This window comes from Dunckerocampus dactyliophorus, chromosome 1 (assembly GCF_027744805.1).
Source record: "Dunckerocampus dactyliophorus isolate RoL2022-P2 chromosome 1, RoL_Ddac_1.1, whole genome shotgun sequence".
Lineage (NCBI taxonomy): Eukaryota > Metazoa > Chordata > Actinopteri > Syngnathiformes > Syngnathidae > Dunckerocampus > Dunckerocampus dactyliophorus.
In genome coordinates, this window is record NC_072819.1 from 14777366 (window position 1) to 14921544 (window position 144179).

Here is a 144179-nt window from a genome sequence, read left to right on the forward strand (position 1 = left end):
GTGAAATTGCTGGCTATTACACATTATTTGACTGGCCGCCTTTGAGTCATCATAGTGCGTGGATCGCCCCGGCAGATGCAGGTATGTGTCAACTCGATCGCTGCACAAATTCCAATACGTCCTGTCTTTTTTTTGTTTTCATTCAACATGACAGGCTTTGCACTGGTATATTTATGATGTTTACTGAATAATCCAAATCCAGCAATGTTTTACATTTTATTTGAGTGTAAATTGTGCTTGTTGTTGCTCACTGTAAACTGCAGCGTGTGCATCCCCGGCTCCACTCAACTAGAGCCACAGGTTTTGCAAACACTGAGAATGGTGGTTTCGCTGTGTTTTTTGATTGTTTCCTGAATTTTTTTTTTTTTTGCCCTTAAGATGGACTATCTTAGTAATAGCGTTTTCCGCAATACATATTTACACGATTAGTTGCAGTTTTGAAGTATAGGAGATGTCATGAGATTAGAACATGACCACACCACACATCATGGGAAATATAGTTTTTAGCCATATATCAGGCCGGTGTATAAGGTACAGGAGTACAAGTTTGAGAAAAAAGTAGCGGCTTATACACCGGAATTTACAGTATATAAAACAATCAAATGTTTTTGGAGGTTTCTGGAGGTGTTTAAATAGAAGGCTCTGTAGGCAGGCTATGTGAATCCCATTACGTGCATTGTTAGCAGCCTCGTGCTAGCAGTTTTTCTCTATTTGGAACGCTTAGAAAAGATAAAGACGTGTGTGCGTGGCTCACATAAGGATTGTGGATGATGGGCAAAATTCCAAAAAAAGTGCAGTTTTCCTTTAAGGTTACTTTTACCTTCATTAAGGACGACTGTTCCCGAAGACACAGTGTGGCAGCGAGACACAACAAGGACACAGTTTTTCTGAGTTATTTATTCATGAGTTATTTCTTGAATTCAATAGCGTTTCTTACCTTTGTTATCAAAATTCTTGCAACTTTCTTGGTTCCATTTTGGGTTACAGTACTGAGGTGAGAAACAGTATTGAATTCAAGAAACAGCTTATGTCAAAACAGTATGGTGGTGGTGGTTGATCGCTCTGCCATATTGTGTCTTTGAGGACAGTTGTCAAGGTAAAAGAAACCTTAAATGTTCATTTATCCATTTCATTCATCATTTACATATATTTATACGCACTTCAAATTGTTTTCTACATGTCAACCTATAATTGTAAAACAATAAAAATGTGTTTTGTGTTAACATTTTGTTTTTTTAGGAAATGATTAATTGGGTTTATATTATTTCTTAAAGGAAAATGTATTTGGTTAATGTCCGTTTTGGTTAGAGTCAAACCTTCTGGAATGGATTAATGATGCTAACCAAGGTTCCACTGTATTTCAGACATAGTTGCAAATGGTGATTATTCATGATTAATTCATTTGAAAGCTGAGCTGATTAAAAATGATAATCATTTGACATCCCTTGTTTTTATACTGTATATGATGTTATTTTTGTAATGACTGTTTAATCTTTGTTTTTACTTTTTCTATATTGCTGTTATGTGGGATATCTGTTTTTAATATAGCTGTTTTTATATTTCGCAATGTTTTTTTATTGTTTGACTAAAAGATTCCCATGTAGCAAGCCAACAAACTGGACAACTTCACGGACAAGTTGCTGACAGCATGGAGATTATGAGGAAGTCAAAGCTCATGTAGCGCTGTGAAATGTGGTGTTTTTTTTACCATTCTACAGATCATACCTTCACTCAGAGGTGAGCGGAGGCTTTAAAAGGATTAAGCATGATGGACGAGCTGGGATTAAAAAAGCAGGGGAAGAGATTTTCCCTTTGAGTCATGTTTTCACTCTCGGTGTAAAACAGTCAACAGGATAAAATGATGTGTGATGGATGAGGTGAGACGAGAGAAAAGAAATAGCTTCCATTGCTTACTGTTTCTACAAACTTCAATCAACAATCCTCAGGGACCAATACCTGACACACCTGTATGCTACAAATAAAGAACCTAAAAATCATAAATAGTCTCCTTTTAATGGCATACTACCTAGTATAGTAGGATGTGCCCTATTATGCAAATTGACTTTTTCATAAAGTTCTAATATTAACACTGTATGTGTGCCTAGAACTTCTTTATGAGCACCAAACGTGACCAAAGTCTATCATCTCCCTCACTTGTTTGCTCCACTTTTAAGAGAAGAGGCGTTCAAACGCTTGCTTTTGAAATTCATGACGTCATGGAGGAAAAACCTCCTTCTTTGTGAAGATGATACCACCTCAGACTCGCCGCTAGCTAGATGAGCCCAGCCCATGTATACACCCACCACTTCAAGGAGGCCAGCTTTGGAATAGAGGCTTCACTACACATTTCGAAAAACGTTTTGAGGCTAATTGTATGAAACTTGGCCGGGATCCTTTTTTTCAATTATCATTTTTAGAAATTCAATGATCCCCCTTTTTGCAAGGTGTCTTGAACAGGAGATTTGCATATAAGCCTGCACTTTTTACCCTCAGGACCCATTTGATCCCATTTGGATCCCATAAGAACCATGTATTTTGGATTGTACTGTTATCCTGACATAATGCTTTACTCATGATATCACATGCACACTCCTGCAGGGCTAATAAATCTAATAAAGCTAATAAAGGCCACCACTTAATAGAGGACAGCTTTGTAAAATAAAGCAGGCTTCACTACACATCATCAAAAGCAGCCAGCACACTCAGGATCGCATTGTTTTTCTACATCGAGGAAAAGGCTTCTTGAGACGTCATCTGTACTTCTGTGAAGAAGGTGTCGGACGTTTCGCTCCTCATCCGAAGAGCTTCGTCAGCGAACTAAAAAGTGCTGGTAGCTTAGGCCTTAAATACAGTAAGAGTGGGCGGAATTGGTGTGCCAACACCCTCCTCCTATTGGTTCGTTACACTAAGCCTGGGCGGAGTAGTGGTATAATCCTATCCTGTTATTAACACCTCCGAAACGTCCGACACCTTCTTCACAGAAGTACAGATGACGTCTCAAGAAGCCTTTTCCTCGATGGACAACTCCTGTACGACTGAGAGCCTACACAGACGCATTGTTTTTCTACAGTGAATAGGGTAAACTAGCATGATGTTGCTGTTACAATGTGAGTGTAATATTACCACTTTAGCTCACATAGCTATGCTAGTGTTGCTAACGTTTGTGTCCTCCTGTCCCACTCCACAATGTTACGTTGTTGTATGTGATATATGGCATCTATTATGTTGGACAAGTGCAGAGTTACTGTGTATATGTAAAAGTGGATAAAGTGCACAATAAAGACACACACACTGTCGGATATTGGCATGGACAGCTCACACAGCTCATTAGCATTAAAGCTACATACGCACAGCCCAGTAGGGATTACTAAAAGCACTTGAAACTGCCTAAATCCCAGCATCAAGACTAGATCTTTTTTTTTTTATAGTATAATATGGGACCTTTCAGTCATTTAAGGAGGCACTACATTCTGGGAGATACTATTTCATGATGTTTTTTAAAATGCTTCTCCTGGTCTGTCTTTTGTTCTCTCAGCGCTCTCATTTTCTCTCATGCCGTTCATCTCATCATGTTTTTATCCCCTCATGCCCGCCAATGATCCTCTCCTGCAGTGAAAGACGAGCCGTCTGGCAGCCGTCAGTGTGAGAGGCCTGCTATTATCCTCTACAAGGTGGAATGGACAGATTGAGTCGATATGAATATTGAGGAACAAAGAGGTCCTTCACAGGGAAGAACATGGACGTGACATTCCACAGACACTCACGTCAATCACAAGTAGGAGGAGGCTGGCCGATAAAAAGCACAGCAGGTAGGACGTCCAATGTCACCAAGATGAAATTCCATTCCACTTCCCAGCCTAGGGACTCTTGGCATATAATACAAGTGGGCCAATGGTGACTATACATGGGGCCCCTATGAAAAGATCATCAGCAGGACCGTAAAAATCTCTAGAACCTTTCCAGACCTTAGGATGTATGGTGGAATTCTACCTATTGTACCAACTTCCCACCAACTTTACAGATTGTACCTATTTATCGTACCAACACCATCATGCTGTTTGTCTTTGGACTGTTCAGACTGATTCAACAGCGCCAAGTAGTGCACTTTATTTTGACTCAGTTGCTTCAAGACACCATTAATCTTTATTGTCACACAAGTGTGACAACAAAGAAGTTAACCACTGCAGCAACAATAAAACAGTGTACATGTGTATGTATATACTGTATGTGTGTATACAGTAAGTGACAGCATCATGCACCTTTTGCAACTTTAAAGTGCTCATGACACCAAAACTGGTCATTTCTGCCATAAAAAATAACATTGAAAGGCATATTGAAATATTTACCATTTTTAAAACATTTTTGTCACTTCTTCCGTTTGGAAGAGGCGGAGCAAGTGATGTCTACATCGAACAGTCCCACCCGGGAGTTCCCGTTCACTACAATGCATTTCCTGTTAATATGCTCAAGTTCTCAGTAATTTTTGTTGTTTGTTTTATTTTTTATTTTGTTATATTATGCCTGCTCGTGGGCTGCACGTTGGCCTAGTGGTTAGCATGCTGGCAGCAGTACCTAGGTAGCACCATCAGCAACAACGGCAGTCTGGACAAAGAGATCAAGGCCAAGGATCTGATACAGTATATACATACTGTATTGTATGATATGATATGATGTTTTGGAGCGTTTTCACGACAAGAATCATTTTTTTGTGGCATAAAACAAGTTTATGTGTGTACAAAAGAAAAACAGCATTGCAAAATTTGTATTTTTATTTTTTAAATCAATAGCTGTGCGTCAGGTAATATTTATTCTGGTTAACTTGGTTTAAGCTTCACTTGTCACATGTCAGACATTATTCAGGCACAGGCAGATGACTTATTGGCAACTCTCTTACTGCTTGACAACACACACACACACACACACACACACACACAGACGCTAACCAATACTGTCAGTAAACTTTAGCACAGTTTTTAAAAATGTATCTATCATAAATTTAAAGGTCAGACCAGTGGTATTTTAAAAAAATATGTCAAGCCACAAAACAAATACATTAAAATACAGTGGTGTGAAAAAGTGTTCCTTCCTGAATTCTTATATTTTAGCATGTTTGTCATACTTAAATGTTTCAGATCATCAAACAAATTTACCATAATTTCCGGTGTATAAGACACACCAGTGTTTAAGCTGCACCCACTAAACTTAGAGAGAAAGACATATTTGTGCATATATAAACTGCACCGGACTATAAGCCGCACATGTCCATGTCATAAAAAGACACGCATATTGTGGCACACACAAGTCCATGAGGACCAGGCAGCTCTTTATTTGTCAGGAACCAATCATGAGCTATGAGAAAACTCACGACAAGCTTATCAACCGATTGGAAATTGCAGGAGGTCATTACTCAACATAACAGTCTGACTCAAGGTGTGATCTTAGATAGAAGCCTAAAATCATCACACAGCAGCTTAACACTCAAACAACAGCTAACATATATATATGAGACAAGTACCAATACGAGTTTTTAAAAAATGTATATATATATTTTAACTTCTTCCTGTAATGCATTTCTTCTCAGCAGAGCAGCTCATTGGCCAATGGCAGCCATGGCTGCTCATGTGCTCCCTCTGGTGGCCAACTACCCAATGGCTGCCATTGATGGGAGCCCAATGGCTGCCAACTTCTCTGTAGGGAAGAAATGCATTATGGGAAGAAGTTAATATTTTTTTATTTTATTTTAAACTCGTATTGGTACTTGTCTTGTATATTTCGTAGCTACCTTTTGAGTGTTAAGTTGCTGTGTGATGATTTTAACCTTCTATCTACAGTAAGATGAAACCGTGAGTCAGACTGTTATATTGAGGAATGACCTCCTGTGATTTCCGATGGGTTGACAAGCTTGTTGTGAGTTCCCTTGTAGCTTGGGATTGGCCCCTGCCAAAGAAAGAGCTACCTTTCCTCACTGACTTGCGAGCAGCACAGTAGTTGAACAATTCATAGTAATTCTAAATTACAGGAGATGTTATGAGACTGGAACATGGTAATAAATTAGCTGCAACACTGTATAAACTACAGGGTTCAAAGTTTAAGAAAAAAGTAGCAGTTTATACACTGGAAACTACAATAAATATTTGTTAATGACAACACAACTGAACACATTAGACTTTTTAAATGAAACTTTTCAAAATCCAAACCTACATGGCCCTGTGTGAAAAAGTGATTGCCGCCTAAACCTAATAACTGGTTGGGCCACCCTTAGCAGCAACAACTGCAGTCAAGCGTTTGCGCTAACTTACAATGAGTCTCTTACATCGCTGTGGAGGAATTTTGCAGAATTTTTTGCAGAATTGTTGTAATTCAGCCACACTGGAGGGTTATCGAGTATGAACCGCCTTTTTAAGGTCATGCCACAGCATCTCAATAGGATTCAGGTCAGGACTTTGACTAGGCCACTCCAAAGTCTTCATTTTGTTTTTCTTCAGCCATTAAGAGGTGGACTTGCTGGTGTGTTTTGGATCATTGTCCTGCTGCAGAACCCAAGTTGGTTTCCGCTTGAGGTCACGAACAGATGGCCGGACACTCTCCTTTAGGATTTTTTTGGTAGACAGCAGAATTCATGGTTCCGTTTATCACAGCAAGTCTTCCAGGTCCTGAAGCAGCAAAACAGCCCCAGACCATCACACTACCACCACCATATTTTACTGTTGTTATGATCTTTTTCTGAAATGCGGCGTTACTTTTACGCCAAATGTAATCTGACACACACCTTTCAAAAAGTTAAACTTTTGACTCGTCAGACCACAGAGTATTTTCGCAAAGGTCTTGGGAATCATCAAGATGTTTTCTGGCAAAACTGAGACGAGCGTTAATGTTTTTGTTCAGCAGTGGTTATTGTCTTGCATACCGTTTTTGCCCAGTGTCTTTCTTATGATGGAGTCTGCAGTTCTATGGATGTTCTTGCGGAGTCTTTTGTGACTTCTTGAATGGGTCATCGCTGCGCTCTTGGGGTAATTTTGGCTGGCCGGCCACTCCTAGGAAGGTTCACCACTGTTCCATGTTTTCGTCATTTGTGGATAATGGCTCTCACTGTGGTTCGCTGGTGTCCAAAAGCTTTAGAAATGGCTTTATAACCCTTTCCAGACTGATAGATCTCAATTAATCTCAGTTACAGTAAGTTATGTTTTAACAGGGGAGGCTGACTTTTTCACACAGGGCCATGTAGGTTTGATTTTTTTTTTCTCCCTTGATAATAAAAAGTTTCATTTAAAAACTGCATTTTGTGTTCAGTTGTGTTGTCATTGACTACTATCTAGTAAATGTATTAATGATCTGAAACATTAAAGTGTGACAAATTGTGGTGTGCTGTGTACTGCGATACTGCCCTCTCCTGTGCTCTTTTTGCAGTACACCCTGCACACCAACATGAGGAGCTGATTGGCAACACCTGGGGCTGATTACCTGTGCTGCTTTTAAGATGCAAGCTCCCCAGCCAATGTTGCCAGATCGTTGACTCCTACTCCTCGACCCATGCTCCTCTGCTACCATTTCATGCTACTTGCTACTTGTAACACTTGCCTAGCCTTTTGCTACTTTTCCCCTGCCTGGACACTCCAGCAGCGTAAGCATCCTGCTAGCCTTTTCCTGCCTGATTACTCGGCAGCGCTTTCTGTTACTAGATCTACTCTTTTGGTAGCACCTTTTGTTATATTTGCCTTTTCCCGTCTGCCATCCGGGTCCCCCTTAGTTATTAGACCCTTGTTTGTACTTTTGCCTGCGTTGTACATTTTTCTCCTTTTGAGTTTTGGAATAAACACTTCTTCCAAGCTCACATCGTCTCGCTCATCTTGGGTTCCAACCTGCGGCTCACTCCGTTCCTGACAGAACAATCTGGCCAAAGATATGGACCCTGCGGAGATTGACCGTTTTCGTTCAGCTCTCTCGCACCAGGGTGCGCTCGTGGGAGAACACTCGCGCTCCCTGCGAGAGATTATGGAGGCGCTCGCTGCCATGTCCACCAACATACAATCGTTGGACTCACGCATGGAACAGGTGCTCGCCGCCAGCGGCACGGGAGGCGCCAGTTCCGCCTCTGAATCAACCTCTACCCGCGAGTCCCAGGCCTCACGCTCTCCTCCCACCTCACACAGAGAGCCCAACATTCCACCGCCACCTCACTTCTCAGGTAATGAGGCTTCGTGCGAACAATTCATCCATCAATGCACTTTGGTATTCGACCAACAGCCTAACACATATGGCTCAGACTCAGCCAAAGTGGCTTTTATCATGAGTTTATTAGTGGACAAGGCAGCAGCGTGGGCTATCGCCTTAAGTAAATCTAACCCAGCGATACGCACCTCCTTGACTATTTTTTTGACCGAGTTACGAAAAGTTTTTAAGCACCCCTTGGGGGACCGTGAGGCTGGCAGCCGCCTTCTGGACCTCAGACAAGGCAACCAGTCTGTCGCCACCTTATCGGTGGAGTTCCGTGTATTAGCGGCAGCGAGCGGCTTTAATGATGCAGCCCTCCGCGGCATATTCCGCAAAGGACTTCAGAGCCGTGTTATGGACGAGATCACCGTCCGGGATGATACCACCACCACTCTCGATCAGCTGATCGACCTCGCTATCCGCCTCGATGACCGTTTGAGGGAAAGGGACCGCGCACACCGGGAACGGACCAGTCACGGCGGAGCAACGGCACCCACGCCTCGCCGAACCAGGACCCCGCCTCCCAGAGGACACTCCCACAGCACCTCGGATTCGGGTTGGGACTCCTCCTCTACTGACGAACCCATGCAGCTTGGGGGACGACGCCTTTCATCGGCTGAACGTTCCCGCCGGCGGCGCCCGCACCTATGCCTGTATTGTGCTGGAAACAACCACCAACTGTCGAGGTGTCCAGACAGACCCAGACGCCGTTCCAGATCGCCCGCGGGTTCGGAGAGCCCCGACATGCCGGTATCACCGCAGGATCGACCCTCGGGGGGGGGATCGATCCAAACCACCTACCTGTGAGTATGCGGCGAGGGAGCCGTCCAATAAGACAGCTCCCTCGGGCCAACGCCGACTCCAATTGGCTGAGACTATAACGGGGCAAGGAATAAACATTTCCGTGGTTGCGCTCGTTGACTCAGGCGCCGACGACAGTTATTTGGATGCAGACTTTGCCAAGAAACATAGGTTAGCGACTATTAGGTTGTCTAATCCCAAAGAAGTTCACTCCCTAGATGGAAAGCTATTAGCCATTATAACCCATCAAACCGAATCCTTATCCCTACAACTTTCCGGTAATCACCTTGAGAGGATTAGGTTTTATGTTATTCCTTCTCAGTCGGCCCCAGTCGTTCTGGGTCTTCCCTGGTTGCGACTACATAACCCCACCTTTAACTGGGAGTCTGGCAGAGTTATCAACTGGGGGGGGAATTGCAATGCCCCGTGTCTCGTTTCCGCGTTTTCTAAGGACTCTCCGCCGAAGAGGCGCGCGGAAAACATTAACCTCACCGGGGTTCCCCGGGATTATCACGACTTTAGCGCTGTTTTTAGCAAAGACTCGGCGCTACCCGTACCCGTAGTACCCGTACCCAAGAAGAGCAACGTGACCTGCTTGAATGACTATCGCCCTATAGCACTCACTCCTATTGTTATGAAGTGCTTTGAAAGATTAGTCATGACCCACATCAAAAAGAGCATCCCGGAGGCAAATGTGGACCCTCAACAGTTTGCATATCGCCAGAACCGGTCCACGAATGATGCAGTCAACACTGCCATCCACACAGCCCTTTCTCACGTACAGGGCCAGGACACATACGTCAGAATGCTATTTATAGACTATAGCTCTGCTTTTAATACAGTCTGCCCCCACAAACTCACAAATAAGCTCCTCACACTTGGCCTGTCTCCCTCCCTCTGTAACTGGGTGTTTAACTTTCTCACAGGCAGACCCCAGTCAGTCAGAGTCCACAATCGCACATCCAGCTCAAGAATTGTGAGCACTGGGACCCCACAGGGGTGTGTGCTGAGTCCACTCCTCTACACGCTCTTCACCTTTGATTGCGTGGCCTCCCAGAACAACACCAGCATCATTAAATTTGCGGATGACACTACAGTCATCGGACTGATCACTGGTGGTGTTGAAACATCGTACAGAAGAGAGGTGGCGGACCTCATAGCTTGGTGTCGTGCTAACAATCTCCTTCTCAATACAGATAAGACTAAAGAGATGATCATCGACCCAAGAACAAGGGAAAAGGAGCCGTATAGACCCCTGTTTATTGATGAGACTGAGGTGGAGAGGGTGAAAACCTTCAAGTTCCTTGGCACACACATCAGCGAGGACCTCACCTGGTCTCACAACACCCAACAAATTATGAAGAAGTCCCAAAGGAGATTGTACTTCCTGAGAAGACTGAGGAAATTTGGCATGCCCACCACAATCCTGAGTTGCTTCTACAGATGCACTATCGAAAGTGTCCTTACCGCCTCCATCACTGTTTGGTACGGTAACTGTACAACACGTGATAGGAAGGCCCTCCAGCGGGTGATCAAGACCTCACAGAACACTGTTGGGGCAACCCTCCCCTCACTGCAAGACATTTATAAAACTAGAGTCCTACGCAGAACACACAACCTCATCAAGGACAGCACACATCCACAACACTCATTATTCACACTCCTACCATCAGGCAGACGCTACAGGAGTTTGAAGTCCAGGACCACAAGGCTGGCAAACAGCTTTTACCCACAGGCCATCAGGCTTCTCAACGAAGCATTCACACACGCCACACGCAACACAAGCACACACTCATAGCACTTTATTTATTTATTTGTATTATTTATTTGTATTAATGTCTCTTCTGTTTTTGTTGCTTAATTTATTGGTATATATGTTTATGTGTTTATGTTTCTTATGTTCTTATTCTTTCTATTCTTTCTTGTGTTTTCTTTCTTTTCTTGGGAGAATGAACAGAATAAGATTTTCATTGCATGGTATAACTGCTGTTTTACCATGCACATGACAATAAAACTCTCTTGAATCTTGAATCTCTTGAATCTCTTAAGCCTGCCCCCTCATCGCCCGTATGATTGCGCCATTAAACTTGTTCCGGATGCGCCATTTCCTACTTCTAAACTGTATAATGTTTCCCTACCGGAACAAAAGGCCCTGAGAGACTACATCTCTTCATCCCTCGCTGCGGGTCTTATTCGGCCATCCTCCTCGCCATTGGGGGCCGTTTTTTTCTTTGTGTCGAAGAAGGATGGTTCCCTCCGCCCATGTATCGATTATCGGGGACTAAATGATATTACTATTAAGAACAAGTACCCTCTTCCGCTTATGGACGCCGCCTTTTCCTCGCTCCACTCCGCTAGCATTTTTACTAAATTAGACCTGCGAAACGCCTACCACCTGGTTCGCATACGGGAGGGAGACGAGTGGAAAACAGCCTTCAACACACCTTTGGGTCATTACGAGTACCTCGTGATGCCGTTCGGGCTCACCAACGCACCCGCCGTGTTTCAAGCTCTTATTAATGACGTGCTGCGAGACATGATTGGCCAATGCTGTTTTGTATATCTAGACGACATACTAATATTTTCCAATTCTCCACAGGAGCATGTGCAGCACGTGAGACAAATCCTCCAGCGGCTCTTGGAGAATAAATTATTTGTAAAAGCTGAAAAGTGCAAGTTTCACTCCTCCTCCGTCACCTTCCTGGGCTACATTGTGGAGAAAGGCAAGCTTCGAGCCGATCCCGCCAAGGTACAGGCGGTGGTCGATTGGCCTTCTCCTAAATCAAAGAAGCACTTGCAGAGGTTCCTGGGCTTCGCCAACTTCTACCGCAGGTTCATTCGTGATTTCAGTATCAAAGTGGAACCTCTGACGAGGCTTACATCTGCTAAAATACCCTTTGTTTGGACTCCGGAGGCGGAGAAAGCATTTACTAAACTTAAAACACTATTTACCTCAGCGCCAGTACTCACGCACCCTGACCCATCCTTACAGTTCCTCATGGAGGTTGACGCGTCGGACACAGGAGTGGGCGCCGTTCTCTCCCAGAGGTCCCCGGTCGACCAGAGGCTGCACCCATGTGCATTCTTCTCGCGCCGCCTCACACCACCAGAGAGGAACTACGACGTGGGTAATCGGGAGCTGCTGGCCATCGTGCTTGCCTTGCGGGAGTGGAGGCATTGGCTAGAGGGCAGTACCCTGCCATTCCTGGTCATCACGGACCATAAGAACTTATCTTATATACGCTCAGCTCAGAGACTGAACTCTCGCCAGGCACGCAGGGCATTGTTTCTCACCCGTTTTGAATTCTCCATAACTTACAGACCAGGCTCTCGGAGTACGAAACCCGACGCTCTGTCCCGGATTCATAGCCCTGTGGAGGAGACAAAGAACCCTGAGACCATCATACCTGTGACCAAGGTACTGGGGGCGGTCCTATGGGAGGTGGAGAAGCAAGTCACCGAAGCCTTAAGGGAGATCGACACGCCGGAGGGGTGTCCAAGGGGTAAGCTGCTTGTTCCTCCCAACCTCAGGTCAGAGGTCCTACAGTGGGCACACACAGCCAAGGTGTCATGCCACCCGGGCGTCCGACGCACCCTATTTTTGGCTTCTCAACGCTTCTGGTGGCCATCCATGGCCAGGGACGCCAAGGAGTTCGTGGCAGCCTGCTCTGTCTGCGCCAGGAGCAAAGCTTCCCACCGTCCTCCTGCAGGCCTACTCCACCCACTCCCGGTTCCACCCAGACCCTGGTCCCACATCGCGCTGGACTTCGTCACCGGACTACCTGCATCCAGGGGTAACACTGTCATACTGAATATCGTGGATCGTTTTTCAAAGATGACTCACTTCGTTGCACTGCAGAAATTACCCTCAGCTCTAGAGACTGCACGCATGCTCATCAGACACGTGTTTCGCATCCATGGCATTCCTATGGATATTGTGTCAGACCGGGGTCCCCAATTCACGTCACGAGTATGGAAGGCTTTCTGCCGGGCGCTGGGCGCCAATGTCAGCCTATCTTCTGGTTACCACCCCCAAAGCAACGGCCAGACAGAGCGGGCCAACCAAGACTTGGAAGCAGCGTTACGTTGTGTGTGCCACCGACACCCCTCCTCCTGGGCGGCACACCTCCCATGGGTGGAATACGCCCACAACTCCCTCATCAGCACGGCCACAGGCATGTCCCCGTTCAAGACGGCCTACGGATACCAGCCCCCCCCGTTCCCCTCGCAGGAAACGGAGATTGCCATCCCCACTGTGGACTCTCATCTCAAGCGAGCACACCGTGTCTGGCGGGACACCCGCACTGCGCTGGAGCGCACAGCGGATCGCAATAGGAGACTCGCCGACCGTCATCGCATCCCGGCTCCTACATTCCGACCTGGACAGGAGGTATGGCTCTCCTCCCGGGACTTGCCACTGGCGGGGACGCACAGGAAACTCGCGCCGAGGTTCGTGGGACCTTACAAGGTGGCGTCTATAATTAACAAGTCTGCAGTCAAGCTCAAGTTACCTCCCGCACTGAAGATACACCCGGTCTTCCACGTGTCATGCCTCAAGCCTGTCAACGCCAGCCCTCTGTGTCCTCCGGCTGAGGCTCCGCCCCCTCCTCGCATCATCGATGGCCAGCCAGTGTACACCGTGAGAGCCATATTAAACATGAGAAAAAGGGGGAGGGGGGTGCAGTATCTGGTGGACTGGGAGGGTTATGGGCCTGAGGAACGCTCCCGGGTCGCCCGCTCCTGTGTTCTTGACCCGCAACTTATCCGCGATTTCCACTCGTCTCACCCCAACAAGCCAGGTATACCGCCAGGGGGCGTTTTATAAGAGGGGGGGATACTGTGGTGTGCTGTGTACTGCGATACTGCCCTCTCCTGTGCTCTTTTTGCAGTACACCCTGCACACCAACATGAGGAGCTGATTGGCAACATCTGGGGCTGATTACCTGTGCTGCTTTTAAGATGCAAGCTCCCCAGCCAATGTTGCCAGATCGTTGACTCCTACTCCTCGACCCAGGCTCCTCTGCTACCATTTCATGCTACTTGCTACTTGTAACACTTGCCTAGCCTTTTGCTACTTTTCCCCTGCCTGGACACTCCAGCAGCGTAAGCATCCTGCTAGCCTTTTCCTGCCTGATTACTCGGCAGCGCTTTCTGTTACTAGATCTACTCTTTTGGTAGCACCTTTTGTTATATTTGCCTTTTCCCGTCTGCCATCCGGGTCCCCCTTAGTTATTAGATCCTTGTTTGTACTTTTGCCTGCGTTGTACATTTTTCTCCTTTTGAGTTTTGGAATAAACGCTTCTTCCAAGCTCACATCGTCTCGCGCATCTTGGGTTCCAACCTGCGGCTCACTCCGTTCCTGACACAAATATGCAAAAAAAAAAAAGAAATCAGGAAGGGAGACTTTTGCCAAGACAACTGGTGGTCCTAATAATAAGGCTGTTTTAGTCCATAATGAGCCTTTGTATCACTAATGGTGTGTGCCTGTTATATATATTAATCTATCAGCGAACACAACACAGTATATTGAGCTATCGTGTGTGTTGGTGTGTGTGTGTGGGTGCGTGCGTGCGTGCGTGCTTGCGTGTGTGTGTGTGTGTGTGTGTGCATTTGCAGGTGTCCCAAAGTGTTGCAGAAGTTTCCAGTGAGCGAATGCAACCTCTGACCTGCAAAAGAACAGACAAAAGTTATTTCCTCTGAACAAAGTGAACATGTACAAACATGCTAAGAAGCACCTATGGGAAATACAGGTTGCCATGATGATGCATGACCATCTCCCTCAAGGCCTCAGATGCTGACCGTTGAACCCCCAGGTTAGCACTCCCTTGGAGAGGTCACGAATGTACAGTCATCTGCATGCCCTCACCTTGCACTCACCTTTTAATCTTTGACACCTCATCTTGCTGCTGCTACTCACTTTAAACGTCAGCTGTTGCTACATGACACTAAGCTTGTAGCTAATGTGCAATTTCCTGCATCTGTGACTAACTAGCTTGATATACAGTCAAGTGACAGACATTAGTGGCACCTCCTATGGGTTGTCAAAATGCTTTGAAAGACATGCTAGCATATATGTAATACAGATATCCTCAACGTTTTATAATCATTTCACAAATGGTCAGTGACTTCTGGACAATTAGTTACTACATCCCACCGCTTTTGCTTGGTGGCGGCCATGTTTTTCTACCAATCTTACAAAAATTTTACACACATGTGCTTATCAGTCCTCTAAAGGTGTCTACCAAATTTGGCGACGATTCAACTCAACACCCTAAAGTTACAGCGGGTTGTTTTTGTAGAGCACAACAAGCTGTGTGAGAAGAAAGAAGTCATTGAGGTAGTCATGGGGTAAAAAGGCAGTAAAATGTAATGTTATCCCGACTAGAAATGATGACAACAAGAGACATGTATAAAATGCACCAGGGGCAGTAGCACTTTAGGAACATGATAATGTTCCATTGCACCCTACAAAGATGTATCAGTTTTACTTTATTTTATTTTTTGTATTATAGTTTTCGTTAACCGGGAATGACTCCAACACAGAGCCACCAAGCCGGGGGGCAATAATAAGCACACACCAGCTCACCACCTCACCACCTCTCCCCTGCAGCAACTCCAGAGTAGAACAAGATCCAGCCCCTCTCCCGTCACCCAAAGCACAATGCACCGGACCCTTATGCTTGCCCCCGCAGGAGGTCGGTCTACGGGGAGGAGAGCCCGTGTGGCTTGTTCTGGCTGGGTCTGGCCGGGCCCCATGGGTGAGAGTCCTACCACCAGGTGCTTGCCTGCGAACCCCTCCCCCAGGCCTGGCTCCAGGTGCAGCCCCTCCTCTTGTGTTTATTCAGAGTACCCAGCTTTCTTGGAGTCAATCAGAGTCAATCAACTGGTGACTCGGTCGTTTTACTGGGAGACTTCAACGCCCATGTGGGCAATGACAGTGTGACCTGGAGGGGCGTGATTGGGAGGAACGGCCTCCCTGATTTGAACCCGTGCCGTGTAATGTTGTTGGACTTCTGTGCGAACCTCAGTTTGTCCATCACGAACACCATGTTCGGACATAAGGGTGTCCACAAGTGCACATGGCACCAGGACACCGCATCACATGTCTATGATCGACTTTGTAGTCGTATCATCAGACCGGTGTCCACATGTTCAGGACGCGTGGGTGAACAGAGGGGCTGAGCTGTCAACTGATCACCACCTGGTGATGAGTTGGATTAGACGACGGGGGAGGATGTCGGACAGACCTGGGAGGCCCAAACATGTAGTGAGGGTGTGCTGGGAACATTTGGCAGAGTCTCCTGTTCGTCAAGTCTTCAACTCTCACCTCCGGCAGAGCTTCGCCTGCATCCCGGGGGAGGACGAGGATATCGAGTCCAAATGGGCTCTATTCCGTGCTTCTATTGCTGAGCCAGCCAATCGGAGATGCAGATGCAAGGTGGTCAGTGCCAGTCATGGTGGCAAGCCCCGAACCCGGTGGTGGACACCAGAGGTTAGGGCTGCCGTCAAGCTGAAGAAGGAGTCCCATCGAGCATGGATGGCTTGTGGGACTCCTGAAGCAGCTGATAGGTACTGGCAGGCCAAGCGGCACGCGGCTTCGGTGGTGGTCGAGGCAAAAACCCGGGTGTGGGAAGAGTTCTGAGAGGCCATGGAGAACGACTTTTGGTCGGCATCGAAGAGGTTCTGGTTAACTGTCCTTCGCAAAGGGGAAGCAGTCCCTGGTCCACACTGTTTAAAGTGAGGACGGGGGCCTGCTGACCTTGACTGAGGATATAGTCGGACAGTGGAAGGAATACTTTGGGGCCCTTCTCAGTCCCACTGACATACTTGCCATAGAGGAAGCAGAGTCTGAGGACACAAAGGCTCCATCGCTCCAAAGTTCCATCACCGTGGCTGAGGTATCTGGGGTAGTCAAAACGTTCCCCAGTGGCAAAGCTCCGGGAGTGGACGAGTTTCACCCTGAATTCCTAAAGGCTCTGGATGTTGATGCAGTGTCTTGGCTGACACGTCTCTTCAACATTGCGTGGAAGTCGGGAACAGTACCTCTGGATTGGCAGACCGGGGTGGTGGTCCCCCTTTTCAATAAGGGTGACCAGAGGGTGTGTGCCAACTATAGGGGGAACACACTAACACACTCACGCCTCCCTGGGAAAGTCTATTCCAGGGTGCTGGAGAGAAGGGTACGGCCGTTAGTCAAATCTCGGCTACAGGAGGTGCAATGTGGTTTTCGTCCTGGTCGCGGAACAGTGGACCAGCTCTACACCCTTGCAAGAGTACTGGAGGGTACTTGGGAGTTTGCCCAACCGGTCTGCATGTGCTTTGTGGACTTGGAAAAGGCATTCGACCGTGTCCCTCGCGGTGTCCTGTGGGGGGGTTCTCCGGGGGTACGGGATGGGTGGCGGGCTACTACGGGCCATTCGGTCCTTGTACAACCGGAGCAGGAACCTGGTTTGAGTTGCCAGCAGTAAACCAAGCCTGTTTCCAGTGAATGTTGGCTTCCGCCAAGGCTGCCGTTTGTCACTGATTCTGTTCATAATATTCATGAACAGAATTTCGAGGTGCAACCAAGGCATCGAGGGAGTCCAGTTCGGTGGTCTGGTCTCTGCTATTTGCACACGATGTGGTCCTGTTGGCCTCATCGGGCTGTGACCTTCAGCGTTTACTGGGGAGGTTTGCATCTGAGTGTGAAGCTTCTGGGATGAGACTAAGCACCTCCAAATCCGAGGTCGTGGTTCTCAGTTGGAAAAGGGTGGATTGCTCCCTCCGGGTTGGGAGTGAGGCCCTGCCCCAGGTGGAGGAGTTCAAGTGTCTCGGGATCTTGTTCACGAGTGAGGGAAGTTTGGAGCGTGAGGTCGATAGTCGGATCGGCGCAGCATCTGCAGTAATGCGGTCGCTGAACCGAACCGTGGTGAAGAGAGAGCTGGGCTGGAAGGCAAAGCTCCCAATTTACCGATCGATCTATGTTCCCACCCTCACCTATGGTCATGAGCTTTGGGTTGTGACCGAAAGAACGAGATTGCGGATACGAGCGGCTGAAATGAGTTTCCTCCATAAGGTAGCTGGACTCACCCTAAGAGATAGTGTGAGGAGCTCGGTCATCCAGGGGGAGCTCAGAGTAAAGCCGCTGCTCCTTCACATCAAGAGGAGCCAGCTGAGGTGGCTCAGACATCTAGTCCGGATGCCTCCCAAGTACTCAATCGGGTTTAGGTCAGGTGAGCAAGGAGGTCATGTCATTATTTTTAAGACCTTTGCTAACTGGCCACACAGTAGAGTACTTGGATGCATGAGATGGAGCTTTGTCCTGCATAAAAAGCATGGTCTTCTTGAAAGATACACACGTTCTCCTGCGCCTCTGTGTGAAAAAAGTGGCAGTAGGTTTGGGATTTGAGTTTGAATCCATCTTCAATCTGAAAAGGCCCAACAAGCTCATCTTTTAATAATTCCAGCCCTTACCAGCACCCCACCTCCACCTTGTAGGCGTCTGAGTTGGAGTGCAACTCTCTGCAAATTGCTGATGCAGCCACGGGCCCATCCCTCTGGTCCATCAAGAGTCAATCTCATCTCATCAGTATATAAAACTTTTGAAAAATCTGTCTTCAGATATTTCTTGGCCAAGTTATAGCCTTTCAACTTGTGTGTCTTGTGTAGTGGTGGTCGGGTTTCAGCCTTTTTTACCTTGGCCATGTCTCTGAGCACTGAGCACCATGTACTGTACTTGTGGACACTCCAGCTAGATTACACTTCTGGAACATGACAGCACTGGAGGATAATGGGTTCCCGGGAGCGTCACGTTTGGTTTTTCTCAAATATTTGGCAGTTAATTTGCATGTTTTTCTCTAGACACGTTTCTTGCGACCCTTTTGTGCACTTGCAACAAAACAAATGGTTTAATGGTTCTTTGGTCACGTCCTAATATCTTGGCAATTTCGACAATTTCAAGAGTGCTGCATCCCTATGAAAGATGTTTTACAGTTCTTGACTTTTGAGAGTCTGTTAAATCTCTTTTCTCACCCCTTTTGCCAGAGGAAAAGAAGCTGCCTAATAATTGTACACACCGAATAAAGGGTGTTGATTTCCTAAGGCCTCAGGCATTCAAGTTTATTCAGCTTGGGGTTGGTAAATATGCATAAAAATGGAAATATGGTCAAAATAGTTACTTGCCTAATAATTATGCAGACAGTGTATTTTGTCTCTTATTTCCCTGCCTGACCTTCATCGACTCCACTTTTGTGGCGGTAGACTGCTTTGGAACCAAGATGAGAAGACATTTGTGTACATTTGAAAGCCAAAACAATGGAAAATATGTATTTACATGAATCCAAGAACTAATTGAAAGCAGCATCATTCCTGTGGATACGTCCTCAGCGATGGACAATGGTCACGTCTGCTAAAAATAAAGATTCATTGTAAATAAACTTGATCGTGTCCTCCTGGTCACTGTTTTTATTCCTCTGTTTGCACATGACCTTTATCCTACACCCCATTCCCCTGCCTGGAGCGGCCGTGAAAAGTAGCCATGTTTTGTCTAAACATCTAACCTTTCACCTCCACTACCTTTTGAGGGTCACAGCCAGCAGCAGGATCAGTAGGAGCATCAGTAACGATAAGAACATCATGTCAGTTACAAGCTCACATAAAGATGCACCGCACTCCCAACTGGAGGTCAGAAAGGGTCCTTGAAATAAAAGTGTTGTGTCAGGATTGTGTGCTGCTTTGCTGCCCTCTGTAGGCCATCTGTTGCAGCACACCTCCTGAACCACTGAGAGGAGTTGATTGAACACACCTGATCTCCATTAGAGCTTCTACTTAAGCTGTGTGCAGACTGCGCTCCATCGCCAGATTGTTTCCTCTCGTTGCACTGTGACTAGTTCCTCCTAGCTCAGTTGTACCTCGTATCTTGGCTCTCTGGTCATTGCTTTGTTCCTTGCCTCTGTGAGTATCTCGATACCTTTTTAGCTTGTCCAGCCATAGTATTGGAAGTATTGTACTCCACTCTGCTAGTTTTTTGTCAGCAGCTCTTTCAGTTTTTCACCGTGTGTTTTTTTTCCTGCACCAGCAGTGTTTTTCGTTGAGCATTCCCGTGACTAGGTCCGGAGGTTTCCTGTTGCACTTTCTATTTTTGTGTTTAGTTATTTTGTATTTTTGTATGGCTTGGACTATTATTGTATTAAACCTTTTTGTCACACACGACCACTCTGCATCTTGGATTCCATTACCAAATATCTCTGCTACCCTCTAGTGGCGTGAACTAGTATCTTAGTATTATGGTGGACAGGTAAAATAATTCCATTAAATAAATAAAAAATACAGTAAAATATAGTAGCTATATTGTTTCTAAACTAAATATATATTATAAAATATGTATTGTAATATATTATATTCCCACAATTAAATTAATCGAATTATTTGATTTTTTTTTTAAACATTTTCAATTACTTCACGTTGGCTCTAAAAACCATGGCAAATATCATGCGCCATGCAGCATAATAGCATACTATTGCTAAGAGCATTATCAATTTAATAGTTAAAATATTGTAAATAAAATATATTTTATATATGTATAAATTGTATTGTTTACATTATTTCACTATTTATTTATTTAAATTATCTATTTTTATCTGGCTTTATAGTCATTTAAATATTGGCAGCAAAAAAAACAAATGTTATGTGGCATGCATCATTTGAATAACAATACTATGACAATAATGTATTACTATGATTACTATTATTATTATTGTTGACTGTAATATTGCAATTGTCTTGCGTTAAAATGTCAATTAACTGTTGAAATAGGTGCCTGTTAAAGTCAGTTTTTTAGCATTAGTTTTTGTAAATTTTAAAATAAGTAATTTAACTTTTATTTCAGGTTTTGTTTGACTGCAAAAAGGCATTGCATTGTTCTTCATTTAAAAAAAAAAAATCGTTCCAAAACGCTGATGGCGGAAGTAACCCTAATTATTGATGAACATTTTAAAGCAAGATAAAAGTCTTGATAATGCTGTTATTTTGAAACGCGTATACCGGAAATCAACTTACCACTGAAGGTAGTATGCCCAGCTTCTGTTTTGTTTACATCTTTTTCCCATCTACTGCTGCTTCTAAAACGGATTCTATCGACTAACCATTGTGGTAAGCACCACAGAATAGAACCCGAGTGTAGTTTGATGTGTGTGTTTATTAAATGTGACCCAAAGGAGGATTCTATTTTCCGGATGTTGTCGAATTTGTGGTGGAAGCTAAACATGAAGCAGTTAGCCTGTTAGCATGGATGCTTTACAATGGACATGAGGACTAAAACACTAACTTTTAGGATATTAATCAGGGATTTGTTTTGTGTTCCACAAGCGTACAAAAGGACTTGACTTTGGTTTAGCTACAGATGATCAATGAGTAAAAAGATAAAAGTCCATGTTAAACGTCATAAAGGATGTACTGTATTAAGTAAAGGAACTACTATGTAAATGATATGGCTTTGCATGTTGACAGATGCATCATTTATTTTTGTACAGTCACTAGCTATCCATCCTTGCAGCCACTAGACCTTAAATCTAAAGTGTACTGAGATATTGTAATAGGTTTTGACAATATTGTGATATTTTCCCAATTAAGTTGAAAGCCCTACACTGGATATTTTATATTTTTATATAATTTTTTTGCCCAAGTATTTTTGAACCTTTTAGATTTCGTTAAATCTTGTGGTTTTATTATGGAGGATTTCCACATTGTTATGTATTTATATTTACACGTTCAAGACCATGAAAGCATTTGATAGTTTACATTGGTACGTTTCATGGTTTTTAATAAATATTTTATTCCTGTTAGATTTGCATTTTATACACACACTCATACAGTATATATATACTGAAATGAAACAACAAAAACTCAGTCCTTAACTTCATTGATGTGTGATGAAAGGTTTAATTAAAAGGTAGGTCCCTTCCTAGATGTGCCTCAACTCATTTTTTAAATATTCTTATTGTCATTCAAGTGTAAAAATAAGTTAACCAGTGTCAATATTGAGATGTAACAAAAAAACCCACTTGGTTCTTATTTTATTGATGACTGATGAAATGTTAATTTCACGGTAAGTCCGGTGTTATGGATGTGCCTCAACTAATTTTTTAATTGTCACTGTCAGTGTTTTAAAAACAAGTCTTTTAAAAAAGTATTTTGAAAAACAAAACGGTCTGAATTGCTTTGAAAGTGGAACTTCCTGTGTATACTATTCTTCTTTTCTCAGCTTCTTGTTTTGTCAACATCGCCTATGGAATAAAAAAAAAAAGCCAGATAACAAGCAAACATGTATCGTTCATTTTTATTTTAAGAAAAGCAAGTCTTTTGTGTTATGGTGGTTTGAACTCTGACGTTTGGAAGCATGGTTAGAGTTTAGTTTAGAGTTGTGGTTGAATTCTGAATGGTTTGACCTCTGAGGTATTTGAAGTTGGCAGTTCCACTGTCTTTATGAACTGGACCCTTAATAGAGAAATGTGCACTTTTCTGTGTCTTCCATCCAGACATCAACAATCAATCCTGATCTTCACTTCAGGGGGAGGTTCCCCAAGATTTGATTGACAGCTGGATCGTCTCGACACTGCAGCAGCAGAGGAAGAGGGAGACATGAGCGAGCTGACGGACTTTCAGAGAGGCCAAATAGTGGGGGCCCAGCTGGGAGGCATGTCGGTGCGAGACACGGCCAAGCTGTGCGACGTGTCCAGTCGAACGGTCATCAAAGTGATGAGCGTGTACAACAACTATGGACACGTCGCGCTGGCCAGGAAGAACCCGAAGGTCAAAGGCCAGAGCAAGAAGAGCGCAGCGGAGGAAGCTTCTGCCAATGGAGAAGGTGGCACTATTGGGAATCCACTATTGGACGCTGACATACTCAAACATGATGACCAAGGAAAGAAAGTCACTGAGAACCACGAGGAAGACAAGCAGTAAAGTAAACTGCATGTGGACAGTATTCTTCATTATGGATGTTTATTTGCCTGAGTACTGTATGTTTATTTAGCCATTAGTTACTGGACATCGACGTCTGTTTCCTGTTTTTTGTAAAATAATAACGAGAGACTCAATAATAGTTGCTTTTTGCTTGATTTAATTATCTCCAAAAAGTTGCAGCATGTTTCTAAAAATGGAAGTACAACTTCAAAAAAATATCATATTTGTGAATGATAATTCCGTTTTCCAGGGGGGATAATTTTGTGTTCATAGTTGGAGCATATTTCTCTGGATGTCTTATTTTGATTTCGATGAGGACAAATAACCCATGCTTGGTTTGTATAAATAAAAAAAAAAAAACGTGTTTAAGATTAATCTGTTTATATATTCTGGCAATAAATTGACTAGTTTCAGTAATCATACACTTAGTTTTTACATTTCTATTTTTAAATAAACTACAGTACATGAATAACAAATTAATGTATTTCAAGACGGGGGTCCGCACGGTGGCCTAGTGGTTAGCATGTTGGCCACACAGTCAAGAGATCGGGTTTGAATCTCCGCTTGGGCATCTCTGTGTGGAGTTTGCATGTTCTCCCTGTGCGTGCGTGGGTTTTCTCCACATTCTCCCACATTCCCAAAAAATGCATGTTAGGTTAATTGGTGACTCTACAGTAAATTGTCCATAGGTATGAATGTGAGAGTGAATGGTTTGTCTATACTGTATGTGCCCAATCCAAGGTGTGCACCACCTCTCACCCAAAGTCAGCTGGGATAGGCTCCAGCATACCCCCGCGATGATGATAAGCGACATGAATGGATTTCAGAAGGATACATTTACCCTACCTTTATACTATTTGTTGCATGCAAGTTAGGATTTAGGAAACATTTTCTATTTTTACATGCATTTGTTTTTTCTTTATTTGACTACAGTTTATTTTAGGTAAATTAAATTTGGTACAGTCCATTTTTTTCCTCATTTTATATACATGACATGTATTTTTCCAATATATTTAAAAAATATTTTAAGGATAATTTAGTTTGACGCTTCTATTTTTACATGAACTACAAAATGTCATTACATTAATTACAAATCCATTCAAATGAACGGACTACTTTTTTCACTCTATTTGTACTTGCATTCCAATGTAAAATGTGTGTTTTTGTAATTTTATATATTGACTACAGTGATTTATTTAGGGTCAATTCAAGGTTGTTTTTTACATCCTCATTTTTTCCCCAAGAATTACATATATTATGGCTTTGTTTTCAAATAAATCAGCTATTTTATATTCTTTAATTGATATTTTAAAATGAATTACACACTTTTTAAAAAAATAATTTGCTCCATTTTAACCTCTGACCCCTTCATTGAGTTCACGTGGTTCCAACTTGCAGCCAAACTTTATTTTATATTATTTATAGGACGTTTGGCAGCTAACCATGCAAACTACAAATTTTCCTAGAAGTATAATTTATAAAAGTTTTTAAAGTGTCCCCTTTAACGTGTGGCCTTAAAGATAGATAAAGATGGCCGTCATTTCATTTCCAGCCAGCTGTCAATCAAGTCATCAGTCCCAGCTGTTGTGAATGCAACCAAGCTTACTTCAAGGCGGACCTTCTTCCGCATGAATTTAAATCTCGTCGACTGCTCCTTTTATTTGACATGCCGGTGCTTAGGAGGAGGGCTGCTCGTCCCTCTTGGGCTTCGAAGGAGGTGACTGACGACACGGTGGCCTTTTTGAAAAAGAAACACGTGTACCATGAGACAATTGCTGCTCTCTCCAGCGAGGAGGACGAAGAGGACAATGAAGAACAAGATGTGAAGGTGAGTTTAACTAATTAATTTATAGTCATGAGGATTGATACGATACATGTAACTTTAATTTGTATGAATTCGAATTTGTGTACTGTACATGACGTCGGCAGGGGGCGTTCTTAGGATTAAACAAACACGGGCACTTTGCCAGGGGCCACCAAACGTCTGATTTAAAAACTGTTTTTTTCCCCCATTGGATTTAAAGTACATATTACTGTTTTTTGTCTTAATCCACGTGATGAAAACGGCATCAAAATGCATAATCTATCATGATCGCTGCTGCTCCTCCCTCCCTTTTTATGCAGTGGACTATTCCATGTTACTGCGCATGTGCAGATTTATTCCGAAAGACAGGAGCTAAACAAACTTGTTGGCACGGTTTGGAGCAAACTAATGCAGAGTCACCACATTGGAGTGGAAAAGAGGAGAATTCCAGAGGGAAACGAACTGTTTTTTTTTTTTTTTAATTGTGTATTTAAAAAAAAAAATCAAAAATACCAAAGGTAGACAGCCGGAGGCTCTTGCCAGCGGCACAGCTGTGAAGAATGTAGTAGTTTTAGGGATAAAGCTGAGAGTGACTCTTTTACCATAAAGATGTGAGTATTAAAGTGGTAAACTATATTAAATGTTACTTTATGTTCTTATCAATTACAGTAAAAGTGTTGAGATGATTCACTTGTTTGCACTCCATATCATTAAAGATAAAATGATTTGTAACACTTGTATGTAAAGAGATTTCACATTTAGGAAATAACCACCTCTCCAATTACCGCCCTTGTCTCTTTGAACTTTAGGTAAATGAACTGTGTAATTACAGCATTTATTTTGATTTGCTGGAGGAGGAAGAGAAGCCAGAAGATGAAGAAAAACCAGATCCCAGCACGCTGATTGACGACGACCTTAAAGCCGCATTACTTGTGCATGGCATCAAAGCCGGACCCATAGTGGGTATGCTTGGAAATCTCATATTCAATTGATGTCACTTCATTTTAAGTTATTTTGTCTTAAAGTTGTTTGTTTTTTTTTTTATACATAAATTAGAGAAGTAACGTGTCTATGCTGTAGACTCCACCAGGTCCTTGTATGAGAGGAAGCTCAGGAGGCTCCAGGCTGGTGGACAGGAAACATCAAACGTAGCAGAGATCATTCTGTTGTGTTCTGACAGTGAGGACTATGAAGCAGGTACTGTTGTATGACCACTTCATGTTTCCCGTTGTAGTAAAAGGCAACAATTTTTCTGAAGGCCGTGATGGAGCAGAACAAGAAAGCAGCCAGGTGAGAACCAGTTTGACACTATAAAATTAAAGAATGAAAGAAAAACATCTTTCATATTTATTAAATGTAAAATAATAAAAGGCTTAATGTACAATTCCGTGTGTGCGCGCACACATGAACGACTTGGGTAGACTACGATACATACTAAAAAGTATGCTGCTTACTCCTACAATTTGCGTTTGTTAGCAATGTTATCAATTGCATTTTATTTTTTGAACATTACAAAACTTCATTGAAATAAGATTATCTGGGAACAAAAAATACAATTTCCCCTATCTAGCGGTTTCTGGAATGGAGACTGCTAGATGTTCTCTTGTTGCTAGGCAGAATTCATAGGGCTCAATAATAACTGCCCTAAAGGCCAATGGAAAACTGGCAAATGGTTGCTGTCCAATAAAAGCATATATCCATATTAGATTTTTTTCCTTTCTTTTTTAGACATATTTTCCCCCCCACATAAGAACTTAAACTATTTATATTAAAAAAAATTGTAAAAAAACTCAGTGGAACATGCCCGTGAATATTCTCATTCATCCAGGTCATTGTATTCTCAGGGCATTCAATTGGTCACAGCTGGACTGTTCAGGTTGACGATTCGCCTCTCATCCAAGCAGGCTTCATCAGTTCATGCTCAAAGACTGGGTGGGACACACACTTTGTGCAAGATCCAATGTACTTATCCTCTGAAGGAGGCGGCAGTTCTAGACGGGCACGGTTGGCTCTTGAGTGGTGTCAAATGACTATCGTTAGGATGAAAAAGAGTGGGGCCTCTGCACATCACCAATGGTCATTTGGATGGTATCTTTGTTGGCATCCCAGTCAAATGTAATCGTCATGGACCCACCTGAAACCAAGGTGGTCGTGCCTTGTTTGTTAGAGGCTAAATGACCATCTTTGGGAAGGGATGAAAGGACAGCATTGTGTGTCTGCTTCCCTCACTGCCCTTTCAAACTGTCCTTTGTCTTTTGAACTGATGACGTCTGCTCGGATGAGAGGCGTAACGTCTTCTAAGACGACCTGAACAGTGCGGTTGTGATCGATTTGAATGCCCGGAGAATCAGTGGTACATGATTTGGGCTGGACAGCCATGATATATGCAAGCCACACCCCCTAGACTGAATGACACAAGGAACAATGAACTGACGGAATAATTGCTCTGTATTGAATATAAAATGTATTTTGTTGAGGGGAAAATGAACATTGGCGCCAACTGATGTGTGATGCTGTGAAGCCATTAGACCAACACGAAGTGAAAAGGTTTAAATTAATATTTGTATTTTGTGTATGTATATATTTACAGTATGTGCTTGTACGTTCTTCCACAGAATGGACGTTATGGTTACCCACAATGCTTTTTACCTTCATCCAAACTGGTAATTAAACATAGCTCATATTTTCTTGTCACTGTCGGTCTTGAGTCGTTGTTTTTTTTGTAGCGTCCTGTAACTTACGCCTCCCGGCATGCTGAAGTCAAGCAGACTTTGGGGAGAGTTGCCAAATCCTCAATGCAAAGTATTCACATTGCCAAGGGAATGAACAGAGCATCAACTTTACATCAACACTCCGCATTAGAAACCAAGGCAAGTATGGTACTCCATATCTCTGAACGGCTTTACTCTGCCTTGTTGCTTTCAATGTTGAAGGTTTTGCTCATTAGTAATATCTGTCAGGTTCTGGCTGAATCAATCCAGACTTCTCCCTTGCCAACGAGGAACTTCAGCATCACTCAAATGGTTGAAGAGGGGAGTTAGTCCGCAGCTTTTCTTGTCACTTTTCTCATTACTGGATTGGAGTACAGTACGTAGTCCATTTTCACTTCATGCTTTTTCACTCCCTAAACAGAAGGAGAATCGGAGGTCAGAGGTGAAAGAGAGTGAAGTACATGAGCACTGGTCTCCATCCAACAGGGTTAGTCAATACGGATTTATTATTTAAGGTCCCTTGTAGTAGTTGTCGGTCACTTTAAATACACAAGTGTATTGAAAGTATGAGTAAACGATGTCCTTGATGCTGCACACAAAGGTTAACAACACTAGCGAGAGTACACACACGTTTTAACAGCAACTTCAAGCCTGGTTGGCCTATTTGCTGAAGAACGAAATGATTAAACTTACAGCTCCCATGTCTGCAGCTGACTGATGGATAGTTGGCAGGGCTTTATTTTCAGATGTGTAGTGAATCCTGTTTTTTAAAATAAAGATGTCCTGTCAAGTGGTAGGCATAGTAGGCCTTGATTTATTAGGTATTCATTACAATGTGTCAGGATTACAGTATTATAGTATGGGATCCATCCTTAGTTGTCAAGTATAGACAAATATGCAAATCTCCTGTTCATACAGTATACACCTTTACAACAGGAGCTCATAGAATTACTACTTTTTTTTTTTTAAACCCTAATTGCCAAATTTTCATACATAAGCCTTTACCTATTTAAAAGATGTGTAGCGAAGCCTTTTTTTTTTTTGTAAAGTGGTGAGTGTATACAGAGGCGCTGGTCAGGGGCAGTATCAGTCAATAAGGAAGCAGTTGGTCCTTTAACTTAAAGCGAGTGTTTGAGCACCTCTTCTCTCAAAGCTGGAGTGAACAAGTGAGGAAGATGTCTCGCTGTTGGTGCTCATCAACAGGACAGAGTCGAGGGGCACATCTTTTTTTTTTTTTCTTAAGTCACATTAGGAGTTCAACATGCAGTGTTTGTCTTGTTTTAGTTGGACACGATGGCAGCTGTTGATGTGAGGAGGCGGTCCCAATACTGCACTCCAATGGTGTCTCTTTCTACAAGGAAAAAGGTGCAAGCTTTTAATGAAGGGGGTTATATTGAATTATGAGAGCACACCATGACTGATCTTAATCTGTTTTTAAAAGCTAGTTAAATTATAGACTGTGTATGCATATTTTTTGTTCTTATCGCCTTTCTTTTGGGGCTTTTTACCGGTGTCCGTTTATTTTTACTTTTCTGCTTTTTATTCAACATCTGTTGATTTGTTTGCGTGTGCTTCCACAGGACCCAGTGAAAACTGCTTTCAAGGACATTAAGACCGCACCCACAGTGACCAAGTGAGTGACAACACAATTTGATAGTACAGCCTTCACCAAGCAAACTGTGGCCGTCATAAAACAGGCAATGTTTTAAGTAACATTAACTGTTATACAAGTTTAAAAAGAACTTAACCACAGTCAGCAAGAGTCGATGCTAACTTTGATAATTTGAGTATGGTGACATACAAAGTCCTCAACTTACAGCATGGATATGCTGTGTGTAAATACAACATGTAGTAAATTATGCCAGTTTGCACCAAACCTACATATAATTTCAAATGTTAAAAATTGTGACAAGCCTGAACGCAATAAAGTGTATTATATACTGTAATAAAACTTGTAAAATGTCAAGTGTAAAAAGTTAATCACTTATGAAAACCTAAATTGTGCTCACCTTTAACTTTGACATGATGCACAGAGGGATAAACTGATGTCCTGTATAGCAGTGGTCCCCGGGCCACAGCCCGGAACAGGGCCGTGGGTCATTTGGTACCGGGTCGCAGAGAAAGAAAAAATTTCCATTATTTCATTTTTTGGATGTTTTATTTTGAAAAGTGTCCGGATTCTCTGTTACATCCGTCTCACTTGACGCATGTCCATTGTGCGTGTGCTAACTTTATCTCATGCCGCACAGATAGGCTACTACCGTATTTTTACCATTTTTCTTTCACCTCATATTTGGTGTCAAATGCTGATACTATGTGGGAATGCATAAAGGTAAGTTTTGATGACTTATTGAGTGCTAATGTGCACATTTGTCTCAAGTTAATTCATGCTAGCACACTGCCTTTTACCACACACGTCAAACAGCCATGTAATAATCTCTCTGGAAAAACTTGGCTGGAACTTGAACTGGTGGATGGTGGGTCGGCATTCCTTTTTAGCTTTTAATTTGATGTTATTCATGTCTTAGTTTTACACAATAAATTAAGATAAGTTAGATCGCTATAATGGACGTGTGTGTGTGTATATATGGCTTTCCTGTGATGTACTGTATTTATAAGTTCTGTGGCTATCACATTTTGTCTCTGCCATGATTTTAATTATTAAAAAAAAGGCACATGTGGAGTAGATGCTCACTGTGCTGAAGTCTCGAGGTCAAGAGGTCTGAGATGGTGTCATGCCTGATGGCTGCTGTGTGGCTTTAGAAGTGTGGATTTTTTTTTTTTTTTCCCCCTTCCACAGCATGTTAGACAAACTCTTGTTTTTGACTTGTGGCAGCGCCACGTGTCGTAGGCCCATCAAGGGTGCAGCAGGGAGGCCTGTCCGGTTCACCTATCCTAAAACACCAGTCAGTCCTACCACGCAGGAGAGAAGGGAAGTGGAACGCCGCTTGGTCCCCATCCAGATCCAATTTGTGGCGTTTGTCTTAATCGCCCTGCTGCTGTTGATTGTTGAAGATGAGCCTCTGAGTCCACTCTTGGCGTGGATGTACAAATTGATGCAAGGCTTTGGTAGTGAGGGGGCGGACATGCAGGGGGAGCAAGCCGTCTCAGGGCAGGACTAAATTGTTTTTTGTTTGTTTTACACTTGTAAATATATTGGTCGGTATACACTCTTGTGGGGTAAATAGTACACTTTTTTTTAAGGTTTATGTATTTGGTGCAAATATTAAGTTATATTTGCTAATGTATTTTTTTTGTCTTGTGTAATTGTCATATTTTAAAAACCTGTTTCAATAAAGCTATTTTTCTTCATATAGTACCTGTAATGAACTGTGCACAGCAAGCATGTATGTTTATAAAACTAGGACTAGATTTTAAAAAGCAATGACCAAATTGGAAAAAGAATATACATTAGTGTATTTTTTTTTTTTTGTATTGATACTCTTTATATTTCTGCATGTATTCCCTTTAAATTTTGGCACTCCTGTGATTCCATAATGTCTTAAAAATCACAATTGCTGGGTTACCAACGGGGGATAGGGCGAGGCTTTGGGGTGTCGGGCAGTCGACCACTGTGTGTGTGTACTTTATTTATTTTAGTTATATTTTGGGGAGGGGGAGCATAAAGGGGTTTGCTCCGTGCGGTCTGGTGCTGGGTGATATATCTCTGCTGCCCGTGCCTCCACTGGGTGGGTGGAGGGTGTGCCTTTCCTTTCATGCATTCTCAGTGACAATTACACGCCCACACATTTCTGCACCTTTACATATATATGAAGTCTTCCCCACATACAGAGATACCTGTACATATGCACACTCACAGTACATACGTACTTCCCCACATTACTCAGAGTTAACCAGGGTGTTATGTTGTTGGTTTTATTACAGCAACGGTGATATCAACAGTATGATTATAGTTTTTTTTACAATGTTGTGCATTACAGTAATTATCATTCTGTTCACTATCATAATCATTTCATTACAGTTGTGTGACTGTTTCAATGCAGTATTGTCATTGTGATCACTATCATATTTCATTACTACAGTTATGTGTGACTGTTTCAATGCAGTATTGTCATTGTGATCACTATCATATTTCATTACTACAGTTATGTGTGACTGTTTCAATGCAGTATTGTCCTTGTGATCACTATCGTGGTTCATCATTTCATGACTGCTATTATGTGTGATTGTCATTGACAGCTTTGTCATTGTGGTTGTTGATATTGTTTTGTCCTTATGTCCTTGTTCGTCTTTATAGTTGTCACATTAATTTGCTGATGTACTGTAGTTCTGTATGTTTCTGTTGTTCTGTTCTTGTTGTCACAATTGTTGTTGTTGCTGCTGTTGTCCTTGTCTCTTGTCTCTTTTTTTTTTTTTGCCCCCCCCGGTTTTCTTTTCTCTTTTTCTCTGTCCCCTCCTGCTCCGGTCCGGTCGCTCCAAATTTGCTCCAAAGTCAAATAAATTCTGTATAACGGGAATTGTATATCACACTTTTCCCTGGCAGAGTAAATCTGTTGAGCACTTGACGGCATTTAGATCTACAATTCTATCTGCTTTAAAGGCTGGACAGGACGGGTAAAAAAAAAAAAAAAATTACAATTGCTATTGTATTGTTTTTACGTTTTAATATTAACAGTGGTTAACTTATTTTTACACTGGTATGATTAAAACAGGAAGCATTTGTCATTTTTTTTTAGGTTTTCCATATTTAATTCACAAGGGTGCAAAGTGTGGCCCGGGTGCCATTTGCAGCCCGTTTTTATTGGGCTGTAAACCAAACTGTAAAAAATAACACAGAAAAAAGGCAATGTAAGTATATATTTTTTTGCCTTGTTACAGAATTTTAAAAAATATCAAAGTGGACCCCACATCTTTTGGTTTTTCAGTATGCGGTGCTCAGTGGAAAAAAGTTTGGACACCCCTGATTTCATTTATTTTTTTAACTTTTTGCACAATTAAGTAGGAGTGTCAAGTTCTCGTGAGAATAAAACTTGACAGGATTTGTCATTCAAAAGAAAATTGTCTCATGGGCACTCGGCCTGGCACGATAATTGCTTTATCCAAGTCTTTTAAATGGCTGTCCAAACATTTGGAGCACACTAGTGAAATAAATTGATAATTATTAAATAATTGAAGGCTAAAGCTGGTTTATACTTTGACTTAGCATAAATCGCTAAACTTTCCAACATTAAGGAGAATTCAAGATTCAAGAGAGTTTTATTGTCATGTGCATAGTACAACAGCAGTTATACCATGCAATGAAAATCTTATTCTGTTCATTCTCCCAAGAAAAGAAAGAAAAATGAAAGAATAAGAACATAAGAAACATAAACACATAAACATATATACCAATAAATTAAGCAACAACAACAGAAGAGACATTAATACAAGTAAATAATACAAATAAATAAAGTGCTATGAGTGTGTGCGTGCGGCGTGTGCGAGTGCTTCGTTGAGGAGCCTGATGGCCTGTGGGTAAAAGCTGTTTGCCAGCCTTGTGGTCCTGGACTTCAAACTCCTGTAGCGTCTGCCTGACGGTAGGAGTGTGAATAACGAGTGTTGTGGATGTGTGCTGTCCTTGATGAGGTTGTGTGTTCTGCATAGGACTCTAGATTTATAAATGTCTTGCAGTGAGGGGAGGGCTGCCCCAACAATGTTCTGTGAGATCTTGATCACCCGCTGGAGTGCCTTCCTATCACGTGTTGTACAGTTACCGTACCAAACAGTGATGGAGGCTGTAAGGACACTTTCGATAGTGCATCTGTAGAAGCAACTCAGGATTGTGGTGGACATGCCAAAATGCTTAATGTTAATGTCTTTTACTGTCCTTTTGAAGAAAAATGTATGTTAAAAGAATCTAATTCTCACTGATATGTGATGAGAATGAATTTCTCTGAATTGCATTGAATTAAATTCTATCCATCCATCTTCTATGCCGCTTATCCTCACTAGGGTTGCGGGGGTGCTGGAGCCTATCCCAGCTGACATCGGACGCGAGGCGGGGTACACCCTGGACTGGTTGACAGTCAATCGCAGGGCATGAATTAAATTCAACATCCAGCTGGGTGCAGTCAATTCAAATTCAAATTAATTCATTGCATTGAATTGAATTTGGAATTTTGCACAGGCCTACAATGAACAGCTACAAAAAATGGAATATAAAATACAAAAACAAAACCCCCGTCTCAATAAACAAATCTCTGCATGCAAATTTCTAACTATTTACAGTCAAACACAGCATCAACAAAACACAAATTAAAACATGCAAACCAAAAAGCAGCAACCAGGTAACAGTTGTCTTTACTGAAGATTGGCATAAAAAAAACAAAAAAGTGCCTCAGCTTTGACGGGCTGATCCTGTTTCTCCTTTCCGCGTTATGTGAAGTTTTGAAATCCAGATACACTTGGTTTGTTCATTTAAAATTGGCCATCACTTCATCAAAATGAAAATAATTTTTATTTTTATTTTGTCGGCCAGCGCCTTTCAAAGTCTAGACAGCGTAATAATTACATCCGTACTCGCCTCCAGCCTCCACCTTTCATCCTTCAGTTAGGACTACTTGCTTCATTTATCACACAACATGCTTCCATCACACGTTCTGACACACTGACAGGTAAGTGACCAAGACCGAATGAGACTTGAGTGTAGTGAGTAGTCATTTCATGAAGACTAAAACATTTACGTATTCACCATCCACCCCAGCAGCATCGCGCCTCCCGGTTGAGTGATTCATGGATGCGTAGAGTTCCACTATGCTCTCAGTGTGCCGCCGGAGCTGACTGCACACTGACCCCTTGTGAGTGCTTTGGAGCGGGGCAGATCAGCGGAGTAAGAACAGAAACTGCAGAACAATACGTGCTTTCACTTTTAAGTCCCTAAATACCAGAAAACTCTCCAACGATGCTGATTTTTCGTTAGTCATTTTTGAGAAAATGAGGGTTTGGAATGTCGCCAGATTTAGGGACAAGCACACACTGGTGCTGTGTGTGTTTAACCCCAGCCCTCCGCTGCTCAGTGCGGACACAGAGGCGCCACTACACATCTTGACCAGTGACATTCGCCTTTAACAGTAAAAAACGAGGATAATCAGCTCCAAACGACGAGAGCTGGCTCCTGTCATTCATTTCAAAGAGCCGGCTTTTAGAGCCGATTTGTTCGTGACCGACACATCACTAGGCAACACCACCACAGTCATAAAACAAAGCAACAAAGCGTGGTTCTGCAATACTTTGTGCGTAAGTAGCGTGACTGCTCCGCTGAAACCATCACAATTACAATCCAAATATTTAATCAATATTGTTTGTTGCTTAACAAACCAGGAACAGCAGAGTACAACAATATTTATGAAGTCTTTATTGCTTTATTAGCACATCACTCTTACTTGCTCGTAGCCTGAGCAACAGCCAGTTTACTCCGGTTCTCTTCGAGCGCAAAGCCTTCTGCGTAAAGTAGTACCATCGACATTTACCAACAAAATTAACATACATGAAAACGTGGTTGTACTCTGATTATATGACTCAGTTGAAATTGTAGGTTAAATTGCCTGCAGATGTGAATTAAATTGTGTAAGTGTTGCTCCATAATTTGCTGTATCAGATAGTATATTTTAGTTCTGTCTGCAATTGTTTCAAACATAGTATAGTAACATCTTAAAAGAAAAGTGAGAGTAGCTATTTTTGTTATAATGAAAAAATATGTTAAATAAAATGTATCCAATGTGTCCAGACTGGCCTGCTATTATTGAAGACCACTTCAGGTATGCGGCCACCATGACAGCAGTAGACGTTGTTCTCCAAGTTCCAATACTTTTTTTACGCATAAAAAGTTTATATTATATATTTCTACGTATGTTAAATACATGTATCATGGCTGTATTCAGTAAATCTCAATTAGTTAAATGTTTATTTAGTCTGAAAAATGCTGTTTCTCCTAATTTTATTTTGTAGAAGTAGCAGTATGATGCACTGACACAGTGCACTGTAAAAGTAAACTTAACATTTTCGTTTTCATCGTTGTCATGTTTCGACTAATTGGCTGGGAGAAATCACGTGTGTCTGCTGCGTCATTGTGAGACGTCCATTTTGGCTCAAGCTACCCATTCTGACTTCACCTGATAGTAGATGAAAAAAAATACAGAAAACACGTATTTGGCGTACTAGGCTATTCGTGTTGATGACGTAAAAATGCTATTACTGTTTATGGTGACTTTTGGCATTTAATTCAATATCTATTTTGGTATCGTATTTTATACCGTCGCCAACAAACCCGGAAGTGCAACCCAAGTAAACAGTTGCGACTTCCTAAAGATGGTGTACGTGTCTAATGGTGAGTGGGTTTATAATGTTTTAAAAATGTCTGTAAATCTATTTCCGCCTTATGTCACCTGATGTTTTAGAGTATTTCTTAGTGTTTTACAGTCAGTCTTACTTATGAAATGTGACACGAGTATGGAGTTAGTGTTTAGAGCAGCTAGCTAGTTAGCCATCATGTTCGTGTTGATTGCTCAACAAATAACCAATATTTTCTGATAAAACGTTTTACTAACTGCTTCCTCGGCTACCCAGCACATGGCATCAATGTACTTCTTAACATATATGCTCGATGTATTATGTTGATCGATGACCCATGCTTGACACGTTTCAAAAACATGTACGTGAAAAGAATGGTAACAGTGATTCGTGTTTATGATCTATACTTAATTATAAGGTTATGTGTTTATTATTGACGTTAACTATATCCTATCTTTCTTGTATCTGTACCAGGCCAGGTTCTGGACAGCAGGAGCCAGTCACCATGGAGACTATCCCTACTGGTCGACCTGTTTTGGGGAGCAGTGGAGTTTTTAGGCCTGTTGTAAGTCAATATTGGTATTGTTGACCCATTGTAAAGAGCTGCATTTCCGGTATTTGTCATAAATGCTATTTGTTCACTGAGCATATATTAGTGTGTGTATATATATATAATATATATGTTGGTCCCTTTGTCCCCTTCCAGCTTTAAAACAATAATTCACCCGGACCTGACGAAGCATGGCAATAACAGTGACTTATCATGGTTTTCTGATGGCAGAGGGTAAGCACAATTATTTTTAAGATACTTTTATTTCCCCTTTATAGATTCACTAGTTGATAATCAGTGTTTCTCTGTTCTATACAAGTGTAAAAGAAAGTAGGCCACTCTTAATTGTAGACAGTTAAACAATAAATTATGTACTCGCCCACAGAGACTAAATTAAGTTCATTTGGCAACATACTGTATATTTACATTTTTCTTTTTTTTTAGCCATATTTTACTACACAGCCACAGAGAAGTTAAAATTTCTGTTCTGTTTTCCTGTTTGGTCATTCTCTGTCACAGTCCTCCTGGTCCCCCTGGTGGTCGAAGGCGGATGGGAAGAATCAATTTTGGTGGCGGTCCCAGTCCTCCACCAATGGGCGGAGGAGGATGAGGAAGGTGAGGCTACAACATATACTCGCACCCTCACTCGCTATAACATTTGGTACACCTGCACAATCTGAGATCCAGTACAAAAATTGTTGACACTTTCAGAGAAGTTTTCCATCTATGTGAGAGGGCCAAAATACTAAACTCAGCTTAGTATGACGTAGTACAAGCCTACAAAACTTCATAGTGTTACCACAGTAATACACACTGTTACAGTAATAAGTCAATACAGAGCATTATTACCTTTTTAAAAGGCACATTTTTTAATACAGCTGATGTATGGAATGGCTATCATCAGATTGTAATATTAATTAATAGAATGAATAATCTTGTTGTATATAATGCCTGTTTTCCTGCAGGTAAACGCCTACACTAATAAATGTGTAGGCGTGGGGCCAGCTACTGAGTCCAGCTGCCACTGTCTTCAGCAGTTTTCTGACGCCTTTCCGGGAATTCCTACACATAGGAACCAGAATGGCCGATCCAGCAGCTCCTCAAACGGCTTCCTCCAACCCCCATTTCCACCCCTGCTTTTGCTGAAGCTGTTTTGACTACATAAATTACATATATTGAGTGTTTTCTGCCACCGCATGTTGGCCACACAGTCAGGAGGGCATTTCTGTGTGGAGTTTATGTTCTCCCCGTTCGTGGGTTTTCTCCGGGTACTCCGGTTTCCTCCCACATTCCAAAAACATGCATGTTAGATTAATTGGAGACTCTAAATTGTCCATAGGTATGAATGTGAATGTGAATGTGAATGGTTGGTTGTCTATATGAGCCCTGCAATTGGCTGGCCACCAGTCCAGGGTGTACCCCGCCTCTCACCCAGCTTAGGCTCCAGTATACCCCTGCGGCCATAGTGAGGACAAGTGCCATAGAACATGGATGGACTGTTTTCTGTGCTCTACTGTAGTTTGTGCTGCACATTAGAAGGATATTAAAAATGATATACCACTTGGTTAAAATAAAAATCTTCAAAAGTTATGTGTTACTTTTCTCAATAAAATTAATATAGTGCTTGTCATTTATTTCTGGGGAAATAATGCATGTTGACTAATAGATGCCTGGTACACTAGGTGCCCAACATACAAACACAATTGGTTCTAGACGACCATTCTTATGTCGAATTGTTCTTAAGTAGTGGAAAAGGTAATATTACCAATGATATAGGTACTACATGTACGTGTATACATATACAGTATATGTGTATGTATGTAAATATGAGTTTGGATGCAATAGTAATATTAAATGAGGATAATTAATGAAAAAAAACAATAAAAGTGATATAATACGTAATGATAAATGTTATTTACCTTGGAAGAGGAGTGGTCGAGCATACGTCGTCGTGGTGGTGGAGGAGGAGTTATTGAAAAAAAGGACAAGTTGTCGTCGTTAGACTCTTCTAAAGAGGTAGTGTTCTGTGGGTGGTGTAGAATTAAGCAGGCCTATTAACTCTTCATAAACTTTAATCCACCATTTGTCCGGGTTGTACAATTTAGCTTTCCATTTAGCTTTATCTCCCCAGCGTCTAACTCTTCCTCTGTTGGTCCCATTAGCTCTAACGCTGCCTCTTGGTCCCATTAGCAGTGTCACAGTGCCCTCTACTGGCCAAGCATGTACAGTAGCAGTATAAATACTGATTGAGCGACTACAAGGCAAAATAAAATAATAGACCAGTCGGCTTGTGTTCGTATCCGCGAATGTTCGCTAGTCGGGTGTTCGTAAGTTGGGGACCTAGTGTACTCTCTGCATTTGAGTAAATATGCATCAACGACCACTGTAAGGAAATACGGTAATTAATATTTACAGTTGCACCCCCATTGCACATTATATTTTATTTGTAAAATGTACCAACAAATGTTCAGCTTTTTAGATGGCTTTAATTTACTGCCAACTACTGCAAATTGATAAATAGAATTGTGCTACTGTAACAAATGGCCTGTGTATCTTCGTTTATAGTTAATTTACTAATAGTAAAAGTATATCGTGGACTGTGTATTGACTTTTACTGAAAATGTGTAAAGAACTGAAGTTCAGATTTGAAATCAGTATGCTGTATGTAATCAAGCTTTAGTGACCCAATAATCAACCCAACTGTGTTATTTACAACAAAACAAATACTACTGTATTAATTACAATAATACTAAGCCTGACGCTAATGAAGGGTAATTAAATTAACTTAAATCTACTATTCCAACTTCAAATGATTATTTTCTGGAAAAGCTAGAACCCTGTTTATTTTATGGGACACCCAACCCAAATTCTTGATGGACATACAGCACATGTTCAGTATGGGGCAGATATCCAGAAAGCCCCTCATTTATATCCAATCCACTGTAATTGTTTAATGTGACTGGGTTTGGTTTTTTTTTTGCCTTCTTTAAACTTGAAAATTGTCATTTTGTGTATTTTTATTTGTAAACGTGTGCTTTCACCAGACAAAAGCTGCTCGCTCACGAAGCATTCGAACGCCAAAACGCTGCCACTCCCGCTGGTGGATCCACATTTCCTGTGTGGTGTCCAGACACGCCAGCACTGCTCCGCCCTTCCACGATATCAGACGTGGGTCCATGTCCTGCAATGATGTCAATAAATAGTACATTACTTATAAAATACATACTTCATCACCAATCACCAAATGTAAAACATAGGAGGTCCTCGGTCTATGCAAAAGTTCATTTTTCTGAGTTTTAGTATAAGTCGGAACTTATACCTAAACGAACACCTAAGTCACTCTCAGTGGACGCAGAACAAATGAAGGACATATACTGTCCTAAAAATAATAAATACAATAATTAAATGAAACAGTAATTTTAAAAAAAGAACAATTCCTTGCTTTTATCCCTCTGGTTATCTTGCACACTGTCAGGGGTGTTGCAAGGGAGGGACAAACAGGCTTATTGGGGTGATGAAGACCACTATGCTGCTTGGTTTGCACTGTCAGTTTTAAGCTGAACGGGAATGTGGCCAATGTTTGGCGGCATTTCTCCACTTTCGCAGCATTTTACACTAATTTCATTTTACTTTTTTACTTATACTTGGGAGTCAAAATGGCGGTTAAAGTTTGAAAAGGTTAACTAAAAACAAAAGCTACGTCCTTCCTCGGTGTAGCGACACATGACTATGTAGTATTTTGCCTATGTATTCTTCCGCAGCGCAAACGTAACTAACTTTTTTCAGTATGAATAATTTAGTTCTCAACTGCCGATTGGCTCTACACTTGTACCTTTGGCCTGGTGATAACTTCCACATTGTCTACAAGCCGTCTGAAGGAGGGCGGCATCTTGTTGATGATGCGGTGAAGCAGGAACTCCTGAGCCCCGTGAAACATTAGCCCGCCCCCCACCACCAGGATGGAGCTGTACATCTTTCGCTTGGTCTCGTCCGATGCTGTCGACAGAAGAATAAGATAAGATACTTTACTTACTTTCATTAACTAGTTCTAGCGATACTTAAGCTTCCTATCTGTGCTTCCTTACCACAGCAGTCGATGCTGTGCAGGATGGCTTTATCCAAGCCCAGCGCTTTGCCTTCAAACTGGCTCATGATTGCGGTCTTCCTGGAGAGGTGTGTAGACAGAGGCTCCTCCGCCTCCCCGACCCCCATCAGGCACTCCGCTTGGGTAGCCCCAATCTCCATCTCCCCTTGTACTGCCCCACCACCGCCGCCACCCCCCCTGGGCATCTCTGATAGCTCCCCAACCCCTCCTTGGCCACTCATGTCCCCGTCCAAAGCTCCCCCTGATCTAGAGAGCACCTTTCGGTCTGACGCAGACTTGGAAGACTGTTGGAAAAAATATAATAACACAGGATTGAGGCCCTAAACTACATAAAAATGACATCTTCTCAAAGGGTAACACTATAGAAATGAAACTTGGATATTCTTGAGAGTAGTCAGTGTAGTGTAGTCAGTGGGACTCTCCCTTTGCAGCTAATACAAATTCCAAGCTATTTTACCTGGTCTTGTTTGCTGTGTGTGGCCAGTAAATAGAGCTCATCATGAGGGTCCTCGGAGTCACCTTGGGAACGGTACTGCAGTAATGTCATCTTCTGACCCATGATGCCAAAGGTGCTTGGGTAGAAAAGACCCATGGGTGCCTATTTCATGTGAAGGAAAGAAGAAATACTTGAATCAAGTGGATGTTCAGACATGTATAAATCAACATGGACTGGACTTAACTCATGAGTACCTGTAATTTCTCATCTCCTAGGCGAACCTGATAGAGAAGAGCTGGCGCATCTGGGAAACGTGTTTGAAATTCATGATCCTGTAGTCCAGATATATCCTAATATGAGAAAATATTTTGAATTGATTTGCAAGCTTTCAAAAGAAATAAAGAATTCATGTCATAACATCTTGGATCATATACGGCTTACTAACACATACCTGGTCCAGATGGCAGAGTGTCTCTTTGACCTGCTGCAGCAGCTGACAGTCCAACCTGTTGGACAGCTGACAGTCTCTGTAGGGAAATCCTGCCCTCTGCAGGAGCCAGAAGAAAATGCGAGTCACGTCCGAGCCGCCGTAAGCCAAAGACAACCTATCAAATTCAACAGAGGTAAACCGTGAAAATTATGTATTTAAAAATTCATTAAATTAAATTAATTATTGGAGTAATTCATGTTTCAGATTACATAAAACATATTTAAAATTAAATACATGTCAATAACTAAAATGTAATTTCATATACCGTACATAATTATTCAATTGATGTACAATTTTTTGCATTTTATTTTTAAAAAACATTTACAATCAATTCTTAGATTAACTGTAAAATTCCATTTCAAAAATCAATTTTTTAAAAATGAATGCCTGTCATTGTATTATTTGTAGCACATAATATGGACATGCATTACCTGATCATAATTTCTTGTAAACATATACTATATATATAAATAACTTTATGTATGGATATTAGTGGCAACCAATCCAGGGTGTAACGCGCCTCTTGCCCAAAGTCAGCTGGGATAGGCTCCAGCATACCGCCGCAACCCTAGTGAAGATAAGCGGTATAGAAGAGGGATGGATGGATGGATGGATTAATATTAGTGATTTACAATAAATTAAATTGGACAATAATGTAAGAAGCGTATTTTTCAACATTATAATATTTCTTTTTAGAAAATAATAATAATAATGGAACAAAGAACCAGAAAGCAAGCTCAGAGCTAAACACCAAGTGTTATAAGCCCATAATTTGATCTGATAATGTTTTTTTTGTCATTTCACTTTGTTTCCCTTTGGTCCTTGAAGGCACCGTAGTTGTGTGCTGTGGGATGCAAAAGTCAAACTTAAGCATGACTTTTTGCAACACTTCATCCTTGTTCCCAAATGCTGATACTGTGTGTGAATGCATACAAGCATATAACCAAATCTGGTTCTTGGGACATGGGATGCCACATCTCTGGTGAGGAAGGAGCCCGAGCTTGTGCGAGAGGGTGAGACATTCTGACTAGACATAGTCGGACTCATCTCGACCCACAGTATGGTTTCTGGAACCAAACTCCAAGAGAGGGGCTGAACCTCGTTCTACTCTGCAGTTGCCGCAGGGGAGAGGCGGCGAGCTGGTGTGGGCTTATTAATAGTACCCCGGCTCAGTGCCTCTATGTTGGAGTCATCACCGATGAACGACAGGGTAATTTCCCTACGCTTTCGGGTTGGGGAAATGGTCCTGACTATCGTTGCGCCAAACAGCAGTTCAGAGTACCCAGACTTCTTGGGGTCCATTGGGGTGGTGCTTTATAGCATCGGTGCTGGTGACTCCATTGAGACTTCAACACTCATGTGGGCAATGGCAGTGTGACCTGGAGGGGCATGATTGGGAGGAACAGCCTCCCCGGTCTGAACCCGGATGATGTGTTTGTCCATAAGTGCATCTGGCACCAGGACACCATAGGCCACCGGTCTATATTCGACTTTGTCTTCAACTCCCACCTCCGGCAGAGCTTTGCCTGTTTCCCGGAGATGGACGAGGATATCGAGTCTGAATGGGCAGTATTCTGTACCTCCATTGCTGAGGCAGCCGATCGGATCTATGGCCGCAAGGTAGTCGGTGCCAGTTGTGGGGGCAAACCCCAAACCCGATGGTAGACATTGGTTAGGGTTAGATTTGAGGTGCCGTCAATCTGAAGAAGGAGGCATTTTGAGCATGGATGGCTTGTGAGACTCCTGAAGCAGCTCACCGGCACTGGCAGGCCAAGCGGCACCCCGCTTCGGCGGTGGTTGGGGCAAAAACTGTGGTGTTGGAGAGGTTTGGTGGGCCATGGAGCACAACTTTCAATCGGCCTCGAAGATGTTCCGGCAAATTATTCGATGCCTCAGAAAAGGAAAGAAGTGCCCGGTCCACACTAAGATGGCAGCTGTCTGACCTCAACTGAGGACGTAGTCGGGCAGTGGAAGGAATACTTTGAGGCCCTTCTCAATCCAACTGACATACAGTACCTCCCATAGAGGAAGCGGAGTCCGGGGACATTAAGTATAAGTAAAGTGCAAGTTTCGCAAGGTTTCTCAAGGCTCTGGATGTTGAGTGACTGTCTTGGTTGACACATCTCTTCAAGTGTAATATAATACATGAAATCCCACCTACTGATTAGTTAGTACTGATGGTTAGTCTAAGACAGGTGATAAGAAGGTAGCAAAATTGAAGGCGATAGAGCTGTTTTGATGTGTTAACTTTGCCAGCTTGTGAACCCTTACGTCATTCACTTTTTAACAGTCTGTAAAATATTAACAAATTGTTATTTTTATACTTACAAATGGTCCTGAACCAATATTTCTCGACTGAACAGCTTCCTGTGTACCTTCAATCTCAACTTCTACTGCAGCCCGTTTAGGGAACAATCTATAATTATGTAATTGCGCTGTCTTGTGATGCTTCAAGACATAGCAAAAACACGTCACAACCTTGCCAATGCCATCAAATTCAACAAGCTGACCTGGAGTTCCGATGTGAAACTCCGTCCTCCACACAGCAGAGACTGGTCTTCTGGTCTCCAACGTCGACGACGCAGGCGCTGCTCAACCCGCTGCCGAATGTAGCGCACACAGACTCTTGATGCACGATGATTGCTAAACACAGACACAGGACAAAAAAATAAGACAAATCTGGGGATTTTTGAGCAGATCAGCATCACAAATGGAATACCTGAGAAGTCCATATTCAGGAGCAGCATGGAGACCAACTCCTTAACATGCTGCCTATTGTAGATGTCAGGAACCAAGAGGATGCATCTGTAATACTGAGGATAATCACAAAACATTAACATGGCATGAAAATACAAAACAACTGTCTTTAATTGCAAAATGTTGAAACTGTGATTTAGCTTTTTTTGGTGCTTTCAATGACCGTGGTAAAAAAAAAATAACTATTGGAGCCGCAGGTGGTTTGAGGTCATTTTCAGGCGTTCTCTAGCAGACAAGGTCTTTCTGGTAACGCATCCACTTTTCTTGGGGTTATGTTTCTTTGAAGGTACACTAAAATGACAAAAGTATTGGGACATGTGGTGATTCCACCTACAGGAAGTGAAAACAGGGGAAAATACGGGTTTGGTCACCCCTTTTTTGCAACAATTGATAGGAAAACGTTCTAAAAGAGGAGTGTGTCTGTAGGAATTTTTGTCCATTTGTCAGGTCAGAGTGGGCGCAAGGCCATGCTGGAACCAAAAATTATCATCTATTATCACCAAGTTGGACACATGCAGTACAATTGTCCAAAATGTCTATCTGAGATGAAGATTTAAGATTTAAGGGGTTGAGTCCAACATCAGATTGATAAACTGCCTAATTAAGAGACAATTTTTTGTCTAAACGGTTCATAACTGAGAGGAATGTCCCCTACCTTTAAGTCTTTGAGGGGTATCTCCAGGTGCTTTTGAATAACATGACTCCAAATGGTCTCAAGATCGGCCAGGACAGCCGTCAGTGATCCTCCAGGGCCAGCGTGCACGTTGAGCTGGCCTCTCAATACAGGCCAGTGGATGTCGTAACAGTCTGTTGGCTTCACATACAGTGCCTGCAAGATGATGACAGGAAGAGAGGTCAAGGCATTGAAGTGAAGCCAAACTTATTTTTGAGGTTCTGTTTACCATCCAGACTCACTATACTGACCTCCTCTCCCACCAAGTGAGGCGGATGGTGAGCTGTGTTGGTCCACTTCACTCTGGAGCTGCTGTCCAACACTGCAGGACGGATCTGACAGTTGTATGCTCTTGCCTATAAACACAAGACAGGGCGTTAAGACTGTCCACTGGACTGCACGATAATGATGCTTGGTGAACCAGCACAATATAACAATACCATAAATGCTCAAATTATCGTCAGGGTGTTTATTTTTCTAAACCACAAAGATGCCTTTTAACATTAATAATGCTTTGAAGTGCATAAGAAAGTGGAAAGGTTTGACCACATGGTCATTTATTAACAAGTATGTTGCACAACAAAGCAGCAACAGAACCAATGTTGTAATAGCAGTAAGGCACAAACTGCTCAGTCCGCATTGATAGCGCCGATGAGTTAATTGTAAACAACAGTAGAGCAAGTGTAACACGCATGACTTTTACACCAACAACGCAATATTTTAAAGCGACCCCTGTTGGATGCTGACTACACATGATACAGTACTTGAAATGTAGCTCCTGCCGTCTTGTAGAGTTAATTAAAAAAACTATATCAGGAAGTTGCCTAAAGCCATGTTTTAACGTTTTTGCAGATTAGCTTATTTTAAAAGTTGTAAGTTCTGTAAGACTTGCCTGTACAGTTAGTAACCATTTTATGATGGAGACAGTTTAACCTAGGGACCGGGTAATTATATTTCTCTTTTTTCCCCCCAATCGGAAAAATGTATTATTGAGAATTTCAGTGGTTTAATTTCTTATTTATCTTGTGGAGGTAATTTAAAAAAAAATACAGTACATCAGGAGGTTGCCTCCAGCCACAACAGTTAATGCCAATGTCTCCATTGTTACTCGTATATTCCATCCATCCATCCATTTTCTATCCCGCTTGTCCTCACTAGGGTCGGCATATATTGGAACTAGCTGACGGGGTGAGGGTGAGCGGTAAAGCGCAGAAGGGCATTGCCAAAGTGTGCTTGAGACAGTAAAGGTGGTATGACCTTTGACATTCATGTACAAACTATTTTATTTAAATACTGTCAATGAATGAACTTTGATGAATGTAATGGGTGCTATGACATTCAGACTTAGCATGAAATTTTAGGCCAAGGCCATTGCAAGTATGATGACATCTTAAAATTGGAATGTGTTTACATATGGGATGAGAATCAAAAGGTAAAGCTGAGAAGTCCAATCTGAAAGTGAAGTGTGTATACATGTACTGTAAAAGGGAAATTCTTATTTTCTGAAGGCCTTAAACTTTAATCAGCTGATGAACAGCACATTTCTCTACATAAATTGGTTCCTCAAAAACATGTATCGTTTCACCCTCATTGTTTTTTATACATTTTGAAGCTATACTTAGAACCTCCTTAATATCAAACAGTGGAAAATGTAAATTCTTGCAATTTTTCAAATGGTCTTAATATTTTGATCAAGAGTGTACCATGTTTTTGAAGAGGTGCTAATTAGAGACCCGGGCGGTTATTTGCTTTTGTAGACCACGGAATGTTGTATATTTCTTGAAGCACACCTGTTCAGCAGACACCGGTGTCCTCCTCACACCATTGGACATCTTTTTGGACCAAATGGCCTGGTCTACCATTTTCAGTCCATTCTGCCTCTGCTCATTACTCTCAGGTTTCTACCAAATAGCATAAAATGATCATGAAAATGAGGTCAAAAATTAGTAAGCACACAAATCTCTAAAGACTACAAGTGACGTACATTTAGACCTTCCCTCAGCAGCCAGGCGTCTTCATATCTGAGTTGTCCACTTTGCTTGTGTCGGCGCGCAATCACATGCGGGATGGTTATGGGGAGGTTGTCTGTCGCTCGACCTATGCGGAGCGTCCTTGAACCAGGGTGGATGATGATGATAAAGTTGCTCTGTATTTGCTGCAAAAGCGGACAAAGATAAATAACAATATTTACTTCATTGCACACTGTAATTACATTGAATATTAGGGTGTCACGAGTGGAGAAACTTCGGTTAAATAAACAGTTTTAATTTAGCCCATGAGGATTTCTGAATAAATACCTACGTGTTCCCATACAGGGATAAAACCGCAAACCTTGGCGTTATTAGAACCACGTTCTAACCAACGGAGCTAACCGGCCAACTACGGGCAACTATCGAAAATGTGCCCTACCTTACCATTACAAGATGAATAGCCATTTGCGAAACAAAACAGCAGATAACAGTCAACTAGCCAGCTCACCTCCTGCAGCGGCTCCGTGATGGTCGGCGGTGCAATGGGTCTTTTCACCCCTCGCTGCTCCCTCTCCTTCTCTTTGTCTCGCTCTTTTTCTTTTTCTTTTCCATTATCCTGCTCCTTTTCAGCCTGAGTCATAGCCTCCGTCGACTAAATTGGTGTCGCTGCCTTAAAAAGCAATCCAAAGCAAGGATTTAAAGTGCTTCACTCAAAGCACGTCGTAGTGTTAGCAGCAGAGGACATTACTTCCGTGTTTGATGACGTGCAGAAAATAAGCCACACCCCCTAGACCGAGTGGATTCGCGTCTTCAGTGGCTACGTTTTTTTAAACAACAAACGTTATTTGAAAGACATCACTATAAACAGCCAAAAGCTATCGCCCTCGAAGCAAGAAGTAGCAGGGGTTGTGTTGACAAAATTTAACTAGTGAAAATTAATACAGATCAGTGGTGAAAATTCGTGGTACAGATATATGGCTTCCGTAAATATAACAAAATAACTCACTCCCATTGGACAAGCCATGGGTTTCATGTTGTTTTTTCAAACAAACTTTATTAAAAATGATCTATACAAACAATACAGAATGTTTCTGCCACTTATATTCTTTAAATTGAAACGTTTCTAGAGCAACAAATACAACAATGTATTAAAAAAAGAAATGATATATTATAATGCACAAAATGTATAAAAACTTTTGGAAAATATAAGTTATTGTATTTTCAGTGACGTGCGGTGATGTTCATGGCTGGTGAGGCACTGACTCTTTTTATGTTTTTATGTTAATACAGGTTGCTCAATAAGAGGACAACCAAAAAACAGAATGATTGACGTTGGTTAAAAAATGTTTTCAGACACTTTTTAGATACATTTTTTTTTCATATAAACTGAAAAACATTGTTCTTACCTTTTATGTGTATATGAAGTACATCCAGCCTTTTTTTCTCCAGCAAAATCTCCACTACTTTGTTGCAAAAGTCTGATCACCTCTTGATGAGTTTGGGTATATAATCCTCCATCTTGGCAAATTCATTCATTCACTCATCAGAGGATACAAATATATTGAATGCATTTCATTTGATGCTAGCTAGTGCTAGCGGAAAGAAAAAAAACGCTGGCTTTTCCTCTGTGGAAGGATCAGTGACAAAGAAGCACCTGCCAGCTCATGCACGCCCCCACCCCTTCAGGATGTAGGAGTACTGCAAGTGCCTACCACATGACATTTGAACGTCATACCTATGACATTAGGCACTGGCAATAATAATAGTCAGGGGCACCATAAAGGGGGGGGAGTTAGGACAATTCCAAGGGCCCTTCACTGACAGCGGCCGCAGTAAATAGGTAAATAATTTAGCTCTCTGGTTGTGATTTTTTTATATATAGGTTTCTTCCCTGTATTTGATCAGGAAATCTGGAAATTCAGCAATTTTTACTAAAGAAAATGTTAAAAAACGATACATTTATAATACAGTTCAACAAACATTTATTTATTTTATGCTACTATTTGTTTATGTATTTTTCATGACAGGTGAGGTTCTGCCTCACCTGCCTCCCCTGACCGCACGTCACTGGTTATTTTCCCCTTGTGCTGGTCATGGAAGACACTTAACGAGCATCTAGTCAGTAACATGTACAAGGAAAATCTTATGGTTCTATTTTTATGAGGGCTGTCAAATGCGTAAAGAAATTAAACAGATTAATCGGTTTTTAAATTAATTAATTACGATTAATCAAAATGAGCAACTATGTCTGAAATATGCCCATTTTTACTGTATTTAATTAACAGAAAGATAAATGACAGGGCTATATACCGTATATTTGTATGCTCCAAATGAACTGAATGTCAATGAAGCTAAAATCAAGTTAATAGTAGCAGAACATTTGAATCACACTTTAAAACGTGTTATTATGAGCAATGAAGGGTTGCGTGCAAAGACATCATGTCAATTCAAGTAAATGTACTTGTTTTCAGTGTATTTTCCAGCATACTTAAATGTAACAAGTTGTACATTCGAATTAAGAGTTACGAAGTGAGTGATAAGAATATCCACTTCGTTTTTCTTTATTGTCCTGTTTATTCGCATACACGCACACGCGCGCACTATAAAGCTGTTTTTGTGATGTTCGGAGTGTCCCTGAATGCATCTCGCGTTCTTGAAATGAGAATGAGGAAGTGTCGTTCCCCGGATGAACGGCAGAGAGGTGTGTGAGTTGGAGATACATACAGTATATGGTGATGGAATTGTACTGCTGTTGATGTGTTCAGGTCCGAATGAAGTAATAAAAGATCGGCACAATCTGTCTGACTGTTCTTCGAACAACAGTGTAGAACTCCATCTGCTGTCATAACGGAGAGGCCTGCTTGCTCTGGTGACCATGCGTTATAATACAAAATCATTTAACGTAATTAATGAAATAAATGAGTTACCGCTGTTAACGCGTTAATTTTTGACAGCCCTAATTTTTATATGTTATAGCTCGGGTAACATCTTCATATTAATCTAAAACATACATAAACCACATATTCAAACAGTGATGACAGAATTGAGTGCTTGAGCCTCCCTGGAAATCACAACACAATCTCTACTTAGTTTTTCCACAGCATCTCTTAACTTCACTGTACACTTTCCACTGTCTGGCCCAAAGACGAGATCTGCCCTCATCTTGCCATCTTGTCTCAGAGTGTGCAGGCTCCTGCAGAGTTTCCTTAAATCCTTCAATAAACAAAAGCGTTTGCAGGCGCTCAGTTCTGGAGCCAGGTAACTCTTGTCCTGGTGCTTGCCTAGCTGTAACACCCAAAACTTAGCGAGCTCGTTGGCATTCTTAGCGTGGCTGGCCACCATGTTGAGGGCGAGAGGGTAAAGGTCGTGAGCTGAAGCTGGTGTGGAAGGTCCCGTGGAGACGAGGTTGGAGGGAGCAGGGTAGCTTGGCTGTAAAAAGGAAAGTGTAATGCAATGATAACACAGTAGATCAGCTCCTTGGATCACTTGCATCATATAATTTGACATCTTACCTGTGGAGAGATGATGAGGACATGTTCCGCAGCTTTGACTTCTTCTACCAGCCAACGCATGGGACCAACCTGTGCAATTCTTCCCTGCTGCCATACGTCGATCGCCACGCTGCAGCCAGCATGCTTCTGCAGAAACTCTGCCAATGCCATTACGGCCTTCTGGAAGGCTCTGCTCTCAGGAGGGTACACCATGAGGACAGAGACGGGAACACGAGCCGATGTAGGCAGTCTTTTAAAGCCCAGCGAAAAGGCAACGTGTCTCCCGCATCTTTTATCTGTTTAGAAAAGAAAATTCCCATAATTCCCATTTGTTGATGGGTCGTGTTAAAACTTTGAATAGGACACACAGCAGATTTGTTTGAATGAATGTGGAGCCTGTAGTTCAGCACTTAAATTAACTACTTAAAATATAAAATGAACGGATTCCAATCAGGATAGAATGGAATAGAGTAGAATAGACGAGAATAGAACAGAATAGACTGTACGTTTTCAAATTAAATATTTTCAAATTAAATATACAGGGTGGTCGCCCCCGTGACCCCAACACAGATAAGCGGAAGAAAATTGATGGATGGATGTGTAGTTAATAAAAATACATGAAAAGAAATAGTTCAGCACTTTCAAAATAAAATAACATAACTGTATTTTATATTTTCCAGGAGCATCGCTAGGACATTCCTAGGACAAGCGGTCTACAAAATGGATGCATGAATCATTCATTCATTTTCTATGGATCACTCTTGCTGTAATTCCACAATAACAAAAACAATAATAATTTAATAATAATTCCAAAGTGGTAATTATGAGTTACTGTTATAGTTATATGGTGCATCATTTTCATATTTCTTATTTTAAAGTAGTAGAAAAGTAGCTCCAAAGAAAGCTCCTGTGCACCACATGCAGGACCGGTCGTGATTCTACAAGTACCTAACAATGGCCACCAGATGTCACTGTTGCTTAGATTTAATAGAAAGCAGTGATTTAATTGTGAAATCGGTGTGTCTTACAAACAATTTCTAGTAGTTTCCTAAGCAGTTTTTTTTGGTCTGAATTCCTTTCCTGCCGCCTCACCCATCTGTGTGAGCCAACAAAGCCCTCTACCACCAGTAGGCACGAAAACACAAATTGAGTTCTGTGTGAGAAAATGTACTTGTATATGTTGTGTAATACATTCTGGAGTCTTCTAATAAAAAATGTATGCATTGAGGTGCTCCACTTACACAAAATGCATCCAGAAGTGAGGATCATGCCAACAGCAAGTCCTAAATAAACGATCACCAATATGTTGTTGAAGGTGTGTGTAGGATCTGCAGCAGTCAACAAAAGCACTATTGTAACTATTTGAGTCAATGATGATCAGACATATGCACGAGTGGAGCGATTGTGTGGTGTCTTACCTGAACGGGGGCTGTGTGTGGTGAGGTCAGCTAGCGTTTCCTCACCTTTGGGGTAATAAGTAGGCTTTGGTGCACAACCTGCAAAACCCAAAATTTAAAAAAGATGCTGTATTTTTGACGAACGCAAACATCTAACATTAGATACTAATTTCTATCCATTACATCTCTTTTTGATGACAGCAATTCAACATTGGTGAAACTGTAAGCTAGTTTTTATTGATTTAATGTCCTGACCCAATGAACCCGCGAACACATTCACCCAGACATGATAATATTATGACAACGGTTGTTATTGCACCATAGCAATACCATGCCTTGATACTTTGCCCTTTATTTACTACTTCATTTTTAACCTCTACCAAACCCCGGAGCGGGAGAGGTATTGTCTTGAGTACAGGATTGTGACAAAACTACCCTAGAGTAAAAAAAATGGTATGGTCCTGTCTCATTATGCCATCTGATTTGAACCAGGAAGTAGCCTGCTAACTAATACTCGGACAAACAAAAGATTTTTCAATGTTTGAATCACAATTCAAACACTCCAATAAAAAAAAATACTGTCCCATTCATTGTATTATGTCATCTTAGTTGAACCAGGAAGTAGCTTACTAACTAACATACAAACAAACACAACTTTTCCACCACATATGAATCACAATGGAAGCGTTCACCCCATCTTAGAATAAAAAATGACACGGTCCCATCATATAACATCATCTTATTTAAACAAGGAAGTGGCCTCACTGGCCTGCTAACTTTGCAGACATGGAAGCATCCCCCACCAGAGTCACAAATGTTCCATGTTTGAGTCCCCCCAGAATGAAAGATGACAACACAATGAGAACAAAAAAAGTGAAAAAGTGTACTTGCTGTGTGTGGGGCGAGGTATGAACACCCTCTTGGACTTGTAAGAGGGGCCGCTGCCCTGCGGCGGCAAAGGAAGATTGGCTGCTTGGATTAAGTTGGAGCCATAGTTTGCTTTCACCAAGTAATGAAACCATTTCTACAAAGAATGAGAGACATTTCCAGTGAAATAACAGTTCACACAGAATTGAATGGACTACTAAAATTAAGACTAAGAAAGTATTATTACTCATTTTATTATTATTATTGAACATTCATAAAAGAAATTTTATATGTATTAGTTATAAATGATATTAAATTGTTTCTTTTTAGCTTTTTTTTTTTACAATAAATATATATATATATATATATATATATATATATATATATATATATATATTAATATATATATTAATATTTATTTATGAAATGTATTTACAAGAAAAAACCTACCGGTATATGCATGCATTTAATATGTGAAGGAATTAATGGACTACCAGTGTGAGGCAGATATGTATGTATATTTATTAATTATCAATGGTATTTTTATTATATATGTTAATTTTATTTGACAGATTATTTTTTTCAGGACTAAAAAAATACTTATTTGCATTCTTTTAAATGTAAGAAACGAAAATAAATGGACTATCACGTGAGATATATTTTAATGTTTGTATTATTATTCATTACTAATATTATCAATTAATGTTTTTTTAAATAATTTTTAAATGTAACAAACACAATGAATGGACTACCAGTGTGAGCTATATTTTAAAATGTATTATTTATTTTATTTGTACAAAAATATTAATTTATCAATTGTATTAATTGTGCACACTATTAATTAATTAACATTGTGTATTTGCTACAAAAAAACTTAATTATTTTCAAATATAACAAACAATGACCTGACTACCCATGTGAGATATATTTTTAAATGTATTATTGATTTTATTTCTATCAAAATACAAATAACAGTATTTTATATTTTTTATACTCATACATATTGTTATTATTATTGCTAGTTATTTATGAGGAAAAACGTATTTGTATTCTTTTTAAATGGAACAGAATAAATAGACGACCTGCTTAGGATATATTTTTAAATGTATTATTTAATTTGTATCAAACACAAATAACAGTATGTTATATTTATTACTCATACACTTTATTTTTATTATTTTGTAATTATTCATTTACTACAAAAAACATATTTTCATTCTTTTTAAATGTCCATTCATCCATCTTCTATGCTGCTTATCCTCATTAGAGCCGCGGGCTTATGCTGGAGCCTATCCCAGCTGATTTAGGGTGAGAGGCGGGGTACACCCTGAACTGGTCGCCAGCCAATGGCAGGGCACATATAGACAAACAACCATTCACACTCACATTCATACCTATGGACAATTTAGAGTCTCCAATTAACCTAACATGCATGTTTTTGGAATGTGGGAGGAAACCGGAGTACCCGGAGAAAACCCACACACGCACAGATAGAACATGCAAACTCCACACAGAGATTTGAACCCAGGTCTTCCAGATCTCTTCACTGTGTGGCCAACATGCCAACCACTCGGCCACCGACAAACAACAAACAAAATGAATGGACTACCGGTGTAAACTGCAGCAAATGGATTTTTAAATTTTGTTTAATAATTGTTGTGTTGTGTCGAGAAGCATTTTGCGTTGCACATAAACTTTGAACTATTGGACTTTTGCAAGAAAGTCAAAGGTTGTTATCACATTGATGCCTATTCTGCTGTGTGCATTCTGCATTGTCTTGAGGAATTGCGATGGTTACATAGCTCTAGTACTAGTAAATATGGTCAAGTAATACCTGATGTGACCCAGTAATGTCAGCCTTGGCCAAAGGTGGAGTGTATTCACAGAGGAGATCAGTTTCCCCCCTTAAGCGAGTGCCAATCAGATATTCGATGCTGGCTGCAACAACAAAAGATACACACACACCCTTACCAAATAGTACAAACAGCATTTTATGAGGAACATGCTTCGGAATGTTATTAACTTAATGATCTTTACCGTCAATGTTGATAGCCCAGCTTACATTCATCATGTCTTTTCCTGACACTTTCACCAACTCAACCTTCAAATCTGCTAGCAGAGATGGACTGCGATGACGCGTGGGGGGTAAAACTGCAGGAAAAGATATATATAGTACATCTGATCACACGCATACATCATATCTGATACTTTTAACTGTTCAAACAAAGAAGAACATGTTCATACGCTCATGTTGAAATTACATTACGTGGTATTGTCAACGTAATGGCTAGTAAAGTGGCGAGTCCAATTATTTCTAGGTCAATATCCAGTGCTTTGCAAAAGTCTTGGGTCACTTTGACATAGCAAAACAGTAATTAGGACAGTGCATGTCTTAAAACTGATCATTTATTAGTTGCATTGAAGCAGTGATTAATAATGTGTATAATGCGTGTAAAAAAACTTTTCTCATCATTTTTCCTGTTGTTTTTGAAGTCATTTCCCATTATTATGTTCTTATATATATTATAGGATTTGTCTTTATCTTTGGCTCTAAAATAATTCATCATTGTGCAATGCATGATACATCTTTATATGCTATATAATTACAGTTGTATTTATTACACATGTAACATATACTCTTTAATACACTCTTATGTCATGACCCTGCTTGTTTGGCTGTGCTTGCTTTTTTTTTTTCTCTGCACAGTGCCCTTTGTGGAGTTCCTTGTTGAAACCACTTGCTGCTACCAGCTGCATACCTGTTTTGTGTTCCCACTTGGGCCTTTATAAGCTCTATGTACACAGATGCTCAGATGCTGGACCGTGCTCTTGTGCATGTAATGTTCAGAGTTCCTTGTATTTTGCATCCTGCCTCGCTTGTGCTTAGCCTTTTGCTTTTTTTTTTATGTTTGAGTCGCTTTTCCACTACTCTACTGCGCTTTTTGTTAGTACATTTTTTATTTTTACCTTTTTGTGTGCATCTGCTTTGGGGGTCCAATTATACGGCTGTGCCACCTAACGCATATTTTTCTAAAGCTGATGCACCCCTACCTAAGTCCTTTGGTGTCCTTTTAAAATAATATGACAGTGGGTCAAATACGTATACGTATATAAATATTCTGTAAAGAGAGATCTATTTTTAAAATGTTTTTTTCTTTATTTTTCTCAAGCTTCTACACACAGTCCTCTGGCAGCCCTCCAGTAGATATTGCAGGACTAAAGCCAAAATAATTTATCATTGTGCACTGTGGAGTAAAGTATATTTATTAGGGCTGTTAAATTATGAAAATTTTTTAATCAAATTAATCATAGGTTTCCACTTAATCATGATTAATCACCATTTGCACATATGTGTGAAATATGCCAATTTTTACTGTGTTTTATGAACAAAAAGGTAAATGATCAAAAAGATAAATGACTCTTTAATAGTAGCACAACATTTGAATCACACTTTAACCGTGTTATTATGAGCCATGAAGAGTTGCATTCAAAGACACCAAGTAATTTAAGTTGAATTCACGTTCTGAGTGTAGATGTATTTTCTGGGATTTCCGAGCATACGGTACTTAAATGCATCAAATTGTACTTACGCGGTAAGAGTTATGTTAGTGAGTGATAAGAATATCCACTTATTGTTTTTCTTTGTCTTCCTGTTTATTTAGACCACTCATATGTGCATAGTGTCCATGAATGCATCTCGCTGGAGGAGTAGAGACATGTATTGTGAGTTGGAGTACACGTATGGTGTTGCAATCGCACTGCTGTTGATGTGCTTGACATGATGCACATGGGTTAATTGCGCTAAAAATTCTAACGTGATTAATGGAATAAATTAGTTATCACTTTTAACGTGCTGTCCCTGACAGCCCAAATATTGATATATTCTTATTTGTATATGATAATACAGTCAAACCTGTCTTAGCGGCCACCTTTATAGAACAGCCACCTGCCTATAGCGGCCACTGAAAAATCCCCCGCAGAAAATTTACATGTTATAGACCCTGTGTATAGCAGTCACCTGTCCAACGCGGCCAGCGGTCACCCATTTTGTATCCTTTGGTCAATATCTGACTGCATATAGCGGCCAAATTACCAACTCAAGTAGAAGCTTCATGCACAAAAAAGTTTCGTTTTTCAATCAATTAATCCGTCGTGTGTAGACTTTAATTACTGAGTCCTAGCTCAGTCACAACCATTCACAAGATCCACACAAACTGTCAGCTGTTCCACATAAAACTTTACATCCACGCCAACATAAACACACTTCCCAACTCTCTCGAAACTCACAGCTAGCACTGAGCCTAGCTCTCCTGCTCGGGACGCCCACCGTCACTTCGCGTCACTTTTCTGATGAACTAAAGCTGTAATGACACTCTGCCGTATAAAAAGTAAAATATTAAAAACAAGCGTAAGACATTACTAGCACAGCTTTGTTCTGTGGGTGGTGGATATATTCTATCAGTTATTATTAAGCCTCTAGCTTCCTTTTAGTAAGTAAAAACCTTGGCTATGATTGCACTACATTGTCATGTAGACCTACAAAGTACACTTGGAAGAACAAGAGGTGAATAAATGTATTGCAACTGATGTGAAACTGATGAGGGGTAGGATTAAATAAGCTTTGCTTCTTACTACTCCTTTTTGGACATGCAAAATTGTGAATTGTACTATGTGATGTGCTACTGTTTGACTCATATGCATGTTCAGGATTAAAACCATGAACCATGAACCATGATAATAACAAGCCTAGTAGTGCTGTACAACTTTTATCCGCAGTCCCACAGTGCCCTCTACTGGTCAACATTATTATTAATTCCCCACCCCCCACGCCCCCCTTCTTAATTTTTTTTTCCTCTACTGGTCAACATTCAAACTGGACGCCAACCTGTCCATAGAGGCCACCTGTCTATAGCGGCCACTTTTGCAGACTCCCTCTAGTGGCCGCTATAGACAAGTTTGACTGTATTATATTCGTTTTTATAAATATAATATTTTTTGCCTTTGCTTTTTCCCTACACTCTAAAATATAATTCAGTCCCTTACTAAATATCACAGTTATTTAAAAGTGAGATTAGTTTATAAATCTCTGGATATTGCAAAAGTGTTTTTTTGAGTTGAAAACAATAATATAATGGCTATGATTTTAACTGGTATTTTTGTCTTAATTGATATAATTTTCAATTAATTGCGGCTGTGGCTCAGGAGGTAGAGCAGGTCTTCCAAAAAGTGGATGGTTGGCGGTTTGATCCTCGCTCCCTCTGCAGACACTTCACCCATCTGCAGCTGAAACCAGCTCTGTAGTTTGCATACCATTGGACCAAGCTAGCATTAGTCTGAGAGGGGACCATGTTGAATGGGCAGCAAAAGTTTACTTTTAAGTTAAAAAAAAATGCATTTTTAACCAAATCTACTCAAAATATGAATGATCTTTACCATAGCAATTTAATTGCGCTGACTTAGGATATTTAAGATATTTACGCAATGTATGGGTTATGGTTAAAAATAACGATTACCCAGATCTACTCAATTCTTTAAATTGTTTTTACTCAATTAATTAGGCGAATGTAACAGATTAAACATCTTTTATATTGACTCAATATGTTTTAGTGTAAAAAATGTTTCATCAAAAAAATTGAGTAGAGCACTGTTTTACTTTTTAGAGTGTAGCTGCAAGGCTTCTGTTGAGTTGTCTGGCACGCCCCAGAGAAGACTCAAGTGAAATTTGAAGGCCGATATTTTGAAAATATAACAGTCAAACAGTCAAACACCATCATTGATCTCCATGCACTGTTGAGAATTAGAATTGTTCTTGTAAATCAAATATGTTTTTCTTCTTCATTTTTCTCAAGCTGCGGCACCTCTAACTCATAGCAGTAATAACCGCTGATATAGCACTGCTAAAAACAACTACTCTAACAGTTGGCTAAAATGTGTTTGTACAGTACTATATACAGTACTTGATATAACAGTGTACACACACACACACACACACAAAACAGAAACGAAACCGAAGACAACCTACCATCATATTCACGACACTCGATTGTCTGTGGGGAGCCGGCATATTATGAAGCATTATTACTCGAACATTGAACATGTTTAAAGTGGACCAGTAGTCACTTGATAAACCTACAAAGTAACTTACAACGTCTTGTGACGTCACCAGGGCAGCGAGATAAAAGCAGGCAAAAAGGTGTCCTCTCCACATGATGATGACTCAGCTGCGTGGACAGAAGTGAGGTGATAGACTCCGTGTTAGCTTTTATGTGGGAAAGAAATCTTCATAACTTGGAAAAAAAAAAAAAACAACCCACACAAAGATAAAAAAAAAAACCAAAACCAACACGCTGTCAGTGACAGTTCCGATATAGGCTCCGCCCACGTTCAGCCTTAACGACCAGTCTGTGCTCACGCCTCGTCAAACGGTAAGCTGCATTTATTCTTTTATCATTAATTACCATCTTGTTTCCATGCACTGTCACACGCCTTTGTGATTTGTTCTACACATGAAGTATGTGACTGATTGATGCCTCTCTTCTGCTGCAAGCTCCTGCAAACTGAAAAACACTGCATATTTAAAAGCAAAAGTATTCGGCTTGTGCTTTGCACTAAAAGTCTACTTAGATCTTTAGTGGGTCACAAGTGGGACCTAGCCACTGATACGAACAGCTGTTGCGAAATTGCATTCCATACGCAAACACGTTAAAAAGGAAAAAAAAACCCTCCTTAAATGGCTGCAGAACACACAATTATGTAACTTTCTTTTTTATTTTTAGGCAGTTTAAGGAGAGTAACTTGATATTCCAGAATGCAGACTGAATTTAGTCTGAAACTGAAGCCCGCTGGTGTAGATTTCTCAACCCACATATTGAAGATGCACAAATATGTATTTAGTTATCTTAATTACCCTCCATGTTCTGAAGACCCTGATCATACCGAAGAGTTGTCAGCCGTATTTTATTCATGTATGTCCTTGTTTGTGTATTCTGTTTTATCTGCTTTTATGCATCCTTAATTTTAATATTGTTTTACACAGTGTTTATGAATTGCGGCACTTTGGTCAGTCCTTTTAAATGCATTTGGATTCGACTGGGTTGAAAAAAGAGGTTTAGTTAAACATTCATCGCTTGGGAAATCAATAAGTGACCATCAATGGCTAAAAGAAGGTCAGGTATCCGTGGGAACAAAGTGTAACAACATCCCACAGAAACACAACATGCTGCCAGCTGGACTGATGAGATATGACAGCATTGGAACACGGAGAAAAAGAGTCATAATGTTATTGAGAATAAAGTTGTAAAGATGAAAAAAGTTGCAATATTACCAGTGTCATCCGGTCAGGGGAGGCAGGTGCGGCAGAGAATCACTTGTCATAATGAAAAACAAAAAAAACCCACTAATAATAACATAAAATAAATTTAAAAAGAAACATAAACCAAGTCCATTGGCTACTATTGAGCATATTAGCAGGAGACTTACTGCCACCTTGGCATGCTTTTCCACGGTCGAATGTCTTGTGGGCTTTTGACTTTTTATTTCCATCTGCGTGTTACTATGGAAACATTTTTTCATGGCGGAAATAACAAGATTAACATGTGTTTGGTGTCATGAGCACTTTAAGAGGATACGTCAAATAAGGTGACAATAATTTCCTTTGTGCCGCACAGTGGCTGAGTGATTAGCATGTTGGCCACACAGTCAGGAGATCGGGAGGACCTGGGTTCGAATCTCCGTTGGGCATCTCTGGGTGGAGTTTGCGTGTTCTCCCCGTGCGAGCGTGGGCGGGTTTTCTCCGGGTACTCTGGTTTCCTCCCACATTCCAAAAACATGTTAATTGGTAACTCTAAATTGTCCATAGGTATGAATGGTTGTTTGTCTATATGTGCCCTGCCATTGGGTGGTGACCAGGCCAGGGTGTACCCGCCTCTCGCCTGAAGTCACCTGGGATAGGCTCCAGCATAACCCAGTGACTCTAATTAGGATAAGCGGCATAGAAAATGGTTGGATGGATGGATAATTTGCTTTGTTTAAAAAAAAAATATATATATATATTTTCAAGTATCAAGTATCTATTTACAGCATGTAAATGGAGCGTTGATGGCAGTTTTTTAGTTAGCTTTTAGAGGGTCTGAATCCCAGTGATGTGCATTCTTAGTGAAAAACTGCCAGCACGAGGCGACTATCTGGAGCACACAAAAAAGGGAAAGATGTGTTCTTGTCTCACATAAGGATTGTGGATGATGGGCAAAATTCCAAAAAAGTGCAGTTTTCCTTTGAAGGTAACATTTTTATTACTTTCCCTATGTTCCTATTTTCGTGAAGGACCCTTAGCCGGGAAGACTTCTATCAAGGTTCAATTGAATGCTATGTAACAAGACAGCAGTTGCTGTTGTCCTTTCACGCTGCTTGGCGATAACAATGAAGTTAATGATACTATAACACATGTTGACATAAACGAACATCACTTGGGTTCGCAAATTTTATGGCGACAAAAGCTGCCGACTGTGTATGTCGACGTTTAGTAATACTGGGACTTGACGAGTTTTTCCACATAGATGAGTTGTTGACATAAGTGGGTTCCACTGTATATATATTCAAATTTAATGTTAACGTTCTTTGACGAATACCTACAATAAAAAAAAAATCCAGGTTGATATACAGTATCAGACAGCTGTTGACAGGAAGTTTGGCACAAACACAGAAAGAAATAACGCAAAGAATACCTGCTGCATGTGTTCAATGATGTTTGCTCAGGTTTCCACTTGCAGCTGAGCAGTCCACTTAGAACCACGATGTCGTCTTTGGCCATGTTGGGCCTCACGGGAACCAGGCAATTGGTGAGTTTTTCGGGCTCCAGCAGGATCTTCATGACCTGTTTGCCTCATCGCCTGCTTGTCCTGAGGACCAGATGCCCCGCCTCCACCTCCAACCTCCACAAATGCATCAGTACCACAGCTCCTTGTCAGACTCCGACGTCACCTGCAGCCCAACACAAATCGTACAGTTACATCATTGTAGGGGCGGGGTCAGCGGGATGCGTCCTGGCCAACCGCCTCACAGAGGATGCCCAGGAGTCTGTTTTGCTGCTGGAGGCGGGGCCTAAGGACATGTTGCTGGGCAGCGTACGGTTATCATGGAAGATCCACATGCCAGCTGCGCTGACCTACAATCTTTGTCACGACAGGTACAGCAAATACGCGTTGGTTCAGCTCACGGTATAAAACAGTATTCTCCTACCCAACAGGTACAACTGGTACTACCACACTTTGCCTCAGGCTCACATGGGCAACCGAGTCATGTACTGGCCAAGGGGGCGCGTGTGGGGCGGGTCGTCGTCGCTCAACGCCATGGTGTACATCCGTGGTCACGCCGAGGACTACAATCGCTGGCAGAGGGAGGGGGCGCAAGGTTGGGATTACGACCATTGCCTGCCTTACTTCAGGAAGGCTCAGTGCCATGAGATGGGGGAAGACAGGTATTTGACTAAAGAGGTTTCTCGGAATGTTCTCAACTTCTGTTTCCTTGCGGTTGTACCTCAACATTCCATAGCGGACGTTATGTTTGTCTTCTTTAGAGAGCTATTGAGTGGGTTTTGGATTTTTGGAGGAACACATCTAAAATACGTTAACAAATTACACGTGTTTTGCACTAAATGATTAAATCAAAGCACAAAGTGTAACCAACAAACAACCCTGCAGGTACCGCGGCGGTAGCGGTCCGCTACACGTATCCCGAGGGAAGACCAACCATCCTCTTCACAAGGCTTTTATTGAGGCGGGACAGCAGGCGGGATACCCCTTCACTGAGGACATGAACGGATACCAACAAGAAGGCCTGGGATGGATGGACATGACCATTTTTAAAGGTCAAATAGTTGTCAAAAAAATTTTATCAAATGCTGCTGTAAAAATATTATATAAGCATAATTTACAGCTTCCTGCTTTTACAGCTTACTATGTCAAATTATAAATACAATTATTATAAAAAAAAATATATTAAATCTAATATTATATGAAATTATATTTTGTTGTTTTTAAACCATTTAAAGTCCAGTGTGCTCACAACGACACTGTGTTTTAGTAATAAATAAATAAATAAATTAAATTTCAAGGAGTATTTTCAAAATTATTATTAGGCCCTCAGATGGGTCAATGATTGACAGCAACATTGGTTCCCACGCATTGGTTTTTTTTTGACAGTGTCGAAAGCAAAAACTCACACTTGAGGTCCATGTCAGCTTCCCAAAAACTGCTGTAAAACTATTAAATACAATTTTGCCCCACTTTCCCACTGCACCGTTGAAGAGAACAGTAAAAGGTGAGATTTTTTCTGCATGCTCGTGGACAAATTGAAATCTAGACATAAACAATTGTGTTATGTGTTATTGTGTTAGTTTATCGTTTGATAAATGTGGACTCAAAAATGGCATTTTCACTGGTTTTCAATGGGACATTTATCGCAACATACGTCGCTTTTAGTGTAACTATAGAGAGCTAACAATCCTAAAGTGTTTTAAAAGTGAATAAACTCTGGCAAATTCCGCCTATATTCATTCAACACAGCCAAAATATCTTAAATCTTAAATACTGAATGTCACCAGGATCTCTTAAGGTGTTTAACGTCATCTAATTCTTGCTTAATAATTTTGCAGGGAAGCGATGGAGCACAGCCAGTGCCTACCTGAGGCCCGTCTTGGGTCGACCCAACCTGAAGACGGAGGTGCGCTGCCTAACCACCAAAATCCTGTTTGATGGCCGGCGAGCTGTGGGTGTGGAATACGTGCAGAAAGGAGAGTCAAAACGGGTAAAAAATGCAAAAAGGGTCTTTGATTTTGGTGCCATTCACAAACTCACACATGCTCTGCAGGTGTTTGCAGATAAAGAGGTGATCTTGAGCGGCGGCGCCATCAACTCACCACAGCTTCTCATGTTGTCTGGAGTGGGAAACGCAGATGACCTCAAGCAACATGGCATTCCTGTGGTCCAACACTTACCTGGTGCTTTTCTTAATATAGAGAATAATAATAAGTCAGAAAGAGATCTTTACGCTCATATAAATGTTTCAGGTGTTGGCAGCAACCTGCAGGATCATTTGGAGCTGTACGTCCAGCAGCAGTGCACCCAGCCCATCACACTCTACAAAGCCCAGAAACCTTTCCACATGGTCAAAATAGGCCTGGAGTGGCTCTCCATGTTCACTGGTAACTACACATATACACATATACACACACACACACACACATACAGACATATTTTGTTATAGTCAGTCCAAAACTGAATGCATTGCATTTGGATCTAATTTGTTCACTGCCGCAATACCTGACTGTAAATCTGTGGCTGACCCGGGTGTTAAGTTTGACAGCTACCTGAACTTTGACAAAGAAGTCGTTGGAGATATTTTTTCCCAGCTCTGCCTTCTGGCTGAAGTGAAGCCCTTTGTTAGTCGTCGAGATCTTGAAATGGCTACGCATGCGTTCGTTAGTTCTCGCATTGATTACTATAACGCCCTGTATGCTGGTATAAACCAGTCTTTACTCAACTGTTTACAACAAAGTACAAAATACTGCTGCGTGGCTTTTGACAAATACTCGTAGACAGAGCCACATCACTCCAGTTCTGTGTACTCTGCACTGCCTTCCAGTCTGTTTTAGAGCTGATTTTACATTTTTAATGTTTGTTTTCAAGGCAATTCATGGTGCCGTGCCGTCTTATTTACAGTATATGAGCTTTTAAACATTCATCGCCCTAGCAGAGCTCTGCGGTCTGCCAACCAACAGCTGCTTGAGGTCCCTCGGTCCAGTTACAAACAGTGGGGTGATCGGCCCTTTTCTGCAGCTGGTCCTTGGCTTTGGAACGTCTTACCTGTTGAATTGCGGACCATCACAGACTTACATTTGTTTAAAGCAAAACTTAAGACTCATTTGTTCCGAACTGCACATACTGTAAGAGCACCGTGACAGTTTTGTTAGTATTCTTTTAATACATTTTATTTATTGTTTTATTATATTCTTCTTGCGTATTTTGCTGTTTTTGATTGATTGATTGATTGATTTTTTTTCTGAACGAGGAATCTCGTCACGTTTTAATTGTCACGAGATTTCCTAGCACCCCTAGTATCTGCCCCTATCAATTAAACTCAATAAATAAATACATTCAAAAATATAACTAAGTAGTAGTTTAGGGAATAAGTTACCTGCTTTTATTCTCTTATCGTTATTACAACTTTCGCCTTTAGTTTCATCGCTGATACCTTTGTGACAAGGTATACACCAGGGGTGTCCAAAGTGAAGCCCGCAGCTTGTCTTTTATTAGCCTACGGTACATTTAAAACATGCAATTAAACAGGAAAACTATAAAAACAAATTTAAAAAAAAACATAAAAAATTGAAAATAAAAGTCTAAAAGTTGGTTTTAGCCTGTTCACAAAATTAAAATGACCAAAATGGCATCCTTTGATTTATTTTTTTTGGTATGGACATCCCTGGTATACAAAAATATAAAAAGCTTGTGTGGTTTTTACTCCAGGCAAGTTTAAGTTCAATTGCAAGCTGTTTGTCCCCTTTTACTTGCTACAGGTAACTTTTTGTTTCAAATCCTACTAAATCAAGAAAAAGCAGCTTAACTGAAGAGTTTGAAATTTGTTTTTCCGCTGACATTGTGTGTGTCTTCTCCAAGGTTACGGCGCAACAGCCCACCTGGAGAGCGGAGGCTTCATCCGCAGTCGGTCGGGTGTTGCACATCCCGACATTCAATTTCATTTCCTGCCCTCGCAAGTCATCGACCACGGGCGCGTAGCCTCCAAGATAGAAGCCTATCAGGTGAGAGTCTGCGAAGAGAGTTTTATTTGTGGACTAGATGCAAATTGTCCAGTTTGTCAACTTTGACTTGAGTCAGACTCGAGTCACAATTTGGATGACTTTGGACTTGAGAGTATCATCAAAGAATCGACTCTCACTTTAGTCTGATGACTTCAAAATACTTGAGATTTTCAGTGACTGTGCTGAGTAAAATGCATCCCCATTCAAAGTATTCAATGAACGTGATCATTATTGTGCCATTTCCGGCAAGACAACACATTTTCCCACAGAATCTGCCTCATCGAATGCATCTATTAATGTCCAATCAGGTTTAAGACCAACAAGTGTGTAGATTACATTTCCGTGCACTGACTAAACTGAGCACTATGTCAGCACTCTTCTTCTGTGACTATTCTTTTCACACTGGTCTTATTTTAAAAATAAAATAATTCAAAATGCATTCATTGTTTTTGCCAAATTGAATAGATTGTTAAGTTGATAAAATGGTATTTTATTTGGGGGACACTCAACAGTGCTTATGACTTGTAAGGACTCGAACATTTCAAGCCGATGACTTCAAAGTTGACCCGACCCATCTTGTCTTGACTTGAAAATTGACTCGGACTTTCATGTCTTGACATGAGACTGACTTGAGACTTGAGATTAAAGACTTGAGACTTGCAAAACACTGATTTTCTCCTGCCTCTGCAAATGGATGATGTTGTAAAGGAAGTGTGTATGCACGTGTGTGTGTGTGTGTGTGTGGGTGGACAATTTTTCAGATAACACACACTAACATACACAGTCCAGTCACACTCACGTGTCATTCAGGGGTCTACCACCACCGCCTCTGCTGCTTTGCGATATTCACAGAAAACAATGAGCAGAATGTTCCTGGGAAGCGCTCTCATGGCATCATTAGTCATAAAGTCCTTAGGTCACATGGTGACACAAGTGAATCAAATTCTTTCTTCTTCTAAATGATACTAATAGAAACCACTCTGGTAGTTTTATTATCAAAAGTACATTTTTATGACCTGGAGGAGGTTGTTTTACCCCGGTCAAGTGCTAAAGTGCAGTGTAAGAGGTTATGTTTCTTACCACTATGACTCTTAATTGATCTTTGGCTAAGAGTTCAGAACCAACGTGGCTGACATAGATGCTCTTACTACAGCCATACAGCTGTGTAAAAAAGGCTTTGTTATTCGGAACAAAAAAATGTATTACCGATCAATTTATTTGCCATGTGGCTCGAGCATCTGGTCAGGGAACATTGGGCCTCATTCACGAACATCTTCTTAAAAGTCTTCTTAAGAAGTGTACTTAAGAAGGCGCGGGTTGGAAACTGCGCCACATTCACGACACGTTCTTAAGTATGGATAAACGTTCGCACAGGTGTTCTTAGGTATCTACGATGCCCGTGCATGTGAGGCCTAATTTGCATAGGTCACCGCCTATTATTTCCTATATAAGGTAAAAAATGTGCCGTGCGCAACGGGCAGCTGGAGGCGGAGATGGCAACGCGCAAGGGCAAGACTGAGAAGCAGCTGGACAACAAACGAAAGAAAAAGTTCAATTGTACTGAAATAGAGGTGCTTTTACAAGGAGTGAGCGAACACAAGACCACCTTATTTTCACGTGTATCCACCGGTCATCAGGCCATCCAAAAAGAGTCTGCATGGAGCACCATTGCAGGAAACATAAATGCCGTTTCCACGGAGAAACGCACCACCGCAGAGGTTAAAAAGAAGTGGTTTGACTTAAAATAGACAAAAAAAAAAGATTGGACTGCCCCGGAGGGATCTGGAGGAAACGGGAGGTGGGCCATCAATCAGAAACCAAACCATTTCGGAAACTCTAGAAAATATGTACACAATAATGATGGAAAAATAAAGTCAAAATACATAGTTTGTGTGTGACAATTTATTTTTTCTGTGGTTACATTTGATTAGACGCTGCCTAATTAATACAGCAGCCCCGTGCTCTGGCTCAAGATGTGGCTGGGGGCGCATGTCGTTATCTGGGGGTGCTCCGTGCGCAATAGACACACCACGTTTCATTGCGATGTTATTCTGATGATACTGAACACCTGCAAGAACAGAGAGGGAAGCCTGAAGCCTTAAGCGGGACATCAAATATTCGTCGCTTTCAGCAAATAAATCTAATGGTCCCTTTACATTCTCTCTCTGCGCAGCGCATGTCCAGCCTGGTACTTTTTTTTTTTGATGAATTGGGATTTGAATATATATTTATCCATGGAGTATATTTTAGTTGTTTTGATGATAAATAATTGTTGGGATATTTTACTTGCAGGTTGCAAAATCCATCATGATGGCGATTGCGCATTGAAAGTGCAAGCTTTGCTTGTGCGTAAGAGTCCTCCTGAGCGTTCGTAGAATTTGTTCTTAGATCTAAGAACTGTGAGTTAAGAACACGTTTCGTGAATGCCAAAAATCTTCGTAAGAAGGCTTTAAGAACACATTTGTGCGTAAGAACGTTTCGTGAATGAGGCCCATTGCTCCTAGTGTTGAAGATGGCTTCACGAAGGGCATCAACTGTCTGGAACTGATGGCCATTTTTATAAACTTCCCTTGCCATCCATCCCCAAATGTTCTTAATGGGATTTAAATGAGGGGAACATGCAGGATGGTCCAAAAGAGTGACGTTATTCTCCCTGAAGAAGTCCTTGGTCAAGCGAGCATTGTGAACTGCAGCGTTGTCCTGTTGAAAAACCCAGCTGTTACCACACAGACGAGGGCCCTCAGTCATGAGGGATGCCCGCTGCAACATCTGCACGTAAGAATCCGCCGTTTGACGACCCTGCACCACCTGAAGCGCCAGTGTTCCACTGAATGAAAAAGCACCCCAGATCATGATGGACCCCCCTCCACTGTGCCGGGTAGAAAACATCTCAGGTGGGATCTCCTTGTCATGCCAGTAACGTTGGAAGCCATCTGGACCGTCAAGGTTCCATTTTTTCTCATCAGAGAATAAAACTTTTTTCCACCTTTCAGTGACCCATGTTTGATGCTCCCTGGCAAAGTCTAAACGGGCAGTTTTGTGGCGTTGAAGGAGACGAGGTCTTTGAATTTGTTTTTTGTTTTTTAAACCCTTTTCCCGCAGATGCCGTCTGATGGTTATTGCGCTGCAGTCAGCACCAGTAAGGGCATTAATTTGGGTGGAAGACCGCCCTGTGTCTTGATGGACAGCCAATCGAATTCTCCGGCTCAGCGCAGGTGTGATTTTTTTGGGTCTACCACTTGACTTTTTTGTTCCATAATGCTCAGTATCTTTCAAAAAACTTAGAATGACTGATTTACTGCACCCAACCTCAGCAGCAATGGCACGCTGTGAGAGGCCTTGCTTATGCAGCTCGACAACCCGACCACGTTCAAAAAGAGAAAGCTTCTTAGCTTTAGCCATCAGGAGGCCATGACAGTGTGAATGCCTGACAGAAAATGAACATTTTGAGCAGATTTGGGCTTTTATAGCCTGTTGTCTTAAACTTTTGATCAGGTGATAAACAACCTATTTCAGTTTTTGTTTTTTTTTGTTTAAATTACAAGTTGCAAATGTTTTTTGTCTCACTCCCCCTTCTTGTTTTTGCATATTGTAGCTCTACTTAAAACCTCATTAAGATCCAAATGTGCAAAATGCAAATTCTAGCAATTTTTCAACTGGTCTTAAGATTTTGATCAGGAGTGTATATACATATACATGTACAGTGTACATAAACACACAGTATATACATATACAGTATACACATAGAGAGTCTTAGGACACAAACGCGGACAGTTCACCGTGGCTGAGGTATCAGGGGTAGTCAAAATGCTCCCCAGTGGCAAAGCTCCGGGAGTGGATGAGTTTTGCCTTGAATTCCTCAAGGCTCTGGATGTTGAGGCACTGTTTTGGCTGACACGTCTCTTCAACATTGCGTGGAAGTCGGGAACAGTTCCTCTGGATTGGCAGAGTGGGGTGGTGGTCCCCCTTTTCAAGAAGGGTGACCGGAGGGTGTGTTCCAACTACAAGATATATATATATATATATATATATATATATATATATATATATATATATATATGGGTGTAATTCGCAGCCCTGTGAGGATCACATCGTTCATTCCTGCATTCTGATCCATCTGGTCAATTAAGTTTTTCATTTGCTTAGTGATATTTTCCTTTGATTCTTTCTCTTCCTCAAGGGTAGTGCGAAAGGCAGCATTATCCTTCAGTAGTGCTGTGATATCATCCTGTAGAATGTTGATATCATTGCATAATGCTCTATTTTCTTCCATAGGGTCTTTCTCCTTAAGAGGAGCGCGCAAGGCAGCGTTGTCTTCCAATAATGCCCTGATATCATCCTGCAGAACCCTAACATCCTTGCATAGTGCTCTATTTTCTTCTATAGGGTTTTTAACCTCCTTCAGAGCAGCGCTGAAGTCTGCATTTTCATCTTGCAACTTCTTGACTTCTTTTCTTCGTGCTTTGATAGCCTTGCTCAGTGTTCTATTTTGTTGTTTGTGACATCATTATGAACATTCGTGATCATTTCATAGAGGCTTTTGTAATTAAATTTCTGCTTTGAGAAGCGATATATTCATCCTTATATTTGCACTTTTTTGCACTGATTTTAATTGCAGATTCTCAATTCCTTGCACTATTTGTAATAGAGTACTCTCTGGTGTCTTCTTCTTGAGAAAACCTTTGAATCTTGGAGTTGTTTTTTTATCCGAAAGCCTGACTGACCTTATTTCTGATTTTGAGTCTGTAAATCCAGAGCCAGTATCATTTGCCTTGTGTTTGGCATTGTTGCTAGGCAACCGCTTTGAACTTCAGCAGTTGATCAGTTGGCTTTACTTGGTAGCAGGTATCAACACTTGGAACTAGTTTATTTCAAGCAATCTGGACCTCTCGCCTATCCAAGCAGTGCTGATCTTGAGTTCATGAAGTCTAGTCAGGAAAGCGCCAAAATAGTTAAAATTTCCAGTATCTTCAACAGAGCTCCTGCCATACAATGTCCTTCCTATTCGAGGGAAAAAAAAAAAAGTTTTATTAATTTTTTTAAATGCCATGTGATCGACCCACATTATGTTCGAGATACTACAACAGGAAACCTTCCCAGTGCTAATGGTGAGTCATGTTTTATTATTGCTTATCATGTCTACTATATTAGGTAATAGGAGTAAAAAGGTGACTATGGGGTGTTATTTAATGTCTACAGGGCTCTAATGTTAACATTTTTTTTAGAAGGCCATAAACAAGTTTTGTATGCTCTAACTACAAAAATATTCAATTTATTAATATTGAGTCCTACTTCATGGAAATTCGCCGATCACGGTCAGGCTGGACCCAATTAACCATGATAAATGAGGGACGACTGCACTCCAAAACGTGCATCAAATTAAATTCAGCTTTGTGTGAAATAGTACAAAAATTGTTGTCGGTCTTGCCCTGCCATTAATCCCACCTCCCCTCTCGTGGGGTTCATAAAAAAATACATCAAGAGGTCATCTACAGCCACAGCTGTTAATGCCAATGTCTTTTGACCTCTTTAGAGAACCCGGCGGTTAGTAACTAGTACCTTACTGATTGCAGGTTCATGTCGGACCAATGAGAAGTACCAGTATTGGCTGGATGAAGCTGAGGAGCACCAACCCAATGGACCACCCCATTCTGCAGCCCAACTATCTGTCTACCGGTAAGTATTTATCACTTAACATCTTAAATTCCCCAGTTTGATTCCCATGTTTTGTTCCTGGCAGATGTTGACGTTTGGGAGTTCAGACAATGCGTCAAACTCTCTCGGGAGATTTTTGCCCAGAAGGCCTTCGACCCGTTTCGCGGCACCGAAGTCCAGCCTGGATCTCGGGTCCAGTCCGACACCGACATCGACACCTTTGTGCGGTCCAAGGCTGATAGCGCGTACCACCCATCGTGCACATGCAAGATGGGCGCGCCCTCCGACCCCATGGCAGTGGTTGACTCCCAGACGCGTGTGCTTGGTGTGGAGCGTCTGCGCGTTGTTGACGCGTCCATCATGCCGAGCATTGTCAGCGGAAACCTGAACGCTCCCACCATCATGATCGCTGAGAAAGCAGCGGACGTCATCAGAGGTCGGCCGCCGCTTGTCGACATGCAGGTTCCTGTTTATCAGCCGCCGACACTTGACACGCAGAGATAGTAAATCTCAAACATTTGGTTTACATTTAGTGACTAAACTTACAAAATATTTTTTTGTACACAGGTCACAATTTCAGTCGGGCCATGTTCAAAATTTATGTGCTTGGAGATCTCAGCATGAGCCAAAAACGACAACTCTTTTAATTTTAATGCTTTTAAGATCTTTTCAGTGATCTCGCAAAATAGTTGAATCAGAGTCCAAACAGTAGATCCACCATTTAGCCACGTGTGCCTTTCAAACAAATGGCAGCAAACTGACTTTGTTGTCCAAAATCTAGCCTTCATGCTGGAATTTCGACAGGTTAAAAGTGCTTTTAGTAAGTCCTATTGGGAACACGCTGCTTTTTGTGTCTGTAGCTTTCATGCTAATGAACTGTGTTTGCCCACGCCTTTCTCCTAAGAAGCCCTTTATCCAATTTTTACGTATACAGTGTAACTGCACTTGTCCATTGTAATACTGTAGATGCTATATATCACATACAACAACATAACATTAAGGAGTGGGACGGGAGGACACGGACGTTAGCAACACTAGCCTAGCTATGTGAGCTACAGTGCTATCATTAACACTCAAATTTTAACAGCAACATCATGCTAGGTTAGCCTATTGGCTTATAAAAAACCCCCCAAATGATTAAACCTACAGCTCCCACGTCTGTAGCTGATTGACTGACTGAGAACTCTGAGCTTTATTTTAAGATGTGTAGAGAAGCCTACTTTTTTTTTGCAAAGCTGCCCTCTGTGAAGTGGCTATAGTGGCCTTACATGTATTAGTTATTCATGAGTTATTCATTAGTTATTCATAAGGTATTCATTATTCATTAGAATATCTCAGGATTACAGTACACCAAAAACATGGGAGTCAAAGGGGTGGAGCATCAAGCTCCTCATGTCCATGAGGAAGGAGGTTTTTCTTCCTGATGTCATGAAAAGCCGCAACTTCAAAAGCGAACGTGTGCCACTTGTGGGAGATGATGGATTTTGTCACGTTTGGTGCTCATAAACATCGTACTGTTAGAACATAATTAAAAAAAAAAATAGAACATCATTAAAAAGTCACTTTTGCATTACAGGGGACCTTTAAGTAACATTTTTACACTTTAGTATAAAAAAAAGTTAACTGCTATTAATGTTAACGATCCAAAAAACAGTAGCTTTTGATAACATTTATGTTTGCATTTAATGTGTTATCAATTCATCAAACAACATCCGTTTTAATTTGTTTTCCCCTGTGTCCTCATATACAGTAATTTGATGTCTCAGCATGTTTCTTTGCTCAATCTGAGGCGATAACATATCAGCGAGGTCTTCCTTCCTGTTCCAAAATAGAACATAGGGGTCCTGTTGTAGCGTTGTTATCTCTGCCCACCTTGGCCTGCTGATGTTGTCAGCCCTACATGATGATTGCATCATTTGCTGAATTAGCCACTTTTATTCGCTCAAATGGTCGTAATGTGTGTGAATTGACATAGAATAAGACAAAATCATGCTCTCAATTCTGCTTCACACAAACAACCAATGCTTGTTATACTTCGTTGTGTTTTTTTCCCAACTCATAACTTTTTGTTTCTTTCTACTTGCATCCTAACAAGAAACACTTGTGTTATTTGGCATTAATGTCCTTTGTTAATTATTTCTAGCAAAACAGATGCTGTGCAGCTGCGGTGCTTTTTTGTTGTTGCTTTATTTACACTTGTTTACAAGACTGACTGTTTTTTTCCAAGCCAGTGGAACTTCTAAACTGATTCTACCCATATGACATAATGTAAAGGGAATTAATCCATTCCAGTGTCAAACTCTGGCCATCGTAAATTCTTTAGTAACTGTACAGGCAATATTTTAAGTCCCAATGTACACATTCTTAAAACAAGTGAGTGTTGTATAATCAAACTACAATGAAGCTAAACTACTCACCCTTTGAGGACGATGCCTCAGAGACAACTGCAGAGCTATACTGTCACCTGGGGTATTTTACAGGCACCGCTGGAATGAATTGGTGACTGCCTTGGAGTACAGTATGTACTGTTTAAGCCAGTGCTATTCAAAAGCTTCCTTTCTCATTTTCATGCTATTATGATGCCAACTACATGCTATTTATGTTAGCATCTACTTGGTATATTAAATGTATGCATGTATGTAATGGATAGTTGCAAATTGATTGCAATGCTCTTACTGTACTGAGCAGCCAGAGGTTTCTTATAGTACGTCGCTGTAAGTTGAATATCCTGGTTCTATGGTTAGCATCACACTTTTCTGCCATCAGTGTTACCCTTCTATGGTGGCATCACAAAATTTACACAAAGCCAAAGAAAAAGCAGAACTTGTGGATATAATTCTTTGTCTGAAGTTCAGAACAATATGTTGACATATTTTATGATGTCAGCTGATGAAGGCTGGAATTACAAGTTTAGTTTGACTTTTGGGACATATTCTTACAGAAAAAAAATGGGGTGTTGACTTTAGAGGTTCCACTGTGAACACACACACACAAAAAAAATACAATATAGTGTATATACACAAATATATATATATACATACACACATACATACATATACATATATGCATACATATACACATGTATACACACATGTATACATACATGTACATATATATACACATGCATATACAGTATATACACATATACATATATATATATATATATATATATATATACACATATACAGCCACACATATATACAGATATACATACACACATATACGGAAATGTACATACACATACATACATACACACACAAACATACGTATACAGTACATATACACACACACATCAAATTTTAAAGACCATTTGAAAAATTGCTAGAATTTTCCTTTTGCACATTTGGATCTTAAAGAGGTTTTCAATAGAGCTACAATATCCAAAATCAAGAAGGGGGAGCATTTTGAAAAAGTAATTTATTGAAAACGACAATGAAACAGACAATTTCAGTTTATCAGCTGATCAAAAGTTTCACACCATCGCTCCACAAACTCTCCAAACCAGAACAAAAAATGTTCTCAGTAGGACTCAGTAATGACCGCTCTTGTAAATCAGGCATGCTTGATGCGAGTGTTTCCAGGAGGCGAGTGGGAACATTGCTCCAAGTGGTGAAGATGGCTTCACGAAGGGCATCAACTGTCTGGAACTGATGGCCATTTTTATAAACTTCCCTTGCCATCCATCCCTAAATCTTCTCTATGGGATTTAAATCAGGGGAACATGCAGGACGGTCCAAAAGAGTGATGTTATTCTCCCTGAAGAAGTCCTTGGTCAACGCTGCAGTTCACAATGCTCGCTTGTCCTGTTGAAAAACCCAGCTGTTACCACACAGATGAGGGCCCTCAGTCATGAGGGATGCCTCCGCGGTTTGACGACCCTGAACCACCTAAAGCTCCCGTGTTCCACTGAATGAAAAAGCACCTCAGATCATGATGGACCCCCCCTCCACTGTAGAAAACATCTCAGGTGGGATCTCCTTGTCATGCCAGTAACTTTGGAAGCCATCTGGACCGTCAAGGTAAAATTTTCTCATCAGAGAATAAAACTTTTTTCCACCTTTAAATGTCCCATGTTTGATGCTCCCTGGCAAAGTCTAAACGGGCAGTTTTGTGGCGTTGAAGAAGACGAGGTCTTTGAATAACTTTTTTGTTTTTTAATAAACCTGAGTAAACACAAGAGGAGGGACCGCATCTCGCCCGGACGTGGGATACGGGGGCCTCACCCTGGAGCCAGGCCTGGGGTAGGGGCTCACAGGCGAGCGCCGGGTGGTTGGGCACTCACCCGTGGGGCCCGGCCGGGCCCAGCCCGAACAAGCCACACGGGATCTCACCCCCGTAGACCCACCACCTGCGGGGGCAAGCATAAGGGTCTGGTGCATTGTGCTTTGAGTGGCGGTTGAGGGCGGGCGCAGGGTCTTCGGCAGCCAAATCTGGCTCTTGGGACATGGCGGGGAAGAAGCCTGAACTTGTGAGAGGATGAGACATTCTGACCAGATATATTCGGACTCACCTCGACTCACAGTTTGGGTTATGGAACCAAACTCCTCGAGAGGGGCTGGACCTTGTTCTACTCTGGAGTTGCTGCAGGGGAGAGGCGGTGAGCTGGTGTGGGATTATTAATAGCCCCCCGGCTCGGTGCCTCTGTGTTGGAGTCATCCCCGGTTAACGAGAGGGTCATTTCCCTATGTTTTCGGGTTGGGGAAAGGGTCCTGACTGTCATTTATGCGTACGCGCCGAATGGCAGTTCAGAGTACCCAGCCATCTTGGAGTCCATCAGAGGGGTGCTAGAGACCACCCCAACTGGTAACTCGGTCATTTTACTGGGAGACTTCAACGCTCATTTGGGCAATGACAGTGTGACTTGGAGGGGCGTGATTGGGAGGAACGGCCTCTTCGATCTGAACCCGTGCGGTGTGATGTTGGTGGACTTCTGTGCGAACCCCAGTTTCTCCATCACAAACACCATGTTGGAACATAAGGATGTCCACAAGTGCACATGGCACCAGAACACCTGCCGCAGGTCTATTATCAACTTTGTAGTCGTATCATCAGGCCTGCGTCCGCATATTCTGGACACGCGGGTGAAGAGAGGGGCTGAGCTGTCAACTGATCACCACCTGGTGATGAGTTGGATTAGATGGCAGGAGAGGATGCAGACCTGGGAGACCCAAACATGTAGTGAGGGTGTGCTAGGAACGTTTGGCAGAATCTCCTGTTTGTCGAGTCTTCAATTCTCACGTCCGGCAGAGCTTTGTCTGCATTCGAGGACGAGGATATTGAGTCTGAATGGGCTCTGTTCCGTGCTTCCATTGCTGAGGCAGCCGATCGGAGCTGCAGCTGCAAGGTGGTTGGTGCCAGCCGTGGCGGCAAGCCCCGAAGCCGATGGTGGACACCAGAGGTTAGGGCTGCCGTCAAGATGGAGTCCTATTGAGCATGGATGGCTTGTGGGACTCCTGAAGCAGCTGATAGGTACCAGCAGGCCAAGCAGCATGTGGCTTCGGCGGTGGTCGAGGCAAAAACTCGGATGTGGGAGGAGTTTGGTGAAGCTATGAGCACGACTTTCGGTAGGCCTCGAAGAGGTTCTGGCAAACCATCCGGCACCTCAGAAAGGGGAAGCAGTGTCCAGTCCACACTTTGTACACTGGGGACGGGGGCCTGCTGACCTTGACTGAGGATATAGTCGGACAGTGGAAGGAATACTTTGAGGCCCTTCCCACTGACATACCTTCCATAGAGGACGCAGAGTCTGAGGACACAAACGCGGACAGTTCCATCACAGTTGCTGAGGTATCTGGGGTAGGCAAAACGCTCCCAAGTGCCAAAGCTCCGGCAGTGGACGAATTTCACCCTGAATTCCTCAAGGCTCTGGATGTTGAGGGACTTGACACGTCTCTTCAACATTGCGTGGAAGTTGGGAACAGTACTTCTGGATTGGCTGACCGGGGTGGTGGTCCCCCTTTTCAAGAAGGGTGACCGGAGGGTGTGTTTCAACTATAGGGGGATCACACTCCTCAGCCTCCCTGGGAAAGTCTATTCCAGGGTGCTGGAGAGAAGGGTACGACCGCTAGTCAAACCTCGGCTACAAGAGGTGCATTGTGGTTTTGGTCCCCGTCACGGAACACTGGATCAGCTCTACACCCTTGCAAGGGTACTGGAGTGTACTTGGGAGTTTGCCCAACCGGTCTACATGTGCTTTGTGGACTTGGAAAAGGCATTCGACCGTGTCCCTCGCCGTGTCCTGTCGGGGGTGCTCCGGGAGTATGGGTTTTGTGGTGCGCACTACGTGCCATTTGGTCCTTGTACAACCGGAGCAGGAGCCTGGTTCGCCAGCAGTAAGTCATGCCTGTTTCTGGTGAACGTTGGCCTCCACCAAGGCTGCCCTTGGTCACTGGTTCTGTTCATAATTTTCATGGACAGAATTTCTAGGCGCAGCCAAGGCGTCGAGGGAGGCCAGTTTGGTGGCCTTAGGATCTCGTCTCTACTATTTGCATGGTCATAAGCTTTGGGTCGTGACCGAAAGAACGAGATCGCGGATACAAGTGGCTGAAATGAGTTTCCTCTGTAGGGTAGCTGGAGATCGGTCATCCGGGAGGAGCTCAGAGTAGAGCCGCTGCTCCTTCACATGGAGAGGAGCCAGTTGAGGTGGCTCGGGCATCTAGTCCGGATGTCTCCCAGACGCTTCCTTTGTGAGGTCTTCCGGGCATGCCCAGCCGGGAGAAGGCCCGGGGCAGACCTAGGACACGCTGGAGGGATTATGTCTCACAGCTGGCCTGGGAACGCCTTGGTGTACTCCCGGTGGAGCTGGAAGACGTGGCCGGGGACCGGGAAGTCTGGGCTTCCCTACTGAGACTGCTGTCCCCGCGACCCGGATCTGGATAAGCGGACGGAGGAAAATGGATGGATGGATAGGTTTTTTAAACCCTTTTCCCACAGATGCTGTCTGATGGTTATTGGGCTGCAGTCACCACCAGTAAGGGCCTTAATTTGGGTCAAAGACCACCCTGTGTCTTGATGGACAGCCAATCAGATCCTCCGGCTCAGCGCAGGTGTGATTTTTTTGGGTCTACCACTTGACTTTTTTGTTCCATAATTCTCAGGATCTTTCAAAAATCTTAGAATGACTGTCTTGCTGCACCCAACCTCAGCAGCAATGGCACGCTGCGAGAGGCCTTGCTTATGAGCAGATTTTGGCTTTTATAGCCTCTGGTCTTGATCAGGTGATAAACAACCTATTTCAGGTTTTTTTTTTTTTTTTAAATTACAAGTTCCAAATGTTTTTTGTCTCACTCCCCCTTCTTGCTTTTGCATATTGTAGCTCTACTTAAAACCTCATTAAGACCCAAATGTACAAAATGCAAATTCTAGCAATTTTTCAACTGGTCTTAAGATTTTGATCAGGATGTATATACATATACACATACCACAATAGTGTTTTTAAATAAGTGGTGGAGGCAGTAACATTAACCATAACAAACATTACCATTATTTTGATTTTACATTTGAGCACAAATTGAAGTAATTGCACCTAGAATGTACTGTGAAACATGACATGTAATTTGTAATCCCATGTTTCTTAGTAATAATTGCACTATGCTATGAGGAATCTTAGCCTTATCTTTGATGCTGCAGCAATCGTTTGTTTACATGAAATATCTGTAAATTTTAATATTTCAAATCCTTGTGTCTTTAATTTGTTCACTGCAAATAAATTTGTTAGTTGTGCATGGTTGTTTTCTTCATTAGTAGGAGCCTGGTGATATAGTCAAGTATTATTATATATTATTTTATATTGTGGACAAACTCGACTGCCACACTGCCAGTGCTGCAGCATTGTCCTCATAAATAATGTGGCCCAAGCATGGATTGAGCACCATGGTATCCAAGTGGTTAGCATGTTAGCCACACAGTCAGGAGGTCTGGTTTCAAATCTCTATTTGGGTATCTCTGTGTGGAGTCTGCATGTTTTCCCAGTGTGTGCATGGGTTTTCTGGTAGGTAGGGAGAAGGGAAAGAAGGGCAAAATATGAGTTTCATGGGGAAAACAGGAGGGCTGACAGATATGGTCACAAACAGGTCTGTGCAAGGTGTGGCCCGGGGAAATAAAATTAAACACAATTTTAAAAGATAAAAAGAAAAATACAGCAAAAAGGTTTAATGCGAAGAGACAAATCTGAAATGTTGATGCAGTGGTACCTTGGTTGTCGTTATTAATTTGTTCCAAAAGAGTCACCGAAAACCAAAACGTACAATAACAGTCAATTTTTCATGTAAGAAATAATGTCAATCCAATGACAGTAACTCCTCCACTTTGTGCTTCAGAATCCTTGCAGGTAACCGTGTTTAACAGAAGAACATAGTTACAAAGCACCACCCTCCTTGTAAAGCTTCTGATCTGCTATTCTAACTCATTCGGGATGACAGAGAAATCTCCGTTAACCTTAGAATCACTAACATCATGTCAGCTGGTCCTTTTGTGGCAGGGTTGAAATGCAGTGGAAATGTTTTTTGGGGATTAAGTTCATTTTCATGACAAAGTAGGGACTTGGCAATTAATTTCCATTCATCTTATCACTATTCATAACATTCTGGAGTATATGTAAATTGCCATTATAAAAACTGAGGCAGCAGACTTTGTGAAAATTACTTTAAAGTCACTTTTGGCCATGACTGTGTATGGATGTTTTTTCATGTCTAGAGGTCTCTAAAAATGTCAAAAACCTGTATTTACAAGGTCGTAAACAGTTTTTTATGCTCTAACTCTGAAAATATTAATATTAATAAAATAAAGAATCCTACTTTGCGGAAATTCACTCATCACCGTCGGGTCTGAAACCAATTAACCGCAATAAAATGAGGGATGACTAAGGCATTCCAGACAACCAAAAATATTAACAAAAAATACATTTTATAGAGAATAATTATAATTTTACATGCAGAAAACATTGAAAAATAATTATAAATGATGAATGGATGGAACTGTGAATGCGGATGTCCCATACGTCCTGGTCAGATCAAATAGTGTTTTTTGTGAATTAGTGTTTTTCGCCCTATTTATGAAATTGCTGGCACTCACAACTTTCATTGACCTCACGGCGAGTTATTTAGCAGTCGTAATCAATAAAAAATGCACTAAAGTGAGTCAGCAAGTGGTAGGGTGCTTTGTTTGGGCACTCAATTTTGAGGAATGGCACAGTAAAGGGCAAACAGACGAGTTATGTCATTGTACAAAAACCAAGGCAATATTTTGGCGAAAATGTGACATACAGAAACGATGGCATACAAAACCCAAGGTTTGACTGAGCTGTACTCTTTAATAATAACATTTATTTAACTTGATGTTTTTTTTTTACAAAATGAAAAACTAAAAAAGTGCCGGCATCCTCTGATTTTGGTTTTGGTGGAAAAAGTTTGGACACCCCTGGTGTAAATGATAAATAAATGAGTTAACTTTCGTAATGTTGCAAAAACAAGTTATGCAATCCTAGAATAGAGGTTGCATTTCTGCCTCTGTTGTCTTTCATCTCAGCTTCTTCCACAACAGTTATGAAGAACCCGCCGCAATAAATAGTAAATAAATAGTTTTGGGAGGCTCATGCGACAGGCTTTGGATCCAAGTTAATGCTAAAGTCGGTCTATGCATATGAGAAAGGTAGGTCAGGCATGATTTAAAATCAATCAAGGAAGTCGTCAATATGTACATGCCGCATAAAAATAGTTATATTTGCCCTTTTGGAAATAACACTGCCATAAATATTTCTGGGCATATTCACGACTTTTGACACGTCACAGTCGGACGGATGCCGAATGGCTGAATTGAATTTGGTTTCAGGTGGCTGGTTTTTGCACACTGACACCTATTCTGGCTCACTGAGGCAGAGCCCCAAGTTTCAACTTGAAATCGCAACAGGGAGGAGATTGTGTTGCTTCGGTGGTGACATGTCATTTATTTGTAAGCCAGCACACAAAACATTCACTTTGTCAAGCGGGAAACAAAGAAGAAGCTAAACGCTAACATAACTTGTCCGTCATGGAAATAAACATTGTCTGTTTATTTCAGTGTATTTGTACAAGCACCTACACAAGTGCAAACACAACATAGGAGGTGTCCTGGCTGGTCCATCCCTAAGTTAAACCACTAAAGGTGCCATTTGGGGTCGTGAAACAAAAAAACAAAAAGGCGGCATTGTCCTTATTACAAGTTAGCCTAGCATCAGCTGTAATTTAAAGGCACAGCGATGTTAGCGCTCATATTTTTGATACACAGGAAGAGAAGTAAGCAGACTCTAAAGAGTCACCGTATGCCTTGCCACTTGTTTTCATAGTTAAGGTAAAGTGGTTAACTTCTTTTTACACTTGTATGACAATCAAGAATGTTAATGAATGCAATTTTGGCGATGGCCCTCATCTTCACACTGCACTGTTCACTTTTAGAACAGTGAGTATTTTGTTGTATTTACATCTGAAGATTACAAGTGGTTAACTTATTTTTACACTTTTCTGACCATTATGGAGGCACGTCTTCAACCCAACTCACTTTTGTTTTTCATTATATATTTGATTATTATTATATTTTCTAATAACATGAGACATAACATAATAATAATAATGATAATATAATTTCCTTTTACACTTATATAACCATTATGTACTGTATGTTCCAAAAAATGTGTGAGGTGCATCTGCAACACAACCCTTGCATTCATTAAGATTGTGTGTTTTTTGTACATCTTAATATGGCCATGGATGAAGTTATTTTTACACTTTTATGACCATTTCAAATTTTAACAAAAGTGTGAGGCGAGACTCACCTTCGCATTACACTTCATGGGGCTTATGAGTATTTTATTGCTTTTACATCTTAATATTAACAGTGCTCAACTTATTTTTACACTTACATTTTAAAAAAAATTGATGTACAAGGCGTGACTGACCTTCTCATTGCACTTCATTAGGAGTGCGAGTGATTTTTTGTTTTCGTCTTAATATTCACTGGGGTTAACTTATTTTTACACTTGAATAACCACAAAGAATGTTATTTAATAAGGTTAATGAGATGCAACTGCAGCGCAACTCACCTTTGCATTATGCTTCATTAGGCTTGTGAGTGTTTTATTGTTTTTACATCTTAACAGTGCTTAACTTATTTTTACACTTATATTACCATTATATATGTTAAAACATTTAATATATGAGGTGCGAACTGCCTGCATGTTGCCCTTCATTGCAACTGTGAGTATTTTATTGTTTTTACTGCTTAATATTAACAGCACTGAACTTATTTTTACATTTATATAACCATTAGTGGACCGCACGGTGGTCTAGTGGTTAGCATGTTGGCCACACAGTCAGGAGATCTGCAAGATCCAGATTTGAATCTCCGAGCGTGGGTTTTCTTCAGGTACTCCGGTTTCCTCCCATTCCAAAAGTATGCATGTTAGGTTAAATGGAGATTCTAAATTGCCCATAGGTACCCCACCTCTCGCCCAAAGTCAGCTGGGATAGCTGCAGCATACCTCTGTGACCCTGGTGCGGACAAGCGGCATAAAATGAATGAATGATATAACAATTGGGCCGCACGGTGGTCTAGTGGTTAGCACGTTGGCCAATACAGGAACAGCCTGGGTTCGATTCCCTGGGCATTTCTGTGTGGAGTTTGCATGTTCTCCCCGTGTGCGCGTGGGTTTTCTCCGGGTACTCCGGCTTCCTCCCACATTCCCAAAAACATGCAGGTGAGGTTAATTGGTGACTCTAAATTGTCCATAGGTATGAATGTGAGTGTGAATGGTTGTTTGTCTATATGTGCCCTGCCATTGGCTGGCGACCAGTCCAGGGTGTACCCCGCCTGTCGCCCGAAGTCAGCTGGGATAGGCTCCGCGACCCTAATGGGGATGAAGCGGTATAGAAAATGGATGGATATAACAATTAGATATGCTAAAAAAGCCGCACGGTGGTCTAGTGGTTAGCATGTTGGCCACACAGTCACAGTCTGGAGATCGGGAAGACCTGGGTTTGAGTCCGGTTTCCTGGAGTACCCAGTACCCAAAAACATGCATGTTAGGTTAATTGGAGACTCTAAATTGTCCATAGGTATGAATGTGAGTGTGAATGGTCGTTTGTCTATATGTGCCCTGCCATTGGCTGGCGACCAGTCCAGGGTGTACCCCGCCTGTCGCCCGAAGTCAGCTGGAATGCCCCCGTGACCCTAATGAGGAGAAGTGGTACAGAAAATGGATGGATATGTTAAAAAAAAATTATGTACGAAACACATTTATGTTAAATTTCATAAGGACAGTGAGTGTTAGTGCAGGGGTCACCAAGGTTTTTCCTTGTGAGAGCTACTTTTACAGAATGAAAATGGCCAAGAGCTACTCATTTTTGTAACATTTATTTTCAGAGCTTATTTTAAACCCAAACAAAGCGAATATGCTTGTTTTACCAGAACATTAACGAAATGCTGGTGTCCACAACTCACATTTTGTATTTCAGAATGCATTTCTTTCTACTGTTCTTTCATTATTAACTGAAAACCTGAATGAAAAGCAGGCTTGAGGGTGCCTCATGTGGTCGTGGGGGCTACCTGGTGCCCGCGGGCACCACGTTGGTGACCCCTGTGTTAGTGTTTTTACATACGCAAAGTGGCTAACATTTACAGTGGGGCAAAAAAGTATTTGGCAGCCACTGATTGTGCAAGTTTTCCCACTTTAAAGAAAAAAAAGGTCTGTAATTTTCAAAGGGACACTTCAATTGTGAGACAGAATGTGAAAAAAAAATGCAGGAAATCACATTGTATGATTTTTAAAGAATTTGTATAATGGTGCAGAAACAAAATATTTGATCAGTCACAAAAGTTCAGCTCAATACTTTGTAATGCAGGGGTCACCAACGTGGTGCCGGCGGGCACCAGGTAGCCCCCACGACCACATGAGGTGTCCGCAAGCCTGCTTTTCATTCAGGTTTTCAGTTAATAATGAAAGAACAGTAGAAAGAAATGCATTCTGAAATACAAAATGTGAGTTGTGGACACCAGCATTGTGTTAATGTTCTGGTAAAACAAGCATATTCGCTTTGTTTGGGTTTAAAATAAGCTCTGAAAATAAATGTTGAGGTCAAATGTGTCTTGTAGGTCTTCACCAGGTTTGCTCACATACTGTAACTGGTATTTTGACCCATTTTTCCTCTACATCTCTGATGTTTTGGGGCTGTTGCTCCGTTGCCCGGCCAGTGTGTTTGGGATCATTGTCATGCTGGAATATCCAGCCACGTTTATCTTCAGTGCTCTCACTGATGGAAGGAGGTTATTGGCCAAAATCTCACGATACATGGCTCCATTCATCCTTTCCTTAATATGGGTCAGTCATCCTGCCGCAAAGCGTAATGTTTCCACCCCCATGCATCATAGCGTGGTGTTCTTGGGATGCAACTCAGCATTCTTCCCCCTCCAAACACGGCCGGCGGAGTTTATACCAAAAAGTTCAACTTTGGTGTCATCTGAACACATGACATTCTCTCAATCCACCTCTGGATCATCCCGATGGTCACTAACAAACTTTAGACCGGCCTGGACATGTGCTGGCTTAAGCCGAGGGACCTTTCAGGTGCTGCAGGATTTTAATCCATCACGATGTAGTGTGGAACTAATAGCAAACTTTGCTACTTTGGTCCCAGCCCTCTTCAGGTCATTGACCAGTCCCCCCGCCCTCCGTGTAGTTCTGGGCTGATTCCTCACCGTTCAAGGCGACTTGTAGATTGGCTCATCCCAGCCTTGTTCAGGTCTATAATTTTGTCCCTGGTGTCCTTAGACAGCTTCTGGTCTTGGCCATGGTGGAGGTTGGAGTCTGACTGTTTGAAGGTGTCTACAGCGGTCTTTTAGAGATAGATAAGATAATGATCAATACAGGTAACGACAGGAGGATAGAAAAACTTCTTAGAGAAGTAGTAACAGGTCTGTGAGAGCCACAATTCTTGCTTGTAGATGCCAAATACATATTTTACTCAAGAATGTTCAAATAATTAGAAAAAAAAAATCATAAAAATGTAAAGGATCCTTTACATTTTTGTAAATATTGTGTGATTGTAATAATTTGACCCTGGAACAGATCTTTTGTAGGTTCAGACAAACTGGCTAGCTCGATATAGTAAAAAAAAAATTTGATTCCATTCATGAAGCCCGCCTGAAGGTAAGCAACATTTACTTCCAAGACCACCTGCTGCTATTGCAATTAAAAGTCAAGGTCGAAGTCATGACAGGAGGCATCAGCCAATTAGGTTTCTCTGAAGTACTAATACAAGTCAACATGACCGACATCCAAGTCGGGACTCGGTGTCTGCCATGAGAGTGAATTACAACCTTTCTTTGCGGAGGATGTTTCCACTTTGATGTTACCAGCCAGCGTGAGCTATCAATTTAAGACTGAAAACATGACAGGGTCAGGGTTCTAAGACACAAAAGCACCCCCCAGTTGCTCCCAGCACCATTGATATGCACGACCACGTTGCTGCGGTAGCGACATATCAATCACGCCTAAAACAGTAGGCTGCTTTGTCATCTACTTTCCTCTTAAATGGGTGCAGGATTTATGACGGCAGCATCACCGCGTATTGAACAAGCATACAGATGGAGATTGTAGAACAGTTTTGTTGATCTGGGGAAAACGCAGAGTGGAGCATGTCATGGCGGTGCTCCTACCAAAATAAAAGTGGTAAGAGCACTAAAGCTGGCTTAACACTCTTACCCAGTCATCCGTATGGTGACTGGCCATCAACTCCACTGCACTGAAACACTCATACTACAATATTTGGACAGAAAAAATGAAGCCAAAGAAAAAGCAAAACGCGCAGTTAATTCTTTGATGCTGTCCAATCCAAGGTGTACTGAGGTGCACCCTTTTCACATATAATTCCAACTCCAAAAATCAGCATAACTGCCATTCAAATGTTGGTAAAAGTCCAAATTGACAAACATTTGGACGTCAAGACACCACGAGGTAGACTACTGGCAGTGAATCAAATGTACAAATTTGAGTTTCTTGCTCAAATTTAGCCTAAATTGACCCATTTCATCATCAAATGTAATGTTAGGTTTGCCGCTTTAAGGTTTAACATTGTGTAGGTTTGGGAGAGGCACAGAAAAGGTTGGGAACCCAAAAAAAGTACTTCCTTGTAGATATTTTCTTCTCTGGATTCATTAGAAAACAACCTAATCCTCTGACATCAGCAGCCCATAATCCAAACGTTCTCTGGGAGGATCGTAAAATAATAAACATTTCACAAGATTTGACTTTTTTTTTTTTCTATCATTCCATCATTCCTAATCAGGTTTTTTTTTGTTTGTTTGTTTTACACGATCGGCTTACGCTGAGGTTTGGAACTCAGAGAATGAGCACGACACGAGATAACAGGAAAAAGAAAGAATTGAATACAAAAAGTAGTCCAACAGGAGAAAACACAGACAGTCCAAAAATACTATACAGAAAATCTCAGGGCACTAGCCAACACTGCCAAAAAAAAAAGCAAGGGCAGGAGAAAAAACACGTTGCGAAAAACTGAAAGCGCTGCCAAAAACTAGGCAGGACTAACCTTAGCAAGGCAGACAGGAATCACTGCGGGATGGCACACAGGAACAATATTACAAAGTACAAAACGACCAGCAGGTAAACCACGGCTGCAGGTAAGGCAGAACAACACACAGGTGAGAGCAGAGAACAAACTGGCGCCGGACTGCTGCCTTGCAGCAGCTAATGAAGGTGCTGGTGATTGCTTGCACGTGTGTTTTAAGCAGCTCCAGCTCTGCAGGGCAGCGTGCACTACAACAAAGAGCAGATAGGCGGCAGCAGAGCGACACACACGGAGCATCACACATTTGAATACATTTGCTTTTTCAAATCAATAGATCACTTGTTCCTTTTTTCCTATAATTTTTCTGTTGACTTTAGATGATAGATTGATAACTATATTTCATATTTTTCACCATAGTTTAAGCCAGAGGTGCCCAAACTTTTTCCATTGAGGGCCACATACAAAAAAATTGCATTAAACATGGTATGCTCTTGGAAGAATAAAAAACACCCAACTTCATGGCAGACACCAGACTAGTTAAGACAGAGCCAACAGCGCCTCTGCAGGTTGCAGCAAGTAGTGCAAGACCCCATTTCACCTCAGTTGCTTCAATACATGATTCATAATCATCAATCATCCCACACAATTGATCTCATTTTTAATGATGAAGTAATCAACTAATTGATTAATATGCCCATCTCTAATTTCGATGGTTAAAAGGACATATAATACATACCAAGTGTTGGTGACGCTTCCTCCCCTTTGAAGGGATTTATCATTTAAATTCAGGGCTGTTGTGAGATGGCGTCCAAGGTGAGACAGCGTGTCTGCGGCCAACTCATTGGGGAGAGTGCTGCGAGAAAACCAGTACCTCCTCCCTCCTCCTCCTAATCCGTTTGTTGTGGCCATGTGGCTGAAAAAGGGGACGCGTCCAGAGTGAAGCCAACCACTCATTTCTAGTCATGTGACGGGGCGGTGACATCGTCGTTTTCAGAAAGTAGAGATTTCCTTGTCCATATGGCAACAACAAGGCGGTGTTAAAAGGCTAAAATGATCAAATACTTCACCGTTTTGACCTGAAAACGTTCCCGTGTGGACAGGCTCTTAGTTTTATCAGCTGGTTTTCGTCATCTACAGTGATTTTTACTTTTAGATATTGTTTTAATCTTTAAGAGGTCCTTAAAATTAACTTGTCAAGTGAAGAATGTCCACAGCTGCAAAAATATTTATTAATACATTTTTCCACGCTAAACAAATACGTTTTTTAAAAACTGCTGCAGTTTGAAATATACATCCATCCATTCCTTTTTCTACGCCGCTTCTCATTAGGGTCACAGGGGTTATGCTGGAGCCTATCCCAGCTGACTTCGGGCGAGAGGCGGGGTACACCCTGGACTGGTCGCCAGCCAATGGCAGGGCACATATAGACAAACAACCATTCACACTCACATTCATACCTATGGACAATTTAGAGTCACCAATTAACCTAACATGCATGTTTTTGGAATGTGGGAGGAAACTGGAATACCCGGAGAAAACCCACACACGCACTGGGAGAACATGCAAACTCCACACAGAAATGCCCAAAGGAGATTCAAACCCAGGTCTTCCCCATCTCCAGACTGTGACTGTGTTATTTACATTTTGTGGGTTTTAAGCTTTCAAAGACCAGCATGTTTACATAGCTCCACTTTCTTTTGAATCGGAAAAAAACAAAACAAATATTTATTAAAGTGATACCACTTTCTGCTGCATGCTTTGAATAGGAAAAAGTAGCGCCATCTAGTGGAAAAAATATTTTTCAAAATGTAACTTAAATCCTGTAAACCAAATGAAAATGTTAACATAAAGGATTGCAGTAGTTTATGTTAAGATAAAAAAATTACATTTTCAATAGGACATTTTGGTCGCGAGGAGTCGATGTGTTTTTGCATAGCTTTGCCATTTTAGGCAAATTTATTAAGTAACAGAGATGATGTTCCTAAAATGTTTTAAAAACGAAACATTAAACCTATATTCATGGAAATTTGGAAAAAAAATGAATGGTACAAATTGTCCCTCGAACAAACTCTTACGGCAGCCTTGTCTAAAGTGTGGCCCGGGGGCCATTTGCGGCCCGCGGATGTCTTTATGGGCCCACAACATTTTCTGAAAATATAATTTCAAAAGAAAACTAAAAAAAAACAACAGCAGCAAAAATGTACAAAAAAAATTGCAGTAATTGTACCAGAATTTACGATAATGTTGTGACATGGTCGCCCTCGATTAAAAGATTACTCCATAAACTTATTACCCTAGGGTATTACCATATCTAACTTATCGTGTGGAGATATGGGGTAATAACATAAAAGCAAACTCCACTCGCTAAATTTACTGCAAAAAATATCATTTAGGATAATCCATAATTCCTAATAATGCCTAATTTTTAAAATCACACGAAAAATTTGCTGATCTAGTACATTTTCAAACAGCTAACATTATTTATAAAGCAAACAATAATCTGTTACCCAAAAATGTCATACAATTCTTCTCAACAAGAGAGGAGAAATATGAAAAAAAAAGTCATAATGTTATGAGAAAAAAAAGTTGTAATTTTTTGAGAACGTCAGGATATTATAGGAATAAAGTCATAATTATGAGAAGAAAATTTACAAGAAGAAAGTTGAAATAGTTGGAAATTAAAAAAAAACAAACAACAGCAGAAATGAAAAAAAAAACAGCTGTAATTTTACGGGAATAAAGTCAAAATACCAAAAGAAAAAAAATTCTATTCTGACAAGGAAAAAAAGTCTAAATTTTACAAAAAAAATAATAATAAATTAATAATATTTGGATATTAGGAAAAATAATGTAATTTTAGTAGCATAGAGTTGAAATTTTAAAGACATTTTTTAAAAGTTGTAATACTACTAACAAACTAAACAAAAGAAAGTCATAATTTTGGGGAAATTAGGTTGGGCAACAGATTATAATATTATGGAAGTAAAGTCATAAAATTCTGAGAAAAAATTTCCAAAGAATGTTTACAAAGACAGTTGAAATATTTTTAAAAAATTTAAAAACTGCAAAAATGGGAAAAAAGAGCAAAGACTGAAGTTTGTACTAATACATTTTTCACCTTCTGTATATCACAAAGCTGAGATGTAGTTTTTCTTGAAATATGTGCGACCTTTAGCATATCTACACGTGTTGGTTTACTAAATATCAAAATGGCCCTTGCATTGTTTCATTTTCAACCATGTGGCCCTCGCTGGAAGAAGTCTGGACACCCCTGCCTTAGGGCTCTGTCTAATCATAAAACAATGGAGGCCTAGCCTGAGACAAGGATTATTTAATGGACAATACAGACAGCTAAAATTGTTCATATTTTTATTTTTGAATGCAGCAATAACCAGTCACCTGCTTAGTGTACTGCTACTATATGATACTACTACTACCACCTAGAAACAAGTTGTCGTCAGAAGTTTCCATGCACTCATGGGGGCATAAATACAGTAGTCATTTAATGATTTCTTTTCAGGATGCAATAATGCCCAATATTTCCACAATTATGTTATCCATTTACATAAAATTTGATGTAGTTATTACACTTGCGTATCAAATCGTTAACCACAAAGAGATTTACATCCCTACTTATTACAGATCAAATTTATTTCTATCTGCGATTAAGTGTGATTAATTATGAATTAACTATGGACAAAATGTGATTAATAACGATTAAACATTTTAATACGATTGACAGTCCTAATTTGAATTTAACATGGATATTAACTTCTTGTTAAGAGATGATGATTGACTGCAGCTGGTAGTAAAAAGGATGCGTTTGCCAGCCCAGCACTCGCTGGATGGAAGTCCAAGGAACTCAGTGAAGATCTAACAAGGAGAATTGTAGATTTACACAAGTTGGCAACGTCTTCTGGATCATTTGTTGTTTTTTGATTTGGTTTTTTTCTTTGTAGTAAAGTTGAGTTGGGTTGACCTTCCAGCCGGCAAGCAAGTTATTAATAGACTAAAATCAACTTTGACTCCAACAGAAACTCTTCTATACCTGTTTCAAAGACCACCTGCCCCCCACTGCAGACAAGCGAAGGTCGATATTGTGGACATGAGGCGGCAGCCAATTAGCTTCTCTTTCCTGGGCCAGATGGGATTATATGGTCATACACAGGAAATAAGAGCCTAACTCAAACAGAGAGTCATTGTGGCTAGTAGAAGGAAGACAATGTTCTATCCTGAGGAGAGTCCCACTTGGGACCTGGAAGGACTTTGACAGTTCTTCCAGGTGGCACAATACAGCGAGTGTTGAAATAATGGGATCCCGGAGGTGGGCCCTGGGAGGGCTCAGTGCGCCATGTTTTAACTCATTCATGAGCCTCATGTCTCTGAGGGCGTCGCTTCCAAAGCCTGACCCGACTGTCCGTGAGTGTGTGTGTGTGTCTGTTTGCTAAGCATACCTCCCGCTGACGTCCGCCCCATTAGAAAAAGCCCCGGCCCGCCAATCAGCACATATCAGGACCTGGATTATGTGATTAAGGCGGTGTGATGAACCAATTGATTGGGTGGCCACCTTGACAAGATGTTTAACTCGGGAATTCACAAGAAGGTTGCTGGCTAGAGAAAAAGGGTTAGCTTAGAAATGTTTGGAACAGATTGAGCTGTCGACTTGTGTTCTACATCAGCAATCTCTAACCGTCGTGCAACGAACCGCTACCGCATTGCATCTTATTGGACCAACAAAAAATAAGAAAAAGTTTAATGTTTTTCCCTTTTTGGTGGCTACCAGACACTGTGGCGTTTCTTATTACAAAAAATATCAGCCTATCTTGCAATAAATGAAGGCCAGCAAGCCTTAAAGCTAAGAAACAAACAAAAAGAGCAATGAATCTGAAAGACAATACCACGACAATACCACCCCACGGTGGCCTAGTGGTTAGCACGGGGAGTGTACATGCAAACTCCACACAGAGATGCCCAAGCGATCTCCTGACTGTGTGGCCAACATGCTAATCACTCGGCCACCGTGCCAACCTGGGTTGATTTAAAAATATATTTTTTAAAAAACATAATTTTGTAGTAGAGATAATTATTTCTTTGTATGTGACGGTCAAAATTATGTGATGCACTTAATGATTAATTCATAATAATAATTAGGATGATATTATTTAATTGTGCATATACGTATATTGCATTTTCTTTTACTGATATTGTGTAAAGGCTTTTATATGAATGATCCATTTTATTAGCAGTGCTGCCCTTCGGTCAATGAAACGACTACTATGACATATAATTTAAATCTATTATTGTATATTTGTGCAGTATATCAATTGATATTTTTGCACAAATCATAAAATGATTTAGCTATGAAGTTATAGAGTATGATTATGTTCATATTGTTATATGCTACATTAAATTAGACTGCGCTTCAAATCAAAAGCTAGAGCTACAAAAGCTGCACTTTTTCTTTGTTTGCTACTCTTCCGAACCACCAAATGCTATTTAATTGTATTTTATTCAAATGCTAAAATCACTTAGCAATGTGTTAAAATCAATGAAGAACGTTGCAGCAAAGCAACTATCTCACCTTGTTATACAGTAAGTGCTGCCTTTCCATATTTTGCCTTAATTGTCATTGTCTCCAGTCTGTATTTTCAACAGAATAATCAATAGAGATTCTGCTCTGCTGAACCTGTAGAAATATAATACTAGAGTGGGCTGCCTGAGGTCAGAGGAGAAGGTCGAGCGTAAACGTTGCGCGCTGTTGAATAGAATCTGGTTTTGGGGTGCAGGAACTCAAGCATGCCGGTGTGTGTGTGCAGGCGGAGAAAGGGCCTCGCCTGACCTTGTGAGACTTAAACACGGGCAGATTTTATATAAATCTTATATCAATGAAAAAAACATAGATTATCTTTGCAAACAATGCCGTTCTAACTGAATCCATCGACAATACATGAATAAAGTAGAAACTGAATGTTAAGACAAGATTTTTCTTTCAGAAAAAAACTGTGTCGTAGGCACCAGGTCTGGGACGATAATAAATCAATCACACAATAAATGAAAATGACCTTGATCATTTTGCCAGCCTCAGTATATTGCCATGTGCATGCATGTCTGTAGAAATTAAATTAGAAGATTGCAATATACTGTCACATTTTTTTTTGGTTTGTTTCTTGAGGACTGTCGACAAGTTCTCAAAGGGATTAGGTTTTGGGAGCTTCCTGGCCGTGGAACCAAAATAATGATGTTTTACTTCCAATGCCAGTTATCGCTTTTGAATCATGGCAAGGTGCTTCATCATGCTGGAAAAAGCATTGGTTGTCACCAAACTGTTCTTGGATGGTTGGGAGAACTTGCTCGGAGGATGTTTCGGTACCATTCTTTATTCATGGCTGTGTTCTTAAGCAAATTTGTGAGAGAGCCAAGTCCCCTGGCTGAGAAGCGAGCCTACAGAAGAATGACTTCAGGGTGCTTTACTGTTGGCATGACACAGGACTGAGAGTAGCACTCCCCTTTTCTTCTCTGGACAAGCTTTTTTCTAGATGCTCCAAATAATCAGAAAGGGGGTAAAATGGTTTTACCCAAGTCTTACGGAGTGCAATCCCTGTACCTTTTGCAGAATACACCCTGTCCCTGTTGTTTTCCTGAGGAGAAGTGGCTTCTTTACGCCCTTCTTGACACAGGACTGGCACTTTTTCATTGTACTTTTCTTAAAAGTCATGTTCTCAATCTCATCTCGTCTCGTAGACACAATCTCGTCTATTGTCTTGCCTCGTGAACTGAGTGTCTCACCTTAAGAATTTTGCATCAGGGCATATGGGGCAATCTCCTACCAAATCCAGCACATGGCACTGTGGTGAAAAGAAAACATTGTTCTATATCAGGGGTCGGGAACCTTTTTGGCAAAGAGAGCCATGAAAGCCACATATTTTAAAATGTATTTCCGTGAGAGCCATATCATATTTTTTAACACCGAATACAACCAAATGTGTGTATTTAAGAAAGACCAACAATTTTATAATATAATAAGTCTCTGAATGTATTCCTTTTAATAATGTTGTTATATTGAAGCTAACCAATAATAAATAAATTACTTTATACCATTAATGCGACTTCTGGTGCTGCATGGTTTTGCGCCCTACTTCGTATCTTTCTTTCTTTTCCTCTTTCGTCAAAAGGGTTGTCTCTGCACAATTAGCTAGCTGACTATTTGATTAAAGGAGGGACGACCCCAATAATAATCAAGTTTTGGTGTCTGACACGGAAAACATGGGAAGGACAGCTGGTATTTGTGCTAGAACATCAAACGGATGGATTAAAATGCATTAGAAAGCATATTTTTAATGTTATTTTTACACTGTGATTTCTGTAATGTTTTACTTTAAAATGTCAGGAAAACAAATTCAAATAAACACATTTTATGGTGTTTAGAAATGTCTGAGAGCCAGATGCAGTCATCAAAAGAGCCACATCTGGCTCCCGAGCCGTAGGTTCCCTACCCCTGTTCTATATCCTTTTTTCACGATATATTCAATTAATACATAGGAATTAATTTGTCCATAATCCTTAATGTGCTTTCTTTAGTTTCTTCTCTGTCAGCTCTCCCTGTCCTTTCTCCACTATGTGAGGTAGCAGATCCTTCTGCCCCAAGGTGCCGGTGAAACAGCTTGTGAGCTTGACTGGCATTCGCTATTTTTTCAAATTGAGTTTAAGACAATGACAAATTCTATATACTGCATTTCCTCAAACAGCTGTCTCCACTCTAATAAATGCTGTGCCACAGTAAATCACCAGGTGCGTCATCAGTTTGAATAAATCAACTTTTGCCCATTGCACAAAACTAGAATAAGGGATTAAGCCAGGATATCTTGGTCATCCTGGCTCATGTGATTCGGTTGCACAAAAGTTGGATAGTGGGATATGCTATGACATAGGTTACCATGGAGATTTATTCTGTGGAGCTAGCCTGCTCCAGACCAGACTAAGGTCCAGGATCTATTTAATCTCAGTCAGCAGTCACTATAAACAGAAACTAGTGCGTAGTTATTCCACTGCCCACCACACATTGTTATCACACTCAACTACACCCACTCTCATTATTTGTCATCATTTCAATCATTGTAGATAAACGATTTTAGATCATTAGATCATTTACTAGATCATTTCAGATCCTCAAACAAATTTAAATATTACTCAATGACAACACAAATGAACACAAAAAACTTTTTGTTATTAAAGGAGAAAAACAAACCTACATGGTTCATCCAAGAGGTCATAAAAGACCCCACAACAACATCCAAAGAACTGCAGGCCTCACTTGCCTCAGTTAAGGTCAGTGTTCATGACTCCACCGAAAGAAAGACAGTGGGCAAAAACAACCTGCATGGCAGAGTTCCAAGAGGAAAACCACTTCAGGACCTGGAAGACTTGTTGTGATAAATGGAACCAAGAATTCTGCTGTCTACCAAAAAATCTTGAAGGAGAATATCTGGCCATCTGCTTGTGACCTCAAAATGGGTTCTGCAGCAGGACAATGATCCAAAACACACCAGCAAGTCCACCTCTGAATGGATTCAGACTTAATTGAATGAAGACTTTGGAGTGGCCTAGTCAAAGTCCTGACCTGAATCCTATTGAGATGCTGTGGCATGACCTTAAAAAGGCGGTTCATGCTTGAAAACCCTCCAATGTGGCTGAATTACAACAATTCTGCAAAGATGAGTGGGCCAAAATTCCTCCACAGCGCTGTAATTTATCGTAAACGCTTGATTGCAGTTGTTGCTGCTAAGGGTGGCCCAACCAGTTGTTAGGTTTAGGGGGCAATCACTTTTTCACACAGAGCCATGTAGATTTGGATTTTTTCCCCCTTAATAATAAAAACTTTCATTTAAAAACTGCATTTTGTGTTCAGTTGTGTTGTCATTGACTAATATTTAAATTTGTTTGATGATCTGAAACATTTAAGTGTGACAAACATGCAAAAAAATAAGGAAGGGGGCAAACACTTTTTCACACCACTGTATGTATATGAATAATATTACTTTCATATGGTTGCATTGTTTAAAGCCTGAGTGTTACCAGAAGCCTCTTCCATCCTACCATCATGTAACGACATCAGATTAGCTTGTTTGCAGAGTAAATGGCCTATTTAATGTGTCCAACAGGCAAACATAGGCTAGCTGGTGTAATGATGTGATGATTTCATTCCCACAGCACAATTAACCCGAGGCTAATTAATGGACTGTTAAATTAATGGAATTGGTCAGGTATCATTTTTCAGACAAAATAAATTATCACGAATTAAAGGATTGTGATTTTATCTTGAGAATTCTGAATCTTTTCAATTAGCAGAGCTTCCTTAAGTTGATGAGATTTATGATAACACCGATAAGAAGACCATGTGAGTGCTTTTGAAATAATTATGAATAATATACTAAATTCAGGGATGTTTTTTATTCATATTTCCTGCTAGATGTGTGCCATCCAATTTATTAAATGTACAGTCGGTGGTTTATGTAACATTTTAACATTCTCAACTGTCAGTTACGTGTAAAAATGCACTACATAATAAAACTATAATACAGTACTCGCCCTTTGAAAATGAAGAACCTGCCCTTCCTGGGGGAGCCCGCTGGGGCCGGTTGATGCTGGGGCTTTCATCGGGGGTGCGGTCCGTGGCGCTTCCCTTGGACCCGTCGGTCTCCGGGGTCGGGGCCCATGCTGCTGGTGGCCTGCATGCCACCATGGTGGCTTGGGGATGCTGTGCTGCGGTGGCTGTTGGGGGAGCTGGACTGTGATGTGGGGTGGGGCGTGGACTCGTTCGCGGGGACCATGGGCCTGGGTGGCGGGGACCATGGGCCTGGGTAGCGGACAGAAGGTGGGGGCTGTGTGTCTTGGGGCCGGGTCTTTCGGGGGTGCGGTGCTCTGCTAGGTGTTTGTTGTCGCCTGCCTTTGTGCTTCGCTGGGCTGTTCTCCATGTCTTTGCCTTTCCCTGATCTGGCTGCGGGCCCTGTCCGGTTGGTTCTGTGGGTGGAGGGGCAGTCTGGCTCCCAGTGGCTGGTGGGGCCCGCCGGCTGGTCAGCTGCTGGTCTCGCCTCTCAGCTCTGGTGCTTGGCCTCCCTGTGCCTTGCGGGCGTGGCGCTCCTTCTCTGGGGATTTGCTGCCCGGCCGGCGTGGTGTGGTGGGTTGCCTTGCTGCTCGTCCGTTCGTCTGGTCGCTTGCTCATTTTCTGACTTTCCTGCTCCTTTGCCTTGCTAGGGTTGTCCAGCTGTTGGTGGGGTGAGGAGACTAGCCTCATATTTTCTTGCTCTATCGCGGTTGGTTGAATTTCAGATTGTATGACTTTTGGGGGCAATTGACATGTTTATGGTGTTTTTCTAACGTGTTTGATTTTAGCTGAGCCTGTGTACAGCAATTCAAGGACATTGTGGTTTCTCATTTTCATCTCACCTCATTTTCATTGCACCTCATTTTCATGTCACGTCCTATGGGTCAATCAGGGAATTGTGAATCTAATTCATGCTTTGCCTTCATTGTATCACCCATTCAGATCCATACTGAGGAGTTTATAGCAATTTTGACTTTGCTTCTTCTATTGTGAGTAATTAGTCATCCATTCAACCAAATTCAAACTATGCATTTCATTTTCGTCATATTGTAAATGTTAAACACTTGAAGCATAACATAACTCAAGCATAGCAGGAGTAGGAAAAAAAGTCATCCATGCTTTATTTCATCACATCATCGACATTGGACCACTGACCGATCACAAGGTCTGTGATAGGTCAAATGAGAAAGATCGAACAAATATTGAATAAATGTGTTAAGTCAAGCGCTAACAAGGGGGATCTGCATGAGTGCTCTCGTAAACGGTGTAAGGGGACAAAACGGGCAAAAATCAATACACACATACACAGGCAAACACACGCACACACATTTCAACACTTTTATTGAATGACCAGAGTGCACAAAGCTGTTTTGATGTTTAATGGCTTTGTAGTGGGAGCACTGTCAAAACCAAACTTTATTTCCGGGAGTTGATAGCATTATTATTAAAATATTAATAAATTAATATTATTATTATTATTTTACCACCCAACACTAAGTTTGTTACTGTGTATTATTTGTTTACGGGCTTTTTGGCGGATTTTTGCGGGATTAACTACCTGATAGCTTTCAATGAAAGTCACAGGAACGTAAAATTTTTCACATTTTTCTTTGATGTTTCTTTTCTGTTTTTTCCAAATTTTGGTGCAGATTTAATAAAATAAAACTTCATTTTGCCCCCACTTTTGTTACCATTGCAGTAGCGATGGATATTTTTGACTCTAAAGAGAATTGATTTAATTAAATTGTCATTACTTTTTATTTGTTTCCTTATTATATTTTTTAGAGACCGAGCACTCATCGGTCATGTGAAGGCCCTATTGTAATTTATTATTATATTATTAGATTATTTCTTGCTAGACTGTTTGGAGAATTGGATAATCTGAATGTTGTGAAGTCTTGCTTGCATGCACTTTTCGTCTTTAGTTAAGACTGATAACAACAGTGCCTCTGCTGGTTGCATCCAAGTAGCGAATCCATTTGACATAATTCTCTTCAAGACACAATTCATTGACAATTAATTACACAAATTATCATGTCAAACAATCATTTATGCTTATTTTGGCCATTTTCTTTAATGTCCCACTGAGTAATGCACTAAACCTCATGAAAAATTTTCAAGATGATGCTATGTATATCCAAGTTAGGCTAATTCAAGCCTTGGCGGGGAGGTTTGCATCCCACATACAAAGGTGTTAGAATGTCAAATGGAAATATTAGCGGGAAGGTCTCACTCATAAAATATTTATGCACTTCCTGTAATCAATGATAGACATTTTATCTTGTTTATAACCTTTATGAGAATCAATAAATAAACAATAGAATTCCTTTGACTGATGAAAAAACAGGTTAAATAGTCTTTGAAATAGTTTTTAGATCATTCCAGCCAGCCAAGGTGGAAGAAAAAGTCCCACTGATCCCAGTATACACACCAGTACAAACATCCAGAGGAATATCCTGTCGATCACCATCGCGACATACTTCCAGTCTTCTTTCACCTAGCGTAAAAAAAAAAAAAAACAGCAGTGAGGGACATGGAAGACTTAATGCAAGACACCAATGTCCTTTTAGGCAGCTGTCAGTTTTCACCCTTGATTGATTCCTCACGAATGGCTGAATTTTTTCATTAAGGGGCATCTCGCTCCTAAATGTCATTCAATATTTGCAGGTGTCTCTTATGAAAAATTCAAGGTTCAATTAGCGAGGGTCAGTTGTTCTACTGATAGACCTAAAACTTCCCCCCAAAATAGACAACATTGACAATTAATGACTGGGGGGACAATGGCTCACATTGATTTTTATTATTACTTTGAATTAAATCCTTAATTCAGCATATACACTCGAATTTAAGCGTTTTCTGGTTTAGAAGTGCCATGGTGGCGCATGGTCGTGACCCCAGGATGCAGAGACAGAGTCAAAATGCAGGTAAAAGTCTTTAATTAGTGACAAGCAGGTGCAGGTACTTACAGTTTTATATCCAGAATGGAAACACAAGGCGACAGCAAAAAGGCTCAGTGAAAAATGAAAAAGTAAAAAAAAAACAAGGATAAGATAACTAAGACTGAGAAGCAGCAAATAATGACACAATACATGGAGTATTGACAATGAACCACCAAAGTCCTGACACTTTGCAGGGCTGCACATAACAAATACCAAAATAAGGGAGCAGAACGCGAAATGAGGAAATAACAAAGGAAAACTCAACAGACAACAGAGTAACGCCGACCATGACAATACCCTTCCTTTAAGGAATGGATCCCAGGCGTTCCCAAAGTCACATGGGCGTTGGCGGAGGGTCGCCTGGCGTGCGTACTCCACTCTGGGGTGCGGGCCGAACTCAAGACCCACCTGAGCCATGTGGGCTGCTCCTGGGGACGGCCAGGATGGCAAGCCCAGGGAAGCCGACATGAGGACGCCTCTGGTTGCTTGGCCAATGAAGGGCTGAAGTTGGGGAGCTGCAGGTCATGCGTCACTGCCGCAGGTCAGCCAGGACAGGAGCTGGAGGCAGCTCTACCTCAACCTGCCATGGAACAGAGACAGGAGGCGGTTGGGCCTTGGCCTGGTGTGGAGCAGGTGCAGGAGGCGGATGCCTGGCATGGAGCAGGAACAGTAGGCGACTCGGCCTGGCGTGGAGCAGGAGGTGACTCGGCCCAGTGTTGAGCAGGATCAGGAGGCCACTCGGCCTGGTGTGGAGTAGGAATGAGCTGTGCATCCCCTGTTGCACAGCTGAGGGTGCACCCCCTTTCCAACAATGGATTCCAGATGGCTCGCTTGACGACACAGGGAGGACGGTCTGAGGGGGACCAGGATTAAATGGCTCTGCCGGACCAGTGGAAGTAAAAGCCAGGGATGGGTGGTGGGAGGTTTGGAGCAGAAGGGGTGCAGGAGTGGCAGAAGGCGAACGACTTCTGACCTGACTTGGAACTGGAGCCGGCCAAGACATGCATTTGCGTCGAGGACGGGCTGATGTGTGAACATCTACTGGAGTTGGCTCAGGCTTGCACTTGCGATGAGAGCGGCCATGTCGATGGCGACTGGCCGTCAGGACTTCACTATCAACATATTCCTCTTGTGTGTAAGGTTCACACATGGCATCCAATGCTTTAAGAAAAACGGAGTTCCAATATTCCTGCTCTGCAGGGTCACAGTGTATTGGCTGGTTCATTCTGTCACGATGGCGAATGGTTGTGACCCCAGGATGCAGAGACAGAGCTAAAGTGCAGGTAAAAGTTTTTCATGAGCGATAAGCAGTTACAGGTACTCACAGTTTTATAGCCAGAATGGAAACACAAGGCAAGCAAAAGGGCTCAGTGAAAAATAAAACAGGTAAGTACAAGAGGGATAAGAAAACTAAGACAATAAATAGTAAATAAGACAATGCATGGAGCATTGACAATGAACCAGCAAAGCCCTGATACTTTGCTGGGCTCAAGGGTCAAACTGATAATAGCAGCCAACTATTGCACACTGCCAAACCCTGCGTCAAGCGGCTGCACATAACAAATAACAGGAAGTGCATAACAAAATAACAAAGGAAAACTCAACAGACAACAGAGTCACACCGAGTGTGACAAGAAGTTCCCAAACTGAAATGCCTTAATCCTGAAATGCAAGTCTGTTGCCTGGATGGGTTGCAGTACAAATTGAAAAAGCCACGTTCTTGTTGAATGTCCAACTCTTGGACCACATTCTCACTGAAATTTTAGGTAGTATTATGAGTTGTCAGACCACTACCAAGCCTTTTCAAATTCCTGGGTCCATGGATTAGGTTTAGCTTTTTCTTCTGTTTAAATTCAAAATAAAGTCTGCTTCTAGTTATTTGTATTATCTATTGGAATATTTTTTCTGAAATAGTGACTTAGTTAAATAACAATAAAAATGTAAAATAAAAAAATGCCCCCCTCGTAGACCCACCACCTGCATAAGGTCGAGGGTGGGTGCCTGGGCGACCTGGTCTGGGCAGCCAAATCTGGTTCTTGGGACATGGAATGTCACTTCTCTGGTGGGGAAGGAGCCCGAACTTGTGTGAGAGGTTGAGACATTCTAACTAGACGTAGTCGACCCACAGTTTGGATTCTGGAACCAAACTCCTCGAGAGGGCTGGATCTTGTTCTACTCTGGAGTTGCTGCAAGGTGGTGCTAGTGTGGGCTTATTAATAGTTCCCCGGCTCGGTGCCTCTGTATTGGAGTCATCCCCGGTGAACGAAAGTGTCTTTTCCCTATGTCTTTGGTTTGGGGGAAGGGTCCTGACTGTCGTTTGTGCATACACGTACGGCAGTTCATAGCACCCAGCCTTCTTGCTGTCCAGCACCCCTCAGCTGGTGACTCCGTAGATCTACTGGGAGACTTCAACACCCATGTGGGCAATGACAGTCTGACCTGAGGGGCATGATTGGGAGGAATGTCCTCCCTGATCTGAATCCAATGCATTATGATGTTATTGGACTTCTGTGCGAACCACAGTTTGTCCATAACAGACACCATGTTAGAACGTAAGGAGGCCGCAGGTCTATGAACGACTTTGTAGTTGTATCATCAGACCAGCATCCGCATGTTCTGGACATGCGGGTGAAGAGAGGGTCTGAGCTGTCAACTGATCACCACCTGGTGATGAGTTGGATAAGATGGCAGGGAGGATGCCAGGACTTTCGGTCAACCTCAAAGAGGTTCTGGCAAACCATCTGACGCCTCAAAAAGGGAAACAATGCCTGGTCCACACTGATTACAGTGGAGACGGGGGCCTGCTGACCTTGTCTCAGGATATAGTCGGACGGTGAAAGGAATACTTTGAGGCCCTTCTCAATCCCACTGACATAACTTCTATAGAGGAAGCAGAGTCTGAGGACACGAATGCGGACAGTTCCATCACCAAGGCTGACGTATCTAGGGTAGTTAAAACGCTCCCCAGTGGCAAAGCCCCGGGGGTGGACGAGTTTCTCCCTGAATTCCTGAAGGCTCTGGATGTTGAGGGACTGTCTTGGCTGACACGTCTCTTCAACATTGCGTGGAAGTCAAGAACAATACCTCTGGATTGGCAGACCGGGGTGGTGGTCCCACTTTTCAAGAAGGGTGACCGGAGGGTGTGTTCCAACTATATGGGGACCACACTCCTCAGCCTCCCTGGGAAGGTCTATTCCAGGGTGCTGAGAGAAGGGTACGACCGTTAGTAAAACCTCGGCTACAAGAGGTGCATTGTGGTTTTGGTCCCCGTCATGGGACACTGGACCAGCTCTACACCCTTGCAAGGATACTGGCGGGTACAAGGGAGTTAACCCAACCAGTCTAAATGTGCTTTGTGGACTTCAAAAAAGCATTCAACCGTGTCCCTTGTGGTGTCCTGTAGGGGGTACTGTAGGAGTACGGGATTGGTAGCGCGCTACTACGTGCCAGTTGGTCCTTGTACAACCGGAGCAGGAACCTGGTTTGCATTGCCAACAGTAAGCCAAGCCTGTTTCCAGTGAACGTTGGCCTCCGCCAAGGCTGCACTTTGTCACAAATTCTGTTCATAATTTTCATGGACAGAATTTCTAGGCACAGGAAGTCCAGTTGGGGGGCCTTAGGATCCCTTCTCTGCTATTTGCAGACGATGTGGTCCTGATGGCCTCATTGGGCTGTGACCTTCAGTGTTTACTGGGGCGGTTTGCAGCTGAGTGTGAAGTGTCTGGGATGAAACTCAGCACCTCCAAATCCAAGGCCATGGTTCTCAATCAGAAAAGGGTGGATTGCACCCTCCGGGTTGGGAATGAGGTCCTGCCCCAGGTGGAGGACTTCAACTATCTTGGGGTCTTATTCACGAGAGAGGGAAGGTTGGGGCGCGAGGTTGACAGGCGGATAGTGCAGCATGTGTTGTACCGGACCACCGTGGTGAAGAGAGAGTTCAGCCGGAAGGCAAAGCTCTCAATTTACCGGTCGATCTATGTTCTCACCCTCAGCTATGGTCATGAGCAATAGGTTGTCACTGAAAGAACAAGACTGCGGATACAAGCAGCTGAAATGAGTTTCGTCCGGTGGCTGGACTCACCCTAAAAGATGTGAGGAGCTCAGTCATCCGGGAGGGATAAGAGAGACCGTGGATACAAGCAGCTGAAATGAGTTTCGTCCGGTGGCTGGACTCACCCTAAAAGATGTGAGGAGCTCAGTCATCCGGGAGGGATAAGAGGAAGAAAATGGATGGATGGAATAAAAATTGAATACAAAATGACCCCACAATTAAGTGTTAATCGCACCAATCATTCCATTCCATTCCATTTTCTTCCACTCGTCCACATAGGGGTCGCGGGAGCAGCAGTCTCAGTAAGGAAGCCCAGACTTCCCAGTTGCCGGCCACCTATTCCAGTTCCACCGGGAGGACACCAAGGCTTTCCCGGCCAGCTGTGAGACATAATCCCTCTTGCGTGTCCTAGGTCTGCCCCGGCGCCTCCTCCCGGCTGGGTATGCCCAGAAACACCTCACCAGGGAGGTGTCCAGGAGACATACGGACTAGATGCTTGAGCCACCTCAACTAGCTCCTCTTGATGTGAAAGAGCAGTGGCTCTACTTTGAGCTCCTCTTCGAGCAGAGGTTACAGAACTTTTTACAGTCGTGTACCCCTTCAGATATATGACTTGAAGCCATGTACTCCCTACTGCTGCACACTTAAAAAACATAAACCATTTCTACATTTCATTAAATTGAAATATTAAACATGATTAATTGGTTAATTAATTTTATTGTAAGTAATTCTGGTTAAAAAATGTATATTGTGCATGGTCAAATGTTGATAAAAGTTTTACATGAGCACTGATACATAGATAAGACGTGAATTTCTCTAGGAGAAATGTGTGCATGCGTGGGTTTTCTCCGGGTACTCCGGTTTCCTCCGACATTCCCAAAACATGCATGTTAGGTTAATTAGTGAATCTAAATTGTCCATAGGTATGAATGTGAGTGCGAATGGTTGTTTGTCTATATGTGTCCTGAGATTGGCTGGCGACCAGTCCAGGGTGTACCCCGCCTGTCGCCCGAAGTCAGCTGGGATAGGCTCCAGCATGCCCCCGTGACCCTAATGAGGAGAAACGGTATAGAAAATGGATGGATGGATGGGTTAGGATACTTCCCTTTGAATGGGTTGAACTTGAGCTTCACTTTTATCCACTAGCAATCGCTGTGATTTAAATCTGCATATTAATTTGATACCAAATTGAAAGGGAAAAGCGGCGGTAAAGCCTCATTTTCAGGGGAATCTCCACTCGCTCATCCACACATACAATGACAGGTTTTCACAGTGCGGGGATTGGAACACCAATAGAAGTTAAACCTTCAAGATTAAACACTCTTAATACAGAACATAATCATCAAACTTACTTATTCATATAACTCATACAGAGTAATGAAGAACTTCATGCTGTGTCGCCTTCCTTCTTTCTGCCATGACGGTGTGCTGTGTGCTATGAGGCGTTAAGTTGCGCTCATAATTGTGAGTGTTAGGTGCAAATTGTTTTTCATTTTTATTCACGGCCCCCAATGACAATCGGCGGACTCCTTGGGGGTACCCCACTTTGGGAACCTAGGTCTTAGGGTGAATCCAGCCATTGTATGGGCCGCTTGTATGCGCAATCTCGCTCTTTCGGTCACGACCCAAAACTCATGAGCGTGGGAACACAGATCAACTGGCAAATTGAGAGATTTGCCTTCTGGCTCAGCTCTGTCTTCACCACGACATTCCGATACAGCGACCACATTACTGCAGACACGGCGTCGATCTTCCTGTTGACCTCATGCGCCAGCCTTCCCTCACTCGTGAACAAGACCCTGAGATACTTGAACTCCTCTACCTGGGGCAAGACCTCACTCCCAACCCGCAGGATGCAAGCCATCCTTTTCCGAGTGAGAGCCACAGCCTCAGATTTGGAGATGCTGAGTCTCATCCTAGAAGCGTTCCACTCAGCTGCAATCCACCCCAGTAAAGGCTGAACGTCGCAGCCTGATGGGGCCATCAGGACCACATCGTCTGCAAATAGCAGAGGCAAGATGCTAAGGCCCCCTAAACCGGACCCCCTCGACACCTTGGTTGTGCCTAGAAATTCTGTCCATAAAAATTATGATCAGAATCGGTGACAAAGGGCAGCCTTGGTGGAGGCCAACATTCACCTGAAACAGGCTCCACTTACTGTTGGCAATACGAACCAGGCTTCTGCTCTGGTTGTCCAAGGACGGAATGGCACGTAGTAGCTTGCCACCAATCCCGTACTACTGGAGCTCCCCCCACAGGACACTGCAAGGGACACAAAACACATGTGGACCTGTTGGGCAAACTACCATGTACCCTCCAGTACCCTTGCAAGGTTGTAGAGCTGGCCTAGTGTTCTGTGACCAGGGTGAAAACCACATTGCACCTTCTGTAGTCGACATTGAAGGCTGAGGAGTGCTATAGTTGGAACAACCCTTTGGTCACCCTTCTTCATAAGGGGATCACCACCTTGGTCTGCCAATCCAGGGGTACTTTTCCTGACCTCCACGTAATGTTGAAGAGACGTGTCAACCAAGACAGGCCCACAACATCCAGAGCCTTGAGGAATTCAGAGAAAAATCCGGCCAACACCGTAGCTCTGCCACTGAGAAGTTTAGCGGAACTCGTCCAACCCCAGAGCTCTGCCAAGTTTTTGGACTACCTTAGATACCTCAGCCACGGTGATGGACCTGCCCATGTTCATGTCCTCAGACTCTGAGGAGTTGAATGGTTTGCCAGAACGTCTTCGAGGCAGACCAAAAATTGTGCTCCATGACATCACCGAAATCCTCCCTAGATTTTGCTTCGACCACCGCCGAAGCCCCTTCCACCACCAAAGTCGCTTGACCTGCCGGTACCTGACAGCTGCTTCAGGAGCCCCACAAGCCATCCATGCATGATAGGACTCCTCCTTCAAATTGCCTTTACCTCCGGTGTCCACAATTGGTTTTGGGGTTTGGCGCTACGACTGGCACTGCTCCCATGCGGCCACAGCTCCAATCGGCTGCCTCAGCAATGGAGGCACGCAATATCATCGTCCTCCTTCTGGATGCAGGCACAGCACTGCCTGAGGTGAGAGTTGCGGACTCGACAAGCAGGAGACTCTGCTGGACGTTCCCAGCACACCCTCACTACATGTTTGGGTCTGCCAGGTCAGCCCAGCATCCTACCCCGCCATGTGATCCAACTCATCACCAGGTGGTAATCAGTTGACAGCTCAGTGGACATGCAGACGCACGTCTGATGATACGACTACAAAGTCGATCATAGAACTGCAGCCTAGGGTGTCCTGGTGCCAGGTGCACTTATGGACATCCTTGTTTGAACATGGTGGGTTTTTTATGGCCAAACTGTGGTTCGCGCAGAAGGTCAATAACATTACACCGCACAGGTTCAGATCGGGGAGGCATTCCTCCCAATCATGCTCCTTCAGGTCACACTGTCATTGCCCACATAGGCGTTGAAGTCTCCCAGTAGAACTACACAGTCTCCATCAGGGATGCCGTCCAGCACCCTGCTGACAGACTGCAAGAAGGCTGGGTATTATGGGCTGCCGTTTGGTGCGTATGCATAAACAATAGTCAGAACCCTTTCTCCAACCCAAAAGCGTAGGGAGATGACCCTCTCATGATCCGGCGATGACTCCAGCTGGTTATTAATAAGCCCACACCAGCTTGGCGCCTCTCCCCTGCGGCAACCCCAGAGTGGAACAAGATCCAGCCCCTCTCAAAGAGTTTGGTCCAGAACCCAAGCTCGGGCTCCTTCCCCAACAGAAAAGTGACGTTACATGTCCCAAGAACCAGATTTGGCCACCCACTACACAAAGCACCACTGACCACCAGGCGCTTGCCTGGGAGCCCTACCCCCAGGCCTGGCTCCAGGTTGACGGCCCGCTGTCCATAATTGGTGCGGTCCATCATTGTTTCTCAATGGGTCTTCTGAATCGCTCTTTGTCTGAACTGTCACCTAGAACCTGTTTGCCTTGGAAGACCCTACCAGGGGTATATAGCCCCGGACAACATAGCTCCTAGGATCATTTGGGCACTCAAACCCTTCCACCATGTTAAGGTGGTGATTCACAGACAGCCAACTGCATCAAAGTGCAGCCACATTTTTTTACTTACTTTAGTTACTGAGCCCAGGGAGACAATTTCCAATGTTACAATAATGAAAGCTGTATTTAGTGAAAAGGAAACAACTCACTGAGAAGTCATCGTCCTCCGCCCTGAGGTGATCGGCGATGTACTGAACTCCCTCAATGGCCCGTTGTACAGCCGGGGAGATGGATGGAATCACCAACTCTTGTTGGCTCCTTGCTTGTTTCGTGGACTCTGCCTTGAGGCAGTTTGTCTGCGTTTGTTGCTTTGTTTGGTCTACAGACCCCGTCCCTTTCTCTGGCCCTTCGTTGTGAAGGCAGCAGTAGCGGAAGCTTCCCGATCGACATCGCTGCTCTGCCTTCAGAGGAAACTCCCTCTGGTGGTCGCTCATTTGCTCTGTGCTGTGGGAGCGTCCGTTCGGGGAGAGTGTGTTGGCGTCTTCCTTGGAGAGGCCGCGAAGGGGCCCTAGAGGCAACGTTGGGGGTAAGGACAACTGAGAAGAAGACAAGTTGTGTACTCGTTGGAGACTGGAACACTGTTTGGTGGGCGACTGGGAAAAGATGTTTGCTTTAATTGGGGTTTTTTTCTGGAGAGGGGAGGAGGGGGGAGAAGGAGAACAGATGTGGATATTTGGGCTGTCGGATGGAGTCTTCGGCAGGCTTTTCTCCGCTTGCCTAATATGAGTGAACCCCATCTCTACACCCATCCAGAAGGTTTGGGAGTTGCCCGTCGCTGATATACTGGTGGGACGGTGCATCATTTCAATGAGCTTCTTGCAGTGCTGCTTGGCCGTACCGGGTGGTCTCTTCATGAACAGGACCCGGGGCACCATGTCCAAAAAGACCCTTCGCACCCAATGAGGCATTCCGTGGGTTTGTGGCGACCTGTGGTGTACGTTCAAAACAAAAACAGTGATAATGATGGACAGTGTGACAAAGACCATGGTGAAAAGCAGGTATTCTCCAATGAGCGGAATCACCAGCGACGTGGACGGGATGATCTCTGTAATCAACAATAGAAAAACTGTGAGGGAGAGCAAAACCGAAATGCACAAGGTGATCTTCTCGCCACACTGCGATGGCAAATAAAACACCAGCACGGTCAAACAGGAGATAAGCAGGCAGGGGATGATCAGATTGATGGTGTAGAAGAGCGGCAGCCTTCGGATGATGAAGTAGTATGTGATGTCCGCGTAGATCTCCGTGCAGCACTCATACTTCTTGGTGTTGTACTTGCCCACCGCGTTCACGATCACCCACTCGCCGCTCTCCCAGTAGTCCATCTGATCCACGTCACTGGCCATGCTGATCAGGTCGATCTTGGCTCGGTCGTACGTCCACGAGCCGAACTTCATCTTGCAGCTCTGTTGGTCGAAGGGGAAAAAGGTGACGTCGATGCTGCACGAGGACTTGTAAATGGCTGGAGGCATCCACTTGATGCGCCCATCGTGGAACAGGTGAGCCTTGGTGAGGTGGGTCACTGCAAAGTCACCATCAGCGCTGCAGACGAGACACAAGATACAGCCATGACATGCCTGTGTTATTATTTTTCTGACAAATACACAACACGATGACATGGTTTGACTTCCCATTCCAAAATAAGAACATTTGGTACACACCTTCAGGGGACTGATAAGCACCTGCAAGATCGTTTAAAAAACATGGCCGCCATCAAGCGAAACATTTTTGCAGGCCCACAGGTGGGATCCTCGTTCTCCTCCGGTGTTGTTTTTTGCTACTTTCTTTTTCCGTCCTATGCATTCAATGTGACGTAGTTTTCGCAGTTTGCACTATTATTGCAAAACTCCTCCTTTGTTTGCAAGGAAAAAATACAGCTTTAGTTTTATGCAGATTTGTTTCCTGAAAAACTTCCTCAACTTTTATTCACGCAAAATGCTATTTATTTTCTCTCGCAAGATTACCTTTTCAGAAAAAATATTTATTTTTTGCCAAAATACAACTTCATTGTCACATTTTTTGAAAAAAATATTTGCACTGGTAATACTACAACTCCCCTTTTTTTCACAAAAAACACAAATTTATTCTCACAAGATTACAACATTCTTTCCCTCCAAAAAACATTGTACGACTTGTTCCCGTTAAACATTTAAACTTTATTTATTTAACTTTATTTAAACTCACAAGATTACGATTTTCTCAAAGATTAAACATTTTATCCAGAAAGAAATAAGATTTAATTGTACAACTTTTTTTCTCTTAAATTTGCACTTTTCTGAAAAACTATGACCTTTTCTGTAAAACTGTTGACTTTATTCATGTAACTTCATGCAACAACTTTTTTCTCACAAGATGGAAACACACAATCCCTGTAGTGACCACTAATCGGACAAGATGAAAGCAGAAGATTCTCTCAAGGTTACAGTTGTTTCCAGCAAAAATCTGACGTAATGCTCGCAAATTAGGATTTTTTCCCCCGTAAAAAACAGGTTTTATTTTTGCATGATTAGGACTTTTTTTCCCCAATGCAACTTTCTTCATGCAAGATTACCCTGTTTTTCATGCAAAAATATGAGGTCATTGCAAAAAACTCACTTTACTCTTGTAAAACTTTTTTTCTTATTTTTATTTTTTTTTTAGATTTATTGCAAAATTACTTTTTTTCTTGAAAAATTAAACATTATTCTTCAATTTTTATTCTGTCTTTTTGTTCTAGCTACTTATAGTCTACTTTTCCATAATTCATCCAGTGTTTCCGTTACATGTAATGGATCGTGGGGCAGTGCCACGGTAAAATATAAGCTGCAACACCTCGGGAAATGATGTTTTTTTAACATGAAAATAATGTTAAATAATACATTATATGAATATACATATACAGTATGCTATATCAGGGGTGCCTATTACAGCGATGGCGAAGGTAGTGTCGCGTGTCACCTACATCATAACCGTCACTTTGTAGATGTCATACGACATCAGTCAGCTGACATTAAGCATGACATTAATGTCAGCTGACATTAAAAGTGGAGGACAGATGTCGGCAGCCACACACGGATAATGCAACTTTCATCTTTATTATTCCAGTTATGGATAAACTAACTCGGTGGTAAGATGCCTGTAGCTATAACAAAAGTTATCCGTTCACCTGTAGTGGCTACTTATGTAGAAAAAAGTCAATTGTTTCATGGCTGTGCTTCGCATCATGGACTCCACTCTAGAAATGTGTCATTTCTCTAACTTAGCTTGTTCAACTACAATTTGTAAACTACTATTGAATTGGAAAATGTGCCCATTGCTGAAAGCTTTTTAATATGTTGTCTTGACTTCGCCTGCATTGTCTTTTGCATAATTCTTTTAATTTCTCGTATACGATATCTGTAATGTTTGAAGCAAATGCTAACTGGACGTAATACATAAAGTGTATGTATAATGGACGCTACACAGCTATTTTCACTGACACACTACACATCTATTGAGGAATTATGTGTACTTATCTTTATTGCCACATTGATTTGAATAGTAAATTACTGCAACTATAGCAACTATTTTGTTGACCTGCAAACTTTGAAACTGTGAAATACTAATCATTACTGTTTGGTATGAAAGTTTCAAAGTTTACCGGTTAGATTTTAAATAGATCATTTTGATTGTGTGCACCCCTGCTATAAATGTACAATATACATAAATACTCATATTTATTAATATACTAAATATATATATTCTCTGTTTATAGTAGGAGGTAGATCTTTGGGACATGGTCATGTTAAAAGTAGCCCACAGACTAAAAAAAGTGTGAGCACCCCTGTGCCATATAGATACACGTATATTTATATATATATATTTATATTTACATATTGACCACAATTAGTTTGAAATAAAATATCAACATAAAAACATTTCACTACGCTTTATTTTGAAAAAAACGAATTACCTGTCTGCCCTGTTGGCACATGACAGATAAAGAGAGGAAGAAAAGGCAGAGAGAAAGGTAGTTAAAGTTAATTAATGCATTTCTTGTTCAAGAAAACGACCCTAACGTTGACAATATTATCGATCGTAAATTAAATATTTAAAATAAATTTGCTGCCACAGCGACACAGCAATGGCATGACACTGCGGCGCCAGTCCACCTCCCATGCAGCCCACCACCACTTCAAAAAATCCTTGGGCAAACCCTGCCTTCTATTTCCTGAGAAATACAACTTTATGATCGAAACCTTCCAACTTGCTTCCTGAAAATGCAACTTTATTCTTTATTCATATAAGCACCAGCTGCCTGAAAAGGCATGTCATAGACAGCAATTGCATCATCCCCTCAATCCCTTCTTTTTCAATATCCTCTTCTTCAAGACAATGAAATGAACCTCTGCTTTGCTGTACATGCTATACTACACCAATCCAACCCTTCCTATGAAATGAACCCCTGCTTTACATACTACACTGCATCCATCCATTCGTGATGCACCTGAACTCAATTCATTACCACTCGCCTTGGCTCATCATGCCATGGGCGCCGCCAGGAATTCTGGTCCCCATGAAAAAAAAAATATCACCTGGGTCCCCCTTGGCAGCTGTTGTCACGACATCTCTAGGACCTTAACCGATCCAATAAAAGCTTGACATAACCCCAACTCTGAAGCCTTGAAAAAGTCTTGCTTCTTATGTTCAATGCTACCTTTGAAATATGCCTGTTGCATAGAGGCGTCTATGCAACAGGCTGCATACACGATGCAATTCACTATTTGATGCAAGAGAGTATAGCGGATTTAAAAAGGCCTCACTGTAATTTTTATTGTAAAACTCTATAATGGAAAATATTCCTTACGTTCATGAAAGACAAGACCAAAACAACGCACATACACATTCACTTTTCAACCAAAATAAATTAAGATAATCTCAAAATAATGGAAACAGCACATGCATAAATGTAGCTGCATGCCAACAAAAAAATAAAGTTGAAATGGAAAAGGGAATTCAGGATGGAATGAATTACAAGACACATCAGGTGATAACTAAATCTTTTGAGGTTTGAAATATGGTTATAACAAAGTGACAGCGGTGACAATAAATGAAAAAGTAGGTTGGTATTGTATGAATAAGACCAAAAACCTCCCGTAAATCCTAGCTTTTCCTGTCAAATAACAGCTCAAATACATTTAAAGAGTATATTATGGGCAGCATAACTCAACCAACGTACAAACAGCAATCGTGCAAAACCAGTGACATTGTTTTAGTGCAACATAACTGTAACCAGGATTTTTTGGGGGTGTTTCAAACAGTGACACTACTTTAAACTCAGGAAACTCACGACATGTTCTGTTTCACAAGTAAATCAAGCGAGGAAATTCTTGCTAAACATTTATTTGCGCTGATTAAATGTTGAAAAAGGAGGGAGATGTACACAAACTGACTGGGCGACCCACCTTTCTTGCTGGGTCACATATTGACACCCTTTCTTTTCCTTCGCTCCTTGCTTCTTTTGAAACCTGGACTTAAATTTTTACTTTGCTTTGTCAGTATTGTTTCAGTCTGCTTTGCCGCAATCGCAGACTGACAGAGCTGCTGCAGTCACGAAGCACGGTGAAGGCAGTCAGGAGTGGACCCACTGCTGCCAACTTTTCAGTAAGGAAAGTAGCTATTGGCTGTCCTGGGTGTCGCTGGAGGGCGTCATCATCTAATTTGCACATCATTTGCATATGATGTAAACTGTTGTACGAAAAAAGCTTTACCTCGTAGGAGAGACAAAAAAAGTGAGTAAAAACTGCTAAATTACATTTAGAACTACAAATAAACTTGATTATTGGTTTGTTAATTTAAAATTGGCCATCATTTCATCAAAATAAAATAACTTTAATATTTTATCTTGGCCAGCGCCTTTCAAAGTTGTCCCATCACATGTTGTCAATTGAGAACTTTTTAAAATTAGCACAATTGAACGGTGAATAACAGATAATACTGCATTTATTCTATGGCTCACATTAACATATGTTAATGTCATATATGTAATAATTTTTGTATGTATAATATAATAATATATGTAAAACCAACTAAGCTTCACAATAAATATAGCAATACAGTAAGCTTGTCAATTACTTGCATTTACCCGAATAATTGTAAGATAGTCCACTTAATTTTACTAATAAAGAATAGCAGAGCCAGGCCGCTGCCCAGCCGTCCGACTTTGTGTCCCACACCTGCGGCAGAGACTGTCAAGCCAGAATCGGACTGCTGAGGCACACCAGACGCTGCTCTCAACAAGACTGATTATTGACCAACCGGGGCGCTAACATTTTCTCTCCAGACAGAAGGATGCCTGGAGGAAGAACTGTTTTATGTCTGTGAAACTATCATTGTAAAACTAAAAATGTGTTTTGTGTTTACATTTTTGAAGGTCAAATGCTGATGACATCATAGACAGGCAATGTAACGTTCAGCTCTGGTTGCCATTTTGTTCGCTAGTTAATAGGATGCTAACCAAAAAGGAAGTTTTCTGAAAAAAAAATTAAGAATACAGACGGACTCATGCAGTGTATTAATAACGCGGCAAGATGCACACCATATTGCATGCTAACTGGAGGCAAAATTGTGGCGTGCATTTTTGCTGTTAACCAACAAACACACTAACCGTGGTGGAAGCTTCCACTGTAGTTATTTCAGCTAGTTTGTTGTGGTAGATGTGGAGATGTTCGTGGAGTTTTTGTTCTTAATTTCAGAGAAGCAACATGATGTTGGCTTTACGACAGACAACGCATCCAAACCCAAAACTGAGCATATTTTAGCCGTAGTGTTCCTTTTGAGTCTTCTTTAAAGTATGCGCATGTCTTGTGCTATTAGTTTCATAGTCCAGAGGCCATTTAATCAGCTGAGAGCACAATACGCTTTGTTTGAATGACAAGTCGATTTGGTAATTGTACCCAGCAAATCTTGTCATGTCTAATAAATTTCATTGTTATGTTGGTCATTGAGAATTCCCTTTCACTCATAATGGCAGTCACAGTGAATGCGTTTTATCTGAGGCTCTTTTGAAACACATTTAATTACATTTTATTCTCCTCAGCCTAATGTATTGCCTTGTGCAATGTTCCTAGTTTGTTTATGGCCGCCGCCCATCAAGTATGACCTTGTTCGCAGCTAAAAAGTACTTAACGGCATTGGCACAGGAGGAGAGTGTTGGCGCCGTCTTCTTGTTTTTGTCCACTAACGCCTTTTCTTGGAATTGAATCAGCAGATTCCGCACATTAATGTTGATGTGATTATACTTGCCTCAAGGATGGCGCCGTTTAAAAGGTATGGATCATTCTGAGTGACTGCGAGAGAGACAGCCATCATAATATTCTACCTGGGGGTTTGCATGATGAATTGATTTATAAAGTTATGATATGATGAACTTTGTCAATTCTGTCGAAATGGTTGATCTAATGTCAGGTAATGTAGTGTAGTCAGTAGGGGTGTCTTAGAATAGTTGACTATTCGACGATTCGATTCGGAGGAGTCTGATTCGACTATCAGTCTCGCAGTCAAATCACATGAAAACGTCATGTGGTCAAGGTTATACCATTCTGACTACATGGGGGTGCGCACGGCTGCTTCTGAGCATACATCTTTGCATAGAATGTCTTTGTTTTTGTTTAAATAGCCTATTTTGATCCAAATTCAACCTCATTTGTATTAATAAAAAATTGAAAATGATATGTGTGTTTAACAAGACCTATACATATACAAGATTGTGGCGCTTACACACAGTGAAGCCCAGCGTCTCTTCCGGATTTGCAGTTTTAGTTACTATTTTGCTCATATCGGGTCAGATTCGACTATGAAAATCCTTATTCAAAGACAGCCCAGTAGTCAAAGTCAGATTCACTCATTTAACCTCCAACAAATACACAAGGCATAGCTACCTTGGTTTCAGGTGGGTCCATGACCATGACTACATCTAAATGGGATTGAGGAAAAGGCTTCTTGAGACGTCATCTGTACTTCTGTGAAGAAAGTGTCGGACGTTTCGCTCCTCATCCGAAGAGCTTCGTCAGCGAAATAATAAGTGCTGGTAGCCTAGGCCTTAAATACAGTAAGAGTGGGCGGAATTGGTGTGCCAACACCCTCCTCCTATTGGTTCCTTACACTAAGCCTGGGCGGAGTAGTGGTATAATCCTATCCTGCTATTAACACCTCCAATAAAAGGGAAGTGTCGCTCCTTGAGTTGGGTATGAACGACTCTGATACTGGCTCGTTAGCATCTATTGTTCTGGCTCGGCCCTGGCTTCACCTCATTTGCAAGACTAAGAGCTGTGGGTTTCGGTCTCAGTAACCTGCTGAACACAGGGTCCAAATTAAACCTCAAACCACCATTCCGATTCAATGATGGGTTCTGTTGTTTGACAAAAATAGCTTCCTTTACTCCTCTTTCAAACCATCTGTTTTCTTTGCCCAAAATCTTTACCTCGCTGTCCTGAAAAGAGTGATTGGTACCTTTAAGGTGTAGATGTACTGCTGATTGCGGACCACTAGAATTGTCCCTGTGATGTTGATGTTGAAACGTCCGACACCTTCTTCACAGAAGTACAGATGACGTCTCAAGAAGCCTTTTCCTCGATGGACAACTCCTGTACGACTGAGAGCCTACACAGACGCATCTAAATGGGATGCTAACAAAGGCGATACCACCCAAACAACCATCGTTGGTGGGCAGAGGCCCCACTCCATTGTATCTTAACGATCGTCATTTGACACCACTAAACAGCCAATCATTCCTTTCTGGTCCTGCTTTAGAGGATAAATAAATAGATTGGATCTTGCACCAAACTCTCATTCTAGAGCTGTCCTATCTAGTCTGACTGGTGTGTGTCCCACCTAGTCTTTGAACATGAACTGATGAAGCCTGCTCAGATGAAAGGCGAACTGAGAACCTGAACAGTCAAGTTGCGATTCATTGAACGCTCTGAGAATACAATGACCTGGATGAATCAGAATATTCACAGGCTTATTCTTATTGTAATATGACAAATAATTCAGTATGATTTCAACCTCAGTTGTCTAAGATTAAGACTTCACTTAATCACTCCTGGAAAATACGGTATGTAAGAATATGTAAGAATATGACGTTTTCTGAAAAAATATGACGATTGTCGTAGGATTATTACGGCTGTTGTCACCCAAAATAGGAATTTACCCTCACAAGCTCACAATATTTTCCCAGAAAAAAATACAACCTTATTCATGTAGATCTGGGGTGTCCAAAGTGCGGCCGGGAACCATTTGAGCAAAAAGGCACAATGTAAATAGAAAAGGCAGACATGTTGATACTAATAACTAATAATAACATAATGCTAACTTTTTTGTCCTTTTTTGTTTTTTGTCCTTTTTTTTTTTTTTTTTTACAAAATTAAAAAAAGTAGCGCCCCACATCTTTTGTTTTTTCAATACGAGGCCCTTGTTGGAAAAAGTTTGGACACCCCACTGATGTAGAGCAATATTTCCACACAAAATCTGATTCTGTTCTTGCAAAAACTATAATTTATCTCGACAAAAAAATCTGACTTTCCTCTTGCAATATTGTGTCTCTCCCCCTCAGTACGCTCTAAACTTTTTTCAAGAATACTCTTTTTTTTTTTTTTTTTTTACCCCTGTCCTGTCCAGCCTTTAAAGCAGATAGAATTGTATACCTAAATGCCGTCAAGTGCTCAACAGATTTACTCTGCCAGAGAGAAGTGTGATATACACTTCCCCTGTCATACAAAATTTATTCGACCTTGATGCTTGTTATAAAGCAAATTTGGAGCGACCGGACCGGAGCAGGAGGGGACAGAGAAGAAGAGAAAAGGAAAGGGGGGGGGGGGGGGGGGGGGGGGGGGGGGGGGCGAGAGGGGACAAAAACAAAAAAAAGAGAGACAAGAGACAAGGACAACAACAGCAACAACAACAATTGTGACAGAACAACAGAAACATACAGAACGACATCAGCAAATAAATGTCCGTGACAACTATAAAGACGAACAAGGATAAAGGACAAATCATTATCAACAACCACAATGACAAAGCTGTCAATGACAATCAGACATAATAGCAGTCATGAAATGATGAACTATGACAGTGATCACAATGACAATACTGCATTGAAACAGTCGCACACAATAGCAGTCATGAAATGATGAATTATGATAGTGATCACCATGATAATACCGCATTGAAACAGTCACACATAACGGTAGTAATGAAATGATTATCCATGATAGTGAATAGAATCAAAGTTACTGTAATGCACATCATTGTAAAAAAAAAAAATATACATATACACACATACATACATACATACACATACATACATATATATATACATATATATACATATATATACATATATATATATATATACACATATATACCGCACATACACACATATATATAGTCATACTGCTGATATCACCGTCGCTGTAATAAAACCAACAACATAATAACACCCTGGTTAACTCAGTGAGTAATGTGGGGAAGTACGTATGTACTGTGAGTGTGCATATGTACAGGTATCTCTGTATGTAAGGAAGACTTCATATATATATAAAGGTGCAGGAATGTGTGGGCGTGTGATTGTCACTGAGAGTGCATGAAAGGAAAGGGGCCGCCTTCCACCTCCCAGAGAGCCCCGCCCCAAAAAGCAAGGCCGGGCCCCGGCCGCCAGAAGGCCACCAGGCCCATAGGGGCAGGCAGCACAAAGATCAGTGCCCCAAGAGCCAGCCCAGAGAGCCCCCCCCCCGGGAAGACCAGTAAGGGGCCGAAGAGAGGTAATCCCAGCCAAGGACAGGGCGCCAGTGGGCCGGAGGACTGCCAACCCCTGAGACCAGCGAGAGATCACACCCCACAAAGGCAGACGGGTACCGGGGGCCACAAACCGGCAGGCCCAGAGACGCCTCCACAGCCGGAAAGAAGCCCGCCCGCGCCGGAAGCGCCAATTCCCAGCCCACCGCCACCCCCACCCCCAGGGAGCGGAGCCCGGCCCGCCCCGGGCCAACCCCCGCCCGACCCCCGACACAGGGCCGCCCCGCCAAGGGATGCAGGAGGCACACCCTCCACCCACCCGGCGGAGGCACGGGCGGCAGAGATGTATCGCCCAGCACCTGACCCCACGGAGCAAACCCCTGTATGCCCCCCCCCCCCAAAATAAATAACTAAAATAAATAAATAAATAAAAATACACACACGCACGCACATACACACTCCTACGCACCCACACACACGCACATAAACACTCCTACGCACAAACACACCCCTATGCGCACGCTCATACACACTCTTACTTACTCAAGCGCGCACACACACACACACACACACACACACACACACACACACACACACAGTGGTCGACTGCCCGACACCCGGAAGCCCCACCCTATCCCCCGTTGGTAACCCAAGGAGCAGCGGAGCCGGGGACCCCGGGGTCCCAGACATACGATTCAGAACCCAGGGGCGGAGAGCGCAGACCGCCGGGGAGCAGGAAGACACCCGGCCACACCCCCCCAGCGGTAGGACGCCGCCAGCGAGGCAGACAGGGGAGTCAGCGAGGAGGAGAGCGGGAAACCGAGCAGGCAGGCGGGAAAACGGGCGAGCAGCCAGGCGAACCACCACACAGCGCCAACCGACACCCGCGGGCCAGCAAACCCCGAAGAGAGAGCGGGAGCACCACACCCCAAGCCGCAGGGAGGCCAAGCACCAGAGCCGAGAAGGCGAGACCAGCAGCCGACCAGCCGACGGCCCCCACAAACCACCAGAAGCCAGACCAGCCACATGCCACCAGAGCCGACAGCGCACCACCCGCGCACCGGAGCCCCACCCCCGACAAGCCCACAGACAGACCGGGGGAGGCGAGGACACAGACAGCGGCCCGGCAGCGCACAAAGCGCAACGGCGACAGACGCCCAAGCACCCGGCAGAGCACGACCCCCCCCAGCGAGCCCGGCCCCAGGGCACCCGCCCCCCTACCCCCACCCCGCCACCCAGGCCCACAGTACCCGCAAGCATGACCAAGCCCCAACCCACCAGCTGGCCCGGCGCCCCAGCAGCCGCCACAGCGCAGCAACCACCGGCCGCCGCGACAGCACACGGGCCACCCGAAGCACCAGCACCGCCCCCCGGAGACCGCCGAACCCGCCCCAAGAGCGCAGAGGCGCCCGCGGCACGTGTCAGTCCAGGGGGGGCACCGCAAGCCGCCCCCCCCGGCGCTAGCCCCGGCATCAACAGGCCCCAGAGGGCCACCCCAGGGAAGGGCAGGCGAACCAGACAAGGGCACCCCACAGGCCAGGCCGCCCCGGGCGAGCCACCGCGACGGCCAGGCCCCCGGCCACACCGCCGACCCTGGCGGGCAGACGCCGAGGTGCACGAGGCACCCCAATCCAGCCCGCCCCACCCGTGTATGTGATAAGGTGTGATAGTGTCTATGATGCAATTAAAAAAATAAATAAATAAATAAAAGAAAATGGTGTATCTGTGTGCATGTATATGGAGTGTATGTGGATGATAGCTAATGATGCAATTAAAATCGGGGGACAGCTGCCGCTCGGAGGGCCCCTCACCTGGCCAGCCCCCCCAAACCCTAAGTGTCTACTCTGCGATTAAAATTGGGGGGCAACAGGTCAGTGGCACAGCAGGAGCAAAGGAGCCCCGCAAGGCAGCTCCCCTCCCCAATCACGCCCGACCGTAGGCCACCCCCCAATGTCCTATATATATATGTGAGGTGGTGCAGTGGCACAGGAAGGACGGGGGCCCCACACCCCAACGCCGCCCAAACCGAGCAGGGGGGGGACCAAGGACACATGACCGACCGGCCGCCCACCACAGCCCAGGCTCGGGCGTGCCGCAGGACACACCACAGGCCCTACCCGGCCCGCCAGGATGCCCAGTCCGGCCCACCCAACCCCCCAGAGGCGATACCCCCAGCGCCCCCCAACACCGGAGCCCCACCGGAGGTAGCGTTCACAGCGCCACCCCCAAACCGCCAAACACCACGGACAAGCCACACGCCCCCAAGGCAGATCCGACCGCCACCAGGACAGCGGGAGCCGCGCCCACGCGCCCCCCGCATACCACCACGGCCGGCAAGGGAGCAACACCACGACGACCACAAGAGCACCGGACCCCACATAGAGCGGAGCACGGCCGCACCCACGAAGCACGCAGGCCAGAGGCGCCAGGGAGGGACAGAGAAGCAAGCACCGCACGACCGGGCCCGCGAGAGGAGCGGCCCCCCGCCCGGCGCCCAAGCAGATGCCCCCGCCCGCCCCGCCCCCCGCCACGCCACAGACCGGCCACCGCCCCACCCCCCGCCCATCCACCAACACGCCAAGGGGGAAACCCCGGAGGGAGGGAGACAACCGCCGGCCCGGAAGCAAGGACCAGCCCGACACCAGCAGGCAGCAGGGACCGCCCGCCAGCCCCCCGCCAGCCCGACCCCCAAGCCCCCGGCCAAAGCCACCCCCGACCGCCCCACCCCGGAGCAAGCATCCTCCCGCCGATCCCGGGAAGCACCACGCAGATGGACACCACGCCGCCCGCCCCCACGCGCAACCCGCCCACGGCCCCCACACGCCCCACCCACCGAGCCACAGCGGCCCCGTCCCTGAGGGGAGAAAGCAAGGGATCCCCCCCACCCCAGCACCACGCACCCCCCACCCCGAGCCCAAACCGCACATCCGCGACCCCCACCTCCGCGCCCCCGTCACCCGGGGGACAGCCACAGGCGCCGGAGGATAACAGGCAGCTCCCACCTATCACACATACACCACACACATAAATCAGTGAAATAAAATAAAATAAAATAAAATAATTAAAAAAAAATAAAATAAAATAAAAATAAATAAATAAAAAGGGGCAACCCAAACCACCCTCCCACCCAGGGGAGATGGCTCCGCGGGGGCAGCTGGGCTCAGGCACCCGCGCCCCCACCAGGGGGAGAGGCCGGCCCCCACACCCCACACCGGACGGCCCCACGCGGCAGCCGAGCAGGAGGGCCCAGGGCAGTCCCCGCCCCACCCCCAGAGGCAAAGGAGGCGAGGGAGAGCCAGCGCCACCAGCCGCACACGGGCCCCCCCAGCAGCAGTAGGCGCCCGGCACCCGCAGGATGCAGCACCCCATCCACCCACCACCCCAGAGGCCAACCAACGCCGCCCCCTGGGCGACCCCCCCGACCTCGCCCCCGCCCCATCACCCGACCCGGACCCCTCCCCACCCCCACCCACCAGCCCCCCCAGGTAGGCAGCCCAGCAAAGAAGACCCGGGACACCAAGCCCGCCACCGCCCGCCCCCGAGGTACCAGGCCCACCCAGCGACCAGGACCACACCCCACGCCAGATGAACGAGACCCCCAGGGGCAGAGACAGATGCCCTCACCCCCCTGAGAGTCAGGTCAGGGAATTAATTATTGGTGCCCATATAGACTGAAATTCTGACATTTGTTCTTTAGATTCAGCAGACATTCTCTCCATAGCTATATGATCTAACAAAAGATTTTTGTAAAGAGCTATGTTCAGTTTCTTCCTTGATTTCCAATTGATGAGAATGGTTTTCTTGGCGATGCTTAATGCAGTGATGAGAAGCTGTGTTTGATTTGTTTCTACATCAATTGTGGAGAGATCGCCCAGCAGGCATAGTAAAGGAGAGGTAGGAATGGAGAACCCAAGTGCCAAAGATAGGTACTCACACACTCCGTGCCAAAAATTTTTAATGGGAGCACAGGTCCACATGGAGTGTAAGTAGTCATCTATTCTATGGTCTGAGCAGTGTGTACAGATGTTAGAGTCAGTTAAGCCCATTCTAAACATTCTATGTCCTGTGTAGTGTACTCTATGAAGGATTTTAAACTGAATCAGCTGTAGGTTGGGATTATTGATTAACCGGGAAGCATTAAGACATATTTGCTTCCAAAATTCAGGGTCACAGCTTGTAGATAAATCTGAGCTCCATTTGGAGATTGGTACTCCAATTGTGTTGTCATTTTTTGAAAGTAGAATATATAATTTAGATAATGTTTTAGGGGCAGATATTTTTAAAAATTGGTCAATAGTGGTATTGCTTTCCCATGATATGGTCCTGAAACTTGCTTTAATTATGGATTTAATTTGTATGTATTCAAGAAATTTGTTATGATTTATTCCATACTGTGTAACAAGGTCGTTAAATGAGATAAAGTTGTTTCCTATAATTATATTTTTCATACAACTTATTCCTTTTTCGTGCCATGTTGGGAAATTTAATGGTTTCTTTTTAAGCAAGATGTCAGGATTATTCCAGACGGGAGTGTATTGGCAAGGAGTGAGCGAGAATTTTGTTATTTTTAAAAATTCCCACCAAGCTGTCAGAGTGTTGCTTATATTTATACTTTTAAAACAATTATTTTTTCGGAGGATTTGGCTAATGAAGGGCAGGTTACAAATTGGGATTTCGTGGCTAAGTGATTGTTCTATGTCTAGCCATAAATAATCCAATGGGTTAGGGTTGATCCATTTTAAGATATACTGTAACCTGTTTGCAAGGAAGTAGTTGGAGAAGTTTGGGAGTTCTAAGCCCCCATATTCTTTAGATTTTTGTAATGTTTTGAGACTTATTCGCGCTGGCTTATTTTACCAAAGAAATTTATTTATATATGAGTCTAATGACTTGAACCAAATTATAGATGGTTTAGTGGGGATCATGGAAAATAGATAATTAACCTTTGGTAAAATCATCATTTTCACGGTGGATACTCTGCCTGTAAGTGAGATGGGCAAGGTTCTCCAACGTGCAAGATCATCCTCTATTGACTTCAATAGTGGAGTATAATTCAAGCGGATCAGGTCTGACAGGTTGGAGGAAATGTTAATACCCAAATACTTAATGTTCCCTGAACACAGTGGTATAGAGGGGGTGCTCTGGAAACCAAAGTTAATGGGCAGTACTGTGGATTTAGACCAGTTAATGGAGTAATCTGAGAAGGTGCTATAATTGTTAATGAGTGAGATAGATTCGTGAAGTGAAGAATGTGAATTATCCAGGAAGAGTAATACATCATCCTGTACGACTGAGAGCCTACACAGACGCATCTAAATGGGATGCTAACAAAGGCGATACCACCCAAACAACCATCGTTGGTGGGCAGAGGCCCCACTCCATTGTATCTTAACGATCGTCATTTGACACCACTAAACAGCCAATCATTCCTTTCTGGTCCTGCTTTAGAGGATAAATAAATAGATTGGATCTTGCACCAAACTCTCATTCTAGAGCTGTCCTATCTAGTCTGACTGGTGTGTGTCCCACCTAGTCTTTGAACATGAACTGATGAAGCCTGCTCAGATGAAAGGCGAACTGAGAACCTGAACAGTCAAGTTGCGATTCATTGAACGCTCTGAGAATACAATGACCTGGATGAATCAGAATATTCACAGCCTTATTCTTATTGTAATATGACAAATAATTCAGTATGATTTCAACCTCAGTTGTCTAAGATTAAGACTTCACTTAATCACTCCTGGAAAATACGGTATGTAAGAATATGTAAGAATATGACGTTTTCTGAAAAAATATGACGATTGTCGTAGGATTATTACGGCTGTTGTCACCCAAAATAGGAATTTACCCTCACAAGCTCACAATATTTTCCCAGAAAAAAATACAACCTTATTCATGTAGATCTGGGGTGTCCAAAGTGCGGCCGGGAACCATTTGAGCAAAAAGGCACAATGTAAATAGAAAAGGCAGACATGTTGATACTAATAACTAATAATAACATAATGCTAACTTTTTTGTCCTTTTTTGTTTTTTGTCCTTTTTTTTTTTTTTTTTTACAAAATTAAAAAAAGTAGCGCCCCACATCTTTTGTTTTTTCAATACGAGGCCCTTGTTGGAAAAAGTTTGGACACCCCACTGATGTAGAGCAATATTTCCACACAAAATCTGATTCTGTTCTTGCAAAAACTATAATTTATCTCGACAAAAAAATCTGACTTTCCTCTTGCAATATTGTGTCTCTCCCCCTCAGTACGCTCTAAACTTTTTTCAAGAATACTCTTGACTTCATCTCTGTAGATTATAATTTATTTTCTTGAAAAATCAGGCTTTATTCTTACATTTTTTCTTTGAAGTTTTTTTTTCTAAAAAAAAAGGAAGAATATTAAAACAGAAAATTGTGATTTCTTGCTGGAAAATTACAAACTTTTTCCGAAAAATATGACTTTATCTTGTAGGATTATGACCATTTTCACACAAAATACAAAAGCTCTTTTCCTAAAATAAATACAACTTTATTTACTTGAGATTAAGACTTTTTTCACACAAAATTGTACCTTATTCTTGCAAGATTACCTTTTCCCCCTGAAAAACACAACTTTATTCTGTAAGATCATGACTTTTTTCACATAATTTCTGGTTTTATTCTTGCGAGATTATGACTTGTCCTCCCTAAAAAAACAGACATACTCTTGCAAGACTACAACTCCTTTTCTGTGAAAGATTGTGCCTAATTTAAACATGACTACAGCTAGCGGCGGAGGAAAGGCTTACTTGTTGTAGAGGACAATGTCGGGCCTCCATATGATCTCTGAGGGAATGCGGATGGAGGTGACATTATCGTATTCCTCCGGGTTCCAGCGCAGCTTGTAATCGTTCCATTCCTGAAGGAGAACATTCATCATCGTTACAATACTGCAGCGCCATATTGGACTGTTTAGTGCGTACATACCTGCTTGACCCAGACGTTTGTGGTCATCATCTGGTTCTTCTCATCCTTGTTCGGCGTAAAAAGAGAAGTTTTAAATGAATTCACTAGTAAAGAACATCTAAATAACAATATGGTAATACTTGTGTATCCAGGAGCGAGGAGAATATTTTAACACGGCGTAGCTGCAACGTTTGGCAAGCTTGCTGACACATTATATAGGAGAAGACAACTTCTCCCGCTGCTGACTCGCACTGGCAGGTATGTTGCTGTCTTCTAATTGTGAGTGCAAGGCTCCTGAACAATCCAGGCAGGTTTTGCATTTTCAATCTCCCAGCATAAAAAAACAATGTAAACCACCGCTGGCAACACATGTCAGGTTTTTTCCCTGAGTCGACAGGATTTATATAAAATGTACGTTACATACAGTATTTGCATTTCATTCTCTAGAGGGCCTGCAAACGTGACTCCATAATAGAGAAAAATAAGAGTTAGTAAATTAACTTTTTCCCCATAGAATAATAGTAATAAGTAAACAAATTCTCCAATAACAATGAAAACAAGTATAATATTGAAACAAATGTATTCCTAGCTATAGTTATATATTTCCATAATATCAACATACACAGTACACATAAACTTAACATAATGAACACCATACATTGTTAAACACAACACGCTTAGTATGCACTAGGGGTGCAGTGCTTCCGGTAACCCATAGTCCGTAGCTCGATATTTGGGCTTGGTTTAGATTCAGTTTCGGTACGTTTTTTTGAGCATAACTTTTTTCTCCCAAAATTCATTATTATTATTATTAAATGTTTTTTTTAAATCAAGCATGAAAATTAAATGGTAATGTACTGCTAGGTAATTCTTCAGTAAATATAATTCTGTATTCTATAAAAATACAGTGGAACTGTAGCGAGTGTCCACCTTTCTTTGGCTCCATTTTGGATTATTGAGGCGAATTCAAGAAATAACTCCTGGCAAAACAGGAAGGTGGTGTCCATGTTGATCTTGCTGCCATGGCGTGTCTTTGGGAACAGTCACATCAAGAATAACGGTAATCAAGGTAAAATAACCTTAAATGTTAATTGATCCCTTTCATTCATCATTTATGTGTATTTATATGCATTTCCAATAGTTTTTTTGTACGTCAAACTATAATTGCTATATTTTGTGTTAGCATTTTTGGCTTTCTGGAATGGATTAATTGGATCTTTTATGGGGAAAATTAATTCGGTTGGCGTCAATTTGGGTTAAAGTCGGACCTTCTGGAGCGGATTAATGAGGCTAACCAATGTTCCACTGTATTGATATAGCATCCAGAAAAAATGAAGAATGTGGGAGCCACTTTGATGTGTTAAGGATGCTAAAACCAATCTAATGTAGGTACTATGATCTATATAAGCTTTGTGTTATTGGCGACAAAACAAATTAGTGTAATATCTTATAATATATCTAAATAATAACATATCTAAGTTATATAATATCCAGTAACTGTGCCGTACTTTGGACACCCCTGGTTTTTAGGAAGGTGCAAGTGCAACAGTAAGAATATTTCAGCCGGTTGTATCTGTGATCTCGCTCTTTCGGTCATGACCCAAAGCTCATGACCATAGATGAGGGTGGGAACATAGACTGACCGGTAAATTGAGAGCTTTGCCTTCCGGTACAGCGACCGTGAACCAGACCCCGAGATACTTGAACTCCTCCACCTGGGGCAGGACCTCATTCCCAACCTGGAGGGTGCAATCCACCCTTTTCCAACTGAGAACCATGGCCTCGGATTAGGAGGTGCTGAGTCTCATCCCAGAACCCTTACACTCAGCTGCAAACCGCTCCAGTAAACATTGTCTGCAAATAGTAGAGACAAGATCCTAGGGCCACCCGAACTGAACTCCCTCGACGCCTTGGCTGAGGCTAGAAATTCTGTCCTTGAAAATTATGAACAGAATCGGTGACAAAGGGAAACCTTGGCGGCGGCCAACGTTCACCGGAAACTGGCTCGACTTACTGCTGGCAATGCGAACCAGGCTTCCGCTCCGGTCGTACAAGGACCGACTGGCACATAGTAACGCGCCACCAATCCCGTACTCCCAGAACACTTCCAGAAGGACATCGCGTGGGACACGGTCAAATGCCTTTTCCAAGTTCTCAAAGCACATGTAGACCAGTTGGGCAACCTCCCATGCACCCTCCAGTACCCTTGCAAGGGTGTAGAGCTAGTCCAGTGTTCTGCGACCGGGTTTTATGGTCAGTCATTTTGCTTTATTTGACTTTTATCTAATTCAATTTTACAGTGGTTAATGTTTTTCACACCTGTATGGCAGTTAAGAATGTAAAAAATTATACTTAAAACGGTTAATTTCTACAGTTTGGCATATTGAGTACATCATTTCCAATGGGTGAGACCAGTGTCAGCAGACGATACACTGTTTTGGACTTTGGAGGTTTCACTGTACGTCCATTGACATAATTACAGTTCCTCATCAATAAGTGGTATGATTGGATGCGGTTTGTTTAAATGTCTTCACTCTTGTTACAAGGGAGTGAACTTTAACCTTAGGTGCTCCCATCCTGAACGTCCACGTCAAAACGTAACTTTGGCCCTTGACCCTGTAAAAAGTCTTTTGCCAGTGAATTTATATGGTGGATATCAACAATTCAACTAAGCAGAAGTTCAACCAACCAGTGAAAAAAGATTTACTGACCACATCTATGAGCTGAGCGATGGAGAGTCCAAAGTGGACCAGAACTGTGTCTGAAGAGTTTTCCACTGGCCTGGAAAGCTTGTTGTACCGCACAAACAGATCCTGGAGCAGCTTCTCCTCGGCATGGGCCCGCAGTCCAGCATAGCAACACACTAGGGGAGATAAGCAAGGAATCAGAAACAGCATTTGAACACTTTAGAGACATTCTGTGCCATTTATTTTTTTTTTTACATTTTCCAGCCATTTTGGTTATGTTGAGTGAGTATTGGTTGGATTTTTTAAAATTTAGATATGTCCTCTCTGCTTCTTAAATTTGCAGAAAATGGCAACGTTACACAAAAGTGACACATTTGTTCCTCACAACCAAAAATGTCCCATTGAAAAAGCAATTTTTAAAAATCCTACATTTATCTTAATGTAAACTAATGCAATCCTTGAATGTTAGCATTTCAATTTGTCCAACAGATGGTGATATTTGCAATTTAATGAAATGAATGAGAAATTCAATTCTGTTGAGAACAATTTCCAAGTTGTTTGGAGGTTTGGCCATATTATTTTGAGAATGTCATGTCTCTTTCAAGAAATGAGTCAAACCAACGGAGAAAAACTGTAAAATACAGTATTATGCTTTTGCAGCAGTTTTTTGGAAGCTGACATTTTTCGTCATGAGGTCCAAATGAATCATGAGGACCTCTTGGGTTCTAATGTCTCAGACTAACACATCGTTGTTAAAATGTAGCCTTAATTTGTTTGCTTTTCCTGCATTTAAATGAATATTGCACAAGTTACTCACTATCTCTCTGGCTCGGATGATTTTCGGCCATAAAGAGAGTTGCTGCATGTGATGGAAACAGAAGGCGACCTCCGTTAGACCCAGCTGGCGTCATGGTTACACGAGACAGAGGGGAACAGCAAAAGGGAAGGATGGATGTGCATCAGAGGACACGCTGTGCCTCCACCTACCCAACACTCCTACCTGTGCATCGAATACAACACCTCCTCTTTTTAGAAGCAACTCACATTACAGAGAAGATGACCTAGCGAGGTCCCACAGCAATTAGAGACGTGTCCCTAAGCTTACACGTCTATTTGCATTCTCAGCGCTTTTTTTCCTCCCCCCCTTATATTGAGTAAGGCTTTCCACTATTTGAGCCATTCATCATCGTAGCAGTGATTCATATAACTGACTTCAGTGACATCATATTACGGCCTGATACGGCTGCATTATTTAGTACGTCTGATGTGATGCATTCATACATCACTACATCTATTTGCTTACTTAAAATAGACTTTAATTGAGCTATTTCAATAAACTTAAAAAGCACTGTACAGGTGAGATTTTAAGACACATTGTGGCGTGTTTAATTGGCATGTACTGTAAGTGTAAAAAGAAGTTAGACAAGTAGCTGTTAAGCAAATTTTAAATGATTGAGTCTTGAAACAATTGAGGCAACATTTTTGGAGTGCAGTGCTTGGCTGCAACCAGCAGAGGTGCTGTTGATTCAGTGTAAACTAGTCTGCTGTCTAAAGAAGTACTGTACAACATGCTATGGCAAGTTGGGCTACAGTGGAAACTTTGCCCCAAAAATTGCACAATTTTGTTTTTTCTGGAAAAAAGTTTGATTTTATGGCTTTCTTTATGTGTTTTTAGGGGTGTCACAAGATTTTGTGAGATTAAAAACATGAAAAGATTTCTTGTTCAGAAAAAAAACTGTCTCATGGGCACTAGGCCTGGGACAATAATAAATAAATTAATTAATCACACAGTAAATGAAAATGAACTCAATAATTTTGCCGTCCTCCGTCCTTTTTGCCATGTGCATGCGTGTTTGTTTTCCTCTTCTCTCGCCTTCAAGCGGGCAGGAAGTTCAGTCTGTGCATTGGTGTGTTTGAACGGCGTGAGCCCCTTTGTCAGTCATACAGTCTCTTTGTCTCAGCAGGTGGAGGCAGGGCCGGTAGCATGCACAAAGAGTGCAGAAGAGGGTAGCGTAAAAATTATACTAGTACATTCCAATATTTTGTCAAATTTTTAATATTTTTTCATTGTACTTTTCTTAAAAGTAAAGTTCAAATCTCGTTTCGTTCTCGTAAGTCGTCTCATCTCATGAACTGAGTGAGTGTCTAGTGACGCCATCACAAAAGAACACCAGTGATGGCAAGGAGGAAAAGTGTGATGATAACCATAGAACCACAAATGAAAATGTAAAATTGATTTTTGGAGTGCAGTTCTTGGCTGCAACCACTAGAGACACTATGGATTCAATATGCTATACTGTGGGAACTTCCAAGCCGAATGACCCAAAAAGTGGTAAATTGTAAAAGTTCAATGAAGTTTTACAGACTCAGTGAGGATCTTAATGATTAACTGTAAAAGTGAGTTTGCTTTTTTTGGATGGCGTCACCACACAGGTGCACCAGCGACGGCAAAGATCAAATGTGTGACGGTAACCGTAGAATGGGAAATGCAACGTTGGATGCTTCCTGACTGCAATATGAGTAATACAGTTAAAAATGCAATAATATAAATAATACATTAAATAATTAGGAATGAATTTTAGTTTAACAACATACACTATTCCAGCAACTCCTATAAACCGCCACGTGGTGACAGTATCAGCCTGAAAACATCTTCCTGTTCCCTTTTTATGATGTGTCTATCAGGCATCTTCAAATGCTTGGTAGTTTTACTTTATTTTACCCTTATTAGAGTGGTTAACTTCTTTTCATATGCTTGTATGGTAGTTAAGAATGTTATTGATCTCTTATTTATGGACGCACTCAGTCCAAGCTGATGTCCTGTCCCTTCACTGTCCTTCAAACAGACATCCTGAAATGTATAAGGCACAGGATCAATATCTTATTAAATAGAAGAATTTTTCTCTTTTTCCTCCCCCTTCCTGTGTTCCCCTTTTTTATGTCAGATCCCATGTGACACGAGCAGACAGGTGTCCATCAAGCCGACAACAACAACATACAGTATGAAGGAGGTGTAACCTTTGCTTTATCATCGTCAGCAGCTGGCTACAATGCGGCAGATATTAAATGGAGGCGTGCTAAAAGCAGCATAATGGCTTCAGATGGGAGGGCCAGCGAGGTAACAATGTGTGGGTCAAAGCAGGGACATGTGCTCCGGAGAAGAATATGGAGAATATGTTGAATACTCTCAGCCCATTTAATGGACACAGAAAGGATGTTTCTTGTTCTGTGTGCATGCAGTCAAACATCAACACAAATGTTGCTAAAGGAAAACTGCTCTTTTTTGGGAATTTTGCAATCCTTATGTAAGACATGAACACACGTTTCTCTTTTTTGTGCGTTCTAAAGATCAAAAAACAGATAAAAAAAAACAACAGCTAAGAATGCACGTAATGGGATGCAGCTATTCCACCTATAAAGCCTTCTGAAAAAAACTTGACCAAAAAATCCCCAAAAATGCTCATTTTACTTAAAGTTACTTGCATATTAACCAAGATACAGCGACATTGTTATTAACGTTGTTACGCCGAAGAACTATGTTACTGGCGTAGTGACACCTCGGCACACCACACCCGCTAGCCACTAGTGACTGGCTTCACCACACATTCGCGCACAGCACCTCAGTGCCACGCTCACAATGCAACAGGCCACTACCAAAAGCTAATACTACATATTGGAGCTGCTGTTGTGTCTTTATTTTTGAGTTTGTAAAAGTTAACGCTAGGTGTAGTGTTCATTTCTATGTTGCTTTGTGAAATCAATGCGCCCAGGAGGGACGTTCCAGTATTGCTTAAAATGACCAAAGTATGGCAAAATACATGTAATACATGTAATACAAAGTATTACATGTTATCTTGAATGTACCTGTCACTGCACGGTTACAGCACGTATATAAAACCATAAAACCTTGTTGGATGTTTTTGGAGGTGTTTTAATAGCGGGCTTTGTAAGCGGAATAGGTGTGTCCCATTACATGCGTTAATGAGCTACCTCTTTTTATCTGTTTTTATATCTTTAGAACGCCCAGAAAAGAGAGAGAAGGGTGTTCATGTCTCACATAAGGATTTTGGATGTTGGGCAAATTTTTTAAAAAAGTGCAGTTTTCTTTTCAAATGTTTAATAATTAGAGAAGAGAATGAAAAATATTTCCAGTAATTTTTACTGTAAATTATAGCCGGTGCATTTATTTACCTAAACCACAAATAATATAGGCAATAATTGGAAAGAGGCTGTTACTATGCATTATCTATAACAAGTTTTTTTTTTAATTTTAATAATGATTTGGAGTGCATGAGAAATTGGAAAGGAGAACATAACAATAGCGGTATTGTAATATTGTAATAGCGGTAAGGAGCAAGCTGCTCAGCTATAGCACTGATGATTGATTGTAAACAGAACGGCAAGTGTAACATACATGACTTTCACACCAAAAACTGAGTAGCAATATTTTAAAGTGTATGCAGAGCTAGCTGGATGCTGAGCACTCATGAGTTTTCAAATGCAGTTACCGCCATCTCGTGGAGTTTATAAGAAACTACATCAGGAAGTTGCCCACAGCCACAGATGTTAATGCTCTTGTTTTTTGACCCACCACAAATTAGACGCCTCGACAGTTATTTACTTTTGTAGACCACACACCGGGTGACTATTGGCTTTGATTGGAGCATTTTCGATCATTTGTCATATGTTCATATTTCTCATATGTTTATTTTTCTAAAGAAAAACATGGAAAACACCACAGAGAGCAAGTCGCACAAAATTAAAAAGATATCAAATGGAAAATTAGGAATTTAATAAGAGGCAGTGATCAAAACATCGGAAAAAATGAAATCCTGGAATATATGAATATATATATGAATATATAATATATAACACCCTCAATATTCAACAACAAACATTGTTGGTGACCTCAAAAGTAACAAAAAACATCAGATACGTTCATTATTACCAGTGCCTAACTTATTATTACACTTATAAGAATGTTACTTGTCTGTACAGTTAATAAATGGTAATTGTTTCATTTATTTGAATATACATATGTTTTACTTTGGTATACACCACATGTTACAATTCACAATTCCACATGTCCAAAAGGAGTAAGAAGAAGCACAGCTTATTCAATCCTACCCCCTCTCTATTTCACATCAATTGCTAATACATTTGTTCACTTCCTATTCTATTCAACATGTGCCCTTTACCAACTTTATAAAGGTTTAATGATGGCAACAGCTTGACCTTGGAACAAATTATTTCTATTTACATTATTTCCTGTGGGACGAATTCAGGTTAAATGATGAGTCTGAAAAAAAATCATTGATTTAAGCTAATTTCCTTCGTTTATCAATCCAGGAAATTAGTTCAAGTAGCCATTTCTTGCTTTGTTCAAAAAATCAATGTCTGTACTAAAAAGGCGCACAAGCCACACTGGTTCATCCAGTTTTAGTTTGCCGCTGTTTTGCCGAGGCTACCGGACCCAATTCTGTCCTGGTTTGATCAATGTGTTCTCTTGGGCCAGTAGTGCATGAGCAGCAAATATCTGTTTGCACTCCGCCTCTGCCAGGCTCTTTAGCAGGTCACCCAAACAACATCTCCGATGGAAAGTAGAAAAAAAATCATATATATTTGTAATTGCTTTTTTAATATAAAATTCTGACTGCATTTGGAGGTATTAAAGACTGACACTAAATAAAAGTCATTACAATTTTTGTTATTATTATTTAAAAAAGGAAGACTAATTTTAAAAAGCAAGCAAAAAGCAAACCCTGAATTCTGTTCCATTATGTCAAAATGATGCATTAAAGTGACATATTAATGGGTACAGAATGGCACTCTGCTCAAAAAGGTTAAAACCTCCACTCAACCCTGCCGGTGCTGATGGAATTAAATACAACATTTATATTTTCATCCCAGCCTGGAATTGCTAAAAGTTTTAAGACGGGACACATGACTCAAAAAACACACCCTGATATTTAGTGATATTAAAGAAGCGTCATTACCTCGAGTACAGAGAGTGAAGAGAAGTAAGCAGAGGCATTTGTTTACATCCATGGTCCTCGTCAAGCAGTGAGATGTCGCCATAGAAACAGTGTGGTCTTTGCTTCAGTGGAGCTTATTAAACAGACAAATGTTAAATGAGTTAATGTCAGCTTGCTGCCGTTCCTCCTCATCCATCTGTCCACCCTCCTCCCACCTCCACACTCTGTCACTCTGATGTCCACTTTTGAGTTTTAGACAGAGCGCCGCCTGTCTGGATTCAACACACCAGGGAAGGAAGTGTCTCCTCGCTCTGGTGGAATCTTTGCCTCAAGTGTCTTAAGCTTCCCCCCTCTTTCTACATGCATGACTCCCTCACTGTGTCTATCATCTCTGTGCCTCCTCCCCCTCGCTCGGTCTCTATCTCCCTCTATTCCTTTGCGAGCGCTACAGTTCTGTAAGAAAGCAAGGGGAACCTGGTCTAGACCCAGGAAAGCAACACTCTAGTGTCTATTTCCACTGAAAAAAATTGTTATCATTCACACTAGCACCAAGGTGTGCTACAAGGCTTTGTCCTTTGCCCCCTTCTGTTTTCTACACTTTACATTGTTGCATCACACTGACGTGGATCTGACATGAAACAAAAGTTTGGACAGACTTCCTCATGCTACTGAATGAGAAAGTGTGTCCAAACTTTTTGGTAGTGTAAGGCTGAATCCCAATTCTACCCCATAGCCCACGTCTTATCTTTACCCCTAGGTTTTGCGCGTTCACGAGAATCAAGTGGTGTCCCAATTCTCCTTAATCCGAGGGGAAAGGGGTAAGTGCTAAGGGGTACACATACCCTTGAAAACAAGTGTGGGCGCTGACCACACCTGAATGAAGGGGTAGGCAGAGCTACAACACCCGCTGAGAAGACGGAAGCGCGGAGACTGAAAGAAACACATAAATGTAAGTAGTAAGGCATAGTTATTGAGTTTCACAGTCACGTCACTCATGGTTTATTATATATTCAATCATTTGCTACTCCACGTAAATATTCGCCATGTTTTGAATTGTTGGTTTTCGCGAGTTATAACCAGCCGGCTAACACCGATATCTGACTTCACTGCAATCTACTGCAAATGATTAGACAATGAGTAGATAGTGACCACATTAGCCTGTTCATTTTAAGTTGTATTTTAAAATAAATCGCTTGCTAGCGAGGGGAATCTATACTACTGATCTGGTCGAGAGAGTGCCATGTTTGTGTCCGACTAAAGTGCTCGCTTTCTCGGCCACGGCGGGCGGATATCCCCCACTCTATACCCCCGAGCTCCGTGGCAGCGTGGAGGCTGCTCGGATGCACCTCGCCCGCCCATGGCAGGTGGCAAGCCCTGCTTCAGAGTGTACAGTGACGTTGGCGTTTTCTGTCTAATCATTCATGTAACGCAGCACATCGTAGTGAAGTCTATTTGCTGTGGCCATGTGTGGACGGCACACCACATTATCAAACTTTATACAACTTTTGGAATCTACCCTTGTCCAATCTTTTTTTTTTACCATCACTCTTTACCATTACCATCAATTTGTTTTCAGCACACTATTACTATACTACTACTGTACTACTATTATTATTGTATTTACAATGAGTTAATACTTGTAGCCCATCATTCATGCATATGTGTCATTCTTGCAGGAGATGCTGAGCCAAGTGAAGTCAGCCGCTACACAATACAGCACCCCAGGACCTACAGTCCGTATCAAAAGCTACAATCTCAGTATGGAAAAGTCAAATACAACAAAATGCAATTATGGACTTCCTTACAAAACAATCAGAGAGAACATCAAGGACAAGAGGAAAGCGAGGCCAAAACAGGGAGGTTTTTAAACCTTGAAATGATGCTTGATGAGGATTATATATTTGTTGATGATATTTGTTATATTGTTATTTCTATTTCATTTGTATATTTGCTATATATTCTATTTTCATAAATGTTGTTACAGCGCTGGTTGTAAGCTGTCCATTATAGTTGTTTGTTGTTTTGCAATAAATGTCAGTTTGTACAAATGTGTGCCTTTTATTAAAAAAAAAAGGTGTTGTGAAGTAGGCTAACATTGAAATAGTGTAGACATGTATGCAGCTTACCTTATGGAAGGCAACATTTAATGATCTAATCTGCCTATGTCACAGCCGGTGAAGGGTGATAATAATGTAATAAGAATCAAGTGGTGTCCCATTTCTTCGTGGCTTCTTCCCCTTGGCCATAGGTTGTAAGGGGTAGGGGAAGGGGTAAGACAAGGGGTAAGATGAAGGGGAAAGGCTAAGGGGTAGAATTAGGATTCAGCCTGAGTGTTGGGTTTGTGCTCAAATGAGTATATGTAGTAAGCCCGACTAGGGCGCCTCTAGCTTTAATGCTAATAAGCTGTGTTAGTTCAAGGTCCCCCAGCAATGAGTGTGTCTCCAAGAAGAGCTTTATCTAGTGATGTAAAACACTACTGATCTCTTTTCCGACTTGATATTGATTAAAATTCAAGCTGGTATCTGTGATACCAATCTCATACAGATACTTTGTGCAAATACATAAATAAAGTAAAATAAAGAACATAAGACATAAGAGTAATTTATTAATTTATTGTAAACAACTTCATATCATTTAGACTAGGTCTCACTAATTTAGTGACATATCCATATCCATATACATTTGCATATACTGTACATATACATATACTGTACATACAGTATCAAAATATGGATATTTTGGTTTGAGAATTTCAGAGCCAACGGAGATATCGATATTTCAGTAACGATTTAAACATCACTGACTTTATCCACTTTTTAAATCTACACTGTAACGCTACACTTACATTCCATACATCGCATCCAACGACGTAACATTATGGAGTGGGACAGGAGGACACAAACGTTAGCAACACTAGCACAGCTATGTGAGCTACAGTGCCAATATTACACTCACATTTTAACAGCGACATCATGCTAGGTTAGCCTGAAGAAAAACAAAACTTACAGCTCCCAGACATGTGGCTGACTGACAGATAGTATATTTTAAGATGTGTTGAGCATGCTGTCCTCCATCAAGTGGTGGACGTACTCACCGGGCGGGCTCATCAAGCCAGATCAGAGGCGGTATCATGTTGGTGAGGAAGGAGCTTTTTCCTGCATCATGTCATGAAAAGATGAAAAGCGATGGTTTGAGCACCTCGTTTCTCAAAAGTGGTGAACACACATTACTTTTACATTATCGGGGACCTTGCTGGTATGCTGATAAGGAGACACTTAGTAAGTCCTTTTTAATGTAACATGTTTACTTACTGCAGTTGCGCTAATACTTCTATCCACATTCTGTATTGTACCTCTATGAGTACTTCCAGCATGTCTGATGGCAGACAATACAGAGGTGACACTTACAAAGCAACCTTGACATTTTCATGTAACGCTTTTAACTTTAGCACTACAGTATTTTTTCTGCTGTTAAGCATCTCTATCAGATATTTCTTTTCAATGTCCACACAGAGCAGAGCCTCCATAGCGTACACATCAATATTTCTCCTCTAATCAAAAGACACAGCTCTCGTGATCCAGTCATGACTAACAGCAATGAAGTGCCAAAACCAGCCTGAGGTACACCATTCTTTGTTTCTCCTGGCTTTTTGTGTGCAGTATGTAGAGCCGATAATGTGAGAGGAGCTCAGCAGTTGGTCCACCGTGGGTGGAAATGTAGCTGAAAATGAGATAATTACTGACTATTAAACGCTTAACACAGCAGGATGTTTCTCTGAGCACCTTAGAGGGACCTAGAAGGAACAGAAGTTGTCCAGGGAGCACTCACACTTGGCAGTCCGCGGCGTGCTCTGGTACACATGTTCACACACAGCAGACGAGTGCTATGTACAGTAATGTTTGCTCCTCTCTCCAGTTATTAATGATGGCCACCACTTTGCAAAATGGAGATAAACAGAAATACTCCAAATAATCCACAAAATCAAAGTTCACGATGCACTAGTTCATGATCACGGGGCCATGCATGTGTGCAACGTACGAGTCATATAAGTATTGTTCTTCCACCCATTATTCGTGATAACTGCCACCTTGCATAGTAGAAATGACCAGACAGACAGACATAACTTCAAAAGTCAAAGTTCACAGTACACTTGCTCATGCATGGAAACACAGAAAATACGTGCCAAATAATTGATGTGATCGCTCCTGCTGGCAGTTGTTAATGCTAACCGCCAACATGCATAACATAAACAAATTGACTCAAAATAATCCACAACGTCAAAGATGATGGTACTCTGACTCAGAGTGCACAAGCACATGCATGTGTGCAATGTGACAGTTGTTTAAGTAATGCGATCCCTCCTGTAGCCCGGGTATTTATGATAAGCGCCACCTTCATAGTAGAAATGAACAGAAAGACTCGAAGTATGGACCTTGCTTTGTATGCTGGGAACAGAAAGTTACTTTTTTGGCAAACTGTTCCCACCAACTGGAAGCATACAATTGTCCAAAATTGTCTTGCTAAGTGGTCTAGTCCAACTCCTGATTGATTTAGGGGTGTGTCTGAGCACTGTTGCCCATGTAGCATCTGTAGGCCTGTCACGATAACAAATTTTGCTGGACGATAATTGTCTAAGAAATTATTGTCGATAATCAATACTATCGACCACATTTTTGAGACTATTTTTTCATTAATTATATGGCATAATAATAAGAGTACATGGTATGAAAAACAATAAACTATGTTTATTTTAGAGTATTTAACATTGTTATTTAAATTTCTAGAGAGTTAAATAAATTAAACAAACAAACAACATAATAAACAAAAAAGACAAAAAAAGAAAACAAAATGGACAAAAAAAAACAAACAAAAAAACTCCAAAAACCACACACACACACACACACACACACACACACACAGTTATGTAGTATATTGTTGAACAAATGTAGGGGGTTATATTTGTGCTGGACCACGTATCTGTGGTGGCGTAGTAAAATGTTTCTGATGTCCTTCAACATGTCTTCTTTCATTCAGTTATACAGTTCCGGAATTGCTTTTTGTGACATGTTGTACATGTACGTTCTCCCAGGCAATTCGTACTGTCTGTCAAACATTTCTAACATTTCCCAAAATGTTGCATTTCTTTTGCAATGTAGCGAGCGACACTGACTGACTGTCGGAACGAAGGCTCCTTTCCAACTCCGTTTTAGGTGTGCATAAAAGTTGGTCATCTCCCCGTCACTACTTTTGAACAAATGCGACATACTGGTTCATACCAGTGTTCATGCGCTCACCTTGTTCATTCTGTTTAAAACTGAAATATCCTCACACTGGGGCTGTGACATTTGCCTTAGAAACAATCGCTTTTGTGTCTTCATTCATGTTAGCGTATGCTTGCTCACGAGGCTAACTTACTGCCAGCCAAGGTAGCCCCATCTCCACGTGCTGGGACAAAGCTCATAGATAGGTGAGAGGAGGGTTCACTGTCTCCGTTCATTCCACTGTCGCGCCAACACGCACAGACAGCTGCAGAGTAAACCAGCCTGAAAGAAAGTCGAGGAAAACAAACGCATGCATGCACATGTCAATTTATCGAGGCTGGCAAAAATGACCAACTTTGTTTTTTTTTAATCATTTGATTAATCGATTTATCGATTATCATGACAGGCCTAAGTATCTGTGTATGTGAAGATACAAAAGATACTATACTATACTGTGAATGTGAGTATGGATTTCATGGTAATGATGAAAGCCCTGAGGGGATGAGTCATATGTAACAATGGCTGAATTATTGATGGTGGTCCACCAGTGAAGAAAGTTTGTCATTGATCACAACACTCCAAGTATATTCTCACTGAAGTCGTGCTCAGTGTGCTGTGGACCAGCCCGGGGGAAGTGACATCACTACAGCAGGTCAGCTACACAGCACTCAGCAATGCATGCTTCTTAGTGATTCATACCTACTGCTTTCTATCTATGCGTACTCTCCCACCGTGCACACACACCCACACACACAGGGATGCATACATAAGCACTCACCACCCGCTAACACTGCAGATCACCTGTCAATCAGGGCTTTAAAATAAACCTTTCTGCACTTTTGTGGATTTATGCCAGAAATAACAAAGTGTTTGCTTTTTACTGTGAATATAAAGTAGTCGTACTGTATGGCAGGGCATCACTATAGTATACTGTACAGTCATGGCCAAAAATGTATGTGGTATTCCATACAGGCATAGCCTAAAACATTGGCATTTTTGGCATGCCAATATTTTTGGCCATGACTGTATATGACTATAATATAATTGGACTTCAGACGGTGTTCGTTCTTGAAATACCTGCAAATGAAATATGTCATTATTTGAAGTAGACATTTCACTTTGACACTAAATATGTACAGTAACTCCTTTATTTATTACCAGTTAATTGGTTCCAAAACCGAGCATGATAAGTGAATTTCCGCAAAGTAGGAATGACCAATATAGTAAACATACTCAGAGAAAATAAGCCATTTAAAGCAGTGCTCCCCAACCTTTTTTGACCCACGGACCGGCTTGTGTTCTCACAAATCTCCCGCGGACCGGGGAGGGAATCGTACATTATAGCGATCTAATTTATCTTATTTACTATGCATTGTGTAAAACTAAGACATGAATAACATCAAATTAAAAGCACAACATGAATGCCGACCCACCATCCACCAGGTCAAGTTCCAGACAAGTTTTTCCAGAGAGATTATTACATGGCTGTTTGACGTGTGTGGTAAAAGGCAGTGTGCTAGCATGAATTAACTTGAGACAAATGTGCACATTAGCACTCAATAAGTCATCAAAACTTACCTTTATGCATTCCCACATAGTATCAGCATTTGACACCAAATATGAGGTGAAAGAAAAATGCTAAAAATACAATAGTAGTAGAGATAAAGTTAGCACACGCACAATGGACGTGCGTCAAGTGAGACGGATGTAACACAGAGAATCCGGCCACTTTTCAAAATAAAACATAAAAAAAATGAAATAATGGAAATAATTTTTTCTTTCTGTGCGGCCCGGTACCATATGGCCCGGGGTTTGGGGACCACTGATTTAAAGGAAAACTGCACTTTTTTAAAGTTTTGCCCATCATTTACAATCCTGATGTGAAACATGAGCACATGTTTCCCTATTCTGTACATTCTAAAGAGAGAAAAACAGCATGAGCGAGCTAACAATGCACGACATTGGACACACCTATTTTGACTATAAAGCCCTCTAAAAAACCTCCAACAATGTTTTATTGAACTGTATATGCTGTGACCATGCACTAATAAATACATTCATGATAATGTACAATACTTGCAGTATTTTGATCATTTTAAACATTACCGGAACTTCTTTCCTGGGCGCATGGATTTCATATCTAGTGTTACTTCCGTCAACAAGAGCAGCGTGTCAAGCATGTGTTTGTTTGCTACTACTTTTATTTTTTTCTTTTTGTTTGCTACTACTAATCATGGCAGACTTTGTGATAGCCACAAAGGACTACTTTTGGACAAATGAGGATCCTGAACCTTATCTTTTTGAGCCTGAATATACAGTATGGAGGATGAGCAACAGGTTTTAGAAGCTCAGGCCGCAAGAAGAGAGAGTGAAACTTCATAGCAGATGGGGGGCACGCCATTACACCAGCATGACTTGGTGGTATAAATGTGGAGCTTGTCAAGCCATGCCGAGAACAAATGGAGTGTGGAATACAGTGTTACCATCGATGGAAAGGCTTCATGTGTATGGCGAGGACATTGCTCCAAGAGATTGCATCACAACGAACGAAGAATTGTTAGCAGTGTTGGAAACTTTTTTCCATCTACTCAAAATAAACTGGAAAAGACGCCAGCTGAACAAGACAGACAACTGTCCATCGAGCAAGTCTGTACGATATTGATTGTGATACATGGAGCACATACTGTAGCACATGATATCCCAACATGTAAACACATGTATAAACAAAACATGGAATTTGGTTGTCTAGTCATAGTTTTTCATATGCTTGTTCTTGTTTCCTAGTCAGTACGGATTGGTGTCCTATTGCATTGTTTTGAACAGTGCTCGGTAGTGGCGTGAGGCGCTGCACAACTACTTCAGAAAAATTGTTATTTGTGTTAGCTGCTACAATAACAATGCGCTGTAGCTTGGTTTATATGCAGTATAGGTCAGTTCTGTAAATATGGAAAGAACAAAGAACATCGGGCCTCATTCACGAACATCTCCTTAAAAGTCTTCTTAAGAACTATACTTAAGAAGGCGTGGGTTGGAAACTGCGCCACATTCACGACACGTTCTTAAGTAGGGATAATCGTTCGCACAGGTGTTCTTAGGTATCTGCGATGCCCGTGCATGTGAGCCCTAATTTGCATAGGTCACCGCCTATTATTTCCTATATAAGGTCAAAAATGTGCCGTGCGCAACAGGCAGCTGGAGGCGGAGATGGCAACGCGCAAGGGCAAGACTGAGGAGCAGCTGGACAACAAACAAAAGAAAAACTTCAATTGTACTGAAATAGAGGTGCTTTTACAAGGAGTGAGCGAACACAAGACCACCTTATTTTCACGTGTATCCACCGGTCATCAGGCCATCCAAAAAGAGTCGGCATGGAGCACCATTGCAGGAAACATAAATGCCGTTTCCACGGAGAAACGCGCCACCGCAGAGGTTAAAAAGAAGTGGTTTGACTTAAAATAGACTCAAAAAAAAAAGATTGGACTGCACTGGAGGAAACGGGAGGTGGGCCATCAATCAGAAACCAAACCACTTCGGAAACTCTAGAAAATATGTACACAATCATGACGGAAAAATAAAGTCAAAATACATAGTTTATGTGTGACTATTTATTTTTTCTGTGGTTACATTTGATTAGACGCTGCCTAATTAATACAGCAGCCCCGTGCTCTGGCTCAAGACGTGGCTGGGGGCGCATGTCGTTATCTGGGGGTGCTACGTGTGCAATAGGCACACCACGTTTCATTGCGATGTTATTCTGATGATCCTGCACACCTGCAAGAACAGAGAGGGAAGCCTGAAGCCTGAAGCAGGACATCAAATATTCGTCGCTTTCAGCAAATAAATCTAATGGTCCCTTTACATTCTCTCTCTGCGCAGCGCACGTCCAGCCTGGTACTTTTTTTTTTGATGAATTGGGATTTGAATATATATTTATAAATGGGGTATATTTTAGTTGTTTTGATGATAAATAATTGTTGGGATATTTTATTTGCACTACAGTTTTTGGGATCAGGTTGCAAAATCCATCCTGAGGGCGATTGCGCATTGAAAATGCAAGCTTTGCTTGTGCGTAAGAGTCCTCCTGAGCGTTTGTAGAATTTGTTCTTAGATCTAAGAACTGTGAGTTAAGAACACGTTTCGTGAATGCCAAAAATCTTCGTAAGAAGGCTTTAAGAACACATTTGTGCGTAAGAACGTTTCGTGAATGAGGCCCATTGTTGGCATTTTTAAAAGGTTTTTTTAGGGCTTTATAGTCGGAATATGTGTCCCGTTACATGCATTGTTAGCTCCCACATGCTAGCTGTTTCCTAGCTGTTTTTCTCTCTTTAGGAAGCGCAGAAAAGAGACGTGTGGTCATGTTTCACATAAGGATTGTGGATGATGGGCAACATTTTTTAAAAAGTGCAGTTTTCCTTTAAGACATAAACAAAGCGGGACTTAGATCCCGACGTACGTGTTACCACACGCACGGGCCTTGCAATTTTTGGGAAATTTGTTGGCCTTGGCCAGCATGTAGGGGAAGAACGGTATCAGAGGGGTTGAAAGTGTGTCGTACTTATGGAGCAGGTGATTCGTGACACCCACGTGCTTTCCGCTCGACCTTCATTGGTAGCTTTTAGATCGTGAGTGCGGCGTGCAAGTCGTGCGTGCTAGGTGTGTAAGGCTGTCGTAGGTTTCACTCACTGGGGACAATCCGTGTGTGGGCATCGTAGGAGGCTCGTGAAGCCCACTCACTCGATTGCAAGATGGCTTCCTACGGCACCTACGACTATTGTGACCAAGAGAACCAGAGTGTACAGCAGGAAGAGCCGCCCGCCGTGGCCGGGTAAGGTGCATTAATGTCGGCTACGCTATGTGAGCAGCGCCATGCATCCACGGCAGTCGGAAGAACCAGAGGGTACAGCTGGAGGAGTCACCTGTCCCGGGAGGAGCCGCTGCCATGTACACAACGCACTTTTAAACTTGCAACAGACGCACTCCTCCTCTGCCTTGCCCTTGCGACCTGGCTGTGTGCAAGGTTTTCCTGCGCGCATGCAGAAAATAATTTGCATCCCAATTCTCTTCCTATGGGCTTTGCATACTGTCTGCGGGTTTGAAAATCTGTGCGGGCAATGTGCGTGTCTCTTTCCACATTTTTGCATGTAGCCAGCACGTCGGACCCTCAAGACCTGTGCTTGTGTGTGTTGCAATAAATGTGTTCTGGACGTGTGGAGGACAGGAAGTGAGGAAGTCGAGGGTTCAGAGTTGAGTTTTAGTGCAACAATGACCCGTTTTACTATGATTCTAAGTATTAGATTATTATTATTGTGCCTGTTGTGAGATAATTTAAACCTTGTGTGCCTCACCAAACATTAGTAACATTACTAACACCACTGACACCAAGTGATCAGTGTCGAATAATACATAGCATCCATC

At 42.1% G+C, this 144179-nt stretch overlaps 6 protein-coding genes across 12 annotated transcripts; 3 read left to right on the forward strand and 3 right to left on the reverse strand.

The window, feature by feature from the left end:
• Window positions 1-24577: 24577 nt before the first annotated feature.
• Window positions 24578-32677, forward strand: LOC129186243 (lamina-associated polypeptide 2, isoforms beta/gamma-like). 2 transcript variants are annotated; one of them, XM_054784301.1, is made up of 11 exons: window positions 24578-24781; window positions 25612-25720; window positions 25838-25954; window positions 26016-26047; window positions 27373-27420; window positions 27484-27627; window positions 27718-27787; window positions 27888-27955; window positions 28753-28833; window positions 29049-29101; window positions 30305-32677. In XM_054784301.1, the coding sequence occupies exons 1-11, from the start codon at window positions 24620-24622 to the stop codon at window positions 30588-30590; spliced, it is 1170 nt and encodes a 389-aa protein (XP_054640276.1). In that variant the 5' UTR covers window positions 24578-24619; the 3' UTR covers window positions 30591-32677. The 2 variants fall into 2 exon arrangements, with proteins under 2 accessions (XP_054640276.1, XP_054640287.1); XM_054784312.1 differs by having other exon boundaries at window positions 25615-25720.
• actr8 (actin related protein 8) lies at window positions 26160-47519 on the reverse strand. Of its 5 annotated transcripts, none has more exons than XM_054784260.1 (14): window positions 47247-47519; window positions 46753-46923; window positions 46559-46669; window positions 45020-45124; window positions 44751-44924; window positions 44058-44151; window positions 43849-43981; window positions 41300-41453; window positions 41103-41198; window positions 40870-41010; window positions 40393-40696; window positions 40140-40303; window positions 39349-39488; window positions 26160-27881 (listed from the first exon to the last, which is right to left on the reverse strand). In XM_054784260.1, the coding sequence occupies exons 1-14, from the start codon at window positions 47376-47378 to the stop codon at window positions 27875-27877; spliced, it is 1926 nt and encodes a 641-aa protein (XP_054640235.1). In that variant the 5' UTR covers window positions 47379-47519; the 3' UTR covers window positions 26160-27874. The 5 variants fall into 5 exon arrangements, 3 of the variants coding, with proteins under 3 accessions (XP_054640235.1, XP_054640260.1, XP_054640244.1); XR_008572216.1 differs by having other exon boundaries at window positions 26162-27881; window positions 38227-39488; XR_008572217.1 differs by lacking the exon at window positions 26160-27881 and adding an exon at window positions 28173-28819 and having other exon boundaries at window positions 38227-39488.
• Window positions 35552-37223, forward strand: selenok (selenoprotein K). Its single transcript, XM_054784324.1, has 4 exons — window positions 35552-35794; window positions 36232-36322; window positions 36464-36541; window positions 36827-37223. Exons 1-4 carry the CDS (start codon window positions 35776-35778, stop codon window positions 36924-36926), a joined length of 288 nt encoding a protein of 95 aa, XP_054640299.1. The 5' UTR covers window positions 35552-35775; the 3' UTR covers window positions 36927-37223.
• Window positions 47520-47862: 343 nt separating the features above from the next.
• On the reverse strand, window positions 47863-58798 carry LOC129189271 (uncharacterized). The gene is made up of 9 exons (XM_054790796.1): window positions 58639-58798; window positions 58516-58540; window positions 54531-54644; window positions 54328-54431; window positions 52518-52650; window positions 51648-51725; window positions 51471-51557; window positions 50251-50525; window positions 47863-50167 (listed from the first exon to the last, which is right to left on the reverse strand). The coding sequence occupies exons 1-9, from the start codon at window positions 58699-58701 to the stop codon at window positions 49763-49765; spliced, it is 1284 nt and encodes a 427-aa protein (XP_054646771.1). The 5' UTR covers window positions 58702-58798; the 3' UTR covers window positions 47863-49762.
• Window positions 58601-78696, forward strand: chdh (choline dehydrogenase). 2 transcript variants are annotated; one of them, XM_054790779.1, is made up of 10 exons: window positions 58601-58918; window positions 61248-61677; window positions 61738-61968; window positions 62192-62358; window positions 63145-63296; window positions 63360-63489; window positions 63559-63693; window positions 65168-65310; window positions 70884-70986; window positions 71051-78696. In XM_054790779.1, exons 2-10 carry the CDS (start codon window positions 61286-61288, stop codon window positions 71467-71469), a joined length of 1872 nt encoding a protein of 623 aa, XP_054646754.1. In that variant the 5' UTR covers window positions 58601-58918; window positions 61248-61285; the 3' UTR covers window positions 71470-78696. The 2 variants fall into 2 exon arrangements, 1 of the variants encoding a protein (XP_054646754.1); XR_008572774.1 differs by lacking the exon at window positions 58601-58918 and having other exon boundaries at window positions 58931-61677; window positions 71051-74574; window positions 74706-78696.
• An 18461-nt stretch (window positions 78697-97157) lies between these two features.
• LOC129177407 (neuronal acetylcholine receptor subunit alpha-2-like) lies at window positions 97158-134216 on the reverse strand. Its single transcript, XM_054768515.1, has 7 exons — window positions 133525-134216; window positions 128346-128387; window positions 127553-127704; window positions 124863-124907; window positions 124685-124794; window positions 107311-108703; window positions 97158-98617 (listed from the first exon to the last, which is right to left on the reverse strand). The coding sequence occupies exons 1-7, from the start codon at window positions 133604-133606 to the stop codon at window positions 98492-98494; spliced, it is 1950 nt and encodes a 649-aa protein (XP_054624490.1). The 5' UTR covers window positions 133607-134216; the 3' UTR covers window positions 97158-98491.
• Between the last annotated feature and the right edge of the window lie 9963 nt (window positions 134217-144179).

Excerpts from the sequence above, each read along its gene's own strand:
- actr8 (XM_054784260.1), bottom strand. The coding sequence starts at position 47,378 with ATGACTCAGGCTGAAAAGGAGCAGGATAATGGAAAAGAAAAAGAAAAA. Across the intron at positions 46,924-47,246 it reads TCACGGAGCCGCTGCAGGAG|CAAATACAGAGCAACTTTAT; the intron begins GTGAGCTGGCTA and ends CCGCTTTTGCAG. Across the intron at positions 45,125-46,558 it reads CACCGGTGTCTGCTGAACAG|GCAAGAGCATACAACTGTCA; the intron begins GTGTGCTTCAAG and ends TTGTGTTTATAG.
- chdh (XM_054790779.1), top strand. The coding sequence starts at position 61,286 with ATGTCGTCTTTGGCCATGTTGGGCCTCACGGGAACCAGGCAATTGGTG. Across the intron at positions 65,311-70,883 it reads CCAAGATAGAAGCCTATCAG|GTTCATGTCGGACCAATGAG; the intron begins GTGAGAGTCTGC and ends TACTGATTGCAG. Across the intron at positions 70,987-71,050 it reads GCCCAACTATCTGTCTACCG|ATGTTGACGTTTGGGAGTTC; the intron begins GTAAGTATTTAT and ends TGTTCCTGGCAG.
- LOC129186243 (XM_054784301.1), top strand. The coding sequence starts at position 24,620 with ATGCCGGTGCTTAGGAGGAGGGCTGCTCGTCCCTCTTGGGCTTCGAAG. Across the intron at positions 27,421-27,483 it reads TTTTACCTTCATCCAAACTG|CGTCCTGTAACTTACGCCTC; the intron begins GTAATTAAACAT and ends TTTTTTTTGTAG. Across the intron at positions 27,628-27,717 it reads ACTCCGCATTAGAAACCAAG|GTTCTGGCTGAATCAATCCA; the intron begins GCAAGTATGGTA and ends AATATCTGTCAG.
- LOC129189271 (XM_054790796.1), bottom strand. The coding sequence starts at position 58,701 with ATGTGGAGAGGACACCTTTTTGCCTGCTTTTATCTCGCTGCCCTGGTG. Across the intron at positions 51,726-52,517 it reads CATACCTCGCCCCACACACA|GTTGTGCACCAAAGCCTACT; the intron begins GCAAGTACACTT and ends TGGGTTTTGCAG. Across the intron at positions 51,558-51,647 it reads CACACACAGCCCCCGTTCAG|ATCCTACACACACCTTCAAC; the intron begins GTAAGACACCAC and ends TGACTGCTGCAG.
- LOC129177407 (XM_054768515.1), bottom strand. The coding sequence starts at position 133,606 with ATGGCGACATCTCACTGCTTGACGAGGACCATGGATGTAAACAAATGC. Across the intron at positions 128,388-133,524 it reads CTTCACTCTCTGTACTCGAG|CAACTCTCTTTATGGCCGAA; the intron begins GTAATGACGCTT and ends CATCACATGCAG. Across the intron at positions 108,704-124,684 it reads GACATTGTCCTCTACAACAA|CGCTGATGGTGACTTTGCAG; the intron begins GTAAGCCTTTCC and ends TCTCGTCTGCAG.